Source organism: Elgaria multicarinata, chromosome 7 (genome assembly GCF_023053635.1).
Source record: "Elgaria multicarinata webbii isolate HBS135686 ecotype San Diego chromosome 7, rElgMul1.1.pri, whole genome shotgun sequence".
NCBI classification, from domain to species: Eukaryota; Metazoa; Chordata; class Lepidosauria; order Squamata; family Anguidae; genus Elgaria; species Elgaria multicarinata.
The window spans coordinates 71,271,315-71,415,493 of NC_086177.1; the positions used below are offsets into that span (position 1 = coordinate 71,271,315).

Below are 144,179 nucleotides of genomic sequence, written 5' to 3' on the forward strand. Positions count from 1 at the left end.
CTATTTCAATAAAGGATTGGGCTTAACCCTTTCAAATTGAGAGCTGTGTGCTTTATTCCGAGATCTGTGCAAAAATCCAGTGGGCAGCCGGTTTGGCTGAGTGTGGTTTCCTTTACAGTAGGGAAATCCCCTTACTGTGAAATGTAAATGTACTTGTTCTCTTCTTCACAGTCTTCTCTGGTAAGTTTATTCTGAGTTCAAACATTGGTCCAAAAGCAATTTCACATTATTTAAGACAAGTCTATGCATGTAGTTGTTTGCTTAGCTGTTATTTGCAGAGGCTGGGCTAACCTGCATTAAAATCAATTGGAAACTACCTTGGCCTTTGAATCAAGGAATTAGCTTCATCACTATCTCTTCTTGTTTAATAATAAAATAATTATGGTCCTCCCAGAAAAGAATTGCTACTTGTTAATGTATTATACAAGCAGAGAAATACTTCGTAAATAACTTGCAGATTCCATTATGTATTCAGTCCATTCCTTGGAAAGTTCTTCCATGGAGACTGCCTCACCGCAATATTCTTCTGGTAGAATGTTGGCTGGAAAGTGTTGTTGAAGACTCTGTGCATAGCTATCCCCATGCATGTGGATCTGCCATGAGATGGAACTGTTTACACTTTTGCCCAGCTCATTCCATAAGCCAGAAGGAATTCCCAGAGTATAGTACAATTAAGGGAGTGTCAAGGCTAGTGTATTAGTTAACAGAAGAACTGCATTTATAATCAAATTCATTAAAACAATTAAAGTTCGGGTTTTTTTGCAACCTGTAAGCAGATCTCTTGTAAACTACAAGTTCATGAAATCAAAATTAATACTTAGGGGTAAAGTAGATCTGGTGGTGATAGGGTGACCATATGAAAAGAAGGACAGGGCTTCTGTATCTTTAACAGTTGTATAGCAAAGGGAATTTCAGCAGGTGTCATTTGTAATGCAAGCGGCACCTGGTGAAATTCTCTCTTCATCACAACAGTTAAAACTGCAGAGCCCTGCCCTCTTTTGTATGTGGTCACTCTCTGGATGCATGCATACAAATGACACCTACTGAAATTCCCTTTTCTATACAACAGTTAAAGATACAGGAGCCCTGTCCTCCTTCCCATATGGTCACCCTACCATAGAAGTTTTAGGAGAAGGAAACAGTCCATGAAGACCCCAGACAGTGTTTGGCTATTTAGCCAGGCCCAAATGTATAAAAGCCTGGAACTAAAAAACTCCTCTTCCAATGCTATTGGAATTATGGCTCCTGAAAAGGGCCTAACAAGTTGTCTCAATAACTAAAATAGAGACCCTCCTTTAAATTGCAATGGGAAGGGTGCAAAATTCATATGGGAAAAAGTATATAGTCTCAAAATGTGTAGAACGTTTTAAGAGTAGTCACCAGCATTGTGGAACTATGCCCAGGAAAAAGCAATGCCTACAACAGATCACAGTTCTTCTATGCCCTTCACCCCCTCCCTGGCTTTATAACAGGGTTGTTAAACCTCTTTGAGCTTGCAGGCCAAATTACATTTCAGAGAAGCTCTGGGGGACCACATTCCAACAGTGGGTGGAGCCAAAGTTAAAAGGGACAGGCCTAAAAGCAACATTGGTGGGGCCAGAAATACCAAACATAGCAGCATTTTATGGCTTAAAGCTCTTACTGCCAGTAACTAAGCCTGAGGAGGGGCATTTCAACCTTTTAGAATAAGGAAAAAACTGCACAAAAGTAGGAAACAACAAAACAATTGGTGGTTGGGGGAAGGGGAACCCCAAAGAGCTGGACCACGACCCCAAGAAGCATAAGAATTCATAAGACTTTGGTCGCAATCCTATTCAACCCTGCTGAAGTTCCCTTTTTTATACAACTGTTAAAGAGACAGGAGCCCTGCCCCCCTTTCCATATGATCACCCTATTCTATGTCATGCACAGATAACTGGGGGTGGGTGGGACGGCTGTTTTCTGAGTTCATTCCAGGCTTTTGCAGAAAGCAGTGAGGTGCTATTTCTGACTTCTGTTAAGTCTACTGCAAGGGAGAGAGAGCATATTTTCCTTTCATCAAGTTCCCTATAAACTGCAGAGAACAGAGGGAGATGTAAGGTGATTTGTCTCCTTCCTAGGGTGTTTCTAGATGGGCAGCAACTAGTGCTACTAATCAAGAGGGATGGTGTAGCAATTCTGCCTTTTCCTCCTGAATGGTTTTTTTTTTTTTTTTTTGTGGGAAGATAAAAGATGGAAGAAAGAAGGGGGAAAGATAACAAATTGGAGATGCCATCATTTCAACCTTTGTAAAATTCCAAGTCTGAAGTAGGGCAATTGCACAATAAAAGCCTGGTTGGGGGAAGCACCCTTACTGAGCTTTTTCATAAAATACAAGCAACAGCTCACTGCATCTGCAAAAGACCAGAGGGAAGGGAGAAAACCAACCCTATCCCTTCTTGCTGTCTGTCTGTGTACTGCAGAAAATCCAGGGGAAAGGAAGGCTGTTTTCTCTTCCTCCACATTGGGCCTCTACAGAAGTTAAAGCTCTTTGAACCTCTTTTCTTCAATTTGTTTGCAATTCACAACTGAAGAGTGGGGGGCCTTTGCTAGGCATACAGTTAGGGCAGTCATCAGAAGGGGGACTAACACCAACCTCTGGCAAGCTGGAAAGATGCTTATTCTAACTGCCTATCCGAATGGCAAAACCATTCATTCAGCTATTCAATCCAGACCACATTGTGCCACAAGCAGAGAGAAAGTGCTTGCAGAGAATTCTCAAGTAGAAGGATCTAACATACAGCTGGCAGCCCAAGGAAAAATATGTTGGATTTTTGCATGATGCCTACTCTTTACCTGTGAAAGAAATGCAGCTCTAAACGACTGATGGATGAGCATCTCCAGGCTCAGTACAGAATGGGCTTGTCTAAACTGAATTACGTATTTGGGGATCAGTTTGGACTGGGCATGAATTAGTTCTTAGGGAATTTGTGTGTGCCATTTGTAAGTTTGTATCTTTTCACTGTGTGCCAAAATTCTAAAATTCTGGTTCTAAAATTAGTATTATTCATTAAAATGGATGTTGTCCAAAGTAGATGTTCTTTATTGACATGTATTTGGATATAGTCCAGATAGGACTTTAAAATCTTGGAACATAAATAAATAAATAAATCATGAGTTTTATTTGGAAATGTGTACAGGTGGGCACATTAATTTTACATTGTGCTGCTGGCCCTGTTTCTGATGTTGCATCCCCCACTGCTTCCACCTCCTTGCCATCCAGACATTTGGTATGGAATTCTGCAACAAATGAGCTATTGCTCATACATATATGCTCCATGCAATGAGGACACTCTAACACACAGAACACCCAATCACATGGAACATCTACTCAAGAGTGGTTCCCCACATATAGATGCCCCTTTTCAGGTCTTCATGCTAAACATATCGGCCACATGCAGATGATCACAGAGGGGGAAGCAACCACTATAGCTCCTCCCCCTGCCCCTGTGCATGCAGATGCCATTTACATTATTCCCTGTGCTGCAGCGCAGTTTGGCGTGTTGTCTGAACCCGGCACGTGGCAGAGGGAGGATCATACCCACCCTACAACCCACGATGTGAAGCAGAGGTTGTAGGGTGGGTATGAAGCTTCCCCTGCTGTGCTTTGCACTGGGTTTGGACAATACACCAACCCACACTGCAGCGCAGGGGATAATGCAAATGGCAGTCATATGCGTGATATGCATGGAGGAAGCAGCCACGATGGTTGCTTCCCCTGACACGATCAGCCAAACCCAGCAAGGGGGTGGGCTGGTGGGGGATATATGGTATCTGGGCCAAGGCCAGAGGCATGGTTCCCTCTTGGATCCATGATTACCTTACATGTAAGTAAAGTATGAATAGGGTTTAAAGTATGAACAGTGCTCACTGTGAATTAGTGACATTTTGAACTCATATATGGCCAGATCTAACACTTTGTGTCAAATCATTATGAATGTGGAATAAAAAACAGGAACTAACACTGTGAAAGTGGTATATGGAATGTGGATTGTGCCCCAACAGTTATCTGTGCACTTCAATACCTCTATAAAGCAGTAGTATAGATCTCGCCTATGAATCCATATTAATGAAAATGTGAAACTAATGGAACCCTATTAAGAGTGAACTTTTCATTTAAAAACAATACATTTTAAAAGAAAAGAACAAAAGGTTTAGTAATGTGTGAAGTTTATACAAAAAATATTTTCATTCACTTACCCGTGCCTTGATTTTTTCAGAGAGGAAGGGCTTAATTAGAGTAAAGACAGGGCGAAAAAACAAAGGCTCATTGATCAAGTGGATACCACGAACTTTTAGTGGAAAGGAATCCTGCCAAGAGAAAAAGACAGGAGAGTAAGCATAATGCAAGGCAAGGAGCCTCCTTATTTACATGAGCAAGCCTGGAAAATGCCTGCATGTTCAAATTACAGAACAGTTTTCTGAACGCAGCTATACCTGCCTTTTGAAGTGTGCAGGGGTTACAATATGCTCATTTTACAGAAAAAAAGAAACAAACAGTGTTGCCATGATATAAGACTTCCTGGGTTAATTAAACATAGTTTCCTATTATGTCTGAACTGGGAAAACATGTTTACCAGGATCAGAATAAATTAGAATGTCAAACGAACATTAAACTGTGGTTCAGATTCTGGTTTTGGATATAAAAGCAAATATCCTTGCCTGAAATCTTAGGGCCTAAGTCATCTAGAAATGCAGCATTAAACTATATATAAAGCATGGGATTCATCTACTTCTCTTATTCGCCAAAACTATAGGTATATGTTTAAGACAATCTGCTCATCGAGTAAATAAATTAAACCTCAGAACTTACTGTGAGCACAGCAGCTACTCTCTTGGCCACTGTTGGAGAGATCTGAAATGCATGGGCAATTCTCCATCCTTGGAGATCAAAGATAACCTTGACTCCATTCCGCTGTGTGTCTATTTCCCTTACAATAAGCTCTGATGTAATGAGACTTACACGAAACACATCAAATGCTGTAAATGTTTTTGGGTCCCATCGTGCTAAATGAAAGAAAGAGAAGCACATAAGCAAACATTTCCACCAATGTCAATAGAATTAAACAGGTTTGAACCGTGTACTTTGGCTTAAACTGGATGGTGTGCTGGGCTGCAATAGTAAAAGGCAAAATAAAGATGTTCAGTGATTTCATCAAGCCTTCTCTTTGAAATAAATCCCTTATAATTCATGAACTATTCTGAATAGTTGATCAAGGTGAATGTTTGCTGTTTCTGGTTTCTGGTTTTATTGTAGATATGATTTTACAAGTGGAACCTCAAACTAAATGGTACAATATGGAGCACTCCTTTTCAAGTTCCCAGCCACCAGATTGCCTTTTCTATTCCTGCTGCCATCCAGTCTTACTGGGCTGTTTTGCAGTTCCCTGCCCTGAGGTCCTCCCGCCCCCTGCCTTGTATATTGATGGTTCTATTTTAGCTAAATAAGGATCAGCCCGTGGAGTATTTTTTTTTATTAATCTTTTCTTCTTCTTTTTATTGTGAATTTAACAAAACAAAACAGAAAACAAACCATGTAAAGAAAACCAAAAAAGAACAAGAAATTACATGCATAGAAATATCGATATTCCATCAGGTACAACATTCTAGAAAAAGCAGGGTGGGGGAGATTATGGGCAAGTTTCAAGAAAAGCAGACCAAATATCCATATATTTATCCATCAGCACTTGGAGTATAAATTCATTACTAATTTACAGGATTGTATAATAAACTATTCTGGGAATCCTACTGTATTAAAGACTGGAGTATTCAGTTATATAAGTAAATGAATGCATATTTACAGCATAACTCTAAGCACGTTTACACAGAGTCCCATCAATCTCAATGGATAAATGTGCTTAGGAATTGATCGAATGTTACTTAATCAAAACTGGATTAGAGGACATAGACATTTTAAAATTTATTTAAGTATTGATTTAAAATATCCTTACTCTTCCTTTCAGGAGCAATTCCTTTTAAGTCAGCTTCCAGTAATAATTAAAACAATTATACAATGAATCACATTCCAGAGCTTTCATCATCTTTGGGCATAGGATACCCTCATCTATACAGAAGATACACAACAGAACCTTTCCAGATGAGGAAGAGGTACGTAGTTCTTGCTCATTTGTTGCACAGGACTTAAAACAACTCTTCTTCTCCTATGCCCAGTTGATCTTTTTTACTCCTAGCAGCCAGTCTTCAAACTTTGCCAACAATTTGGTGGACTCCTTGCCAAAATGAAACTGACAAAGAGCTTCTCCAGATGTTGTCTTCAGAGTAGTCAATTTGACTTACAGTGTTAGTCCTCTTTTTGGAGGCTGAGAATTCTCTTTCCTATGTACCAGATCACACATCATTCATCCTTTAAAAACAAAAAACAAAACAAAAAAGGGGGGAGGCAGCATGGTCTCCCTCATTCACATATACCAATGCTTATTCTGCTCTTTATGCCGGACTAGCTGCTGGAACTTTGGCCACTGTTTCCCTATCTTGTGACAAATGAATTACAACCATTCTGGGATAAATATTATGAAGGGCAGCAAATATACGTAATAAATCAATAAACTATGTTATGAGTACAGAGGAAAACAGTAATCCTAAGTAGTGGTGGTGTGTGGAGTGAAGTGTTGGGTGATCCATGACTTCCCAAGTCCTGCTGGATCCTGCCAGCCATGGTGAGAGGTATGTGGGGGGGGGGGATTGGATCTCTGGATGAATTCCTACTCCCCGCAATTGGAACCAATGGTAGTGGTGGTGGGAATTAACTATGGCATCTTCAAGCTGGTGCAGTTGATCCTGGGCCCTCTTGGGAAAATGAAGGGGTTTTGGAGCCAGTTGATCTAAATGCTGCTTTCAGGCACACCCAGCCTACTACTGCCAGCAGTAGATCCATGTCCAGGGAGCTTTCTGTGAGCATACTTTGGGCCTCTGCGGTGGATGTACCCACCACCACCAGTGAAACTCTTGTCTGCTAGCAGTGGGTCACTCTTGCCTCATTCTAACCTGCTTTGGATGGCTATCTGAGAGGATTAGGATTGTGCTTTGATTCATGAAGATAAATTTCTCCCATTGAAATAAGTAGGGTTGAAAAGTGCTTAACTTTCGGTGGGATGTGCTCTATGGACTGTATAGATTATTTTGGAGAAAAAGAGGTACAGTTTATTGTTGAAGAGATTAAAATATAATTGTTTAATTCAATGACCCAGTTTGGACAATCACAGTGTGATTAATAAGCTACAGTGGCTTGTTAACCACCTTGTGCATGCGGATCGCATGCCAACTGGATTTACATAATTACCCTTGCCCATGCAGCTTGTGACATACGAATCCAGCAAGGGTGGTTGGTTGGGATGGTTAACAAGCCACCCAGAACCCATTGCTGGGTGGTTTGCCAACCAGACCAAACATCCACCCTCACTGGGTTTGGACATCACAACAGTAACAGCAGTGTGTGAGTCTTAAAAACTACTTATCTTCGGCTGCATTGTGCTCATTGTGTTTGCAATGTATACAGATCTTGCTCTTTGGCTCCCACACAAGATGTAGATTGCTTGTCAAATAAATACTAAGCCTTTACTCTCTAGATTTTTAATTGATTAGTTCACTTTAGTCAATTTTACTTCATTCTTTCAGACATTAACTGATACTATAGCTTGGTCTATCCATTATCCAAAAACTTAATAACGCTGTGCTATTCATTAGTAAATTTTAATATGCTATTCACAACAAATCAGTATCACAGTACATTAATTAGTTCAAATCCATCACAGGGATAATTAATTCAATAATGCAACAATAAACTTAAGTCATCTCAATAACTGCAATTGCTACTCAATTCTCCAAACAGTAGGTTTCAATTTATTGATTGCTCATTAAAAAAACACCCCACCTTAACAATGAATCCAGTTGTATTCTTCATTGCCAAATGATTCATCCAATCAGAAATTAGTCACAATATTAATTAACTTGGAAAGTCAGGTCAGTAATTCATGAATCATTAAACAATATTTCAAAATTGTCCATGCCATCATGGTTGGTCTGGGATTCTGCAGCCTGGTTTAAAGAGTATAGTTTGAAATAAAAGGATACTACTTAGCCATGTTGTAAAACGAGAATTTACTTACCAATTCTATAAACGATAACTTTACTGCCAGTTGGGTCCCTCTCTTTCAAAACTCCATGGTAACCAGCATGCAAGAGGCTGAGAACAGAGTAAGGCCGTAGATCTGCACTTATTTCGGGGCATTCAGCTCTCCACTTGTGATAGTTTTTAAAAAGCTGGGGAAAGAAATAGTTTTTTTAAAAAATGTGGATGGGGGAAATGAGAAGTATCAAGACAGACAATTATGAAATATCCTGTAACGCAACACTTACACCATTCGTCATTGGCCCCGTTGAGAAGACACCTTAAACCATGGTTTTATCCATGGTGAATAAGGCTTTCTGGCTTAATCACCAAGGTTAAAGCTATGGTTTAAGGTGTCTTCTGAATACAGCCCGGCTTTCTGGCTTAACCACCATGGTTAAAGTCATGGTTTAAGGTGTCCTCTGAATTTATTTATTTAATTACATTTATATACCGCCCCACAGCCAAAGCTCTCTGGGCGGTTCACAAAAGCTAAAAACAGTAAACATTAAAAATATACAAAATTTAAAAACCACCAGAGACATAAAAACAACAGTATAAAAACAGCAGCATCCAGGGGCCATTATTTCTCTACCACTCCCCCCGCCCCCCATTCAGGCTGCATTCCTTTACACACTGAATATAAGGACCATATAGAGTAGATTTTATAACCTGTGAACATGTATTTTATCAGTTGTTTGGTTATCTTTAATCTCAATCATCCCAATTCATTCTCTTGTATTTTATAAAGGATTCAACATGAATAAAAACTGATGATAAAACAAAACAAAAAACACTAGATTTAATTGTTATTTTTAATTCCAAAATGCATAATTAGTGTAATGAGGCCAACCAAAAGGTCACTAAATATAGGCAAGCTTTCAAGATCTCCAGATCTTCATCATGCAGCTTGTTGCAGAAAGCAGATGGGGGCTCAGTAGAGAAGGAGGTGGGAGGAAAGCAGACTTGATGTTGAAGGTACGTGCATAAACACAGTATTGAAATGGAGTAGGGCAGGAAGGCTCTGCAGACATTTAAACAAGGCTCTAGCACAGGGGTGTTGAACCTCTTTCAGCCTGAATCCCGGTTCAGACAAGTTCTCGGGGGCTGGATTTTGGTAGTGGAAGGGCCCCAAATACCAGCATACTGTACAATCTTAAAGCTCTTGTGGCTAGTGATTAAGCCTTAGAACAGGCTAGAATAGTGGGGAAACTGCACAAAAGCCTGGAAACTACCAAACCATTGGTGGTCAGGGAAAGGGGGAATGGCTTCAAGTAAGAGATATTTCTTAGGACAGTATCCGACGGCATCATTCTGCAATTTCAAATAGTGCTAGAACTTTTCCATTGCAGAAGCGGTTGCCCAGTTCTGCAACAGGTTGTGCAAGCATAACGGGCAACCACTTGCACAACAGGTTACACAACAGATGGCACAAAAGTAATGTGCAACCGGTCACACAAGATTTATGCACATCCAGTTCTGCAACTGCACTTGCACAAATGCAACTTTAGTTGGATTGTCCTCTTCCGCATAGTTTTGAAACTATTTTTTGCTAGCACAATGTCATTTGCGCTAATGGAATGACACTGTTGGATACTGCCAGTTGGATGTCTTTACATGTATACCCAGAGAGCTAGACATACATTTGTATCTTGCCGTTTAACAGAAACATCCCTAATCCAAATAATAATAATAATAATAATAATAATAATAATAATAATAATAATAATAATAATAATAAGATCTATAAATTGATTAGCTGGACTTTGCTGTTATTAGACTTGTATTATTTCCATTAATTGGAATTTTCTGTTACCTGATCTACCCTCAAACTGCTTGTTTTCCCCTTACTGCTAATATGCATTACCCAGACTTTTCAGTGATCTATTTACAAATCTTAGGTCTTTGTTAACTTTCCTTTGTGTTCCAACTAACCACCAGTCATTACTAGTTGATGAAACTGCAGAGTAATATATCTTGTTATCATTATAAACCACAATGGGTCTTGTGGCACCTTAAAGACTAACAAATTTAGGGTGACCAGATGATCTGGAAAACCCCAGCGACCTCCAGTAAAATGGTGCTTCTCCGGGGCAACTGGGGCTGGGGCCCAATTTACCGGGGAAAACAGGCGCCCGGCAGGGAAACGTGTTCCCCCAGCCCCTCCCAGTGTTGATATGGCCTTCTCCTTCCATGTTTGTGGAAAGCGCCATCCCAGCCTCTCCCATCAACCATCTAGTACTCACCCATGTGCACACTCGAAGCTCGGATGGGAGTGGCACTCATCCAGATGGAAGTGGGAGAGAAATGGGCACCAAAAAGAAAATACCTTGCTGCTGAAAACCACCTCTCCAGCAAAATTAAGGGCATGTTGACAAGTGATGCTCAGAGGTGCATGAGTTAATGCTGTTAGTGTATGATAGAAGGGAGGGACAAGAGAGACTCTGAGTTTTCACAAGCAATGCTCACCCCAGTTTTTTGCATTTCCCACATCTTTCATTCCAATGCAAAACTACACTGACAATTATATAGATTTGATTTCAGATTGCCTCTTCCCCCCTTTCCATTCTGTTCCCTATTAGCAGTATTCACATGCTGCAAATAGTGCAGGAGGTTAAAAAGTACATTTAGGTTATAACACTATACCCTTACCTGGAAGTAAGCCCCATTGAACTCAATGGAACCTACTTCAGGGTAGACATGTATAGGATTATGCTGTTAGTGTTACGTTTATGAGAATACCATTTCTGTGAGCAGATGTTGCGCCAAGGAATGGCCAACTGAATGGCAGCTCTCAAACATTTCTTCAGATTTGACATTTTTAGAGTTCTTCCCGATTTATGTAGCCGTGCACATTTGGCAGAAAGAGCTTGCTAATTCCGTTGTCCATTTCTGGTGCGACAATCAAGCAACAGTGCACGTTATCAACACTTTAACCTCACGTAACTCCCGAGTTATGAATCTAGTTCGCGCATTCACATTACATTGCCTACAACATAACATTCTATTCCGCGCCCGGCACATTCCTGGCCTAGATAACTCTATAGCTGACGCTTTGTCGCGTCAGCAGGTACTCCGCTTCAGGGAACTGGCACCTTGGGCACGTCAGCAACCGGAGCCCATGCCCCCAACTCTATGGGACATTGGCAGCACAAAGTTGAGCGCGCTATATGGCAATCGCTAGCACCAAGCACTAGAACATCATATCTGCGCGTAGGTAAGGAGTTTCAGGCCTTTAGAACATCCAGACACCTGGCCCTAGCCTGGCCAATTCCCGTTGACCATATCTTAGAGTTTTGCGTTTTGTCTCACAATAAAGGTCTTTCTGCAAGGACCATAGCCGGTAAGCTAGCAGCGCTGGCATTCTTAGCAAAGATGCGTGGTGTGATGGACAACACAACTGATTTCCGGATCAGACACGCCGTAAAGGGCTGGGCTAGGGCCTCTCCTCAGCCGAACGATAAACGCCTTCCGATCACTCCAGACATATTGGCTCAACTTAAACTACAGTGGCTTAACTTATGCCAGTCACCGTATGAAGCCACGTTATTCCACAAAGTTGCTGTAACAGCATTTTTTGGAGCTTTTCGGATCTCCGAGTTACTAGCGTGTTCAAAAACTGACCTATCTCATACTGCTTTGTTAATTAGTGACCTATCACTCGAACAAAGTGTCACTATACGGCTGAGGAGGTCTAAGACCGACCAGACCGGTAAGGGTGTTGAGATCATTCTTAACCGCGCCCCGGTTGAGGACATCTGCCCGGTAACGGCCTTACACAGGTATATTAGCGTCCGTGGCACTCGGGACGGCTATCTTTTCTGCCATGCCGACTCAAATCCGTTAACTAAATACCAATTTTGGGCAGTTACCAGAACAACATTACAAGCATTAGGCTTGCAAGAGGCAGACTTTGGCACACATTCCTTCAGAATAGGGGCGGCATCCACAGCGGCTAGTTTACAACTACCTCAGCAAACAATTCAGAGCATTGGGCGATGGAAGTCGGTTGCGTACCGATCCTATATTAGACAATTGCCATAACGCTAACTATATTTAAAATGCCTAACGGCCCTGTCTATTTTAGATCATGTGAAAAGGCGGGCGACTGTTCGCGTCGTCATTTGCGGCCACAGCATGGTCTTCTGGGCGGGCAAAAGAGCAGCTACGTCTTCATTCGATACCCAGCTGGGCTTCAGCCGGTTCGCCAACATTCGGTGGCTGGGCAGACGCGGAATGCGGTGGGAACGCTTGCTCCCCACTCTATTTCAGGATACACCTGTGGCCACGCCACCCCAGGTCATCATTATTCACCTCGGAGGAAACGACCTGGGGCTACTTAAGGGCAAGGCATTAATACTGCAAGCCATTGCGGATTTCAATTCCATTCGGCGGCGTTGGCCTGGAGTAATAATAATTTGGTCCTGTATATTACCCAGGTTCGAATGGCGTTCTGGGGATATCAAGCCGATGGAGAGAGCGCGGCGGCGTGTCAACGGTGAAATATTCCGTGAGCTGAGTAAACACGGGGACGTCAGCATCAGGCACCCCGCAATTACACTTACCCGGAGGGAGCTATATCGACAGGACGGCGTACACCTGTCTGATATCGGAAACGACCTATTTCTATACGATCTGCAAAGGGGCCTCCAAAGTGTCCTAGAGAGATGGGGGGGGGAGCGACTAAGCAAGTGGCTTGCCGCCCTCTGTGGCAGGTAGGGAAGGGCATCCAGAGGGAATATAATGGTGAGCTTCCAAGGCACTGTTACAGTGAAGGGTGACTCCCGAGGGCTCCCAGTGTTGAGCCTTGTGGCCAGGCTGGGGGATAAGGACCACCCTTGAGGCCAACCTCTCTCACCCACCTTGAGCCTTGGGCATGGGTTGGGGGTGAAAGGGGAAGGTCTCCCTACCCCACATGGGGAGGGACAGCAGGGCGGCGAGACAGACCGCCGCCCGCTGGACTAGGAACGCTCGCCCCTATCACTTAGTAGGCCTGACACAGGCCTGGCTGGATGCCCTATGGGAACCCCCTTTGCGGATCTTGATTAAAAGTGGCCCAGTTTAATTCCAACACTTGTGTCGTCTCTTTATTTCTTGCGTCCGTCCCACAATACCATTTCTGTGAGCAGATGGTAGATTTCTGGGTGATTTGAAGTACAGTTGTGAGGAAATTAAAAAGGGTACATTGTTTGTGAAAAACAGCCAAACATCATGTGGTATCTAAAACTGTCTCAGCCCCAGTCCCACATCTTGGGCTAAATACACAATTAGAAGTATAGCAGTTGCTGAGACTAGCATGTCTGATTCACAGGCTGGGTTCAACCTGAACTAGAATCAAGCCATGGAGCATGTGAAATAGTAAAGCTAAGATATTTTGTGCATGTGCATACTTTTCTTCACAAATTAACATAAGCAAATCCAGAGCTGTGTTAGTCTCTGTTGCATCAATAGCAACTAAAACACCACCAAATTTGTTGTGGAATAAGCTCTTGTGGGCCAGAGCCTACTTCATCCAATACATGATGTGTTATCCTCACTTAAGGTTCCTTCCTAATGGTGCTTTTAAAGCACCATCACCCTGCCTCATCACAGAATTTTATAGGGGCCCTAGATGTCATCTTCCACTCATAACCTCCTGTGTTTTTTCCATTGCTGCATCTGTCATATTCCTTAAAGCAGAAAATCCATTAAGAGTAAAATCCTATGCATGAGAGGATAAAGTCCTACAAATCTCAAGCATGCTGCCTGGGGCATGCTGGGGGTTGTTGGACATTTTTCTGTCTAAACATGCATAGGATTGCACCATAAGTGGGGGGGGGGGGGAGATGACATTGCTTCACAATGTGTTCTGAGTCCACCTGCAGTTTCTGGAGACTGCAGAAAGCCCAAAGTAAAATTGCTAAAGTCATAAAGACAATTCCATTAAAGTATGCAAAAGGGGTGGCCCTCCTCCGTGTGACAACCTTTTAAGTATTTGAAGAGTGTTATCATGTCTCCCCTCAATCTTCTCTTCTCCAGGCTAAACATGCCCAGTTCTTTCAGTCTCTCTTCATAGGGTTCATGCTTTTCAGCACATCAGCAGTAAACTTCACAGATATAAGTTATTTCTCACAGCAAGTTTATCTAGTAGTAAAGTATTTTTCTGGTTGCAGATAAAACAGCTTAATTAATTTGTATTCAATAGTGGCTTTCTTTTCAGATGAAAAGAGCAAAGATCCTGTTTCCACTGGTATTCAGGAGGAGACAAAGCAGAATTCAGTGCTACAGCTATTATCCCACCAGAACCTGAGTTGTACAAAAACTTTGTATTTTAACAAGATACATTACTTAATACATTACACCCTGCAGGGGAAGATTGAAATTTCTCATAATTTATTTTATGTCCTCATTTATTGGATGAAACTGATTTTCATTACTACTTTTTGTAGTTTGTTTGCTTTTAAGATAAAGGTAAATGAAAATGGTTTAAAGTAAAATGAAAAGAGCTTGGGACCAAGTTATGTGAAGGAGCATCTCCTCCCACATTAACCTACCCAAGACATTAAAAACATTATTTGAGGCCTGTGATGTTCAGCTGCCTTATATGCTGTAAATGTAAATATATACAAGGTTATTGTTTATATTATGCATAAAGTTCCAGGAAGTAAGTAAGCCTCAAGGTACTTACAATTTATAAAGGGGGGGGGGGGTGTTGAATGCCTGAGTGCTGATTGGATGGTTGAGGGGAGTGCTGATTGGCTGAGTAAGAGTGGGAGGAGCTGGAGAAATCTATATAAATAAAAATGTAAATGTTCGTTCGAAACAGACGTTATATCTCTGAAAGTTCTTCACCGATTGCTTTGAAATTTTGACACAACGTTGCATTCGAATATGTAAGCGTTGTTATGTAACTATGTTCTATATGGGGACAAAAGTTTGTCTTAAAATCGAAGAAATAGGCCTCCTCAAAACCAGTCCTGCTGATCATTGTGACATCGCCAACCAGTAGGCCAATCCACTGCCTCTGCCTTCTCTCTTATTTGCATGTTCTCTCACAATTGGCTGAGTGAATATAGATGTCACACCTGTGACAGTTACACGTTCTGAAGAAAGGTAACTGCCAGGAGTTTCCGCTAACCTCCTCACCGTAAAAACATCCTTTTTTAAAAACCAAACAATTTGCTTTACTTCATCCAAATAATGCCTCACAGAAGATCACACTTAGGTCGTTGTACTCGCAGAGCGGAAGCACTGCAACGAGAAATTGCAAATCAGACTGAGGAAGAACGGGCATCAGCAAACGAAAAAAAAAAAAAAAAGAATGCCTCAAATACGTGCCAAGGAACCAGCCAAGCAACGTTCAGCCAGACTTGAGGATGCACGATTGCGAGCACGGCAATCACGTTCTACAGCTTCAGATCTGCTTTGTTCTCAACAGAATGAACGCGACAGGCTGAGAGTGGCTGAAAGACGTCAACGAGAAACAGCACATCAGCGTCAAACACGACTCCGTGGTAAACAATCACACGATTACAATCGCCTTGCATTCCGGTACAACCCAGCTGATGATTATAGTTTGAGGTGGCATGTTCTCATTGGCACTGTGACTGAAGTGTGTCCTTATTGCAAGGCTCTTAAATTTAATGGAGAAACAAAAGGAATGTGTTGCGCTGCTAGAAAAATTAAACTGCCTCAACTTGGAGAACCACCAGAGCCATTACAAATTTTGCTTGCCGGATATACCGCAGAATCAAAGCATTTCCTATCTAACATCAGGAAATACAACTCATGCTTCCAAATGACGTCGTTCGGCACAGAAATCATCACAGCTCCATTTATGCCAACTTTCAAAGTCAAAGGACAAATTTATCATAAAGCCGGCTCCTTCCTTCCGTTTCAAGATAGTCAACATAAATTCCTACAAATGTATTTCATTGGTGATGGCAATGATGAATTGAATGCACGCTGCGGAATTTATACTGGCATAAAAAGGTCCATCGTTTCAAAACTGCAACAGCTACTTCACGAAAAAAACAATTTAGTACATTTGTTCAAAACAGCAATTGACATGATGCCATCTGATACACACAAGATTGTTATTCATGCTGACAAAACGCCTGCTGGAGAACATGTGCGAAGATTCAATGCTCCAACTATAGACGAAGTGGCAATTGTTATAGTCAGAGATCAATCTTGACCGGACCTTTCAAAGGTGAAGATGTCCTCATTCCTCGCATTCCTATGATTCCAACAGATATGCCATTTCAATTTAAGAGATTGCAATTCCCAATTTGATTGGCGTTTGCAATCACCATCAACAAAGCTCAGGGCCAATCTTTAGAATTGTGCAGTTTAGATCTAGACACAGATTGCTTCTCACATGGACAATTATATGTTGCGTGTTCTAGAGTTGGCAAACCAGACAATCTCTATATCTACACAGACAATGGAACAAATAAAAATATTGTATATCCACAAGCATTGTGAAATTAAACATATTAGAAACATCCGCTTTGTCTTTTCTTTCTTTTCAATTTAACCAGACTGAGCCACAGCAACGCGTGGCAGGGTACAGCTAGTGTATCTATATATAGTTAAGTGAGTGAGAGTGTGTGCAGGTGTGGGTCAGGATTCTGTGAAGCGAAGGGTAGAAGTGGGGTACAGAGAAGTGGATGATTATATGAGAATGAAGATAGTTGAGTTATAGACAGTAGTATTATATAGAGGAACCTTGTAAGAAAGAACTGACAGAAACCGATACACTTAGAACCTTGTAATCATATGCATTGCAACTGAGGAAACCATTAAGCTTGTACATGTACTTACTTATGTTAATAAATTCCAATTACATTTAAACAACTGGGATGTCTGTGGAGGAGTGATGGAGGAGAAAACAATTAATGGTGGCAGCAGAATGGGAAACTGAGGGGTAGGTTGCTGGGCTGTGGAGCTGTGTGGGGCCTGAAGAATAAAAGCGAGACAGGAGCAGCAGCAGTAGGCCAAAACCCTCACACACATCATTAGCACAGGGGAGATTGAAGTAGGTCCTGGGTGCTAGTGGCATGGATAATCCTGTCAGGTAGCTTGTGGGTGTCTCAGGGTCAAGCTGAGACAACACAGGTGGGCAGGACTTCACAGGGCCTTCTTCCAAGTGCCTCTGCCAAATGGAGCAAGGCATGGGATGGGTGGGCTACAAGAGAGTGTTGGATCCTGGATTGGATCTAGTTTTACTTTTACCACTGTTTTTCAAGTGCCTGGAGACCTGAAGAAAATGAAGAAGTCAGCAGAAAATGTATTTTCTGAATGTCAAGGTCTCAGCTGGACAATTATTGAATTATTGGCTGGAGATGTTTTTCAATTAATAAATTAGTGGTTCCCTGACTGTACAGTTTTTCCTCAATATAAATGTCTGTGTTTCTCCATCTTTATCACTCTCCATCTGTATTGCTGCTGTAAAACCTTTATGAACGTCTGTTAGTATGTATGCTGTAATTAAGTTATTCAACTGCCAGTAAAAGGCTTTGTTTTAACCAACAAAGAATCCTTAGCCTCCTTTGAGTCTTTGCTGCGTCCTATACTGAGAGCCGCTGCTAATTCTGCTTATCTCTGGAATAGAGTGTGATTTCCAACAGAGAGAGACCCTGTTTGTGGAATGTCCTCACCAGAGAGGCTCCTCTGGTGCCTACATTATGGTCTTTCTAGTGCCAACTGAAGACCTTTTCATTTCCACAGGCATTTTAAGAACTGTTTTATTGCTTGTAGTATTCTATTCTGCTGCTAATTTTAATTTGATTTTATATGCTGGAATGGTTTAATTCTTTGCTGCTGTTTTTTTATCTTAGTTTTATTCTGCGTTGTTTGTATTTTTTGTTTTAATGTTTGTATTTTATTTTTATGTACATTACCCGGAACACTTCTTTCCTCCTTCTCCAAGGTCAGGTTCCCAACCTCGGAAACTAGCCATCACAGTTCTTTCCATGCTGGCTATGGTGGGTGGGTGGGTTCGGACCTGCAGCTCCCCCTTCTGAGGTCAGAGCACTTACTCTGTCCTCAGAAGGAGGACTCCAAACAATTCTATGGCCCCTCAGATGCTGGTGGGTGGGTGGGTGGGGGCATAGGATTGTTCCCTAAGTTACTTTGGACCAAATCAATTTAAGTTGGTTACCCTTCAGGGAGAATAAAACTTCCAGTTTGCTGATATCTGAATGCACTAGCCTATGATAAACCTGAAGTAGATCCCTTTGGGCAGTCATTGTGGAATATGGAAGAGTTTTGATACCATCAGAGCTGACTAGCTAAATATCCCAAGCAAAGCACTAAATGCTTAATCACTGTGAAGAAGAATCAGGCAAGCATGACAAAAATAAACAATCTTCTTTTGTAACTGAGAAATCCTGTATCTTCACTCTTTTACCCAATGAGAATGGCACTTTCTGCATGCACTCTAACCTCAGTAAACATAGGTAGAAAGCCTTGACTCTGTCCATATCAGAGTACTTGTAGCATTTAATTTCATTCCAGTTTGATCTTCACTGTTCTGAAACCGTATTTGTGTGTTTCCTATGAATGCATGCATACTTCCATCCTATTTCTGGAATTGATATTGAGGGCTTTTCTTCCTCAGCAAATGTTGAATTTGCACAATTGGATTTGCAAGCAAAACTGATCCAGTTCATTGAGGCCATCAATATAGTTAGTTCTACGCATGATCTTGGCCCAGGAATAACTATGTTAATGGCTTTCTCATTTGCCCTTAGTTAACACTGATCTTAATTTATGAAATTAATGAGATGGATAAACTGGTGAATTCTAGCTGCTCAAAGATCTTCCTTTTTGGCATTACTGGGAAAGCATTCATTCCAGCTCAGACTTTTTGTAAAGAGCTTGCATTTTAGTTTGACTTCAGAATGGGAAGCTCAGTCTTGATTTGTTCATACCGTATTGAGTTGTGAACACCTGCAATACGCCAGCTATTATGGACACTTATTTATAACACAAAACATAAATGACAAGTAGCCAATAGTAAACAGATAATTCATTTATAGCAGTGGTTTCTCACAGTCCTTCTTATATGAAACTTCAAAATTAATCATTTTATGCTTTCAGATTGAAATATTTGAATGGAAAAGAACTTTAGTCTTCAGCATTTGTTCCCAATGCTGGGAACAACAACATTCTTAAGATTCTCAGGAACAGATATTTACCAAGTATTGCATTCTTTACCCTTTCCTCTATTTTCGACTGGATGCTTGCTTTATTTTGTTTTATAAAAACATTGGAGTTTACCAACATTATTTTCTCTCTCTCCAGGGAAATTTATTCCCAAGAAACCTATTTAAAAGCAACAAAAGAGTCTTCTGGCACCTTTTTATGTGTCATAATAACAAATATATTATGACATAAGTGTTCATAGAACACAACCTACTTCATCAGAAAATACAAGTATATAAATGTTAATAACCTTGGGTAAAAGATAACTTATATTTTAAACAAGTACATCTTTCATTATGAAAGCTATATCATTTCATTTTCTTCAGATTCTGCTGAGCTTCTAAGACAGGAATGCTATATACCACACTCGGCCAACCTTGTTACTTATGGCAGCAGTACCATAACCTCGGCCAGGAAAAAGCAACTTGGTGCTTTCCAGATGTCTTGGACCACAACTTCCATAATTCCTTATCATTAGCCATGCTGGCTGGAACTTATGCTGGTTGAAGTCAAAAACATCTGGAGGGCACCATGTTGTGAGCCTCTGCACCATGTCATTCAAATTGGTGCCTGTAAGGAAGGTCTTTGGTATAACATATACACAGAGAGACTATAAACATACAGTTTGGGAGTTCTCTTGGACCCAGAACTGTCACTTGAAGCACAAATGGACTCAGTGGCATGAAGCACCTTTTATCAGCTCAGTCTGATATACCAACTACACCCTTATCTGGACAGAGGTAGTCCATGCTCTGATAACCTCTCGTCTGGATAAGTGCAATTGTTATATGTGGGGCTGCCTTTGAAAACGGTCTGGAAACTTCAGCTGGTCCAAGAAAGATCAGCAAGATTGTTAATGGGAACCGGCCAATGAGTTCAGATTATGCCAGTACTTTTCCAGCTGCCGTGGCTACAAGTCCATATCTGGGCCTGATTCAAAGTGCTGATATTAACATTGAAAGTTCTAATTGGCTTGGGGCCAGGTTATCTGAAGGATCACCTACTCCCATGTGTACCTGCCTGGACCCTAAGTTCATCTTCAGGGGTACTTCTCCGTGAACTCCTGTCAAAGGAAATTAGGCGGGTAGCTACCAGGAAGAACGCGTTTTCTGCTGCAACACCCCAGCTATGGAATGAGCTTCCTAGAGAGTTTCACCTGGCACCTATGTTGTACTCCTTAGTGCCAGCTGAAGACCTTTTTATTTTCCCAGTGTTTTAGAATTTAAGCATCCTACTCTTTTAACTCTGCTGTTTTAAAGCCGTGTTTTTAATCTCTGTATTGCTGCAAGGTTTTATGTTGGTTGTACTTTTATATTGTGGTTTTAAGCTTTCATATTTATATTTTATGCTGTACCTTGCGTTTTTAATTTTTGTGAAGCATCCAGAGAGCTTTGGCTATTGGGTAGTATAGAAATGAAATAAATATAAAAAAGTAATGGTTGCCAAAATCTGCCTCTTTTCTGCTCCCACACCTGTCCCCAACCAAAAGGCTTGTGATAAAAGCTGGTTTCCTCAGGCCATGACATGACTATATAGGAATTGTGTTGATCAATCAGACCAATTCTAGCCATATTCATTAATGAAATAATCAATTGGCTATCCCAAAAAAACTTCAGTGGGGTACAATGATGATTCCTATTTCTGTGTGTCCCCAGCATCTGATAATCATCAGAAGAATCACATCATCTCTGAAGATAGAAGTTTCATATAACTATTAGCCATGGTACACCCATTATCCATGCTTTGGTCCAATCCTTTTAAAAATGTTCAAAGTTAGTGGCCCTTGACACATCTTGCAGTAGCAAATTCTGTAAGTTAATTGTGCATTATCCAAAGAAGGATTTCCTAAAGCCTTCTCTAGGGGTCTCAGACAACTGCACAAAACTATGGTTTGAAAGATCTACCTGCTTATTTTATTTAAAACAATAGTGCTCAAATAATGCTACTACCATCCTTATCTACTTTCAATGTGCCCAAATTATACAAGAACAGGCTTGTGTTAAATTGAGTGGATTAAAAGTTAACTGTGAGGCTGGAGTGGCCCCATGTTTAGCATCACTTTACTTTACCCATTTGGTATCTCATTACAAAGGACAGAACTGTGCAATAGTGGACACTCTGTACTAGATCTGATATCCTGGGCCAGATCTACACATCGTTGCGAAGGCGCTTCCGTGCTCCTTTTTAAAAGATGTACCTAAAAGAAGCGCCTCTTTCTTTACTGTGTGTACTGTGAGCTAGGCAGCGCCGCCTGCGGAAGAATCTCTACCCTATTCAAAGACGCTGCTCTGCTCTGGCCGCTTCCCCCTCGCGTGTTCTTCCATTCGAATAATCCCCCTCCCACCCGGCGGCTCTTCTGGCACGTCCCAGCGGCGGCGGCTCCTCCTGCAAAACACTTTTCTCCCTCGGTGTGTTTATATTTGCGTTTGCGTGCGCGCAGCGGATGAGTTCAGCTCCTGCCTCTCGCTCTCCCCCGCGGTGTCATCTCCCCGGGACTCTCTTCAGTGTGTGCTCGCACATGCGCACGCAAATACAAACACACCGAGGGAGAAAAGTGTTTTGCAGGAGGAGCCGCCGCTGCCGGGACACGCCAGAAGAGCCACCGGGTGGGAGGGGGGATTATTTGAATGGAAGAACACACGAGGGGGAAGCGGCCAGAGCAGACCAGCATCTTTGAATGGGGTAGTCTTCTGCAGGCGGCGCTGCCTAGCTCACAGTACACACAGTAAAGAAAGAGGCGCTTCTTTTAGGTACGTCTTTAAAAAAGGCGCACGGAAGCGCTTTCGCAACGACGTGTAGATCTGGCCCTGGAAGCAGATAAATGGGTTGGCATGGAACCAATTGTTTAGTATGACACAGACATAAACTCAGCTGATGGGAAACGCTAAGAGCTGGGAACTGTCCAATTTTTACTGTGGGTCATTTTCAGTTTTCAAGTTTATGAAGCAGTGAATAAAACAGCTTCTTGGAACGCTGCCTCCTTGTCTTCATTTTGGAAATAAGTTTGCTATCTAAAAGTAGAAGCAACAACTATCGTTACGTGTGTGATCACAGGAAGAGGTGCAGTGAAGTGAGGAGATCTGAATTTCATTCAAAATAAGCTGTTATCTTGCAAACTATGGGCAATATGTATATTGCCTTTTCAGATTACAGTGCAGTTTCTGCCTTTGCAATTTCTCAAATGGTGAAAGGAAAGCTGCTGGATGTAATAGTGGTAACAGATTTTCTGTCACAGCCATAGCTGTAAAGAATACTAGTGAACATAGATTTATTATTGATCCAATGGGAAGTTCAGCAGAAGATCAAATGTCTTGCTTCGCTTGGATCCAGATATGAATAAAATAAATTTTGCCATTTGTAGCAATATTAATTGTAGCATTTTGTTCTATTCTGTGAATCAATAATGGCTGTTCCACGAAAGCCTTACAAAAGGGGCGTTTGAACAGCAAGTCATGCTATTAGAACTCTGCCTGTGTTCTCTAACAGATTCATCAAGCTTGCCTACGGACACATGTAGCTACACTCAACTAAGGTAGCAAACTTTAACATCACTTGATCAGGGAGTAAGTACAAGTACATTGGTTTAACTTATGTAGGCATTAAGTAGTGCAACCACACAACTCTTCCTCATCTATCATATATTTAAAGCAGAATCCCTCTTAAGTGTGAAGATAACTCTACATGTGGGAGACTTCCAACGCTTTCCCAGAGAAGGGTGTGGAAGCCAACAGCTCAAAGGTCCTCTAAAACCCTCTGAATAATTACCCAAAACTAATGCATGCATGCTGGGTTGCAGGTTACCAGGACTGCCTAGCTCCTGAGGCTTTCTGAGGGGCCAGCGGGTGGGGGGGGAATGGGGCTGGCTTTCTAGCAGCTTTCCCTGCCCACAGCCTATCAATGAACACCCTCCCACTTTGACCTCTTCTATCGCAGATGTTTGGAAGGCAGTTGTCAGAAAGTTTCTTCCTCCAAAGAGCAGTCAGGAAGTCGATGGTGATAGAGATGGGAGGGCGGTCTGGTACTGTGGCATTACCCCACAATTGATTATATTGTACATGTTTGAATTAGTATGTCTGGTAAGTAGGGAATGTTAGAACTGAGTAGGTGTGGTTTATGATGTAATAGGTGTGTGTGGGGAAAGAGTATATAAGGAGAGTGTTGGGAGTGTGTGTGATGGGGAGAGTGTGTGATGGGGAGTTGTTCTCTGCTGTGGCATCCCAGCTGTGGAATGAGCTCCCTAAGGAGGTTCACTTGGCACTTACATCATATGCTTTTAGACTCCAGGTAAAGACCTTTTTATTCTCCCAGCATTTTAACAGTCTGTAAATAAATTATAACTTGGTGTTTTAAATTTGTAATTTTGCATTGCTGCTGTTTTTATCTGGTTGAACTTTTATATTGTATTTTATATTATGGTTTTATACTTTGAATGGTTTTAATTTTTGTGAATTGCCCAGAGAGCTCTGGCTATTGGGTGGTATAGAAATGTAATAAATAAATAAACAAATAAATAAATTACTTGCAGAGTAAGAAGTGTTTGGATTCTAGGGACTTTAGATTGGTGTAGAGAGAGTGACGTGGTTGGTGTGCGGAGAGTTTAGATTAGGCAGGATTGAAAGTATTATATTTTTACTTAAAGCTTTTAAATAACAATAAACATTATTATTTTGTTAGCTACCAAATACCATGTGTCAGCTTGGCATTATTTACTTGCCTTACAGTTATTAAACACCTACACCAGATTATACCCATAGTATATATAGAGCAGTTCCTATATTATTATTTCCTCATAGCTAGGGGAAAGGTTTTACTTAACCCTCCCTCAGGTTTTCAAGTGGTGGTGCTTGGCCTGAGAAGGGTATATGTGACATGGTCTGTTACGTCTCAGGTACAATAAGAGAAGATGGAAGAAGAGATGGTGGGTTGTGTGAAAAAGGTCATATAGATATGGGGGAGAGGCAGAAGGCAAGAAAGGAAAGCTCTGGGAGAATATTCATTTTGAAACAAATCCCAAAGTGATTTACAAAAGAATAAAAATAAAGACCACACAGAGAGCTTCTTTAGACAAACGTTTTATAGCACGCTCATGACTGGCCACTCGTGGTTGTTCGTGGGTCATTTTGATGATGCAGTGATCCTCTTGCTCCTTCCGCTGTTTTTTTCTTTTTTGTTACGAAGACTCCGAAAACTCAACTCTTCTGAACTATAATATTTTTCACTATTTCCTGCCATGTGCAGAGAAGCTGCACTATAAAACACCCACTAGAAGGCTCTGTCCCACTAAATGGAATGGCCCACGTGGTTGCTTTCTTCCCCCTGTGATTCTGCTCATTCCTATTCTGGAAGAGAAGCAGGAAGCAGAGCAACAGTAAAGAAATGTGATTCCTCCCCCATCTGAAAACCCTCACAGGTACATAGTGAGGGGAAGGGAAAACAAACAGATATGATTTCAATAAATGCCTAAACCCCTTCAGCACTGAGGCCTGAAGTACTTCAGGGGGTAAATCATTACACAAAGTGGGTGCCACTGCAGAGAAGGCCAGTCTCCATATTGAGACACAACACTTATTTATTTATTAAAATTATTGACTACCCAACTGACAAATGTCCTCATGGCAGTTTAGAATCATAACTGTTGTATCACTCCACCCTCTTCCTTTTAACATTTGGCTGAAAAAAACATGTGGCCTAGGCTCATTGTGCTGTGCACTGCACTGCCCCATCACCAACAGGTAATGATATGAGGCAGTCAGGCAACACACAGAATAATATCACATCATGCATTGTTACAAGGTTAAGGAGAGGAGAGACACAGGGTCACAGCACCTCTGCATTTCACATAAAAACTAGTTAGGTCCTTTGTCTGAGGCCAACTGCTCATTAGTGGATTGTTTGTTCTTCTTCAGAAAGCAACCACTGGATTGGGTGGGTAGGATTTTGACTAGTGCTGTGGTATGTGTGTGTGTGTGTACTTAACCTTTTACTTCCATTCCAAATCCATGAACAAAAACACCCACCTATTTGTCTTCTTGGATGCAGTTTCCTTGCCAGTTCTGCCAGGCACAAGAGAGACTGCAGCAGAAAAACTGCAGTATCAGTATCCCACCTAAAGATGATTTAATTAAGGGTGGCAGCTCACAAGCAGTTAAATTCTTTTTCTTTTTTTGTGCTCCATATTGCAGCGAGAAATGAATGTGCCAATGGTATTATCATGGCTGTTTTAAGAACACAAAAAGCTAGAAAAAGAAGCAAGTGAACCAAAATGGAGAAACCAAACTGTGGTGAGGTTCATCTACTAAACAGTATTCACAAACAACCATTTAAAACCATTACAAAATCATATTAAATGGAAAAAATACACAAAGGATCAAAGGTCCCATGCATCAAACAAACCAAGAATGACATAAGGGTCTAAAGACAAAATAGATACAGTAGCTTATGAGGAAGGGTAACTGTTTAACAGTACTGGGGCTGTTTGTATATAATGCCAACCCATCAGTTTAAAAACCCACAATGGGCTCCATGTCCCCGGAGTTTAATATGCAGTCCTAGGCTGCTTCATAGCACTATGAAGGTGATATGAAAGCGGTATATGGACAGAGGATCTACACTACTGCTTTATAGCAATATTGAAGTGCACTGACAACTGTTGGGGGCCATGACACATGCCATATACCACTTTCATAGTGTTATATCCTGCTTGGTGTAGATGTGTTACCCCAACAGTTGTCAGTGCACTTCAATACCACTACAAAGCAGTAGTGCAGATCCTGCCCTAGATGCATGATCTCCAGGAAGAATGGGATAATCCAAAGGAGCCCCATGGTCTGGCCTCTCACTGGGCTCTATAGAACATATTTGTCATAACCTTATGTTCTTTAGATGATGTTGCCTTTGGATGTCATATTGATCTAGTTTGCCTTTGGATGTCATATTGGTGTTTTTTGTGATACGTGGAAACTTTGGGCTTTTACTATTCTTTACTATGTGAGTCTTGACTATATTATTATTGCTTATTTTTAAAGTCCTATGTTTTCTTTTAAAAAGTGTAATTACATCAAACACAACAGAAACTATGGAAGACAAAATATAAGGTAAATTTATTTCATGATACTATTTGGCAGTCAAACCTCAGTATGGGGTATTTTAAACAAAAAAACTTTGACTATGAAGCCCATGTTGTTAAACAGTGGTAGTATTCCTCATTATACATGCAATTCCCTGTATGATAGGAAGCCCCAAAATGGGGAAAGCCCAAAGCTGCAATGTCAAGTCACTGTAATTCAAGGTGTCCCAAATTTCCCCAAGTATTTCATGCATGGATGCTTCAAAGAGCTTTTCTAAATGGGAGATCAAAAGAGGTTTCAGATAACAATTTGATGCCTGTTTTTGATGTGGATACATTCTTCTTCTCATTGTTTAATACTTCAGGTTGGTTGCATAAGTTATATCTTCTTTTTATGCTTATTGTTATATTCAAAATAAATCTCTGTAAACATCTCCTTTGTGATGAGATGCATGCTGTATCCACACATGAAGCTCATGCTTCTTCTCACCTGCTTCAGATGTTACAGAGGAAACGCAAAAAGAGGAGAACATGTGGCAGGGCAATCTTCTGCATGTCTACTCAGAAGTATGTCTCATTGAGTTCAATAGGCCTTACTCTCAGGTAAGTCTGTATATGGTTGCAGGCTGAGTCATATACATTTCCTCTATTCCCCTCCCTTTTTGCATATTCCGTGAGACCATCTTTAGACTGTACTCTGATGTGTGAGGTTTCCACATACTAAGAGATTCTGACTTGGGGGCATTTTAAAGTTGCTTAAATTTCTACACATTTAATGAAGCAGGCTGGGTCCACAAAAACTAATGGCATAAATATGTTAGTTATAAAGTGCCACAAGATCATCCATTCTAAAATACTTCTGTACTTTATGAACAATGTACCAAGTCAGAAGCATCACCAGGGAATCTGTAGAGAGCTCTGGGAATGAGAGAAAAGAAACATTCACCCTTCCTCTTTATTTTAGGCACACTGAACGGATTTGGTCTACCTTAAATTCCTTTCTTTCAAAGAATCTACTCTATTTATTTATTTATTGCATTTCTATACGGCCCAATAGCCGGAGCTCTCTGGCGGTTCACAAAAATAGAACTAACACTGGATACAACCCATTGGGGGGAAATCCAACTTAAATCTTACTTAGAGTAGCCCCATTGAAATATAACTTCCATCCCATTCATTTCAAGTCTAAGTAGGACTTGTGTTGGATTGTAACCACGCTGAAGGAGCCATATGAAGTAGCAATAGGCAGCGGAAGGCCAGGGGTTGAAGAAGAGACTTAGACCTGCTTCCCCAACCCCTGACCATTGGCCATGCTGGCTGGGGCTGAGTGAAGGTCCAAAACATCTGGAGGGCGCAAGTGGGGCGGGGCGGGGAGAAGAGGCTGCGTTTAACGCTCGCTCTCAGGAGGCCTAGCTGTGCTTACTTGTAGCGAATGCGAGCCTGTCCACTCCATTCTTATGTCGGGAAGCGTTTTTTAAAGCAAGGACTGGGGCCGGGAAAGAAGCGCTGGACCGCCGGGCTCCTAAGCCCACCCGACGCGGCTTCTCCTGAGGTAGGAAAACTGCGCAGCAGCAGCAGCCGCCGCCGCGAGGAGCGGCTTGGGCGCGCGCGCCCTCGGGGTCTCGCCCGTTACCTTCCACGCCAGGTCGTCGTCGAAGTCCCGCGCGCGCAAGAAGCGGACCAGGTGGGCGTGGGAAAGGTCCAGCTGCGCGGGCTGTTGGCTCTCCGCCTGGGCTCTCCGCCTCAGCGCGGCCACGGCGTCTCTCACTAGGGGCGAGTCGTCGGGCAGCTCGTTGAGGTTCCCCTGCGCGGGACGCGGCTCCTCTTGGCTCATGGCGCGGCCAGAACGGGTGGAGCAGAGCTGGAGCTTCTCCTGTTCTCGGTCGCGTTACATAATGCTTCAGGGGAAGAACGACGAGGAGCTCGCCTCGCCTCCCCGCCTCCGCCAAAAAAGCGCTCGGACGGGCGCTGCACCTTTCCCCGCATAGCAAGCAATAAGTACACAAAGCCGGTTAGGCAAGCCCTCTGCGCCCAGTCGGCTCTTCGCCAGGCTGCCTCCGCTCATCGCCTTTCCCAGGGACGGGAACGAGGGCCCCGCGCTTGACGTAACAGTCCGAGAAGCATTCTGGGTAGAGAAGGGGGCCCCTCCGCTGGGCAAGGAGGGCCAAAGTCCCGCCGCGCGCCCCCACTCAGAACTCTCCTGAGCGGCCAAGAGCGGGGGCCGCCTTCTGGGTGACTCCAGCAACTTTGGGTCATATAAGGGGACTGCTGTAGGACTAAGCCCCTGGATGGGAGATGTCGCCACGTCTTGGGATGGAAAGGAAGAGTAAAATCACTAAGTTTTACTTACAGTAGACCCACTGAAATGAATGGGAATTGTTAGTCATAGGTAACCTAAGTCCTATTTCCATCCCCCCCCCCCATCTTCTTCCAAGGTCGCGATAGAATCTCTTCCTCCACACTCATAGCTCTGACAACAGAATGGAGGAAATCCACAGCATCCTATGTCTGAACAGCATAGGATTGCTCTGCCCAGTGCATACTTTAAAAACAACAAAACCCTAGGGCTCTCATCTGCTTAAATTTGCACTGCTTGATCATGGTAGGCCAGGACAAGTAAGAGTATGCTGTGCTTTATGACTGTACTGTACTTGAGTCTAGGCAAGACTGAAAGAACTGGGCATGTTTAGCCCTGAGAAGAGAAGACTGAGGGGAGACATGATAGCACTCTTCAAGTACTTGAAGATTGTCACACAGAGGAGGGCCAGGATCTCTCCTCGATCATCCTAGAGTGTGGGACGTGGAATAATGGGCTCAAGTTACAGGAAGCCAGATTCTGGCTGGACATAAGGAAAATCTTCCTGTTAGAGCAGTACGACAATGGAATTAATTACCCAGGGAGATCGTGGGCTCTCCCGCATTAGAGGCATTCAAAGAGGCAGCTGGACAACCATCTGTCAGGCAGGCTTTAATGTGGATTCCTGCATTGAGCAAGTGTTTGGGCTCAATGACCTTATAGGCCCCTTCCAACTCTACTATTCTGTGATTCAATTACTGTGTTACAAAACACATGTGTAGGCAACTTTTGTATTGCCTTCAAGAGTTTAGCATTACTCTAATTTAAGAAGCTATTCATTCAAGAACTACCGTGTTCACACAAAAATGAAGCTGGGGGAAAGAACAAATAAAAGTCCAAACTGGCTCAAATAACACTTCCAAATCCCCATTATCCCTTGCATTTATGCATTGATTTTACAGTTTATGACTGTGTGCTCAATCTGGCCATCTTTAGTTGACACCCCTGGGAGTCATATTCAAAATACTGTGCTGCCTCTGCAACTTGTCAAGCTTTCTGCTGCACTAGCATCCACATGTTGAAGATGTTAACTGAAACCTTTTGGCACTGACAGCAACTGGGGGAAAATATATATTGAAGAGAAGAAAGCGTATGAGGAATTTTATTTCTTTAGATAACAATATTTAGTATACACACCCATTCCATTAGGCTGCAGCAGAGGGAGAGATAGGAATCAGGGCCACTCCATGAGCTCAGCTGAGACATCAGATCCCTCAGCTGTTTCCATCTTCATGCTTGTTGTTATATGAACTCCGTTAACTTTAAGCACTGTTGCCAGAGTTTGCTCCCCCCACACACACACTTTCCAGACCTTTCCCCTGTTTCAAGGAGGTGTCTTTTAGCTTGTCAGCCTGAGCACAGACATAGTGTTGTTTAAATTAATATGTAAGCTGCTCTAGGAGCCTTTTCAACTGAAGAGTAGGGTAAAAAAAAACTTTAATTAATTAAACCCAGTTCTTTTGATTGAGATGGTTTGCAGTCTGTGGAACAAACCTGGATGTACCACCTCTATTTACAAAGGGTTTTAAGAAATGATTTCTTCCTTTTGAAATAAAAAAGTTTCTGGATGAAGCCTTTCCCAGTGGTCATCATTAACAGGTGTTGTTGCTGGTGGTGGTGCTGGACAGGACAACCGTTCCAGAGCCTGGAGTGAAGATCTACCACCTGCCTCCTGGGCGGAACTCCAGAGACACAATCCTCGCCACCACATCTGGGAATAAGCTCTGCTCCCCACACCCAACCAAACCCACTTTGTAGTACCTCTTTAACAAATAAGCATTTAGCAGATTGCTCCCCTCACCAAAATAAATAAATACCACTGTCCTTTGGATGGTTTTTGGACTTGTTGGTTATGGATGTTATGTTTGATAACAGATTTTAACCCTAATCAAATGTTCCTGAGAGGACTTTAGTAAACACATGAGCGCATGTGCATGTGTTGCATAGGAGCCCTCCCTTTAGATGTTCACACTGTATTTATTTATTTATGGATTTTTATGCCGCCATTCAGCCAAAAAAGGCTCTCATGGCGGCTTACAAAAGTATTTCTTGACAGTCCCTGCCCACAGGCTTACAATCTAAAAGACATGACACAAAAGGAAAGGGGATTGGCAGGGAGGAGGAGGAGGGGGAAAAGGAAAGCAAATTCAGGCACTAGAATCTTAGTTGGAAAGTTCAGCAGTTACAGGTGACAGCAGGAGGGAGGGGTGCTCTCAGCTGGAGCTGGACCCAGGCACGGTGGAGAGGTGCCTGGCTGCTGCTTCCTCCCTCACTGGTGGCCTCTGCAGAGACAGTTGGTAGCAGGAGGGAGGGGGCTCTGAGCTGGAGCTGGACCCAGGCACGGTGGAGAGGTGCCTGGCTGCTGCTTCCTCCCTCACTGGTGGCCTCTCCAGAGACAGCTGGTAGCAGGAGGGAGGGGGCTCTGAGCTGGAGCTGGACCCAGGCACGGTGGAGAGGTGCCTGGCTGCTGCTTCCTCCCTCACTGGTGGCCTCTCCAGAGACAGCTGGTAGCAGGAGGGAGGGGCTCTGAGCTGGAGCTGGACCCAGGCACGGTGGAGAGGTGCCTGGCCGCCGCTTCCTCCCTCACTGGTGGCCTCTGCAGATTGTATGCATTGATGTCTTGGGGTGGGCAGCAACATGTGCCTGATGTTGGGTGTGGGCCTATGTGGCACGTCCACCTTCCCTGATTGTGTGTTTACTTAAGTTCTTTCAGGAATGACTAACATAACATGACTATTTTTAGGTGAAGTCATGTCCAATTAAGCAAAGATGGCATCGTGAAAACTTGTGATTTTCAGAATGTGACAACTCAGTTATTCCTCTCAGGGGCACTTTTACAATACCACAATTTGAAAGTTGAGGGAGAAATCAGTTCATTGTGCCTTTTAAAAAAGCTCAAACGAATCACCTAAGAGCTGCTGGACAAGCAATCATTGATTCAGAGTTACAACAAGGCAGCTGAACTGAGGGTGGAAAAATTACAATAAAATAGTATCTAGTTTTTTAATACTAACATTTTGAGAAACAGCACTTGAATGACCACGTATTTCTGAACTTTTGTTTGTCGGTCAAATGCATCTAATTTAGGTACTGAATTAATACATTAAGGATGCAATCTTATGCATGTTTACAGAAAAAGTCCGACAACTTCCAGCATTTCCCAGCCACTCATGCTGCCTGGGGAATTCTGAGAATTGTAAGACTTTCTCTTTCTATAAACATGCATAGGATTGCACCCCAAGCCAGTGCTAGGCAACCTGATGCCCTCCAGATGTTTTGGACTATGAGTCCCATCAGCCCCAGCCAGCATGGCCAATGGTCAGGACAGGGATGATGCAAGTTGTAGTGCAAAACATCTGGAGGACGCTGAATTGCCTACAACTGCAATTAGCTGTAAGTAGGTGTGTGCTGTTATGAAATCTGAGAACAGACGCTCAGTTTTCTAATCCAAACAAAACAGGGCAGGTTTAATACTTGTGAAGACCTGTTTATGGAATGGAACAACATCTATGAAATTGAGACATCAGGTGGAAAGATAGCTATGGTAGTTGGCAATGTGAGCTATTACTTTCCTCCAGTTGCAATACTAATATTGCTTATCCCTTAACCAGCTGGATTAGTATGATTACCATTTTAGCTGAAGGAAAAGACTAGGTTAATATATCCTGTTCGGTGATGTCTACAAAGATGGGAGATTTATTGTAAAAACCTTTAGGTTACTCAGCCTCAGATGCTATTGTGGTTGATAAAAGAGGGCTTGGATAGTAAAAGGCCTTCTGGCAGCAATCCAATACCAAAGATGAGAAATCCCACTCCCATGTAATGTGGAAGAATAGTTGACATATTTAAAAAGTTCACTTTTTAAAAAGAAATCAGTGGAAATGTTTTGCAGTGCTGGAGCACAAAAGTACTCTCAAGGAAACAAAGTAAACGGTTTACAAACTGGTAGGGCATGGCTGTGGCGTTTCTTTTTTCTAAGTATTACATTAGCCCTGTATTTAACTGCTTGGCTTATATAGAATTACAAAACATAAAACACAAAATAGGACAGGCATGAAGGAGTTGAAGAATCATGAGTGATGTTACAAACTATGCAACTGATCAGTATGAACACTGTTACATTCATTAGTTGTTGTTTTTTACTGTTCTATTTTAAAACTAATAAATAAATAAAACTGCACCCATCTGATTCAGTTACAGTACATACAGGAAGGAGAATATATATATACACACACACCATTTACAGTAAATAAGCTAAAAAGCAGCATTTTTCATTCTGGTTTGCAGTTAGGTGATTTTTATAATATTGCACAGATGTTTTATTGTTCCATTTTTTAAAAAATAACACTATTGTATTATAACCCATTTTGGGAAGGGTGTGTGTGTATGAACACCCCCCCCCCCAGAAAAAAGGTTAAAATGTTTTAACTTAAAAATGAATAAAATAAAAATAATGCAATAGGTTCTCATAAGACTACATTCACTTTACAATAGACAAACTAATTTAGAGGTGGGTGTGTGAATCACATTTCCTCAATGAAAAAAATGAATTCTGAGAAAATGTTATCTTCTTTCAAGTGCCTCATATTTCAAGTGCCTCATTTATATGTTTTTCCACCTGTAGGTGTTATCAATATAGCACATAGGATTACTCTGGAGAAGACATAGCTGCTAGATATGTATAAAATAGTGTGAGAAGGATATTTGTGTAAACAACTTGTATGACTATATCCACTTTCCCCAAAGAATGGAACTTCCAGTGTAAAGGCTTTGAAATGATCCAAGTTGAAGAATGAATTTATATGGCCATAAAAACTGGCAGCTCTTGGTCATTATCTTTAAGAGAAAATGAAAATCAATTTGAATCACTTGAACTCAAGCTAGTTTCTTTCTACTAGTAAGTCTTAAACAGGTTTAAGTAGAAAGGCACTAGAACTTTTAAGTAGCTGAGGATCCATTGTTGGACTACTACTAACTATAAGGCAGAATTCTGACTCCTGCTGGACTCTTCCCCCCACCCCCACAGGGCAAACTGCCATCTTGGCCCTGTGGGGAAGAAGAAGGACCGAGGGGACAGGAGCAGGCAGAAGTAACATCGAACATCGGGGACTGCTCCTGCTGGACTCTTCCCCCCCCCCCACAGGGCAAACTGCCATCTTGGCCCTGTGGGGAAGAAGAAGGACCGAGGGGACAGGAGCAGGCAGAAGTAACATCGAACATCGGGGACTGCTCCTGCTGGACTCTCCCCCCCCCCCCACAGGGCAAACTGCCATCTTGGCCCTGTGGGGAAGAAGAAAGACCGAGGGGACAGGAGCAGGCAGAAGTAACATCGGGGCCTGCTCCTGTTGGACTCTCTCTCTCTCTCTCTCTTTCTCTCTCCTCCCTCCCTCCCTCCTTGACTCCTTTTCCTTGTGTGTCATGTCTTTATTAGATTGTAAGCCTGAGGGCAGGGACTGTCTTTTTTGCTAAGTGTAAGCCGCTCCGAGAGCCTTTTTTGGCTGAGGAGCGGGGTATAAGTATGATAAATAAATAAAAATAAATAAATATGTATTTGAAATGCAAACCAGAGAGATAGAGGAAAAGGCTGTTTATTTAGACATATGTTTCAAAACTGTGACAATAATCCAAATAGCTTATGTAGGGGAAATTGTTATCCCTCTCTTTGGCACACTTTCAGTATTGGCATACCATGCTGAGATGTGCTAGAACACAGGATAACACTTTTAAGATAAAGCCTTGCTAAGTAACATCTTGGTACTTGCCGGCCAATGCCTTGGAATGTACCTACGTAAGGGCCACAGAATACAATACAGTATTGAAATCACTATGCTATGATCACGTATTTCCTTAACCCTAATATGGTATATTCATGCTGAACACACACTAACCAACACCTCCTGTGCACCCCCTGTGCACGAGGTAATCATGCATTTAACATGCTGTACTTAACAACCAATCATAGCTTGTATACAAGAAATGTAACCACTTAGTTCTTAATAAAAACCAAGACGGGGCTGCCTGTTTGGGATGCCTCTCCTTCATGCAGTTGGACTCCTTGCCAGTTATTTACTACAGCTTACATACACCAAGTGGCACTTTTTAAACAAACAAAAAACTTTTAAAATCCTGCCCATCACCTACTGTGTCACATAACAAATTGTGTTTACAGTGTGGTAGATGAAAAAATAAGTCCAAAGTCCTCTCAGGGACATGGAACCAATTATGTTATTCTTTAGCCCCTGGCCTGTATATTTAAGATGTATAATTTGCCATTTCTCTGGACTCTGATATCCGTATCGACAATCCAAGGTTACAAGCCTATGCACACATTTGCAATAAGCTCTGTGGGATTTACTTCTAAGTAAATATGTGCAGAGTTGGGCCACATGTTGGTTAAGTAACAATCCCCAAACTGGAGGAAAAGTCATCTCAAATTCTGATGCTTCCAATTAACTGGTTTGCGGTCAGGACTGACTGACCACTGTTGACAGTGGAATCTTAATTTCATGAAGTCTCCAGTAGCGAATTACCACCATTAGGTTCCAATATAGCTAGAGTATACTTGGCAATCAGGCAAAAAATCGGGTTGCTTTTGCAGGGAAAAGGAATGTAAAGTTGCCATTTTTCAAAAGTGAAGTGCTCCTTCAAAACATTAGAAAACTAACATTAAAACTAATGGAAGCACTATAACAAGCTGATAATTAACTAGGAGTATGAAATTCTACCCCACAATCTCTAGAATTTTCAGGGTGAAGTGTGTTTACTTGTACTTTTGATCAGTTACCAGCCTTGTGAAAACAACAACCTGATTTATAAATATCTGAGTAACTTTAACTCTTGACTTACCTGGTGTAAGTAAAAGACCAGGAAGCAGTAGTTATTGATATCCACATTTTAACTAGAGTTCTGCACAAATGGCATCTCAAAATCTTCCACCATATTTGCAGGCAGAGGAATTGGGAGAACAATTTCACCAAATTTCTCCGGGGGAGAAGAAATTCTCAATATAGCAGAGCTTCTGTTCTTTTTTTGTAAGAGGTTTTGTGTGTGTGTGTGCTGCCAGTACAAGTGGCAACAGCATCAACTGTGTTGGCAGGCTGGCCCTCATTTTGCATCCACCATGATGCAGGTATGAGAGGACAGTGTTATATCTAGTTCCAGGGAAGACGTGGAGCTAGTATTATTATTTATTTTATTTAATTTATCATACTTATACCCCGCTCCTCAGCCAAAAAAGGCTCTCCGAGCGGCTTACATTTAGCAAAAAAGACAGTCCCTGCCCTCAGGCTTACAGTCTAATAAAGACATGACACACAAGGAAAAGGAGTCAAGGAGGGAGGGAGGAGAGAGAGAGAGAGAGAGTCCAGCAGGAGCAGGCCCCGATGTTACTTCTGCCTGCTCCTGTCCCCTCGGTCCTTCTTCTTCCCCACAGGGCCAAGATGGCAGTTTGCCCTGTGGGGGGGGGGGAGAGTCCAGCAGGAGCAGGCCCCGATGTTACTTCTGCCTGCTCCTGTCCCCTCGGTCCTTCTTCTTCCCCACAGGGCCAAGATGGCAGTTTGCCCTGTGGGGGGGGGAGAGTCCAGCAGGAGCAGGCCCCGATGTTACTTCTGCCTGCTCCTGTCCCCCCGGTCCTCCTTCCCCACAGGGCCAAGTTGGCAGTTTGCCCTGTGGGGGGGGGAAGAGTCCAGCAGGAGCAGGCCCCGATGTTACTTCTGCCTGCTCCTGTCCCCTCGGTCCTCCTTCCCCACAGGGCCAAGTTGGCAGTTTGCCCTGTGGGGGGGGGGAAGAGTCCAACAGGAGCAGGCCCCGATGTTACTTCTGCCTGCTCCTGTCCCCTCGGTCCTTCTTCTTCCCCACAGGGCCAAGATGGCAGTTTGCCCTGTGGGGGGGGGAGAGTCCAGCAGGAGCAGGCCCCGATGTTACTTCTGCCTGCTCCTGTCCCCTCGGTCCTTCTTCTTCCCCACAGGGCCAAGATGGCAGTTTGCCCTGTGGGGGGGGGGAAGAGTCCAGCAGGAGCAGGCCCCGATGTTACTTCTGCCTGCTCCTGTCCCCCCGGTCCTCCTTCTTCCCCACAGGGCCAAGTTGGCAGTTTGCCCTGTGGGGGGGGGGGGAAGAGTCCAACAGGAGCAGGCCCCGATGTTACTTCTGCCTGCTCCTGTCCCCTCGGTCCTTCTTCTTCCCCACAGGGCCAAGATGGCAGTTTGCCCTGTGGGGGGGGGAGGAGTCCAGCAGGAGCAGGCCCCGATGTTACTTATGCCTGGTCTTCCAAGCACATGTTGCTTGCTCCCCGCTGGCACCTATGCATATAGCGTGAACATCCGAACGGAGGGCTCCTGTGCAGCACACACCAACACTTGCTCATGTGTTTACTTATATCCTTTCAGGAATGCCAGGCTCCCACAAAGCACTCCCCACCATTTGTTCCAGCCCTGACCCTGGCACATTGTTCACCAGAATCCTTGGTATTTTGTTTAACATTTTCATAAAAAGTGGATATGGTATAGAAGAGTTTAAGATAACACTGAATCTCAACATGTAATTGTGACATTGTGGGACCTCTTCCCAGCCATGATGAAGTAAATATTTTTCACTGTTGTGCATGAAACATAACAGATGCTCATTTGAGGCTTAAGCTGGCTGTAAAACGTATCCTTGGGGGGCTGAAAGGTAGGTAGGTAGGTAGGCTGCTTATTAGCTAGTCCTGCAGCCCAGCTGTAAGAGACTATAACCCCATCATGGCAAGGGAAAATCTTTTTTTATGCCTGGACAACAATAGAAATTAACTTGGCCATTGAGACCAAGAAGTTCCAGTTGCAAAGTTTACTGCAAGGAGAGATGTAACTGGGAAGGCTTTCAGGAAGAAATTCCAGGCCCACTTGGGAAAGAGTTTAAGGAGTGACTGAGTGAATGCCACTTAAAATTTCTAGGTCAGGTGCCACTGGAGTGTAATTTTCTTAGCACAGGGAAAAGCGTAAGAGTGGTGTGAGGCCAGGCCTTAAGGGAGGAATGCTTCCTGAGTAAGGAGTGGAGGTGGTCAGCAGCAGGTCATAACCAGATCTTTGAGGAGCAGCCCCAGGAAGCACATAGAAACTCTGCCAGAATTTGAAGTAGGTACTCAGGAGAAGCACAACCTGATTCCTATTTCCTTATGGCCATGTAAGAAAAAATGAAGCACATTTATTGTTCTGCTCTTCCCCAGATCAAGTAACCCCTCTCAGTGGCCCTGCAAAGCTGGTTGTGGGGGGGGGGGGGTACCAAAGGCACTCCTCACCAACGGCATTATTTATTCTCAGGCTGGTCCTGCGTCCAGCAAAAAACAAGGGGGCACTCGTGCACACTCCTTGGCCTCTTCCAAAGAAAAGTAAGCTCAAGAAACCCAACCCCAACCCATGAGAATTTCTTCACAATTTTCGCCACCACTGAATTTATTTTCAAAAGCATTTCCCGCCTATCAAATTGAATGACAAGAGCATGGCAGAAATTTTCAGCACAGCCCTAGTTTTAAAATATGCTCTATGGTGATATGTAGCTTTCCACCTCTAGATGAATAAAGCATGGAAGCCCGAACCACACTATGGATGGCACTTTCCCATGCTTTTCAATCAGCTCTTGTGATAAAGTGAAAACATAGAAATGCAAGTTGCTTACCTGTAACTGTAGTTCTTCGAGTGGTCATCTGTGCACTCACACTTAATGGGGCTCTGCGCCTGCGCGGAGCCTTAGTCAGACTTCTAATAGCTGAGAACTTTTTGGGTGGGAACTCCTCCCCCACCATCATGTGGTATATATATGGTGTTCCCTCCCACTTCCTCAGTTCCTCGAGACTGAAAGTCGATCCCGGGCTTTGGGAGAACCCATGCCTCGGTACTGACAGATTTACTGACACCGAAGCGGGGACGGTGTGGGGGGGTAGTGTGAATGCACAGATGACCACTTGAAGAACTACAGTTACAGGTAAGCAACTTGCATTTCTTCTTCGTGGTCTCTGTGCATCACACTTAATGGGGCGATTAGCAAGCTCACTTACCGGAGGTGGGTAAGGTGTCTCATTGTAATACCGATGAGAGCACGGCTTTCCCAAAGCGAGCAGTGGATCTGGCGTGTATATCCATCTTGTAGTGCTTAATGAATGTGGAATGCGACGACCAGGTAGCTGCTTTACACAGATCGGAGAGGGGAATCCCTCTGGCGAATGCTGTGGAGGTTGCTACGCCTCGTGTGGAGTGAGCTTTGACCTGGGTTGGAAGGTCTCTTTTGGAGATCTGGTATGCTAGCTGGATTGTTGTTGTTGTTATTATTATTATTATTATTATTATTATTATTATTATTATTATTTATTTATATAGCACCATCAATGTACATGGTGCTGTACAGAGTAAAACAGTAAATAGCAAGACTCTGCCGCATAGGCTTACAATCTAATAAAATCATAGTAAAACAATAAGTAGGGGAAGAGAATGCAAACAGGCACAGGGTAGGATAAGCAGGCACAGGGTAGGGTAAAACTAACAGTATAAAGTCTGCACAACATCAAGTTTTAAAAGCTTTAGGAAAAAGAAAAGTTTTTAGTTGAGCTTTAAAAGCTGCGATTGAAGTTGTAGTTCTCAAATGTTCTGGAAGAGCATTCCAGGCGTAAAGGGCAGCAGAAGAAAATGGACGGAGCCGAGCAAGGGAAGTAGAGGCCCTTGGGCAGGCGAGAAACATGGCATCGGAGGAGCGAAGAGCACGAGCGGGGCAATAGTGTGAGATGAGAGAGGAGAGATAGGAAGGAGCTAAACCGTGAAAAGCTTTGAAGGTTAACAGGAGAAGTTTATATTGGATTCTGAAGTGAATTGGAAGCCAATGTAGAGATTTCAGAAGCGGAGTAACATGGTCAGAGCGGCGAGCCAAGAAGATGATCTTTGCGGCAGAGTGGTGAACAGAAACCAACGGACTGATGTGAGAAGAAGGAAGGCCAGAGAGAAGAAGGTTGCAGTAGTCCAACCGTGAAATAACCAGTGCATGAACAAGCGTCTTGGCAGAAGAGACAGACAAAAATGATTGAATCCTGGCAATATTATACAGGAAAAATCGACAAGATTTAGCCACTGCCTCAATATGAGGAATAAAGGAGAGCGAGGAGTCAAATATAAAGCCAAGGCTACGAGCTTCCTTGACCGGAGTAAGCGTAACATCATTGACAGTAAGAGAGAATGAGAGATGAGGAGAAGGTTTAGGAGGAAAAATGAGCAATTCAGTCTTTGCCATATTGAGTTTCAAACGACGATGAAGCAGCCAAGCTGAGATATCTGAAAGACATGCCGAGATACGATCGTGAACATCAGGAGAAAGTTCCGGAGATGACAGATATAGTTGTGTATCATCGGCGTACAGATGATATTGGAGGCCATGAGATTGAATAAGCTTGCCCAAGGGCAACATGTATAAGGAAAACAACAAGGGGCCAAGCACCGAGCCTTGCGGAACCCCTACTGAAAGGGGAAAGGAGGAAGATGAGCTGCCATTAGTCAACACGCTGAAAGAGCGACCCGCTAGATAGGAGGCAAACCAGTTATAGACAGAGCCACAAAATCCAAGGTCATGAAGGGAATCTAAGAGAAGATCATGATCAACCGTGTCAAAGGCTGCAGTTAGATCAAGGAGAATAAGAACGGAATAATGGCCTTTAGACTTGGCAGTAAGGAGATCATTGGTGATCTTAGTAAGGGCTGTTTCGGTGGAATGCAGAGGACGGAATCCAGATTGAAGTGGATCCAAAGCAGAGTTACTAGAAAGAAAGTCAAGACAGCGAGAGTAGACCGCCCGCTCCAGGATCTTTGAAACAAACAGCAACAAAGAGACAGGTCGGTAGTTAGACAGAGATAGCCTATCAAGAGTAGGTTTCTTGAGAATGGGAGAGACTGTAGCATGTTTAAAAGCAGAAGGAAATGAACCAGAGGACAGAGAAAGATTAATAATATGAAGGAAGGAAGGGAGGATAGCGGGAATAAGATTAATAAAGACACGAGAAGGAATCGGATCACGAGAACAAGTGGAAGGCTTCGAAGAGCGCAGTATTGTAGACAGTTCATCCGCTGAGACCGAAGGAAACGCAGAGAAATTTGCAGGAGGAACCGACAGATGAGGAACAGGAACTGAAAGAGGAGCACAGCTGGCCAGATCAGAGCGGATAGTTTGGATTTTAGCATTGAAAAAAGAGGCAAAGTTATTAGCAGACAGAGAGGCGGGGAGAGATGGCGGATTAGGCTTCAGAAGAGAATTGAAGGACGCAAAGAGCCGCTGAGGATGCCTAGCATTTGACTGGATCAGCGTTGAGTAGTACTGCTGTTTGGCCAATGAAATGGCAGAAGAGAAAGAGGAGAGTACAAATTTGTAATGGACAAAGTCCGCCCTGTCCCTGGTCTTACGCCAAAGGCGTTCAGCTGCCCGGGAACAAGAGCGAAGGTAGCGGAGGAAAGAGGTGAGCCACGGTTGGGGTTGAGAAGGGCGAACTATCCGAGTTGTAGATGGAGCAAGATTATCAAGAGTTGAAGATAAGGAGGAATTAAAGGAGGAGACAGCTGAGTCCAAGGAGACAGCCGAAAAGACAGAAGGAAGGGAGGAGGCTAGAGACTGGGAGAAAGCCTCATAATTGATAGATTGCAAGTTGCGACAAGAGCGAGAAGCGGGACGTGAAGGAGGAGGATTATGAGTAATATTGAAAGAAACTAGGTGATGATCTGACAACGGAAAGTGAGCAGTAGAAAAGTCCAACACAGAGCAATTTCGAGTGAGAACAAGATCCAGACAGTGTCCAAGGGAATGTGTGGGTGCATCAGACCAAAGCTTAAGATCATAAGAGGAAGATAATGAGCGAAATCGTAGAGCTGCAGCATCTTGAGGGTCATCCACATGAATATTGAAATCACCCAAAATAAGAGTAGGACAGTTATCAGAGAGGAAAAAGGACAGCCATGAATCAAAATCAGAGATACATTTTGAGGACGAGCCTGGGGGGCGGTACAGAACTACAACCCGCAGTCGCAATGGAGCGAAGAGCCTCACCACATGTACCTCAAAGGAGGAGAAGCAATGTGAAGATGGAATGGAAAGAGGCTGGAACTGGCACAAACTAGATAAAAAAGACCCACACCACCACCCCGACCCTCTGGGCGACTAGTGTGAGAGAAAGAGAGTCCTCCAAGAGAGAGGGCAGCAGAGATGGCAGTATCATGGGCAGGAAGCCAGGTTTCAGTAAGAGCAAGGAGGTGGAGAGACCTAGAGATAAACAAGTCCTGGATGACAGGGGCCTTAGAAGCAAGAGAGCGACAGTTCCATAAGGAACACGAAAAAGGCAGCTGAGAAGAGGGGAGACACCGGATAGGAACTAAGTTAGGAGAGACGAGATTGTAACGAGCCATAAGGAACAGATATGAGGAGAAAAGAATTGAGAGGAGACAATGAGAAGATCGTATCCTGAAGCAGAAAGTGGGAGCGACCGGACCATGGCTGGGGTTTTTCCTCCAGAGTAGAAGTTCTGCTTGACCGGCTTTGCGCCCACGGCAGAGAGCCACAGGCCGAAAGCCCTTGTGCTCTCGCGCCGAAGGCTCGCGCCTCCAGCAGACTGGAGGCTGAAGTACCTGAAAGGAGGGGAGGAGCAGAAGCTGCAATTCAAACAAACCAATCCCTGTTAGTCAATGTTGCTCAATGGCTTCTCTTCCAAAGCTAAGTTGCTGCTACTCTTCGAGCTGCAACTGCTGACTGGAGGCTGACGTACCTGAAAGGAGGGGAGGAGCAGAAGCTGCAATTCAAACAAACCAATCCCTGTCTGTCGGATCCAGGTGACGATACGTTGTTTAGATACCTGCGTGCCTTTCTTAGGTTCTCTATAATAGACAAATAGTCTCTGTGTGGACCTAAAGGATTGGGTTCATAGAATCATAGAATAGCAGAGTTGGAAGGAGCCTACAAGGCCATCGAGTCCAACCCCCTGCTCAATGCAGGAATCCACCCTAAAGCATCCCCGACAGATGCTTGTCCAGCTGCCTCTTGAAGGCCTCTAGTGTGGGAGAGCCCACAACTTCCTTAGGTAACTGATTCCATTGTCGCATTGCTCTAACAGTCAGGAAGTTTTTCCTGATGTCCAGCTGGAATCTGGCTTCCTTTAACTTGAGTCCATTATTCCGTGTCCTGCACTCTGGGAGGATCGAGAAGAGATCCTGGCCCTCCTCTGAGTGACAACCTTTTAAGTATTTGAAGAGTGCTATCATGTCTCCCTCCAATCTTCTCTTCTCCAGGCTAAACATGCCCAGTTCTTTCAGTCTCTCTTCATAGGGCTTTGTTTCCAGACCCCTGATCATCCTGGTTGCCCTCCTCTGAACACGTTCCAGCTTGTCTGCGTCCTTCTTGAATTGTGGAGCCCAGAACTGGACACAATACTCTAGATGAGGCCTAACCAGGGCCGAATAGAGAGGAACCAGTACCTCATGTGATTTGGAAGCTATACTTCTATTAATGCAGCCCAAAATAGCATTGGCCTTTCTTGCAGCCATATCGCACTGTTGGCTCATATTCAGCTTGCAATCTACAACAATTCCAAGATCCTTCTCGTTTGTAGTATTGCTGAGCCAAGTATCCCCCATCTTGTAACTATGCATTTGGTTTCTATTTCCTAGGTGTAGAACTTGGCATTTATCCCTATTAAATTTCATTCTGTTGTTTTCAGCCCAGCACTCCAGCCTATCAAGATCACTTTGAAGTTTGTTTCTGTCTTCCAGTGTATTAGCTATCCCACCCAATTTTGTGTCATCTGCAAATTTGATCAGTGTTCCCTGCACCTCCTCGTCCAAATCATTAATAAAAATGTTGAAGAGCACTGGGCCCAGGACTGAGCCCTGCGGACCCCACTCGTTGCCTCTCCCCAGTTTGAGAAGCCTTGTAAAATGCTAGAGCTCTGCGCACATCCAATGAGTGTAATTGTCTTTCTAGGTTGGAAGTCGGATTGGGGAAGAAAGCTGGTAGTGATATTGTCTCATTGATGTGGAAGTCGGATACCACCTTTGGAAGGAAGGAGATGTCTGGGCGCAATGACGCTGATTCTTTGTGAAACGTCAGATAAGGAGGGTCAACTCTTAGAGCTGAAAGTTCACTGACTCGTCTGGCTGAGGTAATGGCAACTAGAAAGACGACTTTCCAAGAGAGGAATTGGAGAGTGCAAGTTGCCATAGGTTCGAAGGGTTCAGCTGTAAGGATTTTTAGTACCCAGGGAGGTGCTTGTGTTCTGAGAGGTGGTGCAAGATTGTTCAAACCTCTAAGGAAGGATCTGACAAGTGGGTGGCAGAATAGTGTGTAGCCGTCAATGGACGGTTGAGAATCTGATATGGCTGCCAAATAGACTCTAATCGATGAGGGTTTAAGCCCTGTGTTGAAGAGGTTTGTCAGGAATTGGAGGATGTCTGTTACTGAACCATGGATCAGATCGAGTCCGTGGTCGGTTGCGAAGCGTTGAAAGGCTGTCCATTTTGATGCGTATGAACGTCTCGTGGATGGTCGTTTAGAAGCATCGAGTATTCTCTGGACTTGGTTAGGTATTAAGGCGGGTGGTGTACTCTCCATGCCGTGAGTTTTAGGGTTTTCAGGTCTGGAAGGTGAACCCTGCGGTGGCTGTGAGATATGAGATTGTGTTGCAATGGGAGATGTATGTACTGTCCTTGTGCTAGGCGTAGTGTGTGGAACCATGTGTGGCATGGCCACCACGGCGCGATGACAATAGCATCTGTGTTCTCTCTGTTATTTTTTGCCATTACCCTCGTTAGGAGGGGAAAGGGTGGGAACAGGTAAAATAGTGTCCCTGACCAATGAATGGAAAATGCGTCCCCGAGTGATGCGTGGTGTCCTCCTCTGGAGCAAAAGTCACGGCAGGCAATGTTCTGTGGGGAGGCAAACAGGTCTATCGTGGGTTGTCCCCATTTGAGAAATATGGATTGGCGAATGTTGGGTGCTAGTTCCCATTCGTGACATGTCTTTGATGAGCGGCTCAGAGAGTCTGCTAAAGTATTGGAGACGTCTACGATGTGAACCGCAGTGAGGCGTATGTCTCTGGACATTGTCCAAGTAAGAATTTTGATTGTAAGATTGACAAGTGGTGGCGAGTGAGTGCCTCATTGCTTGTTTAGGTGCCATAATACGGATGTGTTGTCCGTGAGAATTTGGATTTGGCGGCCCGTAGCGTCTGGCTTGAAAGCAATCATTGCTTTCCATATGGCGAGGAGTTCTAGTTTGTTGATATGGGAATGGGTCTCGGAAGTGGACCAGAGACCTTGTGTTTGGAGGTTGCCGCAATGGGCTCCCCATCCCTTGAGGGATGCGTCTGTTGTTATGGTCCTTGTGTGTGGGAGAGCTAGGAACGGGGTGCCCCGAGTCAGGTTAGAGATGTCCATCCACCAGAATAGGGATCGTGCTGTGGTGTGTGCGAGGGAGAGACGCATCCGACAGCCGTCGGATGCAAAATCGAAAACTTCTGTTAGCCATAACTGGAGAGGTCTCATTTTGAGCCTGGCCAGCTCCACAACAGCTACGGTCGCTGCCATGTAGCCTAGAAATCTCTGGATAGTGTGCGCAGTCGTGCGCTTTTTGCAGAAAATTGAAGTAGCCAGAGACGAGTTTGATGGCTCTGTCTCTGGGGAGATATGCTCTCCCATCTCGTGAATCCAGTTGCGCTCCAATGAATTGGATGGTTTGGCAAGGCTGTAGGTTGGACTTTTCGATGTTGACGCAGAGACCGAGGGTATCCAGGAGACGAAGGGTGTAGCGCAAATCGGCTTGGAGTTTGTCTTTCTCAGGTGCAACAATCAGCCAATCGTCTAAATACGGATATATCTCGAGGCCCTGGATCCTGAGAAATGCACATAGAGGAGCCATGCATTTTGTGAAGACCCTGGGGGCAGAGGAGAGACCAAATGGGAGGACTGTGAATTGGAATACCTCTGAACCGATTGCGAAGCGGAGATATTTGCGGTGACTGGGATGTATTTGGATGTGAAAGTTTGCATCCTGGAGGTCGATGGATGCGAACCATGTTCCCTGTCGTAGAAGGGGTAGAATTGTTCCTTTTGTGCTCATCCTGAATTTCTTGGTTGAGATGAATTTGTTCAGGGGGCGAAGGTCCAAGATGGGGCGGAGTCCCCCATTGTGCTTGGGGACCATGAAGTATCGGGAGAAGAATCCGTTTGTATGTGGGTTGGTGGTAACGTGCTCTATTGCTCCCTTTTGGAGGAGGGTTAAGGTCTCTGTTGTGAGCACTTGTGTAGTGGGGGGTGATCTTCACGATGCCTAGGTGGGGAAGGCTGGTGAATTTTAAGCGGTAGCTGTTTGTTATGATGTTGAGTACCCATGCGTCTGTAGTGATGGAAGTCCAGGCTTGATGGAATTGGGTCAGCCTGTTGCCAAACATGATGGGCACAACTGGGTGGCTGTCAAAGGTGACGTCTTTGGGGTGGATCAGTGCGGCCACGAGTTGGACGTGGTTTTGGTGGTTGGTACTGCTTATGTTGCTGTTGTGGTTGGTACCATGATGGGAGGGCTGTGTACTGTTTGTTGTAGTAGGGGTTCTGTTGTCGGAACCATCTGCGAGGCCTGCTAGCCGTTTGCGCTAGTGATTGGCCGATTCCCATCTTTTTTGCCATGGACCGTGCTTTTTGTACTGAGTCCATTTGGTCGTCTGTTTTAGAGTTGAAGAGGCCCTCTCCATCAAAGGGAAGCTCTTCGATCCTGGTTCTGGCTTCAGGAGTCAATCCTGCTGAGCGTAGCCAGGCATGTCGGCACAATGCTATGGCACCGACCATGGATTTGACATGGCAGTTGGTCTGGTGTCGGGCTGTATTTATTTGGTGGCGAGAGAGTTTCATTGCTTCTGATTGGGATACTCTGGCCAGTTCTCTTTGGTCCTCTGGGAGGTAGTCACAAAGTGATCCTATCTTGTCCCAGAGAAACAGTTGGTATCTGGACATCATTGCTCTATAGTTCGAAACTCGGAGGCCCAGGGCTGCTGTTGAGTATAGTTTTCTCCCAAGGGCATCAAGTCTGCGACCTTCTCTGTCTACAGGGGCGCTATGTTGCTTGTGTGTTTTCCCCTGTGCCGATTCCACGATTATGGAATTGGGTTGAGGGTGCGAGAATAGGAAAGAAGCATCTTTCTCTTGTACTCTGTACATGGATTCGAGCTGTCTTGATGCCAAGGTGATAGCTGAGGGTGTATCCCAGGACTGGTGGATGGTCTGCAGCAAGGCTGGGAGGAACGGAACCGATACCACGGAATCTGTATAAACTGCATTGTATCCTGGGTCTTTTACTTGCTCAACTTGTTGTTGTGTGTCGATACTGAGACTCTGGGCCATTCGGAGCACTTGGTCAGAGAAAATTCCGAGTTCCTCGGATGGGGATGCTCTGCCCTTTGTCGGTACCATATTGTTGGGAGAAGGCATGGACGGTGTGGGCGACGAGGTCGAAGATGAGTCGGACTGATAGTCTTCCTCCGAAGGAGAGGAGATTTGTCGAGTGGCTTGGATTGGAGCGGGTTGAGGGGCTGCAGCTAGTGGATGTGGGAGAGGTCAGTCCCGAGGCGGGGATCGTTGTTCTCTATGCGAAACGGCAAGAGACGCTCTCCTGGGTGGTACAGGTGGAGGAAGTGTAGGACACCTAGGTCATGGTGGACGTGGCGTGGGATCGTAGTAGTGGTCATGGTATCGTGGGCTTGAGCATTCTAGATAGCCCCTCCAATAGTCATAATAGTGATGACTAGGTGGGCGATAATGCTCGTAGAAGCAGTCCCAGTCTCGATCTGGTGACCTGGAACGAGCACGGTATGGATCGCACTCTGGTTGTGGGTAAGACTGCCGTTCCCTATCCCTAGAGTGGGGATGTGAAGGTGAGCAGCTTGGTGGACTGGTTTGTCGGATGAGAGGTGGTGGCGGAGAACGCCGGAGTTGAGGCGATGCGGTGTATGCAGCCTGGTTAGGCGGTACTGGTTGGTCCAGGGAAGTTTCTCGGGCCCGAGCGGTCGGAGTGGAGAGTTGGGCACGGGGAGGAATTTCCACAATTTCCCCTTCTGAGGCCGTTGAAATAGGTTCGATGACCAGTGGAGGCAAGGGAGACCACACCAATACTCAAATTGGAGAGTCGAGTAGAGGGGGAGGTGGTGGCGTTGTTTTTGGTGGGCTAGGATTCCTAGCCTTGTCCTTCTTTTTGGGCCGCAGTTCGGCTGATGTTTTAGGCCTTTTTGGTCAGCTTCTTTGCTGCTGCCTGCGCCGTGGAGCCCCCAGAGGTTGGAAGGCTTAAGGGCGGGTTTTTTGAGGTGGATGCGGTGGGTTCGTCCATGGATGCCATGTTGGCTTGTTGGTTGGAATCGACTGCTTGGAGCACTTTTTGCCACAGGAGAGCTTTTCATCTATCTGCCCTGTTTTTTCTAGCTTGCCTAGAAAAGGACATACAATGCCTGCAGGATTCGACAATGTGGGTTTCTCCGAGGCACAAAAGGCAGAGCGTGTGTCCGTCGGAGGGTGGCAATTTACTGCCACACTGGCTGTATTTAGTAAACGGGGCCTTCGAGGCCATGCGCCCGAGAGGATGTGACGAGCGACGCTAAACTTTCTGACTTTTTTCTTTTCTTTGCCTTTTAGGAATAAAGAGGAAGACGAGGAAGGAAAAAAGCTAAAAGAAGGAGAGGATCTCAGCAAGGTGAGTATGAACACTCTAGTCCCAACGAGACGAAGGCGGTCGAAGAGGAACTGAGGGAGTGGGCGGGAACACCATATATATATATACCACATGACGGTGGGTGAAGAGTTCCCACCCAAAAAGTTCTCAGCTATTAGAAGTCTGACTAAGGCTCCGTGCAGGCGCAGAGCTCCATTAGGTGTGATGCACAGAGACCACGAAGAAGAACTTGATCATATCCAGTATCTTTAAAAATATATCCCTTTCTGCAGGCATATTGCATGTCCTGTACTAGTCCTGCAATTGTCATTCACAGTGTGCACTGGCTGAAACATTCAGGATCCAGTTACTGGTATACGTTGTGAATAATCCATAGCAGGCAACATCCAGATGTAATCACCCATCCCACTGCAGGCCGAAGCCTTTCCAGCTGAACAAATGTGACTTGACAGGCTTTGGCCTTCAGTGGGATGGGGGACTACATAAGGATGTTGCCTGCTATGGATTATTCACGATGTGGATATGGTGCATTACCGGTGTATGCGGACATGGTGGGTGGGGGATGAGGACTAGATCTCACTCAAATATATAGTGCACCTTGATATGAGGGACAAAACAAGAGACAAGCTATTTAGAAGCAAGCAAGAAAATGAAGCATTATTTCATGGAGAGTAGTGGATCTTTGTGCATGATAGAAGTCTTTAAGAACCCCTTAGAGTTGCTAGGAGTTGTATCGATTTATGGGATTTTTTGGTTTGGTTTTGGAAAATACTATTCTCAAAGAAGGCATAGAAAAAAATGAGATGCAATGTAGCTGACAGAATTATAGTGATTACAAAAACCTGTTAACAGTGAAAGTTCCTTGACCATAAGAGAGCTTGTTACCAGAAAACACCAGGATGAATCAGCTTATACTTAAAGCAGGATTTTCTGCTCCTTATAGGGCACCGCTTGTAATGAGTAGTTTTAGGCCTTATTCATGCAGACAGCCAATGAGGTGCTGTTGTAGAAAGTAAAGTTCTCCAATTAAATGTAAAAGTGTAACTCATGCTTTGAATAAGGAACGCCCTGGTTCCCTTTATTTCAGGAGATTTCATAAGCTTGATCCCACACACAATTAAGTTCACTCTGGCTTGAAGAACCTGGGCAGCTAACTTTAAATTATTTATCAAGACTCTTTTCTGGATCCAAAAAAGGAAATTATTATTTTTTAAATGAAAGGTTACAGATTTAAACAGAAGGAACAACATATACCAAAAATAAAGTACCTTAGACCTTCTTGGGGTAATGAGGATTTTTCCCCTTTTGTTTTTAATGTGTACTTCTGAAGACCTCAAGTTCTTCCAAGTGTGCAGATACCTTCCTCTTCATCTAACTTTGGCACCAATCCCGTCAGCATGGAGATACTAGGTTTGCTATTAGAGGAAGTGATAAACCCACAGACCAGTGACAGTGATTAGACTGAACAAAACACTCCAGGCAGTAACTAATACTGCCTGGGCTCCTACTGTTCCTATTGTGCTAACGAGAGCACCGTTTGCAGAGCAGGGACTAGCACTTCTGACAGTAATCCCGGAAATGCTCATATCTGGAATGGGCAGGTCAGGTTCTGAAAGTTCCACTGACCTGCCTGTTCCAGAAATGAGCTGTTTGCTCATTTCCAATCATTGCAGGACCCTCTAACTTCCTGTTACAGTAGTGCACAGGCAGGGATGGATAATGTCCTATGGCTGTATGCCCATAAATGCCTTAATTTGTATTTTGAATAAAGGCAGATCTAGAGCAATAGAAAATATAGTGATCCAAGACACTGACAAAATTGGCACCTATATTTTTTATTCATTGCATCTGTACAATTTTATCTTAAATCCTCTGCAGAGAAGGGCCAAACAATTCTATATGGAGACTGTCCAATAGAAATATATGTATGTTTCTAATGAAGATGACATACTCCATCCTGAGCTTGTATGGTTAATGTAATTTCACAAATTATTCTATCAAAATTCCCAATTCCACTGTTTTCTAAATTGTCAACATATTAAAACCCAACTGACCAATCTTCTGACCCATTTTGATAAATTCCTAGTCTTTCCTACTGTAGTTATAGAATATTTCCCAGTTTTCATAAAATGTATCTCAATCTTTTTTTTCTATTTCCTTCTTTTTGTGTATTATACATATCCATATGTTGGTTTGATATTAAGTGTTAGGGGATTGTTTGTACTCATTTTTCTCTGTAATACTTTAAATAAAATAAAAGAAGACTTTGAAAATGTATCTTAGAATATTTCTATCATATATCCTCGCAAATGCACCTGAAAGCAGGAGCAGACAAGCATTGGCAAAAAAGGGAAAAAAGGCTTTCATTCTCAAAATGTTATTTTTACAAGCATTAGGAGACAGCCACTTCCTACAATATCGAAAATAAAAACAAACAAAAAATACCAGATTTTTCTGACCTTTTTCCTGAACATATTATTCTGTGTACAGATTTTTTTGGAGTAGCAGTTGGTCTTGTAAGCTGGTTGGATAGGAGGCTGCTTGAAGATTATATACAGGTAAGTGTAACACTGGCAGCCGACATTGGTGCCATCCAGGAAAAGTTTAGCTACTTGACTCCTGACTGCATAAATTCTACTCTGACTGCATAAATTCTAGCAATGTAATAGCCATCTTCTAAATGACCAAAGAACAGGACTCCAGCCCTTTCCACAGTCCATTCCAAATGCCAGGTTGTATTCAGTGATGGACTCGTGTAACAGGAATTCTCCCACCCACAAGCTTGTTCTGAGCAGCTGATATTCCCCTTCCCACTGCAGCACCCTGCCCCATATGCCAAGATTGCATGAGTGTCCAAGTTTTAGGAGGCTGTAGTAGAGAGATTACCTTGTGCAAGTGCTTTAATGGATACGGACCGCCATGTCCTCTTCAGAATTTCAGGTACCATTGTGTATATGCTCTATCATGTTCTTTACATACAGTATCTGTACCTCTAAACCTCCTGATCTCTCCCAATACAAATAGAGGGTGACAGAATACACAAAGCTTTATTTTAATCTGCAATAAAGTTTATTTACCTAATTAAGATGCCAAAATAAACCTGCTATACACAAATGGATACATTTAAATAAGTAAATGGCATGAACTTACACATTTACACATGGAAAAGATAGGCAATAGAGATTTGACCACTAGTCCTTAAACCATGCATCTCCTTACTAAGCCAGTATCACTTGCACCAAAAAGAAATTGAAATTGGCATTCATATTTTATTTTGAAGATGTGAATAATGGCTAGATTGGGACTCAGTGTTCAACTGTGGATTAGGCATTATGTGTATGAACTTTGGGCTTGTATGCTCCTCCTCCCCATCCTAGTAGAGGAGATTGAAAATGGAAGCAAAAGCGTCCCGTTACCCTCAATTTAGCATATTGAAACCCCCCAGAAAAAAAAGGATTAATCTCAATTACGGTTTGTCCAAATGAGGCAACTTCAAAACTATGGCACATTTCAGTAAACCGTAATTAAAACTAACCATAGTTTGTTTGAGTTTGGACATAATGCTACATTGCAGTAAGTTAAACACAGAAATGAATGATTCTGATCTGCTTCTCACAGCTGCACTGAAGGACAGAGAGAACACATGAGGCTCATTCATGCAATGCTGAACCATAGTTTAACATTGTGTTTAAATGCAGCCAGTGAATGCTATTTAAAAGTTAGTGCTATAAACAGTTTGTTTCGTAGCTAATAGAACTCTCAAAAGCTAGCACAATTTTTGATAAGTATTCCACAGCCATTGAAAAATTATAACATAATACCCTGAACAAAATTGTATGGCCTTTCTCCGGACTACAGAAGTATGTCAATTCATTTATGAATCCCAACTTACCACCTGCCCCTATGCATATTTAATCAAAAGCAGCTTTCATGCAGTTCAAAGGAACTTGCTTCCAAGTAATAATAGGATTTCAGCCTTACTTTCTAAAAATTCCTACGTTGGATGTTTAAATTGATAATTTCTAGAAGGTAATTGGGAAAAAACTATCCCAGTTCGACAGAAGATGATTCCACAAATGTTCAAATTAATGAAGTTTTGACATTCCTAAGAACCGAAGTATCCATAATACTTGTGAAAAGTATTACATGAAACTTTTTAACCCATTATACAATAACTATGGTAGATTTTAAAATTATTTCAGTGGTATTGAAGATGATTATCTATAAGCATCAGCTGCTGCATCCAAGATACCTAACTATATTACTAGGATCAGTCATGTGGTTTGATACTGTCTCCAGCCTTGTAGGATTTCTCATGGATGAGCATCTGATTAGGCTGAGAATATCTGAAGAGTACCTACATCAGTGAAAAATCAAACTTTTAGGTATCTCTATGTATCAGGGCCAGGAGTGGCAACCCCTAGTTCTGTGCAGTTTTCTGCACATTAAGGATTCTGAAGAATTTATGGGGGGATGGGTAATTATAAAATTTCTATCATAAAAATTATAGGTATCTAAAACTTTCTCTATAATTCTAATGGGCAAATATTCTACTTAAAGCCCTCACTTTAATACTATTCACTGCATTGGCAGATTATTTGTACTCTGATATTTTACTATTCTATTTTGTATTATTTGACAGTTTTAAACAAACCGTTTGCAAAACATTAGCCGTCACTGTTAAAGTATTTGCATGGATAACTTGCTGAATACTAGTGTAGGTTAGGCCTCAACTTTCCCCTATTTTCCATATATTGCTGACAGAACTTTGTAGAACCCATCTTGTCTGTGCAACCAGCATAGGACACTTCCATCTGCTGATGACCTGTGGACATACCACAAGCTGCAATATGCAAAGTGTGTAGACATCCCATGAACTGCATAACTTTGTAGGCTATGGCTTTACACATAAAGACAGCGGCCTACATTTCATGCTATACCATTCTGATCTTCGTCAAATGGCAAGCAGACTAATGACGGCCTTAAGGGCCTTTCAAAATACGCCTAATAGGAAAGAAGTGCAACTAATGAGATATATATTTAAGAAACCTACTCAAGTGGTAGTGCATGAATATATATTAAAGGAACATGTATGACTATTGGGATCCAGTCTTTCAGAGTAACCCTCCCAAATTATTAAAACCAACTCAACAACTGAAGACTGGGTTACATATGCTTCCGATCAAGCCTATCATTTAAGTGTTAGCAATATAAACTTGTTAAAGATATCTTTTACATCATTAAAGAAAGGGTTTAACATTAAGCCATTTAGCATTATATCATGAATAGCTGACAAGGCCAAAATAAACTTGTTATACCATCACTCAAGTTAATCTCCTCCCTTCCCCAAAAGGGGATGGGGGAAGGTTTCAACTTACTCTTTTATAAGTAGATGTGCACACAGAAAAATTGTTTATAACTATGGCTCTAGAGAGTCAAGTATTTCTTACAGATATAGTCATGGTCTTCTGTGTTGATCTAAAAAAGGCTTTAAACGAAACACCTATGCATTTGATATTAAAAGTGTGTTGCAGTATGGTTAAGAAGTCCAGTCCCACTGGAAATTCAGCTGTTCACAAACAAAGGGAAGCTTGCTATGAGATAAGATTTTGTTTGTAATCTCTCCCCCCACCCCAAAAAGTTGTAGGTTTTCTAACTTGTCATTTTTACTTACATCATCAAGAGATGACGACTTTAAAATCTTGAACAAAACACATTCAATCCCTTAAAGCAGAAAAGACATTTTGCAAAGATCCAGTGCCAAGTTCTTCAAAAGCAGCATGGCAACAACAGGTGCTTCCAATGCAGTACACGGTCCTTCAAACATTTAGGCCCTGATGAACTGCAAAGTAGGCTTGCTGGTACGAGTAAAAAACAAACAAAAGCCAAAACATAAGCTTACATGTAGGATGGGCCAATAAAAATGCCAACTAGAAAAGTCCACCAATGAAGTGTCACATTTGGGCACATACGTGATCCGTAATCCTTTATTGTTTGCAGAAATATAAGACGTTTATGAAGCATCCACAAGAGTTCAATTTAGATTCTTTGGAGAAGAATCTAAAGTTTCATATATAAATTGGATGATATTGTTTATAACCTAGTTTCTTCCTACAAGTCGGACAGGAATTAGCATTTCTTAGGGCATCACGGAGGCACTGACTACAGAAGACATGACCACACTTAGTTGATACAATGAGCCGCCCACTCTGCACAATTTCTGAGTAGCCATCCATGCAAATTGGGCAACTCACAGTACCTGAACGGCGAGAACTTGAAACTCCATCTTCCAATAATTCCAATTCTCTAGGTAATGTACTAGTTAACACAACATCGTTATCTCTTGGTTCATCATCATCACTACTTAAGACACAGCTGTCAGGGAGTTGTTGACTTCTTAATTCTCGCCTTCGCCGTTGACAAACATTTTCTTCAACTATCACAACAGAATCGTTGTGCGTCAGATCAACTACTATTGGTTCTGAAGACTCGCAAGTGAGATCTACAACTTCTTCACAAGCACTTTCTTCAAGATCGATTGGCTCTACTTGTGAAACTGCTTCAGTGGCTGAAGTGGCAATTCTACTTCGCTTGCGAGTTTGTCTACAATTAATTGTTCCTCCACAACGCTTTTTTGGAATCTCAGTCTTCCCCATCCTTTCACTGGAAATCAAAGGGGTAGCTGAGGCAGGTGCTGCCAGAAAATTATTTCCAGTGCTAGGAGAAGACGCAGTGGCAGCTGTTTGCAAGGAGAATGCTACAGAGGAAGTAGATGGGGATGCAGAAGAGGGGATGGTGGTTGAGGAAGCAGGCCCCATAGACTTGACTTCCAGGGCACCAGTTAGAGTTGATGCACCCCTTTTGTTCTTCCTGCGCTTGGCACCACAACGCTTGGCATCATTTGGGCTCATGGTATATGGAGGCAGGAAAAGCCAAACTTCTAAACAAACTACAGGAATAAGAGAAATATATGAGAACTCCTGACATATGAATCTGTATGTACACTGTATGTATATATACTCCCAAGTGATAAGCCACAAAAGAGCCAGAACTCTACCCAGCAACACTTTTGGCCAGCAGAGTAACTTAAAGTATACACAAGTTGACACAACCGAGGGTGTTCTAGGTACATGTCTTTTTCAGAAAAGACAATCCACAGCATATGGATCTCATAGCTTAATGAAGGCTGAAAACGAATCATGCTTAAATTGTAGGGGAGCTGCTGGCAGTTGTATTCATCAATATGGTTGGCATACCTGATGATTCAGTCTGATCCAAGCCCCTGAACCATCTTCACAAAGCCCTTAGGCAAGTCTGAAGCAAATACTTCTCTGGCTACAGAAGTATAACATACAAATTGTCTACGCATAAGGAAAGGGAGTATATGTTCATATCATGCATCTTATCTAGACTAGAGTAACAGTGCTCATGCCATCTACTCAAGCAAATGTTCTGTGTGGAGAAAAGGCAGTATGCAGTCTGACAGATATAAAGACACTTACGACCAGCTGTTCAAAGAACTCCAAGAATGTACAGATTTGGAATTAAAAGGTCTTGAAGCCTAACATCTCAGGGAATGGCTCCAAAACACTGAATTTGAAGCATATTGTCTCTTAACACAAAGTCAGGATAGAAAATTATTTGCTGAAGCCCACAACTAAAGATGTTACAATTTGGGGGTCAAGGAACAATGGCTGTATTCATTTCACTGGTGAATCTAAAAGTCTATGCAGATGCTTGATCAGCAGCGTATTAGCAATCTAAATGTAACTACCAAGATTGTACAATGGTCAAGAAATTGCTCACCTATGAATCCTTTGAAGCACCTCTCCTGGTATGAACCTGTGTACTACAATCAACATTTTTGGTCCTACTCCAAGTGCCTCCTTTGAGGAAGGTTAGGGGGATGGCAACAAGGGAGGGAGCCTTCTCTGCAGTGCTTCCTGATTATGGCACCAGGTAAGACCTTCCTCTATTCCCAGGTATTTGACAACATATGATGAGATTTTTAATTGGTTCTGGGATTTTTATTGCCGATTGTGTAAAATTGTTTGATGTTTTTGTATGTAAGCTATTTATATTATGTTATATTGCATTTTTAGGGTTTTAATCTTTGTCAACTGCCCAGAGAGATTTGACTATTGGATAGTATAGAAACTTAATCAATGAAATTAATCCACCTAAAATCCTCCCAAATACATTCTTGACTTCCATGGACACTCATCATTTGTGGACTATGGAAGAGAATTGAGTAACGTGTGCTTCCATTTCTTCTCAGCTAGGTAACATCAAGCAGAGGTTGCCACAGGTACACCCATTAGGAGAGATAGTAGACTGTGAAACAAAGAGCATGTCCAAGAAGCTGAAACACCAGCATCTCTCAAGAAGGCTCTTGAAGAAACTACTGAATGGTATGGTTACCTTTCAAATTCAGAGATTGTGTCCTGAGTCAGCAGTAACAGCTGAATCTCCATGGTGGGACTGGCAACATTTGACCCCACACTCTCCAATAAACTTGTGATATACTAAACGGGAGAGTTCGCACTTCCTTCTGGGTCTGCCTGTTTCAATTTCTTAGCGCAAGTTCAGGCATAAAAAAAGTCCTACACCTCCCACTATTACCCAGCCAGGATGCTAGAAGTTATAGGACTTTATTTAGGATTGCTCCTTTAGTTAACCAGGTTCTAGGTTGCACCGTAAGCCCAAACAAAGGTCGTTATTCTGTTATGGGGCTGTCGGAATCCAGGCTTGGAACAAAGGCTTACTTAGTACATATGTGCCCGAGGGGCCACAATTTTGGGGAGAATCTGTATAGGGGCCCCTAAATCCATGAACAAATTACACACACACACCCCGTTCCTGCCTAAATAACTACAAACCTTCCACGCCTCCCAGCGTGGCCCCCGAGGACAGATCGCTCACTTACCCCCACACACCCACATCCTTCATCGCTCTTTCTTGGTCACTCCTGCCTTAGTTTACAGATGCGTCTCCCTTTGTTTTTTGGGTTTTTTTTGCCCCACCCTCTATCGTTGGCGTCAAAGCAGCCCTACTGAAAATGGATGGGCCTACCGTGGAGCGATAGCGCCGGCCTACCGTGACCGCCCAGCGGTATAATGGCTGGCAGACAGTCAGGGAAGAGCCCTGGCCATGACACTCACCTTCTCTATGGGCTACCAAGGCACCGCCACAGCCCTGGGAGCTCTGTGCCGCCCAAACCCGCCAACCAAGTCCAGGGAAAGGGGGCCTTCTTCTGAGGAGCCGCCACAGGCCTGCCGTAGGACGCGGCTGATATCCGCACGCAAACGCTTCCTCGGACAGCCGTCCGCCGCGAAGCTCACCTACCTTTCCCTTCAAATCTCTCTCCACACAGCACTTTCTACCCGAACGCTGAAGGCGTTGACGTCACTTCCTCCTCCACCCGCCGTAACGGTCACTGCGCCTGTGCCATTTGCGGCGCCTGTTACATACGGGCAATTTAAGGCGGCTCAGGCGCGCACGCGCACCCGCTTTCTTTTCCTCATTCACCTCTCCTCTCCCCACGTGACATGAGGCGGAGACGGAAAGGGAAAGGTCGGCTGCGACGTCGTCGTCAGCGGAGGAGGGGGCAAGAGCGGAAGGTCAGGGCGCCGTGGAGCGGAAGTGGGAGCCGGAGCGCGTCCGCCATTGTGGGAAAGCGGAGCCCGGAGCAAGGGAGGGAAGCGGTGCTGTGCCCAGCGGGTTGCTTTCGGAGGCACTGAGCAGGGAAGGAGCGTCCGGGCTGCGGAGACAATCAGGCGACGGCGGCGAAGAGAGCGGCGGGAAAGGAGGCGGCGGCGACGACTTGAGGGAGAGAAGGAGGAGGCCCAAGCGGAGCGGGGTGAGGGGATTGCGGTTCCCCGTGAAGAATGTCAGCCACCAGCGTCGACCAGGTACCGACTTCGCCCAGCCTTGCCTTTCCCGGGTGGGAGAATGGCTCGGCCTTGCTTTCCTCCTCGACCCGCCCTCCTTCCGCTGGGCATAGCGGGGATCCGCGGCCGCTACATCCGAGGCCGTGGGACTCCTCCCCTGTTCCCGGGACCGCCCCCTCCGCAGGCCTGGAGGCCGTTCAGCCTCGGCCTGGGGCCTCCTGCTGAGGCCGAGGCGACCCCGCTGTTTCCTTTCGCGGACAGGCTCTTTCGTTCCCGGGGTCGCCGGCGCTCGCGCCTTCCCCTCCGGCTCCCCCGGCCCTCGTACGCCGCTTCCAGCAGGTTTCCCCCATCGCCCCCGTGGACTTGCGGCTCTGAAGGCTTCCTGCACGAGTCGTTGTTGTCTAGTCGTCACCTTCTGTTCTCGGAAGGCGTCTTGCTGCCGCCGTTTCAAGCCTCTCCCCCGTAGCCCTCCTGTTGTTTGTTTTTCTTGCGATTATGCCCTTTCGCGACGTTTTTGCTTCTTGATGGTGGATCTTCATACGCGTTTCCCAATTTCCTGTTCTTTTATTCTCATGGAGATATTTCTTGCCTGCTTGTTTTTCAATCCCTTTCCTGGTCTTTCCGTTTTTCATTCCTAAGTGGCCTTATCCTTCAACATCCTTCTCCGTGGGTGTTTTTCGAATAATCTCATAGCCTCACCCTCCCAGGCTTTTCCCTTCCGTCGGTGTATGCATGTATCTAGAGAACATCAGATTAAGAAACATCCCCAAATTTAGATCGTGCAACTCAGAGTTTATGTTTCTGTTTAAGCTCTTTTGAACATCACTTTTGAAAACACTTTAGCATTGGCCAAAGATAGGCAAGTATAGTTTTTTCTTCATTTTGTGAGGATTCAGTAATGTGAGGAATCATTACAAGGGCACAGTTACCAAATCTGTGAAAGTAGGGAGAAATAGGAATAGTATGCAGTGGATGGATCATTTTGGGGGTAATAAAATAATTAAAATGTGATGTTAATATGGCCAGTTGGCTTCACTGTTCTCATTTTAAGTAGCAAGACTGGGACACATGCAATAGAGTGTCTTATACTTTATATAATGTTTCATTTTGCAAGCACTTTTTTATATAAATGATGGAATGTTGTGTTTTTACCTATACTCATCGAAGTAAGGAAATAAACTACTATGAAGCTCTCAGCCAAGAGAGAACAAATGATCCCAACAGCCTTTCTCTATAATTATATTCCTTGAGCTGCCAAGCATAAAACATATGACTTTTTGTCTTCTATTTCTGTTTATATTCCTGGATAGTAAAATATGGGTGGGTGTCTTTTAAAGTGTATAGTGATGTTAGGATTCTAATCAGTCATTTTTAAAATACAGAATGGCTTGTTCTACATCATCTTACTTGTATATCTTGAAAACGGTGGCATAGTTGATGTATGCTGACTTTTCCCAACCTGGTGTGCTCCAAATATTTTGGACTACATCAGTCCCAGCCAACAGGACCAGTAGTCAGGGATTATGGGAGTTGTAATCAAAAACTTCTAGAAGGCACTAGGTTAGGGAAGTCTGATTATGCAGTGGGCTTTAATGTTTGATTCCTCTAACTTTTCCCCCCTTTTTTTCTTTATTACTAACAGAGACCTAAAGGACAGGGAAATAAAGGTAAGTTGACTTTTCTACATTTAGGTCACGAAGAGTATAATTCCATGAGTACTATGGAGTAGATAGTTTTAGAACTGCAGTATTTGGAGATGGTGCAGTCTACTAACAATTTATATTGGTGTAGTAAGTAATTTCATTAGACTATACCAGTATAAAAAGATGGTGAATCACCTTGCAGCCTTATAAAGTAGAATTTCCCAAGCCTTCATCTCTGTTAATGACTTGCTCCTGTTGACCCAAGTGAATGTTATGAGTAATCAGCTCCATGACATAGCTCCTTGTCTGGTTAGCTATCTCCTGATGGAAATATTGGTTTAGCATCTGGAGTACTTTTAGAATGTAAGCTGAGTATTGCAACTTATTTTTTTAAAAAAGTAGGGTCTTAATTGCCTTCAAAGCTTAGAGTTTGGCTTGGATTCTGAGACCGGTTAAATTAAGAGTTTTGCAGAAGGAAAAGTTTCGCATCCCCTCCTTCCCTTCTACAACTTCCTGCATCTTCCCAAAAAGCAAGTCTGGAGAAATGTGAGATGGGTTGCAGAAGCTACTGAGGGAGAGGAACATTGTCCAGAATTGGGTGGATGTCTGGATTTGAGTGTTTCCCTCTCCCCCAGCAGTCCCAGCGTGCCATCCCACATTGCTAAGGATTGATCCCCTTGATCCTCCAGAGATTTTTTTTATTGGCCTTAGTTTACTTCAGGGGGTAGAAAAGTAACTTTCTTTCCACGAGCTTCTTTGTCTTATCCTTAAATCCAAGCTTCTGTCTCCTTTACATTTGCTCAAATGCATTTCTGTCTGGTAATTCTGTAATGAATTTATCTTCTGATGACTTCTTAAATAAACAGTTGTTCTTTGTATTTCTTTGTGGTTGTCAGCCAAATCCTGTAAATGTGGTCTACATATGCATAATCTTCCAGAGTGGACCCTCTAGGTGAAAAGGGATGCTGTGTGAGGGTGGAAAACCCCAGCTTTCAACATCCAGAGCTGTGTATGTAGTACAGTTGTTGGATTAATGCTGTGTGTTTATGTGCACACACGCACACACATATATATACACATACATTGTCAATTCTAACAGCATTGATAATCTGTGACAGCAATTTATTGTAGCATCCCATCCTCTAACAGGTGATTGGAGCTGCAAAAACTGATAGCATTCATCACAGTGAGATCCTTTGCAAGCTGGAAGGGTGAGAGGAAGTTTATTGTGGTATTTTGTTTCTAAACTCATTACATGACATATAATAATTCAGGATACAATCTTATATCCCTTTACTTGGGAGGAAGCCCCACTGAACTCAGTGGAACTTTTGAGTTGACATGTACAGTGCTAGTATCCAAGCCTATTTACTGATGAATGAGCAGAAACACATACAAGTGGTGCTAGTCCTGAAAATCAACAGCACCACCAGGCTATCTCAAATACTGCTTCTGGCAACCACATTTAAACTGTTGATTCTATCCAAGAACCTCAGGCAAATATATAGAAAGAATTTTTTTAGGAGATTTATACCCCACACTTAAATCTGTAGCAAAATGAATCACCAAAAAAACCCAACAGTTAAACCAATGAAACCATTAGAAATACAGCAAAAATATAATAGATAAGAAAACCAATACACTTTATGAGCGCATAATACCTTAATATGGGTAGGCAAATTAGTGTCCTCCATATGTTTTTGGACTATGATCAGCCACAGGCAGTCTAGCCAGTTGTAAGGGATGATGGGAGTTGTAGTCCAAAACATGGAGGTCCATTGGGTTGCCTATCTCTACCATAAAACATCAGCAGGTTGGAAGGTTAGACACCTGCCAAAATAAAAAGTTCATAAGTTGAAAAACCATCAAGGGAAGCAGGGAGAGGGATCTTTAGGAATGGTTCTTCAGTTGGTGTAGTCAATGTGTTAATGAGGGTGGATGGGTGAAGGATTGGAACAAAATCTGAAGTGCATTATAGGCACTGAAATTTGGAGAAGAAACAGCTAGTAATATGAACATCTTTCATTAAAAATATCTTTGTATGGCATCTAGATTTGGTCTAGTCTTTGGTCATGTGCCCTTTATAGCACATTTTTGGAGTTAATTATAAAACGTGTGCATAGCCATATTACTAAATTACTATAAGCTGTACGTGGAAAAGTGAAGAACCCAGCTTCATTAGAACTAAGTGATAGAGTTCTTTTACTTTATGTAATTGTAAGCAATTAACGAATGATGCAATTGCATTGGTACCCAATACGTCACCCAATATTTTATACTAGTGCTTAGTATTGGATTCCTAAAATATTTGTTCCTACATATGTGTACGTTAGACATTGAAGCATATTTTAGAACATTTTAGTATGTATATTTTTCTAAAGAGCAACTTTTAATAGAACACAAATGTTTTTCTTGTCTCTGTAAAATGTATTTGTTTCCATTAATTTTTTAACATTAATAAGAGTATTGACTGGGGAGAAAATATATCTGCCCCAAACTCCAAGTTGTACTAAGACCAAGAAGTCTTGCATTTCAGATATGCATGTTTACTTAAAAGCAAGTTCTTCTGAGTTCATTGGGGCTCATTCCTACGTATGTAAGTATAGAGTAGTAATGTTGAGCTTCTCTGAAAATAATATTTAATTAATGACAATTGTGCGTTGAGTTTAATGCTGTGTTCTTAGTCCGAAATAAGAGATAAATGTGTAAAGCTAAAGTAGTATTTGCTGTTGGTAACAGTGGGTATGCCATGCTTTCCCTGCAGATCATCTAATTAAAATTTTAAATTAAGTTCTGTCGTGGAATAATTTGGATATAGATCTCTTTTAGTAAGAGAAAGGGAGTAGCTTTGCATTGGATGAGTAGATTGTTTGTGCCTTAACAGTCAGAAGTTTACTCTTCTGGCAGGTAACTGTTGCTGAGTTGATAATTCTTTTTAAAGCACACTTTACTATTTGAGGAGAATCACTGGTGTGTGACCCTGTCCCTTTTCCAAGCCAGAGTTGGTTTTGTTTCAAACATGCTGTCCATTGAACCACAGGAGAAATTGCTGACTTTTCTACTTAGTTATTAGAAAGACGGTATTGAGTTCTCCCCAGTTGAAACAAAAGTAATGTTACTTTCTTGCTTCTACAGCCAGATTTGTTGTTGGAATGAGTTGTACAAATTAAACCTTGTATTTGCTTTTTTGAGGCATGGATTTGGATCTAAAATTATTATTTTCAAAAGATTTAGAATGTTGCAACAGAAGTTAGGAGGAATACATCACTTGATGTGAGGAACTCTTGCAGATCCCATGGATTTGACATTTTGGCTTGTCTTAAATGCTGACCTCACTCCTACGCTGCTGTACAAAGCTTACACTGGGGGACTGCATTCTGTTTCTCCACATATCTGTTTCACCCTCCCCCATATTCTGAGAATCTATTTTTTTAAATTTATTTGCAGTATGTATATACTGCTCCCTATCTGAAGATTTCGAAGCGATGAACAAATAGGACAAAACAGTAAAAACATCAATAAAACGTCATTAAAATGTACATTAAAAAAAATAAGGTTCCGATAAAACCATGACCAGTCATTGAGGGAAACAATAATCTTGAAACAGTAATGTTTAGAGGAGGTGCTGAAAACAATACAACCTTGGTGACTGCTTGACCTCCAAAGGTCAGGCAGGTGTGGGGAACTAAACCTACACATCTAATAGCCTTCAGGAAGGTGCGGGGAACTATTTTCAGGCCAAGGTCCAAGTTGGCTCCAGGCAGTTGTGTTGGGGACTAGCTGCCACACTGCTGGCAATTGACCCCCAATATTATTATTGTTTAGACCCTATTCTCTCTCTCTCACTCTCTCTCACACACATACACACACACACACACACACCCCCTTCCTGAAGATATTCCCCACTCCAGCTGTTGGCACTAATGGAGGGTTTTTGAAAGCCTGATTACAGCATATGGAGGGTGTTCTTTTGAGGGGTGCATGGGGGGCTACCTCTTCATCTCCTTAGTAGCAGACCCCCCCACCCAAATGACCCTTCCTGCTGCAAGTAGGCTTGACAAAACTCTGTTGGCACCAACGGAGACTATTTTCAAGCCTAAATGCGGTGGAGGAGGGATGATTGAAAAGGGTTTTCATTGGTGCCAGTGGATAATTTTTTCAAACTTAATGCAGTGCAGTGGGGTGAAAGCAGAGAAAATCTGTTACCTCCAATCTCTGCCTAGGTCGTGAGTTAAGATATTCTGGTTTGGGAAGTGATGGGGGATGGAGACAGAGTGGCAAGCTAACAGGCCAGATGCGCCCCCCAACCCCCGTGGGCAGAATCAGGCCCGTGGATGGAAGGTTCCCTATGCCTGCCTTAAGGGAAAATTTAGGCAGGAAAGACAGCTTGAGCCCGTGGTTTACAAAGTCTCTGTACAGAAGAGGGTAAGGAAAGGAAATCTCATGAGAAAAAGATGTGGCATTGATGTTAGGTGGTTACTAAATGATAGAGGCACACAAGGAAAGTAGCCAGAGGATGGGATAATTGAGCTGCTTGTGAGGTTGTAATGAAGATTATTGTACAATTCTGCTTATAGTTTAAAATGTGTAATTCTTGGAACATGGAACAGTGTTCCAGAAGTAGTAGGCTCATTTCCACAGTTGTTCAAAGGTTATATTAAAAATAGATTTTCCCACTCTTTACCCTAAGTATAGAGAAAAGAAAAGGAGTGAGATGTAGGAAAGAATTCACTCTTACACTTTTTCACAAATTGGTTGGATAAGGAAATTCCCAGTTATAAATGAACAGTTTTTTTGTTTGTATAAAGAAACAGGATTGGGATATGGAGTAACATCTGTGAGTTTTGAATGTTGAAATCTCACTCACTAGAAGTTCGTATTTTACTATTGTCTAATTTAAGCCTTCTCCAGATGGTTCTTGCACTTCTCAATTTTTTCCCCTTGCAAGTATGTGAAATAGAGATGTCTAAAAATGAAACAGGAGTTCTTACAGAGAGAAGAACTGTGCAGCTCTGTTAGAAGTATGCTGGAACATACCAGTGCTTGATAGGTGATGGTGCAGAACTGGGATGAAGTAAAACTGTAAAAACACACACAAATTGAATAGGTGATCCAAATATTTGGATATCAGTTTGCAGCTGCATTTTTGAGAAGTTTTAATTTTTTTCTCTGTGTGATATTCAAAGATGAGCACTGATATAACAAATCAAAACCTAATTTTATTACATTGACGCATTGAAAATCCATGTGAAATGCATGAGATGGTTGTTTTTCCTTAAGCAAAATTAAACAAAACAAATTTGTGAAAACACAGTGAATTCAGATTACCTTTCTTAAATTACTTTGCATGTATGTTGGAGCTGAAGGTAAGACCTTTTAATGCTAGGAAATCATAGTGACCATCTTAAATGTCCTTTTCCTCCCTCCCCTTCCCCACTGTTCCCCAATATTTTCTCTCCTCAACTTGTGTGTATGTTTGTGTGTGAGAGATTTTCCCAGAATAAATTTTAAGCTACTGTATTCCTCTTGACTAATAAACAACCACCTATGGTTGCTCTGACCTCAAATGTATCGCTGGGATTTCTGCTTGCAGAGTGAAATTGGGAATTTAAGATGTGTTATATCCATTCTTGCTACTAGTAGGACAAAGTAGATTATAACATCTCTTTAGGTCTTGTTTAACATTAAGGGTGGAATCCAAAGGGCGCTTATGCCGCCGCCGATTCTCTTGTGCAAGCAGGACTCACCACTTGTGCAACAGAGATGTAGTGTTTCCCAGAGGAAGCCCTGAAATAAGCAGAAATGCTTGTAGTTCTGTGGGGACTGGTTGGCCGAGCTCCCTTGTGCGATCTCCGCTGACCTGCCCCTTTCCAGAAACAATAGTTTTCACTCATTTCTGGTTGCCTCAGAAGCACTAAATCATCCTTCCAAAGTGGTGGGTGCCTCTTGCAGACAGGAAACTCACAGAGGTGTGAGCGCACGGTTGGACTCTGCGCTAAGAAGGAACAGACAGCTACATTTATTCTGACTCCTGTTTAAGTCGCAGGTTGTCAGGTTTGACTGCAATGCATCTCTAAGAGCATTTAGAAAACTTACTGCTCTTCTCATATAAAAGTAGAAACATTAAGTAAATTATTGGAGTTTTACTTGCTTTGTGGCATGTTCTGAGAGCCCCATTACTTAACAGCATAAACAAAAAGAATCAAATGTTACGCTGTTGCAAAAGTTGGTAATGCCAAGCAAAATTATTAGGGGTGTGCAAAGTGGGTCGTCTCCACCTCGAAATTCGATCTGTAGCTCCGTAGAGGTGTTTCTCTGCCTTGATTTCCCAAGCGGGTCCCTCTCTCCACCTCGTTGAATTACCTGTTGAAGAACCATTCCGTTTTTGGGTAACTGGTACATTCTCATCAATGGGAATTAACAGAAATGCTTACTGTCAGTGTTTCCCATGCCTCATGATGGGATGTTATCAAAGTGTGCTTTATTAATTGTGTACTGCTTGTGTGCTCTGCACAACCCTAAAACACACAAACGTATAAGTACAAGAAGAAGATATTGTAACTTTGAAGCCAAATGCTGCTGGAAAGACTCAAATTTGAGGAAGGAGCGCTATATCACATCAAGCAGTTAAGGGGAAATAATCACGCAATCTAGCCCTGCAAGGCGAGACGGGCAGGCACATTGGAGGAAAAAGCTTTAACAGAACAGGCAGGCACATGCTGGGGGTGGAACAGGTGAAACACTTCCCTCCCTCTCCCTCTCTCTCTCTCTCTTTCCTTTAAATCTCACTTTGCAAACAAACAATCTCCTTTGCACTGTGTGTGCAAAGATAAAATAATATCTCTCTGACCAAAATGAATGCTGCAAGACCAAGAATAGCAATGAGCACATGGAATCAAGGACCGTGAGACAATTCCCTCCCCCAAACACTGCAATTGGAGGAGAACAGAACATGGTCACAGACAGCACTGTGGCAATTCCTAATTGGTTATGCACAGATGTCAATAATATCAGTTATCAAAACTCCCACCCCATCACCCCCTGTTCCTTATTGGGAGGTTTTCAATTAGACCCACCAAACACACACACAATGGTTGAATAATTTTGGAGATGTTAGAAGCACCGATTGGGGCGCGTCTCTGCTCTGACATTAACTGATGAGTTTAGAAGTGGCCAATCTTCTCTCTGGAAGTTCGAATGCTCTGCAGATGTTTGTGGTTACCAGATAATTCCGGGGCAGAGTGCATTCCCCTAAAAATTATAGCTTGTAAGTGCATGTCTGTTTTAAATGCTGTGCCAACGTACTATGATTCTGGTTGTAGAGAACAGAGTAGACACATATTCATAGGAAATGTTTAGTTTTTATATATCCATCTGTAGAGCTAGTCTGTTTTAACTTTGCATTTTCATTGGTTGAAATTGAGTGGAACTGCCTCAGAAAAATAGTAATTTGTATCAGTTTTTGCTGTGTGTAAACTTTGGGTAAAGAATGATGTTTTGGGGGTGTTGCAACTACTATTACTATTTCAATTATTTATATCCCATGTTTCATGAAAAATGTTATTCCAAGGGGGCTTACAAGTAAGATAGCAGTACATTAATAAAAATAGTTAAAATAAAAATTTATATAAACAATACTAACAACAGATCATAAAGATCTGTCCCACAGGGCAGATGATAATAGAAAGGGGAATGCATGGGATGGGGGGAGTAGATAATATATAATACTTGGTATAGAGGTCTTTTAATGAAGATATTTGCAGATTTCATTTTTGAAGGAAGCAGTTGTTGGAGATGGAGTATTTTGGTCTCTAGCTGTATTGGAGCCAACATTTCAACAACTAATAATTTTTAATTTATTTAGACTACTTCAGTTTTAACTATAGTGGATTGGTTTGGCTGCTTTCTGTAGGCTTTCCATCTGTTCTAGTGCTGAACTGACTTTGTCCTCATAGGACTGCAGGGAAAATGGTTTGCTATCCCAGTCCCTTGTACTGGGAAACTATCCAGTGTATATCTGCAGAAGATCTGTGCAGCAGTACTCGAGAGAATGTTTATTTGAAGTTATTTGATCAGAGAAATGTATTTTTTTTATTCTGTTTGAGATATATAGCCAAAGCTCACAGGGTGTCATGCATAATAAAAACAAATACAATAAAGCCAACAATATAACACACAACAAAAAGAATGTAAGAGAATTTTAAAACAACAATAGCTTAAAATTTTAAAAGGGAGCAGTTAAAACTTGGTAAAGAAAATATTTGAGAAGCAGTATTAAACATTAACAAGAAGACAAATAGCAGCTAATTTTTTTAAAAAAGACCTCAGAGACTGAAAAAGGTCTTTGCTTCGTGCCAAAACGTTAACAAAGTAGGCACCAGAAGAACCTCTTTAGGGAAGGCGTTCTACAATTTGGGGCCACCACAGAAAAGGCCAGTTAATCCACCAAGTATCAAACATTCTAATACACATAACTATAAACAATTGACCCTGTTTACATGTAACAACAACTCATCAAGTGGGGAAAGAGTGAGCTGCACCTCTTCTGCTTTTACTCAGCAATCCATGTTTGGCTCCTTTGTAGGTCACTGAGCGTGACTGCTGGGTGTTCAGGGACTAAACAACCCATTGGTTAACTCCTGCAGGCAGCATGCCCAGCCATCAGTTTTTAAAAAGATGGATGGTTGTTAGTGTGAAGATGGCCAGTGTGTACTCTTCTGAATTACATCGTTTTTACTGGCAATCTTAAAGATAGCAATAATCCAGTTCTACCACTTTCTCTCACACTACCCTCTAGCTTACGGCCTTGGAAAGTGATTCTACCCAGTAGGTGTATTCCCCAAATTTTATTTTATGCAATATTTTCCAATTCACATTCTTTCTGGATATTCTTGTAAATACATGGATTGCCTGGAGTTTGGCTGCTATTGGTTTTCTGTATTCTATGATATCTGTAGTGTAGTGTTGCTGCTTGTCTAATGTTACGTTCTGATTTTAAAAAAATTGATTTCCATCAAAGGACTAAAAAGTTATACACATATCACTTCTAAAATGTTTCTAATCTTAGTTGCATTTCAGTTTCAGTGCAAAACGGTTCGATTCATCAAAAGGATGCAGTAAACGATGATGATTTTGAGCCATATCTAAGTAGCCAGACAAATCAGGTGAGTATTTATAAGAATATTGCATATATTTTATGCAAGTTAGAGTCCATATTTTAGTTAAAGCATTAGGTTAATAGCTTAAGCATTGTATTACCAAACCAGTGCATGTTTTGAAAGTATTCAATGTCAGTTACTGGTAAACCTGCTATATTGGATATGTATGTGTGTATATGTATGTATATGTGAGTTATATACTCACAAATACCTTGAAGGAATTCCTCTGCTTAGGTTCTAAATGAGTGAAATTATATTTTGTAATAAATATTTTTGTTGCATGTGCACAGGACTGGGTGAAAATTTTTGGCTTAGATGAAAATAGTCTTAGATTCACTCCTTTTTCAAGCAAGAGATGCAGCATATTTTAGAGCTGTGCATCAATCTCTGCATCTTAAACTTTGGGATGAAGGCATATTTTGTGTTAATCCTATATTAAGGAATGTGATTGGATTAGATTTTTTTGTAGTAGGAAATGAAAGTGATAGGAAAATCCTTTGAAGTTTTTGTTAGTCTTTGCCCATGGTAGTATCCAGAGCAGACTAACTCCTCTGTTCTCAGTTTGTACACTACATGCTACCAATGCCGCTGTTCCTCCACAGTTACTGCTAGGCAAGGTGATCCAGGGACAATCAAGGAGATTCTAGGGGTGAAATTTCAATAATCAATATTTCCACAATGGGCAGTATCTAGATTCTGTACCAGATAATATTGCCACAAATGGATAACAATTAACAGGGTCTTCAGTTTTTGGCTGTACTTAATAGCCAAGTTAAAATTGTGGCCATCAAGCTGTTTGCCTCTCCTAGTTTGGGCTGATGATTGGTGGGGCAGCATCAGCCAGTGAAGCTCCTCAATCCCTCTTTCTTACTGGAAAGGGTGTTGGGAATGTCCCAGCTTTGGCTGCTGCTGCTGCTGCATGGAGGTGCTAGGTGCCTCTATGCAGCAACACAGCAGTGAGCCTGCTGATTTGGTACCCCATGTTAGTGGTACCGCGGCCATTTTGGCCACACAGTTGCCAAACTAGGCTTCCTCCCAAATTTGGAGTGGGGCTGCTGAAACTTGTGCAGCTGCTGTCCACCTCTGCAGCTTCAGGTTTTGGATGAAGGCTGGTTGCTTATCATGGTTGCCTGAGAGTGTTGGGTCATTGGCAATCAAGACAAGCAACATTGCCAACACTTGGCTATTGACAACAGAAACAAGAATTTAGCGTTACTTGAATTCTTTGAGATTATCAGCAGAAGCAAATCTGAGGAATACATTTGATTGCCTAGTAGAATTTATTGAACCATAAGCTGCCAGTAGATTCAGTAAATCCCTAATAGAACTAAGGCTTGTGATACCATTGGTTAACAAATTTATTGTGTCATAAGCTTTTGCACATTAGAGCTTCTTTCACTGGGTGCCTGAAGTCTTAAGACTTATTTCTTACTTGCTAATTGCAAATTAAAGTGCTGAATAGAGATGTGAAGGCCTGGAAAAAATCGGAAAAATTTGGGGGGGGGGGGGGCGGAATGGTTTTCCTTGGTTTTTTCCAAAGCCTTTTTTTGTTTTTTTCCTGAAAAATTGGAAAAATCTAAAAAAAATGAAGAAACAACGGATGATGGGATGTTTTATTTTAGCATGTTGAATAAAATGTTTAAGACAAGGTGTTCAGATATTTACTTCTCCAAATGATTTCTAAAAACTATGTACAGTATTAGATTATTACAATTTCTGTGCACCAAGGACAAGCAAGTCCTAGGTTGCAAACTGTGACTACAACTCTCAAATGCAAGAGCAAAATGCATTTCTGCCTCTAGGGGGCACTGCCACTGAAGCAGACACTGAAACTAATAATGATAGCTATAGGTCAGAAAATAAGTCTGATTAAATTTCATGCATATTCATTGAATCTTTGTCCCCCCTTTTCCTCAGTTCTTTTTATGGGAATAGGGGCTTTATGTCTTGACACTAATTTTCTTTGTTACTAATGTTGGTGGTTTCTTTTGTTGTTGTTTTTAATTGTTTTTTGCCTGCTCCTCATAAACTGGCAGAACCAAAGAGATTCCTTACAGTTCAGGTGTTCCTAGCAGTTCAGGAGCTTGTAGCTCCATTTGATACCATTTTTTAAAATAAAAATAAAAAGTAAATTAAATTTGTAATAATTGTTTGAATACACTTTTATTATTATTATAATTTATTTATATAGCACCATCAATGCACATGGTGCTGTACAGAGTATAACAGTAAATAGCAAGGCCCTGCCGCATAGGCTTACATTCTAATAAAATCATAGTAAAGCACTAAGGAGGGGAAGAGAATGGAAACAGGCACTGGGTAGGGTAAACAGGCACAGGGTAGGGTAAAACTAACACTATACTTTTAATGTACCAAATGTAATAATTTTATGCCAAACTAACTGGGACATCATTACATTTTATGTTCCTAAAGTAACAAAGTGACTTTCAATCTGTAAAAAGTGCTAATATTGCATTATTTCATTTTTTCTGAAAATTTCCATTTCCCCCCCCCCAAAAAAAACCCCTGAGAAACAACCCCCCCCCCACTTTCCCCCCCCATGGCTTCAAAATTTCCAGAAATTTTACATCTCTAGTGCTGAACAGAAGTGATTTTTCCCAAGAACTTGGGATTTGTTTCTAAGACTGATTTGAGGTTGGCTAAATTAAGGCATTGCTGCTTGTGCATAGAGAGGGCTGGTGCTTTTTTTTTTTTTAAGTTTATATGTTATCCTTCAGATCTTCCAGTCTTACAAAAACAAGAAGAAATACAGAAATCTGATTCCACTGTTCCTGAGGCTTTATATCATTAGCTTTGGGGGCAGAGGCTTGGGTGGGGGGGTGGGGGAATGAAGCAAGGGAAGAAAAGGTGGAAATCATGTTTCTTAGGATCCAGCCTTTGGTTAGCTAGTTGGTTTCCTACTCCCTTTATGAATTCTTAAATGAGCTTACTTTCCATCAAGGTTCTTCCATCTTCCAACCAAGAGAATCTTTGTTTGCAGGAGGTGCACATTAAGAGGTGTATAGGGAATATTGTTTTTTAAAAATGGAAAACTGAAGGTTCTTCAGTGCAAGACAGTAACATTTGTATCATGTGTGCTGTGATAGGAAAGGCACAGTTTGTTATGCGTTTCTGTACAGTTGGTAGCCGTTTTGTGTTCCCATATTTGCCCTGGAGAATAAGATAAAAATTAGGTTTAAAGTGTTCTCTTTTATTGGGCCAGTAGAATTGCCTTGCATTTCATCACCTGTCAAGCAGGTATTTTCCTAGATCCAACACTTGTCACCCTGTGATCCACAGAAAGTTTCAGTTAGGTTAGATGGTAAATCTACTATGTTTGTATGCCATGGTGGCATAATTTTATGCAGACTTGGGAGTTTATTTATTTATTGCATTTCTATACTGCCCAATAGCCAAAGCTCTCTGGGCGGTTTACATTAATGTCTGCCATACAAGTTTTGGCATGCCTAAAACAGGTAGTATTTTTTCTATTTTGTATTTCTTATTAGTGAGTAAATATTGGTGGTGATAAGATTCAGATGAAACAGGCCAACACTGAACAACGTTGGCCAGGCTACTGGACAATAAAACCATTCTTTGAGACTGAATAAACAGAGGAAGGTAGGTAAATTAGGAGGCTACCACCATGATGGGCCAAATACATTTGCAAAAAAATACACAAAACTATTCTGCTTGCTCATGCTAGTCACTTGTGACACATGGATAGCCTGAAAGGAGCAGAAGGAAACCAGTCTTTTCTATTTTATAAAAGCCTCCTTGTTAAACATTTAGTTGCACTGTAGGTCAGAGCCAAACTGCTCAAGAGAATGTTATTAATCCATGTACACAGTGGGCAAATAATACTGTCAGCACTGACTACATGTTTGGAGTAGGAGGGAGGAAATCCGGAGAGAGGACAGGAAGCTATTTACAGAGGAATAAGAGATAAAATGACAACTACAGTACTCATAAATAGCTGGGAGTTCATCACAGAGGAAAAATATAAATGAACCTCCTGATCTTAATTGCTCAGAAAATTTTTATTATTAAAATTATGCAATCTTAATTAAAATCCAGTCTTTACCGAATCAACTATTACTTTAACCATGTATGTTGGCTTTATGATAGCAATTAGTTTGCTCTCTTGGATCTTTTCACTTGACCAGTTCTTTGTTTATAAAATTAATTTTGAGAAATGAAAAATGTTATTAAACGTAGATGTATAGGCAAATTAACAGAATAGACGTAGCACTAAAATCTGATTCTTATGCTGATTTTTGTTTTTCTGCAGAGTAATAGCTATCCACCAATGTCAGACCCATACATGCCTAGTTATTATGCTCCATCCATTGGATTTCCATACTCGCTGGGCGAAGCGGCATGGTCCACAGCAGGAGATCCTCCAATGCCATACTTGACAACTTACGGACAGATGAGCAATGGTGAACACCACTACATCCCTGACGGTGTATTTAGTCAACCTGGGGCTTTAGGAAACACTCCTCCATTCCTTGGTCAGCATGGATTTAATTTTTTTCCTGGGAATGCAGATTTCTCTACATGGGGGACAAGTGGATCTCAGGGGCAATCAACTCAAAGCTCTGCTTATAGCAGCAGCTACGGCTACCCACCTAGCTCTCTTGGTAGAGCAATAGCCGATGGACAGGCTGGATTTGGAAATGATACTTTGAGCAAGGTGCCTGGTATTAGCAGCATCGAACAAGGCATGACTGGACTGAAAATTGGTGGTGATATGACAGTTGCGGTAACAAAAACTGTTGGTTCAGCTCTGAGCAGCGCAGGTATGACAAGCATTGCAGCCAATAGTGTGCCTGCCGTTAGCAGTTCAGCACCTAAACCAACCTCATGGGCTGCCATTGCTAGAAAGCCTGCGAAGCCTCAGCCAAAACTTAAGCCTAAAGGCAATGTGGGAATTGGGGGCCCTGCTGTCCCACCACCCCCTATAAAACACAACATGAATATTGGAACTTGGGATGACAAAGGGTCTGTGGTAAAAGCTCCCCCAACCCAACCAGTATTGCCTCCTCAAACTATAATTCAGCAGCCTCAGCCATTAATTCAGCCACCTCCCATGGTGCAAAGCCAACTGCCTCAGCAGCAGCCACAGCCGCAGCAGCCACAAGGACCTCAGCAACAGGCTCCGCCTCATCAGCTGCAGCAGCAGCTGCAGAATCGCTGGGTGGCTCCTCGCAATAGGGGTGTAGGCTTCAATCAGAGCAATGGAGCTAGCAATGAAAACTATGGTATAGGTGTTATACCAGTTAGCTCTTCACCTTCTGGTGTAGAAATACACCCAGTATTGGAGAAACTAAAGGCCATAAATAACTATAATCCCAAAGACTTTGATTGGAACCTGAAGAATGGTCGTGTGTTTATAATCAAAAGCTATTCAGAGGATGATATACATCGTTCGATTAAATATTCTATCTGGTGTAGTACTGAACATGGTAATAAGCGCTTGGATGCTGCATACCGTTCACTGAATGGAAAAGGCCCACTCTATTTACTTTTCAGCGTGAATGGCAGTGGACACTTCTGTGGAGTGGCTGAGATGAAGTCTGTAGTGGACTACAACGCATATGCTGGAGTCTGGTCTCAGGATAAATGGAAGGGGAAGTTTGATGTTAAATGGATCTTTGTTAAAGACGTTCCGAACAACCAGCTGCGGCACATTCGCTTGGAAAACAATGACAACAAACCAGTTACCAATTCGAGGGACACTCAAGAAGTACCCCTAGAAAAAGCCAAGCAAGTGCTTAAAATAATTGCTACTTTCAAGCATACCACCTCAATCTTTGATGACTTTGCACATTATGAAAAGCGTCAAGAGGAGGAGGAAGCCATGCGTAGGGTAAGAACTCAATGGGATAATAAACTTTTTAAAAATGGAACTCAACTTGATCTTTTTTCTACTAGTAATATTTAAAATGCATGGGTAACCCACAGGCTGAATGGGCTCCCCTGGCTGTTTTGTGGCACCTAGCAAATTTGCGCCAGCACCTATAAAAAGCAGTGGTTTTTCTTTAAACCAAGATTCACTCCCCGTGTACATCTTGTTGAGAAGCAAAATCATACTTCCAGGAGCACAGTTTTGTTCCCCAACATGGAACATGCTCCCTGTGTGCCTTGTATTAAAGAAAATCACTCCTTTTCTGCCAATGACAAAATTGGAGGAATAGTGGCGAGAACTGCAGTGTCAGAAGGTTCTGGGGGTGGGATGGATGAAACTGGCCCTCCAGACTTGGGGGAGTTGATCACCTCTGATTTAAAGCAGCAAGTAATTCAAACCAGATTTGATGTTTTAAAAGCTATGGGTTTGAATATACTAGGCAACACAGTTTTAACCATTTCCTATTGTTAGTATACTTACAGTTTTACATTAGTCTTCAATTATTTTAATATAAGGCCAAATAGTTGATTTTTTTTGGCGAAAGACTGATTATTTTAATAACTTCAGTTGCAAATTGCATTATCCTTAAATCAGTTTACATTGCTTTGTTTTCTTTTGTGATGTTGAAGTAGAGTTTCGGTGTGTTGGTGTTCAAAATGTTTGAGCAATCTAAATGGATATCAGGGTTGTGCCCATGAAAAATATCCTCCTGAGGACTTGCCTTATTGGCTTAGATATGGGGGTCACTTTGGCTTGTAGGCTTGGATTGGCATCATGCTTTGTCTCAAATCCGAGGCGGAGGCTCCCCTTGTTTTTCAAAGCCTCTGATGTCTTCCCCATTGACTCTAATGGGAAAAGAACCTGGGTAAAATTTGCAGGCGTATTAGCAACCCCTGAGGAGATTAAGCCTGCCAAATGTGTATTTGAAGAATTTTTAAAAACAGGTGGGTAGCCTTTTTTCCATCGGGCCAATGACCCATCAAAAATAAATACATTGGGAGCCAGCCTGCCTCCCTCCCTTCTTCTCCTCTGGTCTCCGCTTTTTCTCCCGCAGCTCACACCAAGGGCTCGCTGTTTCTCAGCTGCCAAAATCAGCCAACTCATAGTTCTACATCTCATCTCTTGTTAGAAGTAGATGTCCATGGCCGTTTCTACACCTGCCTTTTTTTTAAGAGATCGTCCCGGGATCATCCCTGTGCATGCAAATGACACACAGGGGATCCCAGGAGCAGGCAGGGACGATTCCTCCATTTTCCTGGGATAATCGTTAGGTGTAGAAAGGGCCCATGTAAGGCATCAGAAACATCTGTTTGCTTGGAAAGCTGGGTAGTGAGTAAAAGTCTATATCTCTATTCTTTGTGCGTTGAGTTGACTGCGTTACTTAACAAACACAGACACAATATTTATAGTACTGTAATGCTCTTGGAGTCAGAGACCCCTATTCTGACAGAAAGGGGATCTGAATCCTTCTTGTTCTTTTTTCCAGAGTTGAGAGGCCCAGCTCATCACTGTGGCTTTATTTTAAGAATGGTTATTTTGAGGGATACAGGAAGAGAAGGCAGCAAAGGTGGCAAGATCAATTTTCCTCTTCCCAATGAAGCTTGTGGCTCCTTATTATAAGCTGCTGGCATCCGCCATACCTGGAAGAAGGTAATGCCCCACCTTGGACCAAGCAGCCAGTGAGAAAGTGCTGGAGGAGCTGAATAGGGCAGAGCCATAGATAGTGCACTTATCCTCTGACACAGCCAGGATGCCATGCAGGCATATCTGTTCTACACAGGACATTGGTGTGAGCCTGTGGGGGCAGGAGCATTCAGCACTGGTGGGATGCAGACAGTTGGGCATCCCTCTTCAGTTGCTGCAGCAGCTGCCAGAAGACAGGCACAGTCAACTGAACAGAGGAAAATAACTGAAAACAGTGTCTGATGTGTTCCTTATGCTTCCCTCCCCAGAGCACTGAGATAAGGGAAAAGTAGAGTCCTGGTAAAATAATTACCTGATTGAAAGCTAGAGTTTGTCAGTCACAAAATTGCACCCTCCTTCTCTGCTTCCTTCTCCTCCACCCTCTACCCACCCCATTCTTGGATAGTTTGGGGAAGGCTTTAGAAGTGTCACATTGGGCTAAACAGTAAAACCACTCTTCTGAGGTGCATCTGAAGGCTGTGTGCCAGCCCACCAAAACTTGAATGACCTTAGATTTCAAGGTGGTCCAAATATCTCCCAAGTGAAGTTATTTGCCTTGGATTCTGCTTCGTCTGAGATAATTTCACAATCCTAATTGACACATGGGTGCCCAAAAGTGTAAAACCTGGCAATCTTTGCTGCAACCTACCTCATCTCATTTCATTTTCACTTATAGTATTTCTCTCCCACCTCATGCTTTTCCAGTCTCGGAAGGTCCAGTCTTTTCCAGCCTCCCCCTTAATTCAGTACCTTGTTCAAGCTCTTATGCTGAGAATGGGCGTATCTGGGTTTCCATTTTTTCAGCAATTACCTTTTTGATCTTTTGAAACTCCCTCTTTCAAGCATGTGGTCATTTTCTAAGCATAAAATAGCGTTCAGCCTGCCCTTTATGCTACGGAGAATTTTTGAAGTTTGTACATTAAATTTTTTTTAAAGTGCTTAGCATATTGTAAGTGCTGTACAGATATTAAAAACTAAGATGGGCCCTGTCCATAGCCTGTCAAACTAACAAACAGTACAAATGGGAAAACGAATGGATAGGGAAAGGGGGGAAGTAAGTGTTGGAGCAACTGTACTTTCACTAGCCAATGGATGGGCTCAGGTTAGTCTCCTTGCCATAATGTTCTTCCTGAGTGTAGTTTCCCAGTGGCCTTTGGACTCCTGGTTAATGGCAGAGGCCAGAGTTTGCCCCCCTTCACCTCTGCAATCCCAGGTTAACTGGCAGTTGGAGCAGAGTGGCTAAAGAATTTCAAATACATGCTATGTACTAATGGTCCATTGAACCCGTTATTACCTGCAGGGATGGGCATATTGTAACCTCCAGATGTTCTGACCTGCAATTTCCATTAGACTTAGCCAGCATAGCCAGTGGGGAGAGTTGATAGTTGTAAGTGAAATCATCTGGAAGGTCACAAATTGCCAACCCTTGCAGTAATGAGTGTGTGAAGGCTAGTAAACTGAAGTTGAATCACAACAAGACAGAGATGCTGTGAATTGATGGTTCCCAGTTCCAGGAATTAGGGGACATATAAAACTTAATTGGCTACCTAAAAGAGCACCTCTCCCTGTATCATCTTGCTCATGCCTTGAGATCTGCTGGGGAAGTGCTTTCAGTTATATCATTATCAAGGGAAGTCCAGAATTCCAGAACTTGTAATAGGGCCTTCTTGGTGGTGGTACCCTGGCTGTGGAATACCCTCCCTCCCACAGAACATAGACATTTGTTAGTTTTTGATTTCCGGTGAAAACAATTATTTTCTGTCAGACCTTTTGATTAACAGTTAGACCAATGTACCAGGGAAGGATAGTTGTATTGAAGTTGACACTGATTGACTTGTGTGTTTAATATATTGTGACCACTCTAGAATTGTGTATGGTAAAGAGCGGGATATTTAAAACTTTGAAAATAAATAAATAAAAGTTATGTAATAGTCAGGTGGTCACTAAGGGAGAGAGTTCTGGGATGGGAGAAGCCGAATTCATTTGGTTTCAGCTGAGACGATGTGGTTAGCATCACAATGCTGCCTGTCTCCCCCTTTGATCCAGCCAGATGGAATATCTGCTGACATTTTGTATTTAAGATTTTTTGTACACTGAACAGGCTTCGAAGAATATACACAATTAATGGCTACTTACAAATGAAGACACTGAGTATGCATTGATAGCTTGCTGAGAATGAACAATGCTTGAGCCTTGTCCAGTTAACAGTGAACAATTAACTTTAGTTGAATAAATATACTAGCACTTGTAAATTCTTGTGCTCTTCAAATGGGAAGAGGAGTTAAAGTAAGGAAGTAGGGGTGGGCTCTCCTCTAGAATGAACAATATCCTAACTACTGTTTAGTGAATTTTGCAGTTGTAGGCCCCAATGTTGCTATTTGTAGGCTTGGTCTGTTCAGCACAAAGAACTTGTTATATCACAGGTAGCAGAACAGGCAGGCTGTTGGACATGCTTTACACAATAGGAGCTGTCTAGAGAAGAAATGAACAGTGCCATGTACCCAGCCAGAAATTCACAAGCATAGCAACTGGACATTCTGAAAAAGACTCCTAATTACACTTGCTTGTTATTAAGGAATTCAGAAGATGGAAGTGGGTGGGCAGAAGCTGTTCAGTTAATAACCAGAAATATATGTCTGAGAGAGTTCTGATTAACTGGACTTACATCGTATGCACATGTAAAAGTGAGTAATTGCTAGGTTGGGATTCACATTGAACAGCTAATTAACCTTGGTTAACAAGTGACATGAAATGTTCACTCTTGTCCTCAGCTGGAGTTGTGACTGCACCCTGGAGAGAATAAAAGCCAGAAGAAGAATAACCTCTTTGACAGAGTTATTTTTCTAGATTGAAACTGAATAAACAGTTTTGCATGAACCAAATTAGCTTTGTCGTATGTGAAGACAAGAAAAACCATGTCCTAACCATGGTCTATAAATCAAGCAGGGAAGTCTAGCAATGATGACAATATAACATCAGACTTTGGAACAACTTCTAATGTAAATGTTTGTGATTTGTGTTTTCTTTGCAATTGGTACCACAATTAAATGTGACTTACATCTGTATTTTCTGGACTTTGTTAATTTTTAAGATTCATCCAGTGGCACATCCTCATTGATGGTTATAAAGACAGCTTTATGTCTGTTTTGAACCACAGTCTGTTTAAGATGAAATTGGATTTAAACTAGTTTAATTAACTTAACTCCAATTTGACTGAAGGGGCAATCCTATGCATATTTCGACAGAAAAATGTGAAATTTGGAGCCAAAGGGGTATGGATTATGACCACAGGATGTCTAGCTTCACAGATCAGAATAAGGCATAGCGTGTCAGTTTAATCATGCAGTTCTCCAAATAAATTCATACTTAGAAGGTATTTGCTATCTGATTGTTGAGTCAGATACATAGTAAAGTGCCACCACGTTGCTATAAAATCTGTTGGCTCAACCTCACCCCAGGAAGCTTAACTTATTTTTTTACATTAGTTTGTTGTTCTACTTTAAAAAATCCAATAGTGGCTTCTGTAGGGTAGCCATATCTTTGATTTGAGTTTCATTTCAAGTAGTTGTGCTTGCTTTGATTGGAAATTACCAATATTCATACTTAATCATTGCGACTATTCTGAGATATCCATGGTGAATTCACAGGATTGCATTTGGAATTATTCTTGTGGATGTGGACACTTAAAAACAGTGGCCTGGTTTGCACATAGCACTTACCCTGGGTTTATTTGAACCAGGATATGGGGCTCTATCCAGGGTTTTTCTGGCAGATAATCATGGTTTGTTTTCTTAATCCCCAAATTGTTTGTTTCCCTTCTCCTTCACCTGCTACCTCCCTGTACACTGTACCCAAAATGCTTTTGTTGCTCTGTAGTGTAGAGCTGTTGGCTTTTTAATTGCTTTTGCCCACTGCCTCTGTAGCCTGGTGAAACACAACCTATGAATAATCCATTGTTCTGTAATCACACATATCAACCCATGGAATCAACAACCCAATGTTGACAACCCAGCCACAAACCATAGGTTCTCATTTTGGGTTGTTTATGGTTAACGTTCATTAGAACAGCTGCATTCACTACACGACAACCCAGAATTCGGTAATCCTTACCATGGGTTACCATTATATGTGAACTGTGCCAGTTCATTAGAACACATCATCAATCAAGTAGCTTAGAAAGTATTCTCTATTGTCCTAAGTAAAGTATTTTACAAATAAGCCTACCATTGATATAAACAAAAGCATTTCTGTTTATTTAAAAATGAAAATGACAAGGTTGTCAATAGAGCATATAAATGCTAATTAGTGGTGTTTCAGTCACACCTGTGCATACTTCATATTGTTTTTATGGCTCTAGGAATTAAAACACTTGTGCCAAGCTGCTCTGGAAACCCCTTGTCCCTATCCCAGATGCCTTCAGGGGTATTATACATTAATTGTGTTATTTATTCAGCATGTACACAGCTCATTGTTTTAGCCCTTTGTGCTCTAGACAGGGAGTCAAACTATTTATTTTCTTGCTTGTTTTGGTTTAAGCCAATAACTAGTTCAGTTCCATTTCATAAGCAGAGAAAAATATTTACATCATGATGCTGATTTGCATCTGCAGTGATCTGATTAATATTGAGTGATAATCTTAATTTCTGATGACTACGCATAAAAAAGCCTATGATATGTACCAAGGGTTTGCAAATTGTGGGAGGGAAATGGGGAACACAGAAATGCTACAGGTATTGACTTGATATTGAAAGATGCATGAATTTTGAGAACCTGAAAATGGTTAAAGACAGAGCAAATTCAGGGCCATCCCATTCCTTCTAACACTGAAAAAACATATTCAAACAATTAATAACCCATTTTTAAAGCAAATTTAAAGGTATGGGCAAAGTGGGCAAAATGGTTTGCACCATCCCCTTCCCCCCTAACCCCGATTTTAGACCACCCCCGATTCAGAGATCAATTTAAGTATAGACAATTTGCAGGTTGGGAAGAAAAAGGCTTTTTCCATATTCGTGATCTCTTTATACAAGGAAAAATCATATCAATGCAACAATTAGAGGCAAAACTGAGCCCACTCCCTTGTACCTGGCTCCAAAAAATGCAAATAGTCTCTTGCAAATGCTCTATATCAATTCCATAGCATTCCACGCTCGCTTACTATATTTGAGAAAGCTTGCCTGACTTATTCTAGAAAGGTTAAAGGGGGAGCTTCTGATATATATCACATGATGTTGAATTGTCAATTCCCAGATAAGGGAGGGTTAAAAATGATTTGGGAACATGATCTGTGCAGCAGTTTCACTGAAGGTGAGTGGAAAAGCTTATGGCAATCAGCACCCTATAAAACAATATCAGCAAAAGTTAAAGAGCTCACTCTGAAAATCACTCGCAGGTGGTATATCACCCCTGTTAGACTGCACCATATTAGTGGTAATATATCCCCGCTGTGTTGGCATGGTTGCTCAGTTCCTGGCACTTATATTCATCTTTGGTGGGAATGTCAACAGGTCAAAACTTTTTGGTCAAGGGTTTTCCAAACCATTACAAACATTATTCATGTTGAAGTAGAAACTGATCCAGCACTGGGTCTACTTTCTATTTTTAGGAATGCCAATAGAAACATTATTCCCAAAGCCTTGGTCACCCATTTACTGACTGCAGCCAGGTGGGAAATTGCCCAATTCTGGAAAAGCGACAGACCTTTTGACCATCAATGCTGGTTTGATAAGATTTGGAAACTAGCTTTAAATGATAAGTTGACACAACATAGCAGGTTAGCAAGAGGAGAAATAACATCAGACACTTGTGGAAAACTGGTTGGACTTTTTCACATTTATTAATATGAATCCTGGTGAACCTAGACCCCCAATGACTCAGGAATCCTTTTGTACCAAGTGCTTATTGAAGGAATGAACACCCATACTTTATAGTGGTGCTGTGGGAACATTTATATTGTTGTTGAGTGTTTTCTTTTACTCTGTGTGTTTATTGTATTTGTCCTTACTTGAAAATCAATAAAAATAATATTAAAAAAAAAAGACAGAGCAAATTGAGATGCTGTTAAACCAGAGTTTAGAAAGATGTCTGCTTAATACCCAGTTTCAAAAGCCCAAATGCTTGTTCTCCGCCAAACTATTTTTTTGTTAGCCTGTGTAGAATAATCCTTTTGCAGACATTAAATCTGCTCACCATGTGGTTCAGAGCTGGAAGTTACCATTAAGCAGCTGTTGGATTCACAATTCCTTTTAATTTAAATACATGTCCTTGTCTGTGATCAGTAATCTACCTCAAGGTTATGTATTTGATGATTTCTCAAGAAATGCGGCTTATAAATTCAGTTATGAAAACTGCATTGCATAATGGGAGAAATCCTAAAACTGCTAAAAGTATTTTCTGTTGGAAGAGGGAAAATTGACAATTATTTTGACCTGGTTTGGATGTCACACTGCAGCTCATCATTGTGGCTATAGACACCAAATTGCATATCCATACACACATACACAGGTGTGGTAGTTTTCATGTTGTGTGAACCCAGCAAGTGTGGGCTATGAAAGGGTTAAGCCCTAAAACAAACCATGGGTCATGCAAGGGTTAAATTATCCTTGCTTCCTGAGTTTTCATGACATGACAATCCCTGAGCAGGGGTTGCATATTCAAAATGGTGGCTGCACGCACCCTGCACAAGCTGCAGGCTGTTGTGTTATGTGGAGAAGCCTTTTCTCTTGAATTCAGATTTTCCTGTATGATAGGTTTTGTAGAGAAACTAGGGAAAATGGCAGAGAGAAGGTACTTCTACTAATCTGCTAAGAAAAAAATAATGATTTGTTTTACCTTTCTGTAAACAGTATAGCTTCTCAGAATAAGTATCTCTTTATCTTCGTTAGTAATGGATTGTCATGGATTTCAGCACTCTTGAGTTGAAGCAGAGTGAGAGTGCTTTTGAAGCATGCTTTTCTTTAGAGAGATACATAATACTCATTTCATTTAAGAAGTTATTTAAGTCTTATTATCATGTACTCCACAAAGTTAAACATTTTAACAATATTTTGCCTATATGTGGTCCATAGAAACAATGGCTTGGATTCAAAGAACTGTGAGCAACAAAAGAAAAGATTTTGATGCTGTTCCATGAATTCTTCCACCACTGTAAGACTGCTTGCCAAGTAGTGCCTGCCAAATTGTATTGGGGTTTGAATCCACAATTCACTCCACAAATGTCAGGGTTCCTTGTGTTGGTAGAGTGAACCATGGGATTCCAGTAGAGCCTCCCGGCTAGAGGAAGAGGGCAGGGGAGGTATTTCTGCTTCCTCCTCATCCTAGTGCCATTTCGCACACTGTCCTGGAGGGTCCTGTAGGATGGAGAGGGAATCCATGAACATCACCTTGTCGTCCTCCACCCACAGGATAATCCAGTTCACAGAGTTCTGTGTAAGGTGGTGCATAAGGAAGATTAGAATCTAGTATATAAACTTTTGAGGGACTTGAGTGAGAGCTTGTGCAAATAACATTACTGGATTTAGGGGTCACTTTTTTCATTGTTCTTCTGCCAGGTCAGACATTTCTGAGGATTTATTTAGTGGAAGGATCCACTAGCTTTTGGATCTAGTTTATTAAGTATAAGCCTCTGTTATTACTTGCTGCACAGGGAAGAGTCTTGGTGAAGTTGTATTTTATACCAGTTAGCTTTTACTCTGCAACATGGATAAGGACCTATGATTGATCCATTCACAGAGCTCAAGGGCTTGTAGCTGAAAGAACTATTGCAGAATTGTTCTAACCGACTAATGAAAAATGCTTAATGATTTTTTTTAACTAGATACTTGTTTAACAGACACAATTTAGTGTATATTTAATGGAAATGCTAAGCAATAGTCATTGGTGAGATTTTTCAGTCAATACAGATAGCTTCTAACAGGTAGCAGGAGCTTTAAGCTTGCATAGTTTCCTACAAAATTCCTACATTCCGAACAGTTTGTGCATACAAATTATGTAATCAGGTTTCACAAATAGTGCATGTTTTCTAATGCAGAGAATTAGGTTAATGTTTTCCATCGGTATCACTATAACACATTATAGCAGAAGTTGCCATTTAAGTTTTCTGCACTATGTAACTTTAATGTTCTGGAAGGCAATGCCAGTGCTAGCTATTTACCATTTGTACATTGTTCTGTAGCATAGACAGTATCTACAGAAAAGCATATTGCTACAGGGATTCTGAAGTGTTGCTGTTATTGCCAGATTCTGAGGGACATCTCCAAATGTATCTCAGAAAGCTTTTCCATGTAACAATTCATTCATTTTTTAATTTTTTCACTATAAAGTGATAGCAAAGAATTCTTCCACATGTTAAGCTTTTTCTATAGCATGATCCACAGAATACTGGAAGGCAGTATCAGTGGAAAATGTGCCGCTCCATATTTCATGTTACTGATTTACTAATAGTAATTATCATAGGGTTGGTGTGAACACCATCATAGTATGAGCTTGTATAATGTAAAATACAACACTGTTTATAGTTAATTCACGCAAACATGGTTTTTAGTTTTATAAAGCACAGTGGCATCATTTTCCTTTTCCCCCTAAGTTTGTGTGAGGAAGTTGAATTCTTAGATCAGATACCTAGAAATACTTAACACAAGTTTAAACTTCACAGGTTGGACTGGGAAACTAACTTTTTCACTCATGTAATTGCCTACATATTACTTTAAGGCATGCAACATAGTTTTATGAAATATTTATAGTTGAACAGCTGCTATATTCTATTGAGCCAGAACAGAAGAATTCCATGACAGTGCTGTACTAATTCTCTTTTCTTCTGTTCTGCAGGAGAGGAATAGAAACAAACAATAACTGTATGGAGATGGTCCTGCTAGAATTAAACACTAATGATGTAGACTCTGGAAATGCCTAATATGTCTAAGAAGACGTTATTAAAGCTTTGTTCCTGCTTAAGGTGACATCTTTGAACACTTTAACACAAAATTGACTCTTCTTGTAATGGTTCTCATCAGTGCATCTGCCCTTATACTCTCTCACCAAACACACTTGAGAACTGTAACTTCGTCAAGCACTTTCTGTCCTGAAGCTTTTACCAGTATCTGCTGTCTTTTGTAATTATGCATCCTAGCTAAGGCACAGGAGATGGAACGAATGCAAGGATTCATTAACTCTTTGAATTTGTTAAATACTAACAATTAACCATCATAAGTGGTTCAATGATGTGAGATTCACATTGCTTCAACTTATTTTTCTTTGATGTAGTTTTTTAATTGTCAGTTTTTAGCTATTCCGCAGAATTTAAAGCAAAATCATGCCATATTTAGTCCTGGAGTAAAACTCAAGTCTAAATGTTCATGTGAAAATTATTGTAGTAAACTTTTAATATGGCAAAGCAACTTCGAGCTACAGTTTAGCCAAATGAATTATAACATGAAATTATATTAGAATGACATTTCCCTTGTTTCAAACTGTTTGGTGTAGAGAATATTAATATATGCAGCTTGGTGGGCCGCACCAGTTAATGCACATTTCCTTATTTTTTTTTCTGTAACCTGTATACCGAAAAAAGTGCATTTGTCTGAGGAACTGTTTGTTTGCTACCACTCAATCTCAGTTTTGAGTACATGTACCTCAGTCTAAATCAGACTTTTTATGACCTTTATAACTACACTTAAAATCTTTAATTCCTATTTCTGGGTGTTTGCAAGCCTGAAAAGATTGCTATCATGGAAGTGAAAATTTACTCCTCTAGGTGATTCACTAGCTAAATAAACATAATTCTTGTTTTAGCAAGCATATACTCAGTTTCTCAGATTTTGTTTGTTCCCAGCTTTGAATATGATAGTCTGGTATTCTTTCAATTCAAAATACTTTGGGAAATAAACGTTTATCCATGGTTTCAGTTTGTATGCTCTCATGGCTGTGTTTACATGTTATCTGTTAGTACTATATAATAAAAGCCTAGGTACCATATTCACCCGAATATTTTCTATGCTGCTTTTTAAACTTCTATTTTATAATGTTCACTTGCACATCAACATGAATGCTGCCTTGAAAGTACAATAGCTGTATTATCTGCATAAATACTGAGCAGCTCTGCTCTGGTGTATCAGGGGGTTTCTGTTTTTAGAAGATCAGTATAGAAAGCAGTTAGAGTAGTTAAAAAAGGAATGTGTGAACTGTTAGTATATCTTGAAACAAATATTTACATCATGTCTGGAAACTTTCATTTACAGTCTCTATTTCTGATACTTATTGGCCTGGTCAAAACTGATAGGTCCCATTACGTCTTTTTTTGCTACTCTGCATAGATATAAGTTGAAAGAAATGGCGATGTTGACATAGTGTATAAGCAGTCACTTTGCTGTTACTTCTAAAAACATCCTTATATGTGTCATACGGATTTACAGCTTTACTTAATTACAGAACAGTCCTATTTGTGGGGGGAATGGGAATTCGTGGTGGAAGAACTGCCACTTCTGGCTTTGACCAGCCAGGCCAGAAGGGAGAGTAAGCATATCAGTTTTAGGGGTAGCACATTTCTCTCCCCCCACCCCCTAATCCTTGGATTATGGGACAATGTTGGAGGTTTCTGCTGCTGCAGCAAGGCAACTTTAAGGGTCGGCCTCCTTCCACACCTCTGCAATATACTGTGGTTCCTGGGACGCTGTCTTAGAAACCATAGGATTGCACCCTAAGGCTTTCTTAATATACTTGGATACAAGCTTCATTGAGCTGTGTAGGGTTTCCATTTTTCTAATAAAATATATTTAGATATTAAATATCTACAGTTCCAAAGCAAAGGATTTGCTTGACTGTAGTTAAACAATGAAAAAAGTAATAAGGGCATGAATATGAAAGGCTAACTTCAAAAGAAGTTATTAGCTTCTCCGTATGTCAAAGATGTCTTGGAAATGTCTGTGTTGGATGGCCATGTGTAATGCAACCATGTGGACTGTATGCTGATGTGGTAAGTAGTTCTTTGGTTTTTTTACGATCAGTGCAAAGTGGGAAACAGGAATGTTTTGATATTGTCAAAACCTGCTTGAATACCTGTAAACCAGACTTATCTGGTCACATGCATTCAGTGCTGGTCATGGTTACTTAAATGTCAGTGTAATACTACTGAAATAATTTTATTTAGTAATGAGTAGCTTGATCGTTAAGAGATATCCTTTCCTACAGTTCTTTGCAGCACTTATCACAACTGTTTAGTTCATAAGAAATAAGGCAGGATATTCACGGACATATCATTAATCCTCACAAATAGCATTAATTCCCATTCATATATGTTGGGTGCACACAATATTTACTGCCTGAATTTCAGAAGGAGTGACTGTATGTTTTTGGCAAATGTTTTGGCATCAATGTGTCTACATCACTGCACTGCAGACAGGACAGCAACTTGTGAGAATGCTCTCCCGTTTTAATAACATTGCAAAATGTGTGAATAGGCCCCCAGTGGTGACTACTTTAATCAATTGTATTTATGTGTATTGAATGCTTCTGCTTCTATGGAGTTGACGTGGAGAAAATCAACTAAGCCATATTTTTTGCACTAGTAAAAGCTGAATTCCACAACCTGCAAATCAAAAAGAAGTCTTTATTTGCTTGCTTTGCATGATTTTATTCTGCTGTTCAGTCATCAAGAAGGGGAATGGAGCTTTGCACTGTACTTTGAAGCGCTGCTTCCTGAGCATTGGAACCCTATTCAAACACTTTCCTTGTTTTTGACATTGCTCCTTCACCAATCTTCTTGAAATTTTCAGGTTATATAAAACTAACATTTCTTTCCAGCACATGTAAATTTCAGGAAGATTGGTGAAACGGTTTCAATTTTATGAATTTTAGAATGACTCACCCTCCCAAATACCCCTTTATCATGGTGAAATGTGTTTTTTCTGGTCGAGCCTTAACTAAAGAGGCACTGTTGTGCCTCTTTAAATTTAAGTGCATCCGTATTTTCAAGCCTATCTTTGTAGCCATAAGTGTTAGAAATGTCTTTGGAATTGAGTTGAGTTTCTCGCGTTTCTGACATCTGCAACCAATACCACCAAATTTGGCACTTTTTCAGTTTTGCACATACATATAGCACTGAGTAAAATCTGGTCACGCAGCAGCAATTTGATCAGTTGACTTTTTGTGACTTCCTGGCTTGAAGTTCATTCCTGAATGTGAACTTGGGGATGCTTTAGACTTCTGGTAAGTTCTTTTGTATAGAGTGACTCATTTTGTTTTACAGTAGTTAACAGCACAACCATATGCCTGTTAAGGCAGAAAAAAGTCCTACAACTCCCAATTCGTAGGCGTTTTTTTCCCTGTGTAAACAAACATAGGATTGTGCTGTTAGTAATTTTGTGAAACTTCAACTGGTGTTGCAATGCTGGCTCTGTGATACATGAATACAAACAAATGTTTCTAACCTTTAAAGGCAGCCTAAAAAAATCATATTAAATAATAAGGTCAATCCCAGAATTCACATGCTTTAAGACAATGGGAAGATTTCAGTCTGAATGTTTGCAAACCGTGTGCAATTTTAGGTATGGAGTCCTTTTAATTTAAATAACAAAATCAGATATTTGCATAATTTTCCTGCTGTATGTTATACTGGAATATATAGCATAGCCTTCCCCAACCTGCTACACTCCACGCTGGCTGGGTTGATGGAAATTACAGACTAATGCAATTGAAGGCCAAGAGGTTGGGGGAGACTGAAATAGTAGATATAGAATCTAATATTGCAAATTTTGATCTTACACGTAGTCCTATATTGTCCATACACATGACAAATCAGTATAACTGTAACCTGTGTTTGCATGTGGAAAAACATAGCTAGTGTGTGGGCAGTTGGATTTTTGTTTTTGTGGAAGAGAAGCGTTCAGTTTTTAGATTTACCCTTAGTTAAGCAGAATCAAATGATCTTGGATAATGTAGGGTTGGGTCCAGACTTAAGTTTAAATCAAAGGAACAAGTTAGTCATGAGTAACTCAAGTCCCATTGTTTTAGTGTGTCTACTCTAAGCATGACTTAAGTCTGGATCCAAACCAACATTTTAAAAGTTTTAGAGATGGTTGATAAGATTCTTTACCAAACCCCTATGGGTTGTGGGCAGAATGTTTTGTGAATAAGCTGCTTGCATTTTATCTTGGACTTTATGCTATTTTAAGATTTTATTACTGTTATTTATAGCTATGTGATATTTTTCTGAATATTGTCTGGGATCTAAAGTGCTGCACATGGCATTCTATCCATGAACAGGGGGTTTTCTGCTCCAAGGGCAGCATTCCCTGAATATTATGTATGAAGAATGCTTAAACTGCTCTGAATGATGCAAATCAATATAAGTACTTATTTTATTAAAATGTTCTCAATTGACATGCCTTATTCTCAACTAAATATTAGTATGTTTTAAAGAAAAATGTAGGATTCTCAGGATTCTGTGGTAGTATCAAAATGTACATGGAACTCCAGAAGACTCCCAGGATTTATATGCTGTAATTATTATTAGCATATGTATACTTGTTGGATTAACTAATAAATTAATTGCATCTAGTACAGTCTGCAAGCAGCGAGAATCTTCAAGGAATCTAAGAAAAACAATGTAATGGAATAAGAAAAACATGTGTGTTCTGTAAATCTTGAACTGGACACAAGGTTTGTATGTGTGAACGAAAGACATGTCATGTAGCAGATCTTTTCTGTCCACTTCTTTTCCTTTCTGGAGGGTGGGGTGGAATCGATTGATTCCAGTTTGTTCTTGTTCTCAACATGCTTGACATTTTGGAGCAAAAATGGCTATTGTGATGAATTTCAAGATTTGAGCGAACTTCTACAGAGTTGCTTTGTCAGGCATATCACAATTTGCCCCAGAAACACATAACGTCACATCATAAGAACATAAGTGCCATGCTGGATCAGACCAAGGGTCCATCTAGTCATGCATTCCGTTCACACAGTGGCCAACTAGCTGTCGGCCAGGGAACAATAAAGCAGGACATGGTGCAACAGCACTCCCACCCATTTTCCCCAGCAACTGGTGCACACAGGCTTACTGCCTCAAATACTGGAGGTATCGCATAACCATCAGGGCTAGTAGCCATTGATAGCCTTTGCCTCCAGGAATTGATCCAAGCTCCTTTTAAAGCTGTTTAGGCATCACTATTCAGTGATGCCTAAAATAACTGATATATTTAGAGTTTTTGTGAGCATTTTGATTTTCTGATTTTGTATATGGGTCTATTTAGAGTGTCCTTGACTGCTGTAGTTTGGCTCTTAGCATCATTTTTATGAATTGATTCATGTGGAAACATTGCTTTGTTGCTGTCCTATGTTGGCTGTAGCAAAAGACCAAGTAATAACCCAGGATAATGTTCTACCAAACAGGTTTTTGTTCCAGGAGTTCAGGCAAAGCAGGAGTGATAAAGCAGGCAAAGATTCAAAGCAAAGTTAGGCAGTCCAATACATACACAATCCAGTAGCAGAGTCAAGCAGGAGTCAAACATCATAGCACAGGGGTTCAAGAGCAATGCAGGATCAGGAGATCAGGCAGGAGAAGCTGGTGAGATGTTTCCAGCAGCTAGCAAGCTCTGACTCCTTGCTTTTACTCACAAAGGCTGCTGAGCCACACTCCGGCTCAGCTCTTGTCCATTAGAACACGCTGGCCAGAGCCCTACTCAAAAGGAGTTGCTTTTTCCTGAGGAGACCATCTTTGCAAGTGACCACTCCTCCTTACAGGAGGCCTACTGGCTTGTTGCTTGAGGCGATGATGCTCCTGGGGGTCGGGGTTGCTCAACATCTGCTCCAGAGTGAGAGCCCCCACCCTGACAGGGAAGGACCTGGAGCTGTTTTCCCTGAAGGCCCAGGCTCCTGATCTGGTGCCAGTGACTCATGTGGTGTCCCCCTGGTTCTTCTTCGTGGTCTCTGCTTCACACACATGGGCTCTGCGCCTGCGCAGATAATCTTTGGGAAACTTCTATAGCTAGAGGCATTTCAAGTGGGAATGCCTCCCCCACCATAATCCGGGTATATTCCAATGGTTCCCACCTTCCCCTCAGTCTCTTTTCAACCGCCGTTGCGGTAATATCGTGAGGGAAGCTGTTAGCTAGTTAAACTCTTAAAGAGGCGTTTTATTCTAACTTTCCTTTCTTCTATTTATTGTTTAGTATTATTCCTCCTTTACTGTTTGCATTTGTTTAAAACTATCTTTGATCACCCACTTGGGCGTATGGCCCTCAGGGCGCCATTTCGAAAATGTGTGAGTTGTGGCAGTAAATTGCCACCGTCTGATGGCCACAGTCTTTGTCTACTCTGTTTAGGAGAGGGGCACATTGTGCAAACTTGTCCCTTCTGCCAGGCATTTTCCAAACAGACAAGGAGACATCGTTCTGATAGATTAAAGGCCATTTTATGGCATAAGGCATTGGAAGCGGTCAGAGAAAAAGAGTCCCCCATGATGACTACTTCTGTTGTTCAAGCAGCTGGGGTTGCTCCTGAGTTGGGGTTAAGCGGAGAATGTACATCCCCACAGATCAATGATCCCCCACAAATACCGCTGACACCGGGACATTCATTGTCCTTGAAAGCGGCAAAGAAAATAACAAAGAAGGCTAAAAAGCCTAGATCAAGAAAGACTTCAAAGGATGAGTCTAAAAGGAAAAGGAGAAGTCTGTCAAAAGAACAGCTTAAAGTCTCGAATGAGACAATGCCTGTCGAGGAGGACCCCAGGCAATCACGTAATCAGGCAACTACTTCGGCGCCGAGGGAGACGCTGGGGTTGAATCCAGCAGTCTTCGAAGTCGAGTCTTTGATGATGCAATCTTGGCATTGGCAATTAGCTGGTGATCGACAGCAATTGCAGCAAGCCTCGAGGTCGAGGCCTCCATTGCAGATAACATCTGACCCTTCTCGGGTGTTATCTTTGTCTGAAGGAGAGATTAGATATCCGTCTCCACCTCATTCAATGCCGTCTCATTCACCATGGCATGGAGAGTATCGGGATAGACACAGAGTTTCACCAGAATCTATATGCTCGATATCGAGGAGTAGTGCTTATGGACCTCATTATTATGCATATAGGGAAAGATCCAGATCTCCGCATGGGTGGGAGAGAGATCATGATTGGGAACGTTTATATTCACCATACCACCGTAATGAGTGGGAGAGAAGCTATCCACCTAGAGAATATTTTAGGCAAATTTACTCTAGATATGAAAACCGTAATGCGGGTAGGTCTGCGACAATATCAAGACCACCCCCAGAAGAAGGGCACTTTAGGGTGCCAACTCCAAGTTATCATGTCCCACCATGTCAGTCAGGACAAATGCTGACTGCAACAGACTTGGCGAGGGGGCCGCAGGTCTCTACGGTGCCACAGCCGGCAGGGGAACAGTCGATGTCGAACCTTACAGCTCAGGCATTGACATCTGCTGTTTGCGTGACTCAGCCAATAGAGCAAGAAGTGCTGGCATTACCATTAGGGAGGCCAGTAGAATCTCCTTTTTCTGAGGCGTATCTTTCAGATTCAACTTCGCCTTCTTTGTATCAGCCTTCAATTGCTTCTCCAGAGCCAGTGGTGGCATCAGAGGAGACTGTGTCTCTGTCTGAGGACTTAGGTCATTTTAATGATCAAATATTACGTATGGCGCAATCACTGGGATTATCGACACAACAGTTGGCTCTGACAGTGCAAGATCCAGTTTTTGATGCCGTGGCGACAGAGGCTAATCGGCCAGTGGCTATTCCTTTACTTCCAGCACTATTGACAGTAATTAAACGATCATGGAAGTGTCCGTCATCGATGCCTCCAACATCCAAGAGGTTGGAGGGTCTCTATAGAATACAACAAGAGGAGGTTGAGTTTCTTTTTCAGCATCCCGCTCCAAATTCAGTGGTTGTAGAGGCAGCATGGCAGCATCAACATGCCTCCCCAATGGATAAGGAGGGACGTCGTTTAGATCTTTTAGGTAGACGACTATATTCTTCTGCATCTCTGGGTGTAAAGGTTGCAAATTACCAGGCTGCTATGTCGGGATATCAGTTGTTGTTATGGGAAAAGATGGGAAGGCTGTGCGACCATCTTCCAGAGGACAAAAAGCAATTAGCAAGAGTTTTCCAGGCGGAAGCCATGAAGCTTTCCAGACAGCAAATACATACAAGTTGACATCAGGTTGATTGTGAGTCAAAGGTTTTAGTGGGTTCTATTGCATTACGCTGTCATGCATGGCTAAGATCAGCAGGGCTTCCACAAGAGACGCGGGCAAGGATTGAGGACTTGCCATTTGATGGACAAGGTCTGTTCAATGCAAAGACAGATGAATCTTTGGATTCAATTCAGAAGGCTAGAAATACAGCCCGTCGTATGGGGTTTTCACAGCAGCAACAGCAAAATTATCAGCAAAGACAGCGCCGATGGTATCGTAACCAGCCGGCATATAGCCAAACCCACCAACAATTTGCAGCAAATAATAAGCAAAAACAACTATCGGAAGCAATATCAATCATCGAATTTCCGGGGTTCATTTCGGAAGGATGATAGGGGACCAAAACGTCGTCTTTGACTTGGCCCGATTGAATGTCACCACCCAACATCAGTCTATGATGTTCGGCGAAAGATTGTCACGATTTGCTCACCACTGGGTTCAAATAACATCAGACAGTTGGGTGCTTTCCATTGTTCAAAAAGGATACAGAATCGTGTTCGATACCCTCCCTCCCGTTGGTACCGTGAGATATACCCCCCCCTTCTGCGGTTTTACTTCAAGAAATTCAGGTTCTTCTGCAGAAGGCCATAGAGCCAGTGGCTCCTATACATCTCTGAAACGGATTTTTTTCGAGGTATTTCACGGTACTGAAGAGGGACAGGGGGTTGAGGCCGATTCTGGATTTGAGAGAATTAAACACTTACATTACACACCAAAAAAATTCAGGATGATCATCTTGAATATGATAATGTCGCTTCTTTCCAGAGGGAATTGGTTCGTGGCCATAGATCTCAGAGATGTGTATTTCCACGTGGCTATTGCGGCACATCATCGTCAATACCTTCGGTTCGTCTTAGGCCAGATGGCATATCAGTTCCGTGTACTGCCGTTTGGTCTCGTGACCGCACTGAGAATGTTTACGAAATGTGTGGCAGTGGTGTGTGCCTTCCTGCATCTACAAGGAGTGGAGATCTAGCCATATATAGACGATTGGCTAATAGCGGCACCTACAGAAAGCAGGTTTTTGAGATCAGTGGAGAAAACTTGTGCTCTCTTGGAGAAGTTAGGTCTCTACATCAACGAAAAGAAATCAAAGTTGCACCCAACACAACAGATAGTTTTTATCGGGGCATATCTAAATTCTGTGAAGGCTTGGGCGTTTCTGGCAGAGGACCGATGTCGAGTGCTCATGGATGCAGCAAGGCAGATATGGACTCAGGGAGTGGTTTCCGCTTTTCAAATACAGCACTTGTTGGGTCTAATGGCAGCAACAACAGCAGTGGTTTATCAAGCTCAACTCAGGATGCGGTTGCTTCAAGTGTGGTTCATTCGCAACTTCGACAGTACTCTCAATCCATGGAGGACAAGGATGGAGGTTACCAGGGAGGTGAGGGAATCTCTTGCATGGTGGCTAGACCAAGACAATTTGAACAAGGGCATGCCATTCAGGCAATCACCTCCTACAAGAGTGGTGACCACGGACACATCTCTGTCGGGGTGGGGAGCACACCTTGGTCCCTTGGTTGCGCATGGCGTGTGGGATCGTGTAGAAAGAAACAACCATATCAATTTGTTGGAACTAAGAGCAGTTCAGAAAGCCCTAAGAGCTTTCGAACAGCAACTGAATGGTCAGGTGGTGCAGGTAACATCAGACAACAACACCGTGATTACGTATCTGAACAGACAAGGGGGAACGAGGTCCCTTCCGTTGCTCAGGATGACGTTGCACATTATCATGTGGTGTGTCAACCGCAAAATGACTATAGTGGCGGTCTATCTAGAAGGTGTCAAGCACAAGTTAGCAGACAGGTTAAGTCGAATGTCTGTAACATCTCACGAGTGGGAGATAAAGGGTTCAATCATACAGATCTTATTTCATCAGTGGGGTTATCCCAAGATAGATTTGTTTGCAACCAGCCAGAACAGGATATGCCAGGTATACTGCAGCAGGGCAGGGAAGGGACAGGGATCTCAAGGAGATGCCTTTCTGATAAGGTGGTCAGGGACCCTGATGTATGCCTTTCCCCCATTCCCATTGTTAACCAGAGTAATAGCCAAAATGGAGTCAGACAAGTCAGATTGCATTTTGTTGACTCCGTGGTGGCCCCGGCAGACATGGTTTGCTCCCCTCCTGAGGATGTGCAGTCGCAACTATATAAAGCTCCCGTTAGATTCAGATCAGTTGACTCAACAGAAGGGCCAAGTGCAACATCCCGATGTGGGAATGTTGAGAATGACAGCGTGGAGGATAAGGTTGTAGATATAATTGATCTCCCATCGCCTATTAAAGAAATATTAAATGCAGCTTGGAAGCTATCTACTAGACTATCCTACAAAAGGAAATGGGAGTCTTTTAGCAGATTTGCAGCAGGCCAGAACTTTGATCCTAAGAAATGTTCGTTGGTACATGTTTTGTCATTTTTGCAATCCCTTTCTGTTAAAGGGCTTAAAGTTGCATCTATTCGAGTTTACTTAGCAGCGATTTCATCGTTTTCCCCTAAGTTTGAGGGGTTTTCTCTTTTTTCTCATCTGTTATTAAAAAAGTTTATAAAGGGTTTAAAGAACGTGGCTCCATCTATTCGTCCCATCATACCTGCTTGGAGTTTATCAGTGGTGTTAAAGGCTCTAACGAGAAAGCCTTTTGAACCCATGGCAACAGCAAGTTTACAACTGTTGACATTGAAAGTGGCGCTGTTGGTAGCCATAACATCAGCTAGACGAGCGGGTGAGTTATGTGCTCTTAGGGTGGATGCGCCACACCTTGTTTTCCACAGAGACAAGGTGATACTAACGCCAGATTTGACTTTTCTACCAAAGGTGGTATCAGAGTATCATATGGGACAGGACATTATCTTGCCTAAATTCTTTCCATCTCCGTCTACTCCGTTAGAGACTACTCTCCATGCGCTAGATGTTAGAAGAGCTTTGGCTTTTTATAAAACAAGAACTGAGTCTTTTCGTAAGTCACCAAGATTGTTTATTTGTTATGGTGGAAGGTACAAAGGGATGCCGGTATCTTCCCAGCATTTCTCGTCTTGGGTAGTCAAAGCCATTCAACTGGCATACCAGCTAGCGGGATTGCAGCTTCCAGAACCAGTAAGAGGACATTCCACCAGAGCATTAGTGACCTCTGTTGCATTTGAAAAGGGGATTGCTCTGCAGGATGTTTGCAAGGCAGCGATGTGGTCCAATCCATCAACTTTCATTCGTCATTACCGAATGGATGTGAGAGCCAGAGCGGATGCAGCATTTGGGTGATCTGTGCTTTCATCGATTTTCGCATAGACACCAGCCCGCCTCCGGTAAGTGAGCTTGCTAATCGCCCATGTGTGTGAAGCACAGAGACCACGAAGAAGAAATGCAGGTTGCTTACCTGTAACCGTGGTTCTTCGAGTGGTCATCTGTGCATTCACACAACCCCCCCATCATCCCCTCTCTGGTGTTGAAGGACTTGCTTCCGTGATACTAGAGATGGATCCCTGAAGTACTGAGACTGCTATGGCGGTTTCAAGTGACTGAGGGGAAGGTGGGAACCGTTGGAATATACCCGGATTATGGTGGGGGAGGGGTTCCCACTTGAAACGCCTCTAGCTATAGAAGTTTCCCAAAGATGATCTGCGCAGGCGCAGAGCCCATGTGTGTGAATGCACAGATGACCACTCGAGGAACCACGGTTACAGGGAAGCAACCTGCATTTTCTGGGGGCTCTACTTCCTCTGAGGAAGAGGATTCTTGTGAGAGCTTGACAGTTGCCTGGGTTAGCTGCACATGAAATAGGTCTACCACAAGGATCATTCTCTTTGAGGCTTCCCCCTCCCCACTTTGGTATTTTACCAGAGAACAAAATTCTATACACTGACTGCATATGAGTATGATTATTATTGGCTTCTTGTTCCTTTCAACTTCATACACAGTGGTACTCCCTCCTCAATTGCCACTTAAGAATATTTTAAAGGGACAAGTGGCAAAAATGTGCACTTCACATCTGACAAGGATGGCTTGTCTTGATTGTGGCACATTTAAATTGTGGCACGGGCTGGCCACAATTTGAATAGACACCACCGGGGCTTGACCTATGTCTGAACAGCATGGCTTGTGGTAGAGGAAAGCAACCCTCCAATAACCCATGGGCTGTTCTAGGGTTATTGGAGGGTTGTTCCCCTTCCAAAAAGCCATGCTGCCTGGAATCAGATGATTTGACAAGCCACGCCCAGGTGGTGGTTATGGAAAATGTGTCCTGGCACACACCATGATTTAAATAAGCCACAGTGGTTTATTTTGATATGTGAACTAGCCCATAGAGTGGTTATATGCAAGTATTAAAGTCATGTGAGGTGGCTCTGAAACTAGCCAATAGTTCGCTTATATGGAAGCAGAACTTATACAAATACTCCGATAGCATGAACTTTGGCCTTAAATATGCTGCTATCTTCCCTCTCTCAACAATCTTTCCTTTCACCCTGTGGTTTTGGTTATATTTAGGATAAATGATTGTCAGTTCTTGGAGTGACATCAACTTGCATATTATTGCTTTGCATAGCAGTATTTTGCAAATTGTGTTTTTCTTTTGTTCAGCAGATGCATAAAGTGTCTGTATACACTTTAAAGAATGTATAAGTTGCCCTTAATATTTTAGAGACCTATACTAAAAAACTAAATACAAGATATGAATGAATGTATCTATTTTGAACTAAGTGTGTCTCCTGCCTGTGGTTAACATCAAAAACCTATTGCTATCTGCTTCCTTTTTCCTAGTATCTTTTTGTACCATTGCAATATTTTTGGAGTGACTAGCCCTATTTTGGCCTGATCAAAGCAAAAACCTTAACAGTGTGAAATGCTAATTGTTTTTAAGGCTCCCACCCCAATGTGGCTTCAGACACACAAAGTATTACCATTTATAGCAGACTGGTGTTTTAGATTGTGGCTTCCCAAGAGTAAAATCAGTCATAAATAAAATGCTATATGAACAAGACATTACATGAAGAAAAATCATTAGGTGGGATTCAAGGAACCACACGGTTGGTTCTGTGTAATATTCTAGCAGCCCATGTGTCACCTTCAAACTACCAGCGAGGCTGAAGAACTTCTGTTGCACCCTTTTTAACACCAAGGATTCTGTAGCCAGCAGCATCAAAATTAAAAATCAAATTCTGAGGTTCTTTTGGTGTACATTTGTGGGTTTTGTTTTGTTTTTGGATTTTGGCCATTAAGGTTGCAATCCTATACCCACCTAGTGTGAACTCAGTGGGACCTACTAGTAGAACTACACATTACCATAACCATGTTGAGGTTGATGGGGATAAAGACTATTGATCAAAATGAAACCATTGACTGTATTAGATACAAATCAAGTGTTAATAGGCATGAATTGTGATTGAATACTTCAGAGATGTTTGTAGCTGATACCCCCAAGGCTCAGTATTCCAGTGTGGAAAAATAACATCCCCCCACCCCAGTATTTCCTTGTAATGGTTGAGATGCCTGCTATCCACATGAGTGGCATTTACTAGAGTGTAATAAATACAGAAGAAATTCCAGTTGACACAGATGGAGTATTTATAGCATTGGACATGATGGAATTTAAAAGCAGGAGAATTTTAAGAAACATTACTCATAGAGTAAATATAGTTCCAGTGAGAGACCCTGCATAAAAGGAAGGCAAAAGTAACTTTGTTATCTGTCATCTCTTCTGAATAGAACAGAGGCAGCTAATTGCTTTAGCCTTACTAAATGTATTGGCTTTTGGAAAGTGCATAGTAAATCTAAGTAATGTGTACTAGATTTAGGAATTGCACCTGTTTGCTTCTCTGAGGATTTATTTGTGGATTGCTACACTAGCATAGTTTGAAAACTGTTCCTTGGGAATTTATGTTCGGATTCTGCCATGAGAAGACTGGTGATCATGAATAAACTGCTGAAAGTCAGATCTTCTGCACTATAGACCAAAGTATGAAATCATTGCACTAATAGATTCCTTTGCAATGTCTCCAAATGTGCAGCATATGTTTCTGTTGAAGGTCCGGAGTCGCTGAAATCCTTGTTCATCTCATTCACAATGGTCTCATGTCAGCATAAGCAGCCCTCACTCATCCAAGCAAACCTCTGCATTGCTTCTGAGCAGCCTTTTCCCCTCTAATTTCTCCCAATTGTCTTCTCCCCGTACCTCCGGCTTTTCCTGAGGGTCTCCTGACTTTCAGGAGAGACCTTTGGAGGGGTATCTGGGGCTACAATTGGGGAATTCTTCTGCAAGTATTCTTTGCAAAAGGGTCCTTAACTGCAGGGCTTTACTCTTTCCTCCTGCACCCGACTGCTCATAGTATAAAAAACAACCATTCACCTAAGTGGGAGAAAGAAAAGCACACCACTGGCGTGGGAGCTTAATTGCTTCCTCATTTATGCCCAAGCCTATCTGCATAGCTCCATCCTGGCTTGTGTTTCCTGGTCACTCTAGAGCAGGAGTGGGCAGAAGGTAGATCTTCAGATGTTTGGGATTTCAAGTCCCGGAGGCCCAATGGTCAGGAATGCCATGCGTGTGTGTGAGTGTGATATGTCCAAAACATCTGGGTTTCTACTTTCTGCTCACTGGTTAGACAACTTTTGGCCCTCCAGAGGTTTTGGCCTACAACTCTCATCGGCCATAGCCAGCCTAGCCAATGGTGTGTCATGGGAGTTCTAGTCAAATCATCTACATGAGTTGTCCACCCCTACTCTAGAGTGTCTTGGGATGTTTGGAACTAGCTCTTAATATATAAATATCATACAAGCTTTTCCCTCTAACTCTTGCCAAAACATTGGTCATGGCTTACAACTTTGAGCTAGTTACCTTCTAAAAGATTTCTGCCTTGCTTTAAATTCAGCTGAACCAATCCAGAGAGCAGGAGCTCTCAGGCCAGAATGCAGAATCGGTCTAAGGATCAATGCTGATGGGTTTTTTTGGTTTTTTTTGCAAAGCATTGTGTAATCACTGTGGAACAGGGCTTTTAAGCCTGAATGAGAGGTCCCAACAGTTCAATCAGTGTGGAAGTGTCCCTTTCCCTGTTCAGAATCTCATAAGTTCCCTTTGGGCCTGTTCAGAAGACACTTTAAACCTTGCTGGTGAAGGCTTTTGGTTAATCAGCAGGGTTTAAAGTTTTGTGTGCAATGCATTTTGCTTAACCCTGGTTACTTTCTAACCACAGTCAGACCATCTGCAGCAGGGTTAGCAGCTCTAACTGAGGCTTAAAGTGTTGTGTGCAACAGCATGGCTTGTGGTTAGTGCTAACCCCAGAGAACCACATTTCCGCTAACCACAGTCCCTGAAGTGTCATTTGAACAGGCCCATTGGCTCTCTTTTAGGCCTTCTGATTAGCTGTATTCACTAAGGCCCTTTCTACACCTAAGGGTTATCCCAGGAAAATGAAGGGATCGTCCCTGCCTGCTCCCGGGATCCCTGTGTGTCATTTGGATGCACAGGGACAATCCTGGGGGAAAAGGCAGGTGTAGAAACAGCCCCAGTCCTTCCGGTTCAGTACCAGTCCAGATTTCCTCATCTTTAAAAGGAAACTAGCAAGCCAAGCCTTATTTTCAAGTGCTTGTTTGTACTTACCCAATGTTGTACTTACCTATTCTTTGCCCACTGTGAGAACGTAAGAAGAGTCCTACTGGATATCTCTCCCCCTCTCCCACACACACACTTTAGTAATGCCAATCCCAATCCCAAATCGTGACTGAATCTGCCATGCTTCCAACAAATAAGTTTACAAGTCATGCTTACATATACAGTATGCCAAACCATCTGATTTTTGTGAAGTCTTCTTTTTAAAAATATGTTTCTGAATATATTTGTAACCTGCTCTTCAATCCAAGAGGATTCTCAGGGTAGAATCCTTAGAATTAAAGTTACAATCCATAACAATATGCTCAATAAAACAATAACAATTAAAAATTATTATTATTATTATTATTATTATTATTATTATTTATTTATTTATTTATATAGCACCATCAGTGTACATGATGCTGTACAGAGTAAAACAGTAAATAGCAAGACCCTGCCGCATAGGCTTACAATCTAATAAAATCATAGTAAAACAATAAGGAGGGGAAGAGAATGCAAACAGGTACAGGGTAGGGTAAGCAGGCACAGGGTAGGGTAAAACTAACAGTAGAAAGTAACAGTAGAAGTCTGCACAACATCAAGTTTTAAAAGCTTTAGGAAAAAGAAAAGTTTTTAGTTGAGCTTTAAAAGCTGCGGTTGAACTTGTAGTTCTCAAATGTTCTGGAAGAGCGTTCCAGGCGTAAGGGGCAGCAGAAGAGAATGGACGAAGCCGAGCAAGGGAAGTAGAGGCCCTTGGGCAGGCGAGGAACATGGCATCAGAGGAGCGAAGAGCACGAGCAGGGCAATAGTGTGAGATGAGAGAGGAGAGATAGGAAGGAGCTAGACCGTGAAAAGCTTTGAAGGTTAACAGGAGAAGTTTATATTGGATTCTGAAGTGAATTGGAAGCCAATGAAGAGATTTCAGAAGGAACAGAGTTAAAACTGACAGCTCTAAAAGGCCTGAGAAAATTAAAAGCTTTTCACTTGGCTGTGATTGGACCTGGTGCTATGAGAATCTCTTCAGAGTGAGTTGGTGGTACCACTAGTGAAAAGGCCCCACTTCTGATTGTGGTGGGACCTAGAGAAGGGCTCTCCAAGGCACATAACACACAGGGAAACATATGATTTTATTTTTATTTTTTTGTTCCAAACACTATTTTCACTATTTTTCTTTGTGTGAGGCCTTAGCTAGACCTAAGGTTTATCCCGGGATCGTCCCAGGGTCATCCCTGTTCATGTAAATGACACACAGGGGATCCAGGGAGCAGGCAGGGATGACCCCGGGACGATCCTGGGATAAACCTTAGGTCTAACTAAGGCCTTAGACTGGAGTGTGCACTTGCCTGAGGAGGCAACTGGGGTTATTTCCTGCTTTTCTTAAAAACACACACATGGAAATTGTACTCTCAATGCATGGAGATCAGTAGACCTATGTAAGCAGCAACATTTGTTGATTATTCTCGGAATGTGTTAGCATGATTTATGGTAACCTGGTTGGGAATTATGGGAGTTCGAATCCAAGACATTGGGAGGGCACCAGGGTCAGGAATAGCAATATTGTTAAAACTTCTCATTTTAGATATTCAGATATAGAAAACCAGTTATGGAAGTTAATATTTTTTTCTTTGGCATTTGAATAGCCTTTGGATGCACAATTGTTCATGTTGACTTGGGCCAGATCTATATCTCATGTCAAATCAATATGATCCCATCATGGCGAATCCATAAGCCCTCTTGCACATTTATATCTTGTGGCACACACAATGAGAGCTGTTGAGGTATTTGGATAATACGGAATAAAAGGGGGAAATTATGCTAGAAAACTGGTATATGGAATGCATAATGTGCCCTAACAGTTATCGGAACACTTCAATACCGATGAAAATCATTAGTGTAGATCTAGCCCAGGTTAACATTTTGAAACAACCACGATCAATGGAGGTCAGTCACTCTTCTTTTAGGAGTGACAGTTCTACATCCTTGTTTTGGATCTGATTAGTAATTAACTTAATTCACAAATGTTAAAATCACAGCTCCTAAGTGTAATTATGAAAGTTTTCTGTCTTAAATGCAAACTTGAAACAAACAAAAGACATTGTGTGAGCAGCTATAGAAGTGTAACTTACTGCTAAATGTGTGCCACAAACATATCAGGAGAAATGAGATATTTCTCATTTCTCGCCTCTAGACTTCTTTATTTAAAAGGTTTATAGGCCACCTTATGGTAACCCTTTCCAAGGTGACATATAATAAAATTTTAAACCACAAAACATTAAGAAAAACAACCATCTTCTTGGCCCTGTTTATAAATGTGATTAAATCCCATAGTTTGCTTGCTCTTATAATTCTTCTTGCATTTCTGGGAGCTGACTGAACTTACAAGGGGAAAATTCAAATGGATTCTTTTGCCCACTCAAACAAGAGCAGCACCCACGTGAGATTTTGTGTAAGATAGTAATTTACTGTTGAAGGGAGGGGAAACATTGTAAAGGCTTTAGTTAGCCAGAAGATGGCAGTAGAGTAGGAGTTTCAAACTGTGTCAGAGAGAACCACAATGTTGTTTGTTTATTTTTAGGTAAACTGTTTGGATGCCAAAGCATAGTCTCAGGTTTAATAGCAGCTGTACTGACAAAAGCAATTAATTTGACAGGTACTCACCTCCTTCAACCAGTTTTTGGTGACACAAGCCAGGGTTTGACATGCTCTCCCTCAGTTAGATAAGAGATAATGCATCCCTTGCCATCAGATGACCTGGCATTCATGAACAACACCCACATACCTGAGAGGACTGCAGGCAAGTCTCCAAGGTTACTGGGTCTCTCTCTCTCTCTCTCTCTCTCTCTCTCTCTCTCTCTCTCTCTCTCTCTCTCTCTCTCTCTCTCTCTCTCTCTCTCTGTGTGTGTGTGTGTGTGTGTGCGAGCTCTGCAATTGACATTGCTGACCCACATCATATTCTTCCTGATCACCCAGCGTTCCTTCTCACCCTTCTAAAAACCCATCTAGGCAGGAGCCAGAGGTCTCTAGCAAGAAATATTACATTAGAGAGTTATACTTTTAAAGACAAGGGGTGTTGCACCTTCATGCTTGTCAGCCAAATTTGGCCAACCTCGGGTCCCAATCTGTCCCTCTCAAATTCGTCAGATGGCCATGCTCCCTTCCCTGGTTCCAAACCACTGATGATTTGGTGTTTCCTTGGCTTTTGTGGTTTTTTCCCCACCTTTCGAAAAGCCTTTCCTAAGGTTTAGCTCCTGGCAATAAGAAACAATGAATAAAAACTGCACATAATAAAAAGAAAGTAAAGCCAGCAGCAAAGCCACCACCCCTGCCCCAAAACTACTTCTCCAGCACATAAAAGCAGAATAAAATCAGTAGTGAAATGAAAGTGCCATGGTCTGAGAGCAGTAAAAACAATTGAAATGCCAGGGAGAGTAAAAAGGTCGTCACCTGGTGACAGGTAGAAGCCAAGCAAGCTTCTTAGGGGAGAGCATTCCACAACTGGGGTGCCCCCACTGGAAAGGTTCTCTCCTAGGTAGCCACCTGCCTCTCCTCAGGGGATGGGCCAGGGTAGTTTTGGTTCTATGAGTTCCTTCTCTTTAACTACTTAACTATATTAAGGAATCTAATGTTCAAACCCATTATTCTGTAGCAGCAGAATAAGTATTGCAAAGTGATTATGGGGTCATACACATTATTCAAGATCCAAGCAGAGAGACTATCAAGGGACTACCGGGCCAAATCTACACCTTGTGTCATATCATTGCAACCCCATCATAGTAATGACATATCCCTTTTGTGCATTTATACCTCGTAGGACGCACAATGACAATTGTTCCAGTATTTTGGATAATGTGGAATACAAAGCAGGAAATAACACTATGATAGCAGTATATAGAATGTGTAATGTACCCCAACAGTTATCAGTGCACTTCAATACCGCTATAAAGAAGTAGTGTAGATCTAATCTTGCTGGCAACGGCATTTTTTTTCCTTTTTCTTTTTTTAGGGAGTTGAAAAAGTGGTATATAAGGGCCATCATTGTCCCAGCTGGGCTCACTCAATTTTCCTGTCCTACTGTTTTCTGTGGTCAGATACATTTTTTCAGGCTTCTGAAGTGTTTCAAAACCTGTTTGAATAGAGTCTATAGAGAGACAAAGTAAAATGGAGAATAATAGCATTATTCCTGTGAACTGTTCAGATAATTTTTTGATTATTGGGCAGTATCTAAGCATTGGGTTGGCTCTACACTTAAGTCAAGCTTAGAGCATAGCCATTGGCCAGGTTCAGATGTCACAATCCACTGTCTGATTTCTCTTGCTGGGTCTCAGCAACCCGGGGTTACTCTGTCTCTTAACAACCCAGAATTCCAGATTCAGACATCATGCAAAGCAGTCCAGGGATGGAGCATCCAAGCCTTGCTTAGCCCCACCAGGATTGGTCAAGTAGCAGGAGCCAGCACCCTCTCTTGTTCCTGCTTCATTTTGAAAAACCCTGGGCTATTGTGACAGCCTTTGTGGGTCAGTGAAATCAACAGGACTTTAGTTAGTTATGACTAACTTAAGTCCCATTGATGGTTCTACCCTAAGTAAGACTGAAGTCTGGTTCTAATCCATTGTAAATATTATACCACTGTTCTCTTGCAGTATGTTTGGCCCTAAGACACTTCTAACAGCAAATCGCTTCCAGTGTGCCATCTGTCATGGCCCTCCTGGAGCTGTCTTATGGCCACCCCAGTTCACACAATCCCAGTGTGACTAACAAGCCATGCCGGCTTGTTAACCCCACTGCATCTGCTGTTCAGATTTCTCTAATTACCTTCAATGATGTAGTTACTGTGCCATGCAAATCCAGGTGGCATGGCTTGTTTAAGGGGGCAGCAACCCCGGAATAACCCATGGGCTGTTGTTGGGTTGAGGGTTACTTCCCCCTCCCCTCCCCCCACCCAGCCATGCTGCTAAGGTTCAGGTGACATGGCAAGCCATGGCAGCAAGGGTAATTAGGGAAATCTGGCCAGCACCCAACTGGCATGTGCGACGGGTGAAAGAAACCACCGTGGCTTATTTCCCTTGCTGTGATCGCGTGAACAGGCCCATAGCTCGCCTACCACTGGGGAATCCTTCAGCCTACTAGTGTGTTATAAGATTAGGAATCATTCAAGTATGCTGATCCCTGTTCTATATCACATGCTCTGGGCTAAGTTGTCTTTGAGACTACTTCCTGCTCTTAACATACTTTGGTTTCTATTTCAAAGTACTGCAAGCACTGAGAACAACTGAAATCATGGAACAGAGCAGAGAGAAGAATCAGGAAGCACACCTCCTCACCTTAACAAAGACCTATTCGCTATTATAGCAATGTCACCTATACTTGTTGAGAGGGTACAAACTGCAGATTTATGCAAGTATTTAATAGTAGCTTGCCAAGACTGTCGACATGCTTTTCAAAAGGCATCTTCTTTTGTGTCTTTTGATATTTAAAGAGCTGTAATTACAATGGCAAAGCTTTGAATTCTTTTCTCCCCCCAACACCTCCTTCCCCTTATCCCCTTATACACATTAATTTATGGACCAATCCAACATTACAGACAAGCTAATGAAAGAACCACACATTCCTTTTATATTTTGTTTCTTTTATAGTTTCATTTCTGTGGATAAATGCAAAGTAGTTAATGCTATAAATAAGTATAATGATGTATCTCTCTCCTCAATTGCTAGTTGTTGATGCTGAAGTCCTGCATAATGGGGGGGGGGGGGGAGAGAAACTGAATTTAAATGTTCATCTTTTCTTCTTACTCCAAAAGATTCATCTACTCAATTTAAGCGTAACTCCTGGTTCTTTCCTTTACTATACTGAAAGCTCATGACACTATTTTCTTTTTCTTTTTTGTGTGTATTTTTATCAGTGTAATAAAAATCAGACTTGTGAAATGGAGGAACTGTTTCCCCACTGTACATATCGAAAGTAGGTTACTCTGTTCAAAATTCTATTAACGTATTTCTTAAACTGATGAGTGTTGCCAAAGAGAATCTGTTCTATTACAGCAGGAGTAGACAAATGATGTTCCTCCAGATTTGCTGGACCCCAGCTCCTATCAATCCTAGCCAGCATGGCCAATGGGAGTTGTAGTGCAACACCCTCAGAAAGGAAATCCCCTGCTTTGAAATCTTTGCTGCAGATAATGCAGTTGTCACAGCAGACTTAAAAGATCAGATACTTCTTTGATGTAAAATGAGTTCTTAAATTGAACAGCTGTTTTATGGGTTGAGGGCCTTAGGGCTGCAGCTCACTGAAAGATACATATGCAGATGATATGTATGCAGATACTCCCAGGTTTGATCCCCAGCATTTCCAGGTAGGGCAGGGAAAACTCTTGCCTGAAGCCCTGGACAGCTGCTGCCAGTCAGTGTTGACAATATGGTCAACACTGGTCATGGTCTGGCTCAGTATAAGGCAGCTTCCTATGTGATCCCATTTCCCAGCATCTTTTAAAAAGCAAGGAGAGCTGCTGTCAGTCAGTGTTGACAAAACTGGGCTAGATGGTGTTTAAACCTTTTCCCCATTGCTATTTTCTGGATTCAAATCAACCCCTCAAAAAATAGCATCTGCTATCTGCCCTGATGGGAGGAAAATACTGTGTTGTGCTTCTCTTTCCCAGTAAGGCTGTTAACAAGTTCAGTGTGTGTTTGGGGGCAGGGGGGTGAGCAAGAGGGTCATGAGTTAAACATCCTCTCACATGGTAATGCCCTAAGCCAATTCCCTGTCTCGCACACAGTGTCCATGTGTGCCTTTGTACTCCTGCATGTATGAACAGAGAAGAGCCCTTGCTCAATGAGTACATTAAAAAAAACACCTACAAAACTTTAAATGATTGTCCTTTGTGTGAACACAACCCAAATAGGGTTGGATCTAGATTTAGGCATGTACAACAGTGCTGGTGGAAGCAGACGTCCAGCCCCCTGAAAATGCTACGCAGAAGGTCAGGGAACCTTGTTGAATGGGGTAAGCTATGGTACTGGGGAGAAAGTCAGGCAGAGGGACCTTCCACAACAAGAGCCCTTCCAGCCACAGAAGGTAGATCCTGGATCCAAACCCACATATTGGTAATTGGAGATTGCGCATCTGAATTTTGCTCTCTGTGTTCTAGGAAGCTATGGTTAATTGCAGCTTTCAATCATATAAATATGGAGCAAAATAGATGCATGTGTAATTGTCACATGTGAACATAGTGTTCCCCATTTTTTTTCTTTGTGGAAGCACTGGGGCCATTGAGGGAGGGCTAGTGGTCAGCTGGTGTGTCTCCTCTCCTTGGGTTTTAGACCACATGGAATTATTCCTCAGGAGCACCTATATATTGGAACAGGCCATTGGTTTTGCACACTGGGGGCTAAAAACTAAGCACTCTGTTACTCATGCATGATGTAGTTATGCATAATCGTTTCCTTACTCTTGTGTAAACATGTGTGGCCCTGCTTTGGATTGGGACCATGGTGCTCCAAGAGGGGGCTTACACCTTCTCACACCCATTACCCCTGAAACTCTACACCATGCAAATATATAAATATGTTTCAAGGCCTCAGGGCCTTTATTGATTACATTTAGACAGAGAAGTAAGACAATCTCTCACATTTCACAAAGCCTATATCCTGTTATATTACCCATCTCTTAAACACAGACAGAGTGGGAGTGTGTGTTGCGGGGTGGGGAGAAGAGGAAATAACATACTTGAATAATGGCCCTTCATTCAAAGCCAGAATTAGTGGCCAGGAGACCGGAAGAGCTGCCTCTGGCCCTCTTCATGGGTCTTTAGGTATTCCCATGGCCCCAGAACTCCCATTCATTGCAATGTAGTTATATGCATGTGAAGGGATTTACATGGAGCTGTCCACTCATTAATGTGAATGGGAGAAGTAATGTACCTGTGGCAAAGTAATATACATGTGAATATATTCTTATGTAACCACAGATTCAAGGACCTGCTGTTTTGGAGTGAATGAGCAGTAGGTATTGTGTCTGTTTGCACATAATAGTAGCAAATCATAGGTTCATTCATCCATGATTTCTGGGGTTGTGTGCCTGCATGCTAGCTGCTTCTGATTTGAATATGCAACCTCCAATCAGCCTGATAGGTTGCTTCGTGACATGCATACCCAGATGCTTTGGGTTGTTCATGGCTTAAACAACCCAAAGTTAACCTAACAACTAACCATAGTTGGTTATTAGCCCATAATTTGCCATTGTTATGTGTGAACCAGGGCATTTCTTTTCTTTTTTAAATTTGTTATTTTGATCCATCTTTTTGTTTTTTATGTGATCCACTAAGTGAATTGCATGTATCTCTTACTCAGTTAAATAGCTGGAATCTGATATTTCATAGCATATTTTGCACTGGCAGCTTTAAATAATTTCTTAGTAGATCAGTGCATTAACTTGATTGTATGTTTTTAAAAGACATTGCTGACAGCAATTTTTTCTTTGCTTTTGCCTTTGTACTATAGAAAATAAATATTTTCTTTGTAAAATCTATCATTTCTCATTTGATGGGAAATACCTGAAGAATTGTACAAAGGTCTTTGAATGTTTTGTTGGCAGCGTAAAGGAAACCACAATCAGCTACTAAAGTGAAATAAATAGAGATTGGTGCTTTTCCTTTCTGTGGCCTGTGAGATAAATACTAATCATTATAACCATCATAGGAAATTGTTTAAAATGCCTTCTAAAACCCACCATCTGATAAGCCTTCCTGTCTAAAGTTTTTTTTTTTAAAAAAAACATATGATGAGAATGACACATGGATAACAGCCATATCCCCTAAATTACAATTCACTAGAAATGGTTGCCTAGCAGGTTTCAGAGAACTCCATTGATCTATATAAAATTATGTTGACAAAAATCTCTAAATGTTAAAATGAAAGAAACAGGTAGACAATCAAGGCCTGTGCCCCCTGCTTCTGTATGCATTTTGCTTTTATATGGAAAAGAACTGAGGCCAATGAACAGTATACTGGTGGGTCTTCCCTGAGAAGGAGGTTATCCTGACCCTTTCCAACTCCATGGATTTCAGTCAAAAAGGGCTTTTTATTTCCTTCTCTGAGTGAAGCAATTTGCAAATTACTCTGTTTTTACTTATAAGCACCAAATTTAGTACTCACCAGACTACCTTCCTTTTTCAAAACTCTCCCACAACTTGGCTAAATTTCTATAATGCATTATTCTTGGAGCTGCCTTTGAAGATCAATTGGGAAACTCAGCAGACAGACAATTGATGGGGTTTTTACTGGTTTACTAACAACTCACTAGTTTTAAAAGATGTGATTATCAGTTTGCTTCCAGGCATAATTCAAACTTCTATTTTTATTATTTTTTTAAAAAAGAAAACCTTTATAGCCCTTAATGGCTGGGATTTTGATATTTGAAGGACCATCATCCTTCATATGATCCTGATCTTTAAGGCCTCATCTACACCTAAGAGGCCTTTTAGGATGTGGGGCAGGATCCTGGGCTTACCTGCTTCTGGAATCATCCCTCTGCATCTAAATGCCAGCGTGTCGTCCTGGAACTGAAGAACGACATTCCTGGCATGGCGGGTGGGTGGGTTGAGAGACATTTACGCAATTGTAGGGCCCCAATCCAGCACCTCAGTAAGTTTTTTTTTTTAAAAAAGTGGGAAAATGTGGTGCCCCAACATGCCGAGAACTATCCCAGGGATGGTGAAAATGCCCATCCCCCGATGGGCACGGAGGCCCCCCCCCGCAGCTCTGTGACCATTGGAAGGTGCCCTGCTACTTGCGGGTAGGAGGGAGGACTCGGGAACCCGTGCCACACTGCCTGTGGTCCTCGGGGTTGTCCTGGGACCGCAGGGAAAATTGGGATAACTGTGGCCCCTGTTATCCCGGGACAACTGAGAGGTCATCCCCAGTTGACCCGGAATCCCCTGTGCATCATTTTGTATGCACAGGGATGATCTTAAGATGACCCCAGGATAAATGGCAGGTGGTTGCATCCAGGATCTGCCTTCAACAAGAGGAAAGGACCCTTCATGGGAGATGGGCGGGTGCCCTTCCTCTCAGCAGCGTCTCCTGTCTCTGTGTTGCATTTTCAGGGGGCTAGAGGGGCTACCATGGAAAGGTGGAGCAGGAAGTTCACTTTCGACAGTGCAGTTGATCCAGCATAAATCTGGATCCACCCTCATTTAAAACTGATCAGTTGTTTTATGTGTCCACAGTTACAAGAATCATGCAACCATGCAAGGAAGATGTAGTCAAAAACTAGGCCAGAGTAGACACCTCCATAAGTTCTTCTTTGCACCTGTCATTCCTCCTCACTTGCTCTCCCATCTTGAGATATGGACAAGCCTTTTACAGACATGCTCCAGTTCCTCCCAACCCACCTCTGGGTAGTGTATTACATGCGAACATACATTGAAAAAGGACATGAGGTTCTGCAGTATCTAGACATTTAATATGAACATGATTCCTGTAAAATACAGTCACATTTCTTAATTTCTTCATTAGCATGTAATTATGTGCTCCTCAGTGCATGGGGAAAATCTGAGCAGAAGGCTGACACAAATGTGGTATCTTTTTATGTATGCCAGTGTGATTCCTCCCCCACCCCCAGAAACCTTTGTTATCTATTTTATGTGGTATCATCCATTGTTTTTGACAGTCAGTTCACTTGTGAAACAAAACAGTTCTTTGTCTAAACATTGCTTTATTATTTGGACTCTCTTAGGTGAGAATCTGGCCATTCTCATTAATGTTAATTAGTATTTAATAGATCTCATTTTTATAGTCTAAGGGTTTCAGCTATTAAAAGATTAGGGGGAAAGTACCTTTTGTTCTGCAATTCAAAAACTCTTTTTATGTTATTTTTACAAGATACAAGAAGTGGAGAATAAACCTGAGGCAAAAGGTAAACAACAAAAGCCACAATGTCGAGATACTGGAGTTGTATATACACCCTATATACCCCTTTGTGGCTCTGCAGTTGTGCCCCATTTTTTAAATTAGGGGTGTGCACGGACCCCCTGCTCCACCCAGCGGGCCGATCCGAAAATTTCGGATCGGCCCATTCCGTGCCGCTCCGCCCATACTCCGCTCCTCTTCACCGCGGAGCTCCGGCTCCAAATCGGAGCTCCGCAGTGGAGGGGAGTGGTGCCAGGTAAGGCCTGGAGAGGAGGGGGGGGGACGGTGGCAGAGCCCGGTAAGGGACCAAGGGGGAAGGGGGCCTTACCTGCCTCTGTCCGCGGTCCGTCGGCTTCTTCAATTGAGCCCGCGGTTCAATTGAAGAAGCCGACGGTCCGCGGACGGAGGCAGGTAAGGGAGAGGAGGGTGGGTTTTTTTACCGGGCCCTGCCGCTGTCACCGCATGGGCGACAGCGACAGCGGCAGGGCCCGGTAAACCCCACTTACCTTTCCGGCGGAGCTCCGGATCGAGGCGAAGGATCCACCTTCACCTCGCTCCTCTTCGCCACGCTCCGCCGGCCCCCCAATCCTCTTCGCCTCCGCCTTAAGGGGAGGCGAAGCACCCTGCTCCGCTTCTAATTCGCCGGTCCGATTAGAAGTGGAGCACATCCCTAGTTTAAATACCTCAGCTGCCAATTCACAGCCACGTGAAACTACACTTTTTTGAAGTGTCATTTTACTATTTCTTTTTTAATTACTCCGATGTCACCATCTTGTTTATTGTCTGTCAGTGGTGGCTTCCATTTGGATTAAGAGAGTGGGCGTAGCTCTGGGTTCATCCCAGTGCAGGGTAAGCCCCAGGAATCCTGGGCAGGGTTGATACACCAAATGGCCGCCATGGCGATTTTAAAGGGGAAGGAAAGTAAGGGCAGGTCATTATTAAATGAAGGTCCCGTCCCATTAAATCAACTGTAGCAGCGCAGCTTGCAAAGCTGCACAGAATTGCAAGAAAGTTTTTTGCGCTTTTCTGGTCTCTCAGTTTGCTCCACTTTCCTGCCATCTGACAATGGCGCTGCCTGAGGAAGAACAGCAAATGGTGCCTGTCCACTCTACCCTCCCCCCCGAACACTGCAATTGGAGGAGAACACAGTCATGGACAGTGCTGTGGCAATTCCTAATTGGTTAGCCACAGATGTCAATATCAAACCTACCCCTCACCCCAATCAGCAACTTCCAAATATGCTCTGGAAGATCAAATGCTCTGTGGGTATTCATGGTTACCAGATAATTCTGGGTTGGAGTGCACACCCTTAGTGGCCAACCAATGGCTGCCATGGTAGAGGTGCTCTCTCTCTCTCTCTCTCTCTCTCTGTGTGTGTGTCTGTGTGTGTGTGTGTGTGAACTCACCACCCCAATCTCTCTCCCAGCACATATTCATAGACACAGAGACAGAGAGAGAAGGAGTGGGAGAAAAAGAGAAAGGAAGAGAATAAAAATGCTTTCTCTCATCTCTATGAACTTTCCAAGCCGGAAACTGCTCCCTTCCCATTTCTGAAGGAGAGAAGGCAGTTAATAGGGGAAGTGGGGGGCAGAGAATTTGTGGGCACTGGGTGAAGCCTTTGTGGGCACCGTTGTGTCCACTGGCACCACACTGGGGATCTCAGCTCTACAATATGAACTGTAAGCCATCTCCTTCGTGTGTGTGTGTGTGTGTGTGTGTGTGTGTGTGTGTGTGTGAGAGAGAGAGAGAGAGAGAGAGAGAGAGAGAGAGAGAGCTTCTTTGATTCCACAATGATTGTGGAACTTGTTACAGATGATATTCATCAACCATGAGTTTGTTCAATGTGTTTTTCAATGTGATTGCATACTAGAGGGTGGTTCTTGTGGAGAAAGAAAGGCAGAAAATTACTGTGTGAACTGGGCTTTCGTGATTGCTGTCTCTGGATTTAGTTAACCATTTTTGCTTAGCAAACTCTCTCTCTCTCTCTCTCTCTCTCTCTCTCTCTCTCTCTGTGTGTGTGTGTGTGTGTGTGTGTGTGTGTGTGTGTGTGTGTGTGAAGTCTTAGAGGCACACTGAAGTTTTGCAAACTGTCAGGATCTGATTCATTTTTAAAATTTTAAAATATGGATTTCTCCATATATGATCCTCCTCCGAAAACTGGGCTTGTGTACACAAGCACACTAGGAACACATGTTTAAGAGTAAAGATATGGGTTCCTTAATTTTCAAAGAATATCTTTTGGGGTGAAATTTGTGCTGTCATCAAAGTCTGCCCATTTTGCTCCCATCATGCATGCATGTATCTGGTGTTTATTTATTTTTATATGGGCAGAACAACCCTACTTTTCGGAGTGAGGAGCTCTGATGTCGGAGACTCCAACAAATCCAAAACTCTGCTGAGTTCACACCAGCAAGGAGGAAGGGAGGGAGGAGACACATCTCTCTCTCTCCCTATTTCCATTTCCTTTCTTTTCCTTTTGAACTGTTTGCTCGAAATGAAACAGGGAGGGAAATGAATGATGCCAGTTCCACCAGAGGCAAAGTTCTTGGCCCAGTCTGGGCTGGAGCTGTCATGGGCATGGGCCAAACTCTCCTGCTTCCCATCCCCATGTCCCATGCAGTGGCCCACTGGAGGTTCCTTCCATCAGTGTCTCTCTGTGGCTATCCTGGGGGCTGTCTAAACGCTTGGGGTGAGTGCGTGGTGGCATGGCGCTGATTATACAACACCACTGCAATTGTGCACCCACCATGGGGGCTTTCTGCCAAAGCTGCGGAGAAAAAAAGCAGGGAACTTACCCCAACTTTTTTCTCCAGAGCGAGGCGAGGATGCACAAGATGGTGTCAGCCCCAAAGCCTCACTCTGGAGTCACAGTGGAGGCATGGCTGGGTGGTGACTGGTGGAAGGCAACCTGTGATTGGTTGCCTTCCACCAGGAAGAGTGGGGGGAGGCTATGGTCCCTGGATGGCCACCCAGAAACCTCACACTCTCTCCTCAGTGTTGGGATGACCTGACACCACCACAGGGATGGGAAGGGAAAGTGTGGTATTTCTGAGAGAAGCGACACTAACCCGGGGCCAAGAAGACACTCCCCTGGTTGTGTTTCCTGGCCCATAACTTTGGCTGCTTGGCAAAAGGGGCTTTCCTGCCGTGGATGGATCTTGATGTCTTTTCTCAAGGATAGCCATGTGAGCTCTCCACAGGCCTCCTGTCCAGAGAACTAAGTGGGTGTTATGCTGTGTGGGCTTTTCTTTCTCTTCTTCGTGTGTGGGTCTTCAAAACAGTGAGTGTGAGTAGGGTTTATTTTCAAAAATTTGGCTTATACTGCTATGAAATTAAGATTCCTGCATAAAAAAATCCAAATTTGAAATCCGCCTCCACATGGAATTTATTTTATGCGTAGCATTAACTGACTACAAATGAGGTCTTCCTCTCCTGTTAACAATTTCCATTCATATTGGGTTGGATCCACATTTAAGCGTGTGCAACTGGACTGGTAGAAGTGGACTTCTCCACCCTTCCTCTTTAAAGCAGCCTCCTCCAGTCCCCTGAAAATGCTGCACAGAATATCATGGGATCCTGCTAAATAGGGTGAGCTGTGGCATGGAGAGGTTGGAGGATCCTCAAAAATAAAGCAGAGGCACCTTCCATGAGCAGAGTCCTCCCATCCACAGAAAGCAGATCCTGGATCCAACCCATTAGTAACTGGCATTTAACGTCTGCAATGAATGTTGGACTCTTGAGATACTGGCTGTGAGGCAGAGATGAAATGGAGGCGCTGGCCTGAAGTTGTGGCAGCTATAATTATTGCTTGCTCAGAATATCTGATTTTTCTTCCTGTTCCCACCTCTTCCTCTTGGACAAGGAGAAGGGAACGTGGTAAATTTACCCATGGTAGATTTCATTAAGCTCTTAACCCACAGCTCTACAGTGACTTCTGCCACTCCCCGGTCAATATCCTTTCCTTCCATCTTCTTTTTTGTGTGTAAGTGAGCCATAAGCAATTTTTAGCTTTTCCTCCTAAGATTTATATTGTAGACATTTCTTTCCCCCCTGAAATTTATAACCTGCCAAATGGCTTTAAAAAGCCCCCAGAGCAGTGTTTATCACCTCTCCTCTGAATCCTTTCCAACTTGGCAATCTCCTTCTTGAACTGTGGTGACCATACTCCAGAGTGCTCCCCATCTGGCCTTAACAAGTGCTGAGCTACAACATCCCAAGTCCCGCAAATGCTGTTGCTGGAACACAAAATGGCCTGTTGAGCTTCTATCAGGGTTCATGACTGTGTAATGACTCCATTTAAAATGGTAACCCATCCATCTGATGTATATATCTGAATAGGTCACTTGGCTTTCTTAATTGGGCCTTATTGTTGTTGGTTTTCTTGCTTCCTTGTGAACTCTTATCACTGGGATATGTTAATTGCTGATGTATCTAGGTATACTCTTGTGTCAATAGCTAATTTCAACTTCTTGCCAGAAATTCTGCATATTATCATTAATGGCTCTGCATACTGCCATTAATATCTGTTCTCACATATATTCAAGATACTTAATATTGGTAGGAAGATCAAGGGAGCCCCCAAATCTGTAAACGTCCCAGGGGAAAGAATATGAATTTAGCTGGCATGGGGTGAAAGGCAAAGAGGGTTTGGTTAACAACACTCAGTCTCTGACAATGGTAATTTACATCAATTTGACTGTTACATCAACTTGCCTATTTATTTATTTATTTAAAAAAAACTGCTGTATGCTCAAACACCCCCCCTACTGGCTGAGGAATTGGGAGGCTATGCTGTGTGACCCTCAGTTGTGGTTGTCTTTTCTGAAGAGAAGATGGAGCTTTGGTCTCTAAGTGGATCCTAGCATAAGGGAGGCACACTGATTTGCTAATGTACCAGTCTGGGCAGATTAGTGTTTAGAAGTATACATATAAGTACTAGGGTTTACTATGGGTTGCGTCCAACGGTGACCTCAAGGGGCGAACATGATGCAGTTGTTGCATCAAATTCTGGGGACAACAAACAACCACCTGAAGGTGATGGTGGTAGCAGCCATGTAGTGGGATAGTAGCAGCTTTTGCAGTACTCTGGGTCCTCCTAGCTGGCTCTGTGCCATGCCCTACTGGAGGGATTCTGCTCACAGGAGTAGCTAAAGCTCCCAGAAACTGAAAGCACCACAGATCAGTCACTGCTACCAGACCAGGAGGAGCCTGGGCCCTCAGGGGAGATGGCTGCAGGTCCTTTTCTGTCAAGGGGAAGGGACTCTGCCTCTGAGGCAGAGGCTGAGCAACCCCCTGGCTCCCAGGTGTGTTGTCACCTCAAGCAGCTGGTCAGTAGTGCTCCCATGAGAAGGAGGGCTCATTTGGAAAGAAGGACTCTCAGGAGAAAGCAACTCCTCATGAGGAGGGCTCTGGCCAGAGCACTTTAATGTACTGCAGCTGAGCTTTGAGTGGGGCTCAGCAGGTTCTGGTGATAAAAGCCTTCAGTGTCTGCCCTGCCAGTGCTGAAAACAACACCATTCTTTCAGCTCCTGTGACTTCTGCCTTGTGTCCTGGACTTTGCCCTGTGATCCATGCTGGATTCTTACTTGGCTGTGTTTCTGGACTGTGTAATGTATCTGAGTGCCTAACAGTGTTTTGACCTCCACCTGCTATCTCGACCACTTCTGCCTTAGCCTGACTCCATATATCTGGCTGCTTGCCTGTGCTTCAATTATTGCCTACTTATTGACTTGCTTTTGGATCACCCCTTAATTTAACCTGAGCCTGATCCAGCCATAGCAGGACACTCAGTCATTGCTCTGTACTCCTCTGTGGCTGGGAGGACTGTGCATGAATTGGCAGGGCAATGCCTAACTCTGGGCAGTTCTCAAAGCAAGGCATTGGTCTGTCCAGCACTCCAGAGAGGTGGGCTGAGTGTTCTCTTGCTGAAAAGTAGGGATGTGCTCCGCTTCTAATCGGACCGGAGAAGCAGTAGCGGAGTGGGGGGCTTCGCCTGCCCTTAAGGCGGAGGCGAAGAGGATTGGGGGGCCGGCGGAGCGTGGCGAAGAGGATCGAGGTGAAGGCGGATCCTTCGCCTCGATCCGGAGCTCCGCCGGAAAGGTAAGTGGGGTTTACCGGGCCCTGCCGCTGTCGCCCATGCGGCGACGGCAGCAGGGCCCGGTAACGCCCCCCGCCCTCCTATCCCTTACCTGCCTCCGTCCGCGGTCCGTCAGTGTCTCCAATTGAGCCCGTGGTTCCAGCAGGAAGTCTGGGCCGTACTTGCGGCCCAGACTTCCTGGTGGAACCACGGGCTCAATTGAAGACGGTGACGGACCGCGGACGGAGGCAGGTAAGGCCCCCTTCCCCCTTGGTCCCTTACCGGGCTCTGCCGCCATCGCCCTCCTCTCCCTTACCTGCCTCCGTCCGCGGTCCATCAGCGTCTCCAATTGAGCCCGTGGTTCCAGCAGGAAGTCTGGGCCGCACTTGCGGCCCAGACTTCCTGGTGGAACCACGGGCTCAATTGAAGACGGCGACGGACCACGGACGGAGGCAGGTAAGGCCCCCCTCCTCCTTACCGGGCTCTGCCGCTGTCGCCGCATGGGCGGCGATGGTGGCAGGGCCCGGTAACCCCCCCTATGGGGGGGGACCGGAGCTCCGATCTGGATCCGGAGCTCCGAGCGGAGCGGAGTGGGCACAGGCGGAGTGGGGGCGGGGCGGAGCGGGCCGATCCGAAAATGGCGGATCTTAAAGTGAAGCGGAGTGGGGGGTCTGTGCACACCCCTACTGAAAAGTGTCTGGCACAATTCTCCAGAGTGCCACCCACGCAATGTCTAACTCTGAGAACTCCTCTCAGCTAGACACGGGGAGGGATAGGCTCTCTGGGAGGCCCCGCTGGCTGTCAGGGCTAATTCTGTAGCAGAAAAATGGCCAATTAACCTCTGCTGAGAGCCTGCTCAACCTCACTGTGAGGGGTCCTTCCTCATAGTAGGACATCCTGGGTGAGGTGGCCTTGGATATTGCCTGTGCTCTCGTGGAAGGGAAAGAGAAGAGGAGGTGGCAAAGGGGAGCTGGAGGAGGCAGCACTGCCAGGAGGTAAGTGAGAAGGAGTGATTATCCCTCGATAATCAACCGTGGAGTTGACTTATTAACCTACCATTGACTATTGTGTTGTCCAAAAGCAGCCTTTGTGTGGACCACCTGAACAGAGTTTGTGGATATCGAGTTGTCCACAGTTTGATAACCTCTGCTCTAAAATAAACCTTTGGTTGTTCAAAAGCTAAGGTAAACTGTACTTCTTTCTTATCTGCCAGACTTCCAGAGCTGCCTGATCAGCAAAAAGGCTTTGGTGAAACAATGTGCTGGTGTGAGCTATATGTGTAACCAGAGTGTTCTCTATTACTACAGTTTAATTGGTTGGTCAAGGCTTGCCCAAAATTGTTTAATGACTCTTGATCTGTTATTAGGTTGTTAATAACAACCCATATGTTCCTGCCTGACTCTTAAGATAATTTTTGTTGGCTTTTCTTTAGGTGCTGCCAACCACAAGGGTGTGACAGGTGGCTACCAGGGAAAGAGCTTCTCTGTACTGTCTCACTGTTTATGGAATTCCCTTTCCAGGGAGATCCACCTGGCATCCTCACTGTTTAACGTTTAGACACCAGGTTAAGACCTGGCAAGCATTTGATTTTTAATTTGCTGTTTTTATTATCAGCTTTACTGCTGGCTCTTAAACACATTAAAGAGCCAGCATTAAAACCGATACTAAAAACTGATAATAAAAATCTTAATTTTGTGACAGGTTGATATTTTATTGTTACTATGATTGTAAATTGCTCTGAGGGCATTTTTCAGTTGAGTAGTATATGCATATAAGGAGTAAATGAATAAAGAAAGCAATTCTTGTGTAAACCTAGTATTAGTTACTTTAGTTTCGCTTTCATTAGCATTTGCTTTAGCTTCTTCTTGAAGAACAGCCATGTAAAGCTTTTCCTAGGAATATGTGGCAGCAGACAGAGCTGATGTTTTCCTGCATTTTCTCTTTTTAAAGAGAGAGTTCAGAAGATTTTGGGATACTAGCTAATAGGGGTGTGCACGGACCCCCCGCTCCGCTTCACTTCCAGATCCGCGATTTGTGGATCAGGCCGCTCCGCCCCGCCCCCGCTCCGCCTATGTCCACTCCGCTCCGCTCGGAGCTCCGGATCCGGATTGGAGCTCCGTTCCCCCCCATAGGCTTGCATTAAGCTAAAAAAGTATACAACTTTTTTTCTGTTAAAGTTAGAAACCTCAAGTTTGGCACCATGACACCTCATGGAGGTATACACATGCACGCCAAGACTCAAGGCAATCCCATCATCCCCTGATTTTTGGGGAATTTATGAAAATCGGGCACCCCATTCACACCCCTTTCCATAGCTCCGTCAATTTGCACGTTAAAAATCTCAAACTCACCACCATGAAAGCTTATCCAGGGGTGCACACGCACGCCAAGACTCAAGGCAGTCCCATCATCCCCTGATTTTTGGGGAATTTATGAAAACCGGGCACCCCATTCACACCCCTTTCCATAGCTCCGTCAATTTGCACATTAAAAATCTCAAACTTGCCACCATGATAGCTTGTCCAGGGATACATAAGCACGCCGAGACTCAAGGCAGTCCCATCATCCCCTGATTTTTGGGGAATTTATGAAAACCGGGCACCCCATTCACACCCCTTTCCATAGCTCTGTCAATTTGCACTTTAGAAACCTCAAACTCGCCACCATGATAGCTTGTCCAGGGATACATATGCACGCCAAGACTCAAGGCAGTCCCAGCGGCAGGGCCCGGTAAAGGACCAAGGGAGAGGGAGACCTTACCTGCCTCCGTCCGTGGTCCGTCGCCATCTTCAATTGAGCCCGCGGTTCCACCAGGACGTCTGGGCCGCAAGCGGCCCAGGCTTCCTGGTAGAACCGCAGGCTCAATTGAAGACGCCGATGGACCATGGACGGAGGCAGGTAAGGGAGAGGAGGGTGGGGAGGGGGGTTTCCGGGCCCTGCCGCCGTCGCCGCATGGGCGATGGCGACAGCGACAGGGCCCGGTAAACCCCACTTACCTTTCCAGCGGAGCTCCGGATCGAGGCGAAGGATCCGCCTTCACCTCGATCCTCTTCGCCACGCTCCGCCGGCCCCCCAATCCTCTTCGCCTCCGCCTTAAGGGCAGGCGAAGCCCCCTGCTCCACTCCTGCTTCTCCGGTCCGATTAGAAGCGGAGCACATCCCTACTAGCTAAGCGTGTTCAAGATGCTCAGTTTGGATGTGGATGATACTGGATTGTATCCAGTGGTGTCCTTCTTCAAGTAGAATGGACATCACTGACAAACTGAATTTCCCCTCACCCATGCAGCCTCATGTGTGCCCCCCAGAGCAGATTTGGGAAACATGCAGAGGGAACAAGAGGAAGGGAGTGAGTAGATGCCTAGTTGAACCCTCTGACTGCAATCCCCTTGGCCACAAAACTTGCTGCGTGGCCTTAGGAAATTCTCTGTCTCTAAGACTAGTTCATAGCCTTGTTGTGAAGATCAATGAGTCATAGATGAATAAACCTCACAATCACCCTTGTGATGATTCCATGGAACTATATGACTTCTATTTGCAGGACTGGCCTGTGTTTAACAGTGTGTTGCACATCTTTCTCCCTTATCTCCTGTCAACTTGTTTTAGTGACAATGTCAGTCTTCTTGAGATAGTTGACTACTTCATCAGGCAAAACCACTTCCTTAAATTATGCTGCTGGAGTTCATGCCTACATATTAAATTCTATCATCCTGATGAGGTTTGCTTTTATGTCTCTCCCTTGGCAGTCCTTTCTGTGAGTAAAATTAAGGTCTCTTAAAATCAGCATCATTTTTTTTTTGATCAGGACATACTTTTGTTTTCCTCCCCTACATTTTTGGCTAGCATCTTGCCTGCTTAATTAAGAGCAATCAGAATGTCAGCCAAAATCTAAATCAGATTGTCAATGCAGTTACTTAAAAGTAGTGACTTCCATCCATATAAGGCACAAAAAGAGAGTGAATATTTTTATTGCCATTTATGAATAGGACCGAAGTAATTACCACTCCAGGGTAATTTAATACTCTTGCATTAATTCTGACATGTTTTAGAGTGGCATTCTGGGATCCTTGAAGATGTCTATTTTCTATGAAATACTGTCCTGCCAGAAGATTTTAAAGAGCAATCAAAAGTTTATCACAGACAGATAATATAGTAAAGATGGATCAAAATATTTATGTGGAATAAAATGTGATAACCCATTTGCCTGCATTTTAGAGTGCTTTTTACTTTGTTCTAATTTGACAATATATTTGATTTCGTTATTGCTTGCCTGGCATCCTTGAATTTCTTGGAGGTATCTAAGGACATATCTGCAGAGATGTTACAAGGGTATTTGGTGCATAATACAAAGCTGGAAGGTGCAGGAAGTGGACAAAGCAGGAGACCCATTCTTCCCATGCTGAAAATGTGAATCCAGCGCAGCTGTATAGACTCCACAGTGTGCATCAGCTCCTAATCTACAAATCGAGAGGCATGTAGAAGGAAAGTGAGGGACCAACAGGGGCTGAAATCACCCTCCTGCAAATTTGATGGGCTATGAATTCATGGAAGTCCAATTGGGATCATACTCACAGGCCCTTGAACACTGCACAAAACTGCATTACAGCAACGTGTAAAGTACCATACACACAAAATGTGTGCAATTAGAAAAATGTATACAAGAAAGGTATGAATTACCATACAGATTTTTTTTTTTAATGGCAAACTTCTGTGGAAATGGAATGGAAAGATTTCGACCTTAAAAGCCCAACAATCTCATTACAAATGAGATTTACAGAAGCAACCATCCCTATTGTTTCAGACTAGTGGCAGAGCCTCTCTAGGTACTACGCTGGGCAGGGAGGGAAAGGGGAGTAGCAGAAAGAGAGAGAGAAAGAGAGAAAAAGAGTGGCCTCACCCACTCTGCAAGCCCGTAGCCAAGGGTGGGCTATGGAGGGCCTGGGCCCCCAAATGTTCTCTAGATCCCCCAATTTGGGGGGCTAAGTAAATAATTATAAACAATTTACAGTACAGCTTGAACGTACTGTATTGCTAGAACTGCTGTATCAGCAAGGAAATGCTTAACTGGAATTTCTAACTGTCAAGACCAAGAAGATAAATAAGGTAGCTTGATAAGGAAGACTGACCATCCAGGTCAATCTGACATTGCTAGAAGAGTTACGGGCCATCTGTTGATAAGGTATAATGTGGAAGTTTTCTTTGATCTGTCTTTGTTTTGCTTTAGAACTTTGCTAATTGGTTAAGATGCTACTATGTATAAATATACCTGCTTTTCATACTGCCAGTTGACAAGATCTTTGTCTGCAGGACTTTCTCCATACAGCTGTATTACACTCAATAAAACAGAGTTGCCTTACAACCAAAGTTTATTTTTTTTAATCTTTGACACGTCCCTTGTGCATTCCTTGAACACATGGGGGTGTCATTTGAACCACCAACCCCCTTTAGTCATTTTTTACAAAGGACTTTCCACCAGCTTCCACCTCAGGGCAAGAAACATGGCACTACTGGCCTTTTAAAAGATTGATACCCTTTCTTGACTTGTGTTGAGTTATCTTCTTTGCAGGTGCCTTTCAGCAGTCTATCTTCTCTCTGATTGTGATGGAGGATGCCCTGAATTGCATAGGTTAGGGTGACCAACTGTCAGGATTTCCCCGGATTTGTCCTGGTTTTTGTTCTTTCCATGGTGTCAGGGGAGATTTTCTATAATTTTCAATAATGTCCTGGAATGACACACCTTCCCCTTTAAGGCTGCCATTAGCATGGCAGGAGGGAATGACATGCTTTCTTGAGGCACATCATTCCCCCACCCCGAGCTCCAATTGAGGTCTTAAAGGGGAAAGTGGGTCATTCGTGGACATTATAGAAAAGGCCCCAATTGGAGTGGATGGTGGTGGTGCAGAATGAAATCATTTTCCCTCCTCCACTCCAATCTTTAAGGTGGCGGGGGAATAACGTACTTTCTGCAGGACTCAGAAAGCTGCTTCCCCACACACACACTAGGTGTCCTCTTTTTTGGTTTCCCAAATATGGTCACCCTAGCATAGGTTAATCTCGGTTGTTGTGGGTAGATGTTTCTGCCTTCTGGTGGAAGACTGGGCTGGTTGGCCACTTCCTGTTGTATGGCAAGTATCATCATGAGTATTCCCAGAGCACAATTTCACAGCAAAACCCAAGGGAAAAGGATGCTCTTAAAATGCAGCATTTATGGGCTATCTTTCATCCAGGCACCATCTCCATAATTCCTCTTCAGGGTTATGCAGTCTTGAAAGGTGGCTAAGAAATACAATGAATATAAAAAATAAACCAACCTACCAACAAATTAATAAATACCTTCCCTTCCCGCTAATATCCTGAGTGGGTCTCTTATAAATCTGTAACCATTTCAAAATAGCGAGGTGTTTGCAGACCTCTTAATTCCATCCTATTACAGGCAGCCCCATTAAATCCATATAGAAATATTAATTGTTCGGGCAATGCATGAAATCACTTGGAGTAATTTAGGGGAAGGGCATCAGTTTGGGAGATGAATGGATGCAAGAGGACTGACAGGTTCCTTAAAAGCTGGCTGCTGTGGAACCAGGACACACTGTAAACAGACTTTGTAGTAAGCCTGAAAGTGGAGTACAGCTGCATAGCCAAGTTCCGGAGGAAAATGCTGCATTGCAGCTCTCTGCCTGCTTTGTAGCCAATCTCTGCTGGCATCAGCCATACAGAGGAGTGGCGGCTTCTCACAAACAAGCTGTTTTCAGCTTCATTATACAGCTCTGCTGTCTGTGTGATAAAAAACAAACAAAAAACTCAAACCATCACTGACTTCTTTTGGAAAAAAGAAGAAGAAATAGAAAAGAAGTCAGATGGCTCATGTGCAGAGTTCCCTTGGCACTATTGTTCTGAGAGCTCCCAATGGGCAATCTTTCCTCTTTATATAGCTGTAATGCTTCCTGACGTCCATGTTGCTTAACTTGAAGAATTGCTTATCCCTGGCACCCAGGCTTAAACTCCTCAGCTGACTGAGCCTTTATACAAAGCAGAGGGGGAGATCTGTATTCTGGAATAGTTTTGCTTAAAGGGCAACACCCGCCAAGAATGGTCATTGAGCTCCACGAGAAGAGAAGATTCCAAGAAAAGGGGGAAAGGAGGATGTCTAGGGCCGGATCTACACTATTGCTTTAAAGCGCTTTATAACAGTTTTATAGCGCTTTAAAGCAGTTAAAGCACTTTATAACTGTTATAAAGCGCTTTAAAGCAGTAGTGTAGATCCGGCCTTGGTCTTTTGACAAACAACCTTGAGAATCGGGAGGATTGCATTAGACTCATGTCCTACTTGTGGGTTCCTGGTCTACAGCTGGTTAACCACTGTGGGAACAGAGAATGGTCCCTTAGTTTGATCCAGTATGGCTCTTCTTATGTTTTTATTGGATTGGACACTCCACTCTTAAACAATCATGGGGTGGCTTGCTGACTGTTAGGAATTTGGGAATATGGAATCCATGGCAAAATATTGGGGTACTGAGTGCTCCAGCCAGTGATACTTTCTTTCAGGACATATATTCCATATCTTCCCCCTGGTTTTACATTCCTCCCCTTCCAACAAAAGACATAGCATTCTGTGGCTGTTCAGCATGTTCAGTCCTCATTGGGCTGTTGGGTTTGTGTGTTTCTCCCTTGGGTTTTCTCCCTGAAGAATTTTATAGTTCTGGAAACTGTGGGATTCTCCCCAGCATACTAATAATACCTCCTCTTGTTTCTCAATAGCCCCATTTTGGGTTACGTATAAGGATTGGCACTTGGAGGATGAGTTTGCTGTTAATATCCATGATTACTGCTTCAAATTATCTGAGGAGTAGAAAGCTAAGGGCTTTGTCTTTTTTTAATATTATTTTTATTGAGTTTTAAATTACATGCTTACAATATTATCAATGATCTTAGAGGGAGGGGAGTGTCAAAAACCCCTGTAACCAAGCACTGGGGATAACTGTTCCTAAGAGAATTAATTTCTTTCCTGAGATTGCACAAGAGCCTCATTCATTAATATGAATTAGGGAGTTCTGAAAGGAGGTATCAAAACATCGCATTTCATGAAGAAGGTTGTTAGACTAGAAAAGCCCACTATATATCTGTGTCTCCATTGTGATCATCCTTGTGAATATTAATACAGCCTTTCTAAGGATCCTTCCCAGAGCCCAAGAGAATGCAGTTACAGAATCATCTCACTGAAGTTTGTGAACCATCTCGTGCCCTGCCCACAGCTCTCCTCTTTTCAGTTTGCTAAGTTATCACAAATTAGGGGTGTGCACGGACCCCCCGATCCGTTTCTCTTCCAGATCTGCAACTTCCGGATCAGGTCCACTCCGCTCCGCCTGCGGTATGCTCCGCTTCGCTGCGAAGCTCCGGATCTGGATCGGAGCTCCACTTCCCCCCATAGGCTTGCATTGAAATCCAAAAAAGCCTACAACTTTTTTTCTGTTAATGTTAGAAACCTCAAACTTGGCACCATGATAGCTTATCCATGTATACACATGCTTGCCAAGTCTCAAGCAAATCCAAGCATCCCCTGATTTTTGGGGAATATTTGAAAATCGGACACCCCATTTTCAGACATGGGATTTTCTCCGACATTTTGACAGATAAAAACTTGGAAGCAGGCACATTCACATTCATGGCAAGTTTCAAGCAAATCCCATCATCCCCTGATTTTGGGTGGGGCTTTAACCTCTAACGCATCACCCCTAACCCCAATTCACACCCCTTTCGATATCTCCATCAATTTTCACGTTAGAAACGTCAAATTAGGCACCATGACACCTGATGCACGTATACACATGCATGCAAAGCCTCAAGCAAATCCAAGCCTCCCCTGATTATTGGGGGATTTTTGAAAATCTGACACCCCAGTATCTCAGGGATTTTTAAAGCTGCAGAAAGCTCAATGGGCTTTATTCATGGCCATTTCAAAGGAAATCCCAACATGCCATGAATTGGGGAGTAGATAAACCTAAATATGAATCTTATTCCACACTTGAAAAATTGATTTGGAACTTCAAAAAGTCTAAGTGAGCGCAGGAAGGACTTATCCCCTGAGTCAAAGCAAGACACACACAAACCATCCCTGCGAGGTGGGCACAGAGGAGGACAGGCAGAGGAGCAAGCATGCTGGAGGCTTGTGGGGTTGAACCACAAAGCCCATCATGTAGTACAGTTCCCAGGGGGAGGAGGGAGGGAAGGCAGGCAGGCAGCAGACATTTCTGGGGGCACAAGGCAGTGTGGCAAGGATTACTTGTTTCTTTCTAAGCCAGCAGTAACACATTGCAAACTAACCCTGTGAGGCGGGCACAGAGGAGGAGGACTGGCAGCAAGCATGCCAGAGGCTGGTGGGCACGAACCACAAAGCCTATCTCCCAGGCACCAGGCGGGCAGAGAGTCAGGCAGAGATATGCCATAGATCTATGGGGAAGGAGTCAGTCCCAGCAGATGCCCCATCACAGCAGCACCCTGGGGGAGGTGGCCAGGCAGGCAGGCAGGCAGGCAGGCAGAGAGGCAGGCATGGGCAAGCGAGCACAGAGGAACTGGTACCTTGTACAAGTTAGCCCTAGATCTCTGGGAGAGTCAGTCCCAGCAGATCTCTGGGGGAGTCAGTCCCAGCAGATCCAGCTACCTCACATGGACGGCTCCCAGGCAGACAGGCATGGGCTGGCAGGCAGGCAGGCAGAGAGGCGGGCATGGGCGGGCGGGCCCAGAGGAGCTGGTACCTTGCACAAGTAAGCCATAGATCTCTGGGGGAGTCAGTCCCAGCAGATCCAGCTACCTCACAAGGACGGCTCCCAGGCAGGCGGGCAGGCAGGCGGGCATGGGCTGGCTGGCAGGCAAGCAGGCAGGCAGAGAGAGAGGCGGGCATGGGTGGGTGGGCGGGCCCAGAGGAGCTGGTACTTTGTACAAGTAACCCATAGATCTCTGGGGGAGTCAGTCCCAGCAGATCCAGCTACCTCACAAGGACGGCTCCCAGGCAGGCGGGCATGGGCTGGCAGGCAGAGAGGCGGGCATGGGCCGGTGGGCACAAAGGAGCTGGTACTTTGCACAGCTTATTGAAGCAGTTACTTTGAGTGTGGAAGATGATGCAGGCATCTACCACACTGTGGCTTGGAGCGTTAACGTTGCTGGATGATCCACCTGTAAGTGTATAGCATTGCAGTAATGTGCAAAGTGGAAGTGTCGGATGACCTGGAAAAATCAATCCTCAGCCAGCACCCTCCAAAGGGCAACCAGTGGACTGCTGGAGTTTTCCTCCTGTTCCCGGTGGCTGGGGCGGGTCTCTGCCCAACCATGGTGTGCAGACAGAGCCTGTGCCCAATACCCTTGGCCTGTGCTCCTGCTGGGAGGGATACAGGTGAAAAGCAGCCCACTGCCAAAGCACAGGTGAAGTCAATGGGTTGCTTCTCAAAATCATCTTTCTGGATAACGTGCACTTCATCTTTTAGTAAGAGAGCGCTCCAAAGGGCAACCCATGGATTGCTGGAGTTTAGCTCCTTCTCACAGGTGAAGTCAATTAATTGAAGTGTCAGGTTGCTTCTCAAAATCATCTATCTCGATAACGTGCACATAAGAGAGCGCTCCAAAGGGCGCCCCGTGGACTGCTGGAGTTTACCTCCTTCACACAGGGGAAGTAATTGAATTGAAGTGTCAGGTTGCTTCTCAAAGCCATGAACCTGGTTCACATGCACTTCATCTTCTGTCAAGAGAGGTCTCCAAAGGGCAACCCGTGGACTGCTGGAGTTTACCTCCTTCACACAGGGGAAGTAAATGAATTGAAGTGTCAGGTTGCTTCTCAAAGCCATGAACCTGGTTCACATGCACTTCATCTTCTGTCAAGAGAGGTCTCCAAAGGGCAACCCGTGGACTGCTGGAGTTTAGCTCCTTCTCACAGGTGAAGTCAATGAATTGAAGTGTCAGGTTGCTTCTCAAAATCATCTTTCTGGATAATGTGCACTTCATCTTATATCAAGAGAGCGCTCCAAAGGGTGACCCGTGGACTGCTGGAGTTTAGCTCCTTCTCACAGGGGAAGTCAATGAATTGAAGTGTCAGGTTGCTTCTCAAAATCATCTTTCTGGATAATGTACACTTCATCTTATATCAAGAGAGCGCTCCAAAGGGTGACCCGTGGACTGCTGGAGTTTAGCTCCTTCTCACAGGGGAAGTCAATGAATTGAAGTGACAGGTTGCTTCTCAAAGAGGGGTTACAGAGGAAGAGGGGTTGGATGAGACTGCAGAGAGAGCCTCGGCCAGCTGCTGCTCCTCATCACCCACATCCTGGAGGACCACCGCCTCCAAAGTAGTGGCTGTGCTGAAGTCAATGACTGCCATGAGTTGCAGTGTGAGGTAGCTTCTCAAAGGCATGATTTCACACAGGAGCACCCAACTGAACTGGAACTATGCGCAGCAAAGTGAACGTGCCAAGTGTCTTCTTCTGAGAGGTGGCAGAGCAATCAAAGAGCAACCAGTGGACTGGTTGGTTGCTGCTGAACTACTGGGAAAAGCCTAAGTATTGGCTGTGGTGAAGTCAGTGACTGCCATGAGTTGCAGTGTGAGGTAGCTTCTCAAAGACAACACTTCTGGAAACTCATTGTGGTGAGTGAGCCGAGGACTAGCCTGTTTGATTTTCACAGCGAGAGAGGCAGCCTGGCTACTGGTGGTGGTGCCAGGCATTGCCTTGCCCCCTGCTTGCACCTCACCCAAACACAGATGGGCGTGTAGTCATAGAATAGCAGAGTTGGAAGGGGCCTACAAGGCCACTGGAGATCTGTCATTTTATCAACACCTACCGGGAGGGGAATCAACAAGCCGCAGAGCTCCGCAATTCTGCTTCCGGGGTTCTCTTTTCTCTCAGCTGCAACAACTTCAATGCCGTCTTCAGCCGTATCTCCACCAGATTGCAGGAATTGACTGTTTGCTCTGAAGACAATGCTGATGTCCACGACATTGAACTCTTGCAGTACATCAGTGTGGACTGTGCTAAGCCGAAGTGTATTCTGCAAGAGACGGCCTTTAAATTTAAATCCCTCCAGAAACTTGCGCAGATGGCAGTTATCAATAGTCTTGAAAAGGCATTTTGGAACTGGGTGGAAAACTATCCGGATGAGTTTACTAAGCTGTACCAGACGCCACAGATGGATCTGGCAGGTTGTGCAGAGAAGCTGTTTGATTTGGTGGATGGATTTGCTGAAAGCACGAAACGCAAAGCAGCCGTTTGGCCCTTACAAATCCTCCTCCTTGTCTTGTGTCCAGAAATCATCCAAGACATTGCCAAGGATGTGGTAGAGGAAAACAAAATAAACAGGAAGCTGTTTCTGGACAACCTCAAGAAGGCTCTTGCAGGCCACAGTGGAAGTAGGCAACTGACTGAAAGTGCAGCCATTGCTTGTGTTAAGCTGAGCAAAGCATCAACCTACATCAGCTGGGAAGACAATTCTGTCATTTTCCTTCTAGTGCAGTCCATGGTGGTAGATCTCAAGACTAAAATAACCGGGGCGCACATTGGGTGTTTTATAGAACCTGCTCTTCAAGCCTTTTTCGAGAAGCAACCAGAATGCAGACATAGACCTCATGATTGACTGCTTAGTGTCCTGCTTCCGCATCAACCCACACAATAACCAGCACTTCAAGACCTGCCTGGCACAGAACTCTCCATCAACATTTCATTATGTGCTGGTAAATTCACTCCTCCGTATAATCACCAATGTAAGTTCTTACAGTGCTTGAAAAGACTAAATAATTGACTTCTCAAGGTGGCAGGGATTTGACTTGAACTGCGGAAGCAAGATGTGAGCAGAGTGGGGTGTGGAGTGGGCTTGTGGGCCACTGTGTTGACTTTCAGGGCAAGCGAAATGGTTCAGCCGCCTGAAACCCACCCTCTTAGTTTGTGCATATTGGGGCCATTTTTGATGACGGTTAGTTAATCTCTTGCGATTCCATCAACAGTAGTAGATGTCAAATGTTTGTTGTGTTATAGGACTCGCGCAAACGTAACACTAAGCAGGTACGTCGAATGGCTGAGGGGGTCAGGATTGGGCCCTTCCTCCTTTCCGAGGTGCTCATTCCTTCCATCATTTTTTACACTGTTGTTTTAAAGTTTTTGATGGTTTTAAAATTTTGTATACCTTTTTAATGTTTGTTATTTTTAACTTTTGTGAACCGCCCAGAGCGCTTCGGCTGTGGGGCTGTATATAAATGTAATAAATGAAATGAAATGAGAGTGTGGTGCTTTGCCCTCACTTTCTATGCTTCTGCACTGTGAGCAAAGCAAACACAGTCACACACACACACACACACACACGGTGACAAACTCTGCCTACAGCTTTTGCAGAGGCTCATGGTGAGGCTGATGCCCACCAGGCATGAAGTATGCCCCTTTAGGGGAAGATTCAGCCTGCCAGTGCCAGCTACGACTACTGTGGTAGTAAGGAAGAGACAGCCTGACTGAATTGTATAAGTAGAACTATAACAGCCTGCCTGCCTGCCTGTATGTAAGACGAAGAAGGCATCACCTTACTGAAAGAAGAATCGTATGATTCAGAGTTGATTTTGTGAACTGAAACGCAGCCACTAAATAATGAAATGCTAAGGATAAAAAAGGATGCCTGCCTGAACTGTAGTCTGCCTGCCAACCGAAGGAGGGGTGGAATTGTAGGTCCCTTCCAACTCTGCTATTCTATGATTCTATGAAGATAATAATATAAATGAAATTATGGTGAAGATAATAATGCCTCATGGATAAGTTATATATTTACGTAATGTTAAAACGTAAGAGGAGCCCTGTTGCTGGATCAAACCAAGGGCCCATCCAGTCCAGCATTCTGTTTCCACGGTGACCAACCAACTGTCGACCAGGAACCCACAGCACCATCCCACCCATGTTCCCCAGCAACTGGTGTACATAGGCTTACTGCCTTCGATAGTGGAGGTGACATATAGCCAGCAGGACTAGTAGCTTTAGGGCAGCAGGCTGCCCACCCCTGTAAAATTCAAAGCGTGACGCGGAAAGAGGGGGAAATTCCCTTGACCCTGTAGCCTGGAAAGTTCTGTAATCCAGTCTCCACCTTTCAGCATGCTGAGACGTTTCTCTTTCCCCAACCTCATATTCAGGTCATTGTTTTCATCCCCCAGCCCACGACGACCCAAATTACATTTAAATAAATTAAATAAAATTCAACACTCCCTTATAACTGTGGACCTGCATGGAACACATTGAGCTCAGAAACTCCTGCGTCTTTGGCAGTAACGGACTGAGCTACTGATTCACAGCTCCTGATTTTCTGTTAGTTTCAATGCGAGCTCATCCACGGGGCCTTTGTGTCGTCAGCCTGAAATCAGTTTATTTTCTTCTGTTTTGCTTGTGACGCAGGCCAGCCGGTTCACCGACTAAGAGGTAAGGTTGCGTTTCTACATTACACACAAACATGACGGCTTTTCGATTTGGCAAGAATGAGTTCCAGGTTTTTTGGTGGTAGTGTTTGTAGCTGAGTCTTGACATCCAGAATGTCAGTAAATCTGAGATCCAGTGTGGCCTAGTGGCTAAGACGTCGGACTGGGAGTTCGAAGATCCGGGTTCTAATCCCCACTCGGCCATGGAAACCCACTGGGTGACTTTGGGCTAGTCACAGACTCTCAGCCCAACCCACCTTAATAACATGGAAAGGAGGAGGATTATGTATGCCGCCTTGGGTTCCTTGGAGGAAAAAAGGTGGGATATAAATGTACTAAATAAATACATAAATCTCCCTGAGAGTCCGTGGGAGACCAATGGTCAGGTATTATTGGAGTTATGGTCGCAAACATTGTGATCTAGTGATCTTGAATTTCTCCATCCTACTTGCAGGGATGGCGCCTGAGAAATTATCTTTGAATGTGTCAGTGTACCTGGGCATAGGTATGCTGCAATGTAGGCCAAACCACTTCCTGGTTTTGGTCCATACACCCCAAGTTGGGTTCGTTGAACTGTCTATATCGGGTACTGCTTAGATTTTATTTTTCTCATGTGTTGTAGTTTTGTCATATATATGTATATATATGCGTGTGTAACGTTTGAGAAAGAGGCACTGAGCCTAGATGGTGTAACACAATGGCGCTCCCTCTGAAGAAGCAGGTACGTAGCTTGGGAGTACTCCTTGATCTATCATTGTCACTGGAGGCCCAAGTGGACTCTGTGGCATGGAGTACTTGGGGTCAGCTTCGGCTGATCTGCCAGCTATGGCCTCTCCTGGACAGAGACAACCTAGCCACAGTAGTGCATGCACTGGTAACTTCCCGTTTAGACTACTGCAATGCACTCTATGTGGGGCTGCCCTTGAAGATGACGTGGAAATTGCAGCTAGTGCAAAATGCAGCAGCTAGACTGCTGGCAGGTACACCTTACAGAGCCTACATAACACCGGTTTTAAAGGAACTGCACTGGCTGCCTATATGCTTCCGGTCGGAATTCAAGGTGCTGGTAATGACGTTTAAAGCCCTAAACGGCTTGGGGCTTATATATGCCTGCCCAAGATCTTAGATCTGTTGGAGGAGCCCTTCTCCACATCCCACCAATGCAACGTATACGTTATGATGGGACAAGGGAGAGGGCTTTCTCTGTGGTGGCACCCTTACTGTGGAATGCCCTCCCCTTGGAGGCCCGATTAGCACCAACATTGATTGTATTTCGATGCCAAGTAAAAATCCTTTCGTCGCCAGCTGAGGACCTTTTTATTCTCTCAGTATTTCAACACTTAATTTTAACTTAGATTTAAATTTTACTGTTCTAACACTGTATTTTAATTTTGTATCAGTTTTGCTGCATGGTTTTATCCTGGTTGTGCTTTTGATACTGTATTTTGTATTTGTGCTTTTAAGATGTTGGTTGTTTTGTTCTGGTTTAGATTTTTGTGAACCGCCCAGAGAGCTTCGGCTATTGGGCGGTATAAAAATGTAATAAATAAATAAATAAATAAATAACTGAAGCCAAATTGGGGGAAAGCAATACATCATGTTTTGCAACTTTGCATGCTTATAGAAAATGTTCTTTTTCACAAAATTCAAATGTTTATCAATTGAAAGAGAATTTAATGCTGAATTCAATACAAAAAAACAGAATGCAAATAACTGCAGTACAAAAAAAGTTATGCTTACTTTAGTCTAAAAACAAACACAGGTGTGATTGAGTGAAGAAGTGGATTGGAATTGCAAACCCTACTGGCCAATCACAGTCCTTGTTCTGGGGACCAATCCCATGGCAGTAGCTGCGATACATCATGTTTCAAGTTGGGGAAAGTCAGTTTTGCTGTTTGTTCTGTAACTGAAGCACAATCGGAGATTGTGTGAAGATTTGAAGTATTTCTCAAATTAAAAGGGTACGTACGTATGTCATAAATAGAGCAATGGCACCAAAGAAAAGAGTTGATTGGACACCCAGGAAAAGAAGCAGGATATTACGTGAACCAGTCTTTCAACTGATATATAAAATTTGAATTTCGTGAAACAGAACATTTTCTATAAGCATGCAAAGTTGCAAAACATGAAAATTTCAAAAAGTGTCCACAATTTTAGCCACTGCTGTATGTTCTGGCCACATTTGGACTGCTATGTAGTCCTGGTGGTCATCCCATCTTCAGAAGGATATCTTACACCAAGAAAAGATGGACAGTTAAGGGCACAATCCTATGCCTGTTTAGACAGAAAGAAGTCCTATAATCCTATGCCTGTTTAGACAGAAAGAAGTCCTATAATCCTATGCCTGTTTAGACAGAAAGAAGTCCTATAATCCTATGCCTGTTTAGATAGAAAATGCCCTGCAATTCTATGCGTGTTTAGACAGAAGTCCTGCAATGCTATGCATATTTAGACAGAAAGAAGTCCTACAATTCTATGCATGTTTAGACAGAAAATGTCCTACAATCCTGTGCATGTTCAGACAGAAAGAAGTCCTACAATCCTATGCCTGTTTAGACAGGAAAAACACCTACAATCCTATGCCTGTTTAGACAAAAAGAAGTCCTACAGTGCTATCCATGTTTAGATAGAAAATGTCCTACAATTCTATGCATGTTTAGATAGAAAATGTCCTTCAATCCTATGCATGTTTAGAGCTTGCCCTCTCAAACGTCCGATCGCTCAGGGATGTGGGGAGCACAAACTAATACGTTTTTCTTTGGTCTTCATTTCCATCACCCTTCTGTTAATGCATTCCTCTCTCTCCTGCCTCAGCTTGGGCTGTTTGGCCTGACAGGCCACGGTGTGCGAACCCCCCAAAGGCTCCTCCCCACTTGAAATGTTGAGATAGGCTGTGACATTTTCAAAACACGCCGTCTGCCGCAAGGACTCCTGACAATATCCGGAAGGAGAATGCAATTCATGGCATTTCATTGGTGGCACTGCAGGGCCAGCCACAGCATCTGGCACCTTTTGGAAACTACCAAGTGCCCACCTGTGCCGATGCTTGGCCCATCTGCCTACCAGGTTCCATAGCTGTGAGCTTATCTGGTGGCAATAGCGGCTGTTGGGAACTTACCCACCCCTTTGAATTAACTGCAATGCTTCAGGGCATAGTGGGAACTTAAAATGGCAGATGGCTTCCCAAACCCAGCTGCTGAAAACAGATAAGCCATGACTAGGCAAGTGATGGGGCAGTTGTTAGAGTGAGTGAGTAAGTGGGGGGCACAGGTATGGGCCCAACATAGGTCACTTTGCCAGTTTCCCCAGTATAGGGTGACAATATGAAAAGGAGGACAGGGCTTCTATATCTTTTAACAGTTGTATTGAAAAAAAAATATGGAGAACCTGGTAAAGTTCCCTTTTCATCACAACAGTTAAAGCTGCAGGAACCCTGCCTAGCATGACCAGATACAAAAGAGAGCAGGGCTCCTGCAGCTTTAACTGTTGTGATGAAGAGGGAATTTCACCAGTTGCTGCATGCAGACAAAGGACACCTGATGAAATTCTCTTTATAATACAACTCTTAAAGGTACAGGAGCCCTGTCCTCCTTTTCATATGGTCACCTTACCCCAGTGGCAGAGAGAGAAAACTAGAATGACTAGTTTGATAGTACTCTCTCCAACTGCACTTGACTAGCAGGGCCCCCTTCTTCCTAATCATGCCAAGGTGAGGCCTAATTCAAACGAAATGCTGCCATGAAAAACTTCGATGGGAGGCCTTCTCTGTAGCTGCACCAACTATCTGGAAACACCCCCCCCCCTCCATGCAGTTTGGGCAGGAAATGTAACACTCTTCCAATGCCTCCTGAAAACACATCTTTTCACACAGGCTTTCCCTGGGCTGTAACTGTTGCTGGGTTTATTTTGGTTTTTACATGGATTTTTTAAACTTTTAAAGCTTTATATTATGTTTCGATTTGTTGTATTTTATGGTTTTAGTTTGAACTGCCCAGACAGCCTTGGCTATTGGGCAGTATAAAAATGTAATAAATACCGGTAAATCAAAAATAAAAATAGTTTCCCATCCTAATGCTCCTTTCACTGCATGCATCTGCCAAAAATCTCATATTGGGATAGTTGGGGGCTTTTTCACGCAATCTTGAATTTTGAACAAATATGGGCAGAATCCATGGCAGTCTCTCTCACCCATTTTGGAATTGGTTTGTATAGAGAAGGCCCTATTATCTTGCTCAACTCCCCCTCCCCCCAGTTTTTTTGGTCATGTACAGGTTTTGGTCATGTACAGTGGAATTCACCATATTGTAATCCAGTTGCTGTATCAGGGTACCTGTGTGTGGCAGTGGAAAGGTCTTTCTCACTGAGGGTCAGAAAGAATGACATGTGTTCTAGGTTGATTAGCAGCTCAGGTTTTGAAGAGGCCCATGTGAGTCCAACTTTTGCATTTGAAGGCTAATACTGAATCCACTAAAAAGACTGGTGATTCCATTGCGAATATCTGGCATTCCTAGGAGATGTGTGTGCTTCTGTAAACAAGGCTGAAGTTACGTGGCCAAGGCTACATCATCCATTGTGGGGGGATGGTGCTGGAAATGGACAGAATCAGTTGAAAACACTTTTCCCTCCTGCTTCTTAACTTTCCCGTAGAAATATGTCATTGTTGCTGTCCTAGTACAATATTTACAGAGCTGGTGAGAAACAGATGAAACATCCAGCCAAAATATCCCAACCCCTTTTTAGAGATGCTATTTACAGCTTCTTAACATTTGTTTTAATTAAGCAAATTGTCTGCTAGGTTTGACAGACAACAATTTCAGCACTGATGTCTTAATACAGCAAAGGTAAGAAATGGTTTGATATTCCCAGGATAGGAGGACTACAGAAAATGTTGCTCCTACCCTGGTCCACTGTTGCAGCCACCTACTTTGCTGCCATGAAGATCTGCTTTAGTGGAAAAGGTTCTCTATGTGGGAGGTAGGGAGAAGGTATCTTGGGATTCCCATTGGTACATACTATAGCTATGCTGATTCCTGGATGTGCATGCTCACTGACTCACTTGGAACTTTTAGTAGCTAAAGGATTGCTTGCACAGGGTAAAACATTCTTTCAAATATGTTTTCATTAAATACACATAACTCCCCTCCCTCCAACAATGGCAGCTAATGCTGTGAATGGCTCCTACTTGCATTTTCATTAATGTAGCCAGCCTGATGGTCACAACTGAACATTAATTACTGGAAATCTATAGGCCTATTGCACTTTTTCAGTGTGGCTGAAGAGCATTCACTAATAACCATGCTGCTCAGCACATCAACATCTACATCAGCAGAAACCAGCTTTCCCAATGTTGACAAATTAGTAATATGAACAGATGAGTTAATTAAAGCCATTGGAATGTAAAAGCTCAGTTCTGAAGAAGTAATTGTTAAAGTTGTATGGAAGGCTGAGTGGGACATTCAGCCGGGTCATTAGAATACATCCAGAAATTGAAACAAGGGGCATGGTAGCAGAACCAGTCAGAACTCTAAAGGAGCTTTGGACTTTGAATAGCTCCTTTACGGTTCTGACTGAAACCCGGAGTGTATCCACATTAGCTTTTCAAGGGATTCTCATCCTGAAAGGAGTATCTAATACATAATGCATAACATGTTGGGTTATTATGAGTTAAATAACCCATGATGAGCTGCACTGTGGGCTGGACGAGTGTGGCCACTGTTTTGAATATGCAAACTGCAATTGGGGGCTGCCCTGCATAATGCAAATTTGGCCATTGTGGGTTATTTGAAGGTTAAACAACCCTTGCATAACCCTAAATTAATAGTATGTTAAACAACCCATGATGACTTGGCCATGCAAAGCTGCCCAATGTATGACGAAGCCCCAAAGTTCTCATTGTTGATTCAAAACTCTAATTTCCATTGTGGCCATTATCTCAACCTTTGACTGAAACAATGTAGATGTTTCCAACAGACAAACAGAAATCAGACTTTGGGCTTCCCTAAATGAGTGATTTATTGCATGCTCATGATTGGCCACTCACATAAGTTTTCAGGTCCATTACACGACGTTGTCAATGACCAGGACATCCCCTGTGGTGTTCCCTGGAAATCCCGGTATGAAAAGGACTACTTTTAAAGTGGTAATATCTGGTGCTGTCTTAGGCCTTTGCTAGACCTACCGGGTGTTCCGTCGTTGAGGAGCGGTGAAAGCGGATTTTCCCGTTCAGCTGTGACGCCTCATGATCCACACCTGCCTTCGATTTGTGGCTGAAGTTTGCGCCGGTTGTGCTGCTGCCGCCGCGAGCACGGTTGCGCAGCCACACCGGCCTGATTGCCGCGGCTTTTTTTTTCGCTCGCTGCACGGTTTGCACACGTCCGAAAGACCGCAAACTTGCGCAGCCGTCAGCGATGCCGCCACCGGCCCTGGCGGCGGCAGCAGCGGCAGTGCCAGTGCCAGCTGAAGTGCTGCTGGTGCTGTTGAGGGTCAACATTGATGCGCTCACTTCCTGATGGGGGTCGTGGCGGGTGTCATATGACCCGAGGTCAATCGTCTGCATGGCCACTCTGTGCCTACATCTCCCATCATGCCTCTGAGGTGTCGGCGGCGATGACCGCCTCTGTGCCCTGTGCCCCATCCCAAGGAGCCAACCCACATCTGGCCGTAGCCATGGCAGCAGCCCACAAACAGCTCTGCCCTCTGCCAGCCTGGTACCCACACTAACAGGCAGCGTACAGCACCGCCATTATGCGGCCACGGTAGCTGCCCACTGCAAGGAGTCACCAGCCACTTTTCCGGTCCTCCGGTCCTGCACAAACTGTCACTGGGGAAATAAAAAAAAACCCACTAGAACAGGCGCACATCCCCCACCCATCCCCCACACACCCCAGCAGCACACTAGCCACTTTTCCGTTCCTCCGTTCCTGCGCAAACTGTCACTGGGGGAGTAAAAAAAAAAAGCCACTCCGCCGCGCTGCCCCAGCTGGCGGACTGCGCGCAAATGGCGGAGGCGGCTTGACCGAAGCCGCTGACCACTCCCCCTTAGCACGCCTTTTCCTGCCCAGTGTGGACCGCAGTGACCTCACATCCTCCCACACGTACTCCGAATTACCGCGGGACGGCAGGAAAAGGCGCCCTAAAACTCACTTTTTTAAAGTCGGGAGAAAGAGGCTTCACCGCAGGATAACAGCGGATCCTCGTGAACGTCATCTGGAAGCCTCGACGTGACTGTGGAAGGTAACGCGCGCTAGAGCCTCGTCTAGTAACGCCCTTAATAGAACTGAAGTGAAGGGAAGTATTCAATTCAAAACAAATGGTCATCGCTCTCCACCTGTGTAATGCAGCCCATAACAATCGCATCAAAGAGCCAAGAAGTACAAAACCCCCAGATAAGCAATGTGATTTCCCTTAATGTAGAGATGCTCCTAGTCTTAGGAAGTGGGGGCTGCTGGCTCCAATGTCAGAGGGGAAGTGTGTCCGCTCTGGGTTTCAATCAGAACCAGTCAGAACTTTAAAGGAGTTTTGTACCTTGGATAACTCCTTCGGAATTCTGACTGGTTCTAACTGAAACCTGGAGTGGATTCGCCACCCTACTGACATTAGAGCCACTGACCTCAGACCGTCCTACCATTAATCAAATCTCAGATTTTCTGGTACAACTTGGAACTTCAGAGAGAAAACCAGCACACTCAAATAAGACCCCAGAAACCTAGTTTATGGAGAGTGGGCTCATTCCAGATGTCATATCCTTAGAGTAGACCTACTGAAATCAATGAGACTTAAAAGTTAGTCATGTGTGTTTATATGCTTTTCCCTGCCCACTGGATGAAAAGTATTGGGGTTTACTCAACATAAACAGAAAGGTACCAGACTGCTGCTGCTGCTGCTGATTTTCTATTCAGTACACAATAGGCAGGCTGGCAGACTCCCACAGACTGTTTACTGTGGTCAAGTTTACCTTGAGCTAATCATAACTCTCTCTCTCTCTCTGTGTGTGTGTGTTTTGCACAGCTTGAGTGTCATTTAGCGTTGGATCAAGTGGGAAATGGCTTTTGATTCAGGCCATATATACACCTTGTGTCACATCATTATGAATGTGGAGTAAAAAGCAGGAAATAATACTACGAAAATGGTATATGGAATGTGGATTGTGTCCCAACAGTTATCAGTGCACTTCAATACCACTATAAAGCAGTAGTGGTGAGGGAAACTACCACCAATTCTCTTTGCCTTTGCAGCTCCTCTGTTCCTCAAAAATGTGTTCCAGAGAGTAGAAGTTATCTCCAGAACAGCATGGAAGAAATCACCCCACTCTTTCATTAGCATTTGCTGGATGAAAAGCCATTTGTAAATGGACCAGCAGCACTGGATTCCACCCTTAATTTTTTCCTTTGATATGTTCTTCTTTGTGTGTTTTTCCAGTGTCTTGCCAGCCCTTTTCCTTAAATTATGGACTGTTACTGTCTTTCTGAAGATGTAAAACTTTGCATGGAGTATTCCAATAGGTTCATGAGCTCATTGATGTAATGCCTAGGACTTCATCAGACAGGGGAAAAAACATGGTTCCCTATCTCTCACATAATACTTCCTCTTTTCTCAGGAGAAGAAAGAGGAAGTAAACAATGACCATGTGTCCCATTCAGTGGCCGTTTTTATCACACCTCTTCTCCAGCACACAGCAGGAGATTGTGACAAGTTCTGTTTCTAAAAATATATCAGACTTACTGGGATCTTCTTTTTTTTTGTCATGTGGAAAAGGCCAGATAGAGCAGCAAATGCCTTGCCCTCTTTTGTAGAGTGACCAGATAACAAAGAGGGCAAGACTCCTGCAGCTTTAACTGTTGTGACAAAGGAAATTTCATCAGGTGCTGCAGGCATGCAAATGACACCTGCTGAAATCCCCTTTTCTATACAACTGTTAAAGATACAGTAGTCCCTGGTCAACAGCTGGTTGACTACTGTGAGAACACTCCGTGTGAACAGAGTACTGGACTAGATGGACCCTTGGTCTGATCCAGCATGGCTTTTCTTATGTTATTGAAAGCTCCAGCAAGTTCATGAGCAGCAGGTGAGCACCCAGATTTGCATTTATATCCACATCTGGGTGGGCAGCTTGTGGCCCTCCAGATGTTTTGGCCTACAGCTCCCATCAGTCCTAGTCAGCATAGTCAGTGGTGAAGGATGATGGGACTTGTATGCCAACAACATCTGGAGGGCTGCAAGTTGCCCACCTCCTAGATAGACACAATAGTGTGTGTGTGTGTGTGTGTGTGTGTGTAGGAACCCTGAACCATAGAGCTCACCTTTGCTGGTTTGGGTCATCTGTTCCTGGATCCTCTGCTTTATGCACTGTGCCTTCAAACGGCTCAAGCAGTAAGCATTTTCTTCAGAGAACCTGTATCCATTTCAACTCCTTTTTTTGTTATTAATTTTTATTGTTTCGCAAACGTACATGACAAAAGCATTACACAGAAACATTACATCCATGGGGGGGGGGAAGGGGAAAAAAAGGAAGAGCAGAAGAAGAAGAAGAAGAAGAAGAAGAAGAAGAAGAAGAAGAAGAAGAAAAGAGGGAGAGAGAGAGAACACACACTAAGGTTAAGGTGTATTTTTGGCTCTGTACACATCCCAAATGTGAATTATATTCTCTCCTTCTTTAATTACATTTAAGACAATAATCAAATTCTTTTCTTTCTTCTAAGTTAACTATATCTCATACACTGAATCCACAGACAAATACATCATTTTTCTGTTTCTTGCAAAAATTCTATCAGAGGTTTCCATTCAGATATGGATGTGGCTGTTATTTTATCTCTCATTATCGCTGTAAGTTTTGCCATCTCTGCCAACTACAATGTCTTCAATAGGCATTTCAACTCCTAATGTAAACTATTCAAAGCTGGTGCTCCATGAAATATTTTATGAAGCAGCATGGAGTTTTAAAAAGCAAAACAGGGACTACTGCCCCTACCTTGGGAAAAGACAACACCCAAGGCCCCAACGACGTAACAAACCCTTACACTAGGCCTGTCGCATATACCCTTCTCAGGCCAAGCACCACCACTTGAAAACCTGAGGGAGGGTTAATTAAAACCTTTCCCTCTAGCTTTGAGGGAAACAGGTTTTATACAGGATCTGCTCTAAATATACTGTGGGTATAATCTGGGATGGGTGTCTAATAACTGTAAGGCAGGTAAATAATTCCAAGCTGACATGTAGTATTTGGTAGCTAACAAAATAATAAAAAGTTGATTGTTATTTAAAAACATTAAATAAAAATATAATACTTTCAATCCTGCCTAATCCAAACTCTCCACACACCAACCACTTCTCTCTCTTTACACCAGTCCTAAGTCCCTAGAATCTAAACTCTTCTTTCTTTACAAATAAAAACACACACAAGAAAAACAAAACCTAAACACATACACACCTCTGCCAAAAAACCTCCCAACACTCTCCTTCTGTACTCCTCTCCCCCCTACATATTACATCATAAACCACACCCACTCAGTTCTAACATTCCCTACTTACCAGACATACTAATGCAGACATATACAATATAATCAGCTGTGAGGTAACGCCACAGCCCCATACTGGTTTGCTTCTTTGCTAGGTGATCAGAATAAATCTCAGCATCTAACTGCATTATCCACAGACAGACACAAGAGGGGGTCTGGAGAGCTGCATTTGGAAGCCTCTGTTTCTGTGCCTTTATATACAGCTCAATAGAGTCATCCATTACTCCTCCAGTAACATGTATCCTTCACAGGAAGATGCATGCTGGGGAAATATTATTTGGGCCTTTATATTTTACAGCCTGCCTGCTGGGGCAGCTGAAAGAAATCAGGAAGGGAAGAGAGGACGGATGTGTGTTAAAGCCATCAAGATATTATGTGCTGCAGGAACCTAAAATAATGCCATAAAGGATGCAATCTAACATCTCCCATATTGAAATACAGCACACAGACCTGTGTGCGATAAATATAGAGCGGTGTTTTTCTTTTCTTTTCTGCAGGCCTTCATTGCAGTCCTGCAGACTTTGAATGGAATAAATCATTCAGCTTTTTGTGATATTTCACTGCGAGTCCTCTGATTTCAAAAATATGATCTCCGGCAGCTTTCTTTGGCACCGACCCTCTGAAAGGAATAATAAATATCTATTTTGTTTCATCCGTAACAGCTCATTCCCTGTCACCACAGAACAACCAATCAGGTCATGTGTATCCCTTCATATTCCCCTTCTATAGCCAGCACTTCATCAAAATCCTAGTTAAGATAG

At 43.1% G+C, this 144,179-nt stretch overlaps 4 protein-coding genes and 1 long non-coding RNA gene across 5 annotated transcripts; 3 read left to right on the top strand and 2 right to left on the bottom strand.

Annotated features, from left to right (window-relative positions):
• Window positions 1-241: 241 nt before the first annotated feature.
• Window positions 242-28,376, bottom strand: TTPA (alpha tocopherol transfer protein). Its single transcript, XM_063130781.1, has 5 exons — window positions 28,036-28,376; window positions 8,145-8,298; window positions 4,832-5,025; window positions 4,219-4,329; window positions 242-593 (listed from the first exon to the last, which is right to left on the bottom strand). Exons 1-5 carry the CDS (start codon window positions 28,234-28,236, stop codon window positions 420-422), a joined length of 834 nt encoding a protein of 277 aa, XP_062986851.1. The 5' UTR covers window positions 28,237-28,376; the 3' UTR covers window positions 242-419.
• LOC134401653 (uncharacterized) lies at window positions 27,870-57,344 on the top strand. The gene is made up of 4 exons (XR_010025670.1): window positions 27,870-27,954; window positions 48,414-48,471; window positions 50,941-51,008; window positions 56,729-57,344. It is a non-coding gene; the product is annotated as an uncharacterized LOC134401653 (long non-coding RNA).
• On the bottom strand, window positions 51,343-57,789 carry LOC134401648 (E3 ubiquitin-protein ligase RNF4-like). Its single transcript, XM_063130780.1, has 2 exons — window positions 57,612-57,789; window positions 51,343-55,399 (listed from the first exon to the last, which is right to left on the bottom strand). The coding sequence occupies exon 2, from the start codon at window positions 55,359-55,361 to the stop codon at window positions 54,519-54,521; it is 843 nt and encodes a 280-aa protein (XP_062986850.1). The 5' UTR covers window positions 55,362-55,399; window positions 57,612-57,789; the 3' UTR covers window positions 51,343-54,518.
• A 343-nt stretch (window positions 57,790-58,132) lies between these two features.
• YTHDF3 (YTH N6-methyladenosine RNA binding protein F3) lies at window positions 58,133-86,707 on the top strand. Its single transcript, XM_063130778.1, has 5 exons — window positions 58,133-58,361; window positions 59,983-60,007; window positions 69,062-69,147; window positions 73,433-75,013; window positions 85,562-86,707. Exons 1-5 carry the CDS (start codon window positions 58,338-58,340, stop codon window positions 85,583-85,585), a joined length of 1,740 nt encoding a protein of 579 aa, XP_062986848.1. The 5' UTR covers window positions 58,133-58,337; the 3' UTR covers window positions 85,586-86,707.
• Window positions 86,708-128,597: 41,890 nt separating this feature from the next.
• LOC134401229 (neurofibromin-like) lies at window positions 128,598-131,094 on the top strand. The gene is made up of 2 exons (XM_063129981.1): window positions 128,598-128,657; window positions 130,249-131,094. Exons 1-2 carry the CDS (start codon window positions 128,598-128,600, stop codon window positions 131,092-131,094), a joined length of 906 nt encoding a protein of 301 aa, XP_062986051.1.
• Window positions 131,095-144,179: the final 13,085 nt, after the last annotated feature.

Coding starts and splice junctions, on each gene's coding strand:
- TTPA (XM_063130781.1), bottom strand. CDS start 28,236: ATGAGCCAAGAGGAGCCGCGTCCCGCGCAGGGGAACCTCAACGAGCTG. Junction 8,299..28,035: donor ACGACGACCTGGCGTGGAAG/GTAACGGGCGAG, acceptor TTCTTTCCCCAG/CTTTTTAAAAACTATCACAA. Junction 5,026..8,144: donor AGTTATCGTTTATAGAATTG/GTAAGTAAATTC, acceptor TCTTTCATTTAG/CACGATGGGACCCAAAAACA.
- LOC134401648 (XM_063130780.1), bottom strand. CDS start 55,361: ATGAGCCCAAATGATGCCAAGCGTTGTGGTGCCAAGCGCAGGAAGAAC.
- YTHDF3 (XM_063130778.1), top strand. CDS start 58,338: ATGTCAGCCACCAGCGTCGACCAG. Junction 58,362..59,982: donor CAGCCACCAGCGTCGACCAG/GTACCGACTTCG, acceptor TATTACTAACAG/AGACCTAAAGGACAGGGAAA. Junction 60,008..69,061: donor TAAAGGACAGGGAAATAAAG/GTAAGTTGACTT, acceptor GTTGCATTTCAG/TTTCAGTGCAAAACGGTTCG.
- LOC134401229 (XM_063129981.1), top strand. CDS start 128,598: ATGATGCAGGCATCTACCACACTGTGGCTTGGAGCGTTAACGTTGCTG. Junction 128,658..130,248: donor CGTTGCTGGATGATCCACCT/GTAAGTGTATAG, acceptor GTCATAGAATAG/CAGAGTTGGAAGGGGCCTAC.